The sequence below is a fragment of the Vidua macroura genome, chromosome Z (genome assembly GCF_024509145.1).
Source record: "Vidua macroura isolate BioBank_ID:100142 chromosome Z, ASM2450914v1, whole genome shotgun sequence".
Classification (NCBI taxonomy): Eukaryota; Metazoa; Chordata; class Aves; order Passeriformes; family Viduidae; genus Vidua; species Vidua macroura.
This window is the reverse complement of record NC_071611.1, coordinates 32,659,141-32,803,319: the sequence shown is the minus strand read 5'-3', so window position 1 is coordinate 32,803,319 and position 144,179 is coordinate 32,659,141. Positions and strand designations below refer to the sequence as shown.

The window sequence follows — 144,179 nt, the reverse complement described above, 5'->3', positions numbered from 1 at the left end:
GATATTCACATTTTTATTTCTGAATGCAGATGCAAGTGCACAGAGAACAGCACTTATGACAGATGAATTGTACCTAATTCCCTCCCCAGTTTCCCTAAGGCTGACACTGCTGCTTGGAGATAATTTGATCTGTAAATATTGTTTTGAAATATTGGGGTTTTTTCTCCATTCACAGACAGATTAAAACCACAAGAATATGCTGAAATGGGCCATGCTCATTCCCCACATGATAGAGCAAGGGTTTTTCTCAAAGATAATGCAAGCCTCCAGAATGAATCTCTGTTCCCTAAACCCATGAAAGAGAAGTGTGAAATAGGATCCTGTTTAGAAAGGACTTTGATTCACTGATCTGAGGATGAAGGACTTGTGTGGAAGTCTCTGTCCTTCACCTCATGGCTGGGAAGACGCATAAACACTGTGAATCCTGCAGGGATTAGCTTCTCCTCGACCGCTTGAAGAGCAAACTGCTCAAAGATCCAACCTGAGGGATTGGGAGCTATTCATAGTAATGGCTTTCGGTGCTGCTGTGTTTCTCACTGTTCTGAAAAGTAGTTATGACAAAGAAAATTTGCCAGACCTTCAACAAAAGCTTGGATTAATTAATAACTTCATTATGGGCAGATATATAGAAATACACTCCTGTGAGCTTTGCTCTCAGCCGTTTGAGTTGAGGTGCAAAAACAGCAACAGACATGATACAAATTTTACATGTCTGAGGTTTAAGATCCTGACTAGGAAATCAGTTTAAAGGCAGACAGAAAGGAAAGGTATTTGAGGATGGTTGAGGTGGGAAAAGATTTAAAGCAGAAGAGGCAGAAGTGGAGAGAGGAGCTAGATGCAGGAGAGGGAACAAGCATGAGTGACACACCTGAGAAATTCATAGCACTCCTGCCAGGCCCTTAGCAAGACAGTATGGGGCTGGAAATGCAGGGGGAAAGTCACTGAGTGGTGAGCACAGCCAAATGGCTGAACCTGGAGCTCTGGGGACAGAGCAGAGGACAGTGCTCTACACAGCAGAATCTGCACCAATGGATGCAGAAACAAAATGCGCTCCTGGGTGTGTGCCTGTGCGTTAGGCTCAAGCTCCAGCAGCCACCTCTCTGTGCCAGCACCATTTATTCCTTGTTGCAAGAAAAAGTGAGTTGCGCAAGGTTGGTGTGTGCTATCTCCATATAAAGCCTGGGAATGAGTCCATGCTGGCAGCTGGGGCTGTAGAGCTGCCATGGCACAGGTGCTGCTGGCAGTGGGCACAGCGCAGGGATGCCTGCCCCTTCTCCCTGGGCTTAGCTGCTAAGGTGGCAAAGACTGTTGAGTCTGAGGCCAGAACTGAAAGGTGGGGTGGTTGCCAAACCAAGCAGTGGAGTTGTTAGAGAAAAAGAATTGTCAGCAGTTCTTAAACAAATATCTTTCATAAACACAATGCTGCCTGGACTGCATTGCTATGAGCATGAGTGTGTGTTGCTGACATTAGCTCATATATTTGCCTTTCAGAGGTTCAGGAAGATGTGTGCTACATGGGTCTGAACCTGAAAGACAGAAATCTCTCTCATCCTGTGGTTGGCATCTCTAGTAGGTACCTGGTCCTCCGCAGAATGAGAATACTGCTGGGGACCTTCCTCACCAGGCCTACTACAACCATGTGTTTGAACCACACTCTCCCAAGAGCTGAGGTTATGTGGCCAGTGAGTTATGTGGAGTCATTAAGAGTATTCACAAATCACTATTTAGTTATCAAAGGGCCCAAAAATTTTAGACTAATTAGGCCATGAAGTTCTCTGGCATTTCTCGAATAGTGTGTCAATTTGTTGCATACAGAGTACCTTACTCCTTGAGGATTTATATACCCTCAAATGAATACTCCTAGATATATAGACAGCAATATAGATTCTCCTCTGAGGTGACTCTTGAAGCATATAGTCACCAGACACACAATTGGAGCTACTCTAGAATGATGCCCCTTTGTCAGCTAGCTGTACACTTTATTGATTATGTGTTGAAATGTAATTAAGAGGGTTAATGGGAGTGATCTTTTTTTATCCATGCTTCTGGAGATTTCACCAACACAATCAGGTCATCCCTGTTTGCCAGCCACCAAGCCCTCTGTTCTGTGCACTGCTGACCCTCATTTCCCCTGCCTTGGCCACAGCTGCACCCTCTGCTTTGCCCCCATGGCACCAGTGCGAATGCAAGTCAGCCGAGGTGCTGGTGGCTCGGCAATGTGCAGCTCCCTGGGGTGCATTTTGGGGGGGCACGCTGGGAGCTTGGCCAAGCATGGAGATCTGACAGTGTTGCCTAAGAGCTGTGGGTCCTTCTGGTGAAATAAGCCTTTTCCTGGAGGTCTTTGTTGCGCAACCCACGGTGATTAAGGCTTCCATGTTCTCAAAAGGAAATGAATACTTTGCAGGCTACGTAAGGAAGAATTCAGGAACTTAGGAGGCTAGAAGGGAAAGAATATACAAGCGTGTAATTGGGTGAAAGATGAAAGCCTCCAAAAATTCCTTCAAGTGTTGGAGAATGAGAGTGAAATGGTTCCTGTTAACAGCAAATTCACTGAAAGTGTTAGTAGCAGGGAGAAACAAAGTGCGAATTTTGACTGGGTTCAGCAATCACCCTTGTTTAGAAAACAGAAGGCAATTATATAAGAAGTTAAAGGGTTCCAAAGATTTTGAATTGCCATAGTTCATTCTGAAAAAGTCAAGTGCTAATTTTTGAAATCACAGAAGTTTGCATTTCCACTTTTTTATTTAGTAAAAGCTTTCAAAATAGACCTAAGCACTAAAGAAAAGATCACTAAATAAATACGCATCTTGAGCCAAAATGAAACATATCAGATAAAAAGAAACAAGGGTTTTTTTGCTATTATTTTTTTCAGGAAAACTGAAAATTTCCATTCCAATTTGACCTGCTTTACTATTCCTCTCCTTTCATCAGTGTGATCATCAAGGCTGAAAGTCCTAATACAGGTCACTCTAATGAGTGAGTTTGAAATCCTTAGGAGCAGCCTGTATAGGAAATGGATCTGTTGTGTGAAATCCTGTTACTACTGTGAAGTGCCCTCTGTATTGAGGTATTTAGCAAACCTTTTTATCTTTGGCATCTCTGGTGCACATTGTTGTACCAATAACATTACTGAAAACAAAGAGAAGGCAACTTGGCCCATTATTTGATAACCAAAACTAATTGCTAAGGTTTGAGTCCAGTAGTGGAGTATGGGAAAGTTTCCCATTCTAACAGGTCATTTCTCATGTGTCACATTAAAAACACATTAAAAGTCTTATGCTTCATCCTTTTGCAACCTTTGTGAAAGGTACACTGGTATACTCCCAATGAAGTACTGGAACACAACACGTTTAATTCAGACTGTGTCATTTCTGACCATGCTGCAGAAGCAACAAAGTAGCAGTAGCAGTAGCAGCTTTCTAAAAACAGTCCAGAACACATTGTCTGAAAAGTCCAAGGAGGAGGAATTCAAGTACTTGCTTTAGCTTCTGGAGCAACCTGGTCTAGTGGAAAGTGTCCCTGCCTATGGCAAAGGGATGGAACTAGATGATCTTAAGGTCCCTTCCAATCCAAACCCGTTCCATGATTCTATGTTTCTTCATAATAAGTACCATTGTACTGCTCAAAGTTTAATGAGCTTTAATAGTACCACTTCAAGGAAGGGTGTTGTCTCCCTCCACAGAAACTGCCTTGTGAATCCATACAGAAATATCCCATTCTTCATTCAGTGAACTAAGGCTTTAGCTAAGATCAGTTCCAGTGATGAATTTCGTGAGTGGGGGAAAAAATAAAGCACATTGGTAAGATTTACTGAAATGTTTCCTGTGATGACACTTCCATGTCTGCACATGGAAATCTTATTAAAAATTATTTTATTTATTAACTACTTTTTTGAAACAGATATTTGGAATACACAAATTATTTTAATAAATGTTAGCAGGAGGGAGTACTTGATCTTGGATAGTCTCATATTGCCTTAAATTTTGGTTATATAGTAGATAGTATGATCATGAAGACAATATATATAATACAATAATGGATACATTAAAATAGCATTTAAATTAATATGTAATGCATCAGAAATATTGGTTAGCAAGAAGGGACACTATATTGAAATGAAAAGAAATCTTCAAAGAGAAGTAGGAGTTTAAGTCATGTGAGACATGTCTGAAAGACTACGGAGAGTTAATTTAAAGGGAAGAATCTGCAAATATATAAAAATAGCTGCCTGTTGACACCTTTTACAATGGAAGTCAAACCTAAGAAATGGAAGGGCGACCAATTTTAAATGTAGGAAATTGTCCTTTTCCTTAGTGTTATCCTGTGAAACACACAGTATTATTGCACTCCAGAGCTAGCAGGAATTTAGTATTTCTTACTTATCTGGGAACAAACACATGAAGAAGAGAGGCAGACTACTGAGCTTCATGGTACAAATCATCAGCTGAGAATACAAGTATAAGGGGTGGTGAATGTGCTTTATATAGGCAAGGTTTTTATATTTGCAAGGTTTCTTGCTTCCTGCTTTGCAGTACTTACCGCTAGCCTCTCTGAGAGGCAGGATGCTTGACATGAAAGGACATCCGACTGACTTCATGTCGGTTCCTATTGCCCTCCCCCGGAAAGGATTAGTGGATACAGAGCACTTCTGAGTGTGAAAAAGAGCCAAGAAAGAAAATGTTGGCATGCTGTTCATGTGAGATATAAATATATCCTTGTCATGGCTGGAGGTTTGGGTGACTTCACACTGACTGGAGACGCGGTGTTGTCACATGCCAGCCCCTTGTTCTTCACCACAGAACAAATTACTATTCATGAGCCAAAACCCTAAAACAAAGCCTGCCCTTCAAGTTTTGGTGGCCCAGTAGGATACAGCATGGTTTAGGATGCTGGGGTATCATCTGCACAGCCAGAGGAACTCGGAGGCGTATTGCCAAGAGCCTGATAGCCATTTGCATGTGCAGAGCTGAATTATCAGCAGAATTCAGTGGATACAGCTTGAGTACTGCCAGTAAACACACCACTTTTTCAACCCATAGAGAGAAAGGGCATGTTGGTTTGAGAAGTAGGGGAACAAGATGAACCAAACGCACATCAAGCACAGCATTATTTCTGACACAATGCATGGGAGTTTCAGACTCTTAGGTGACTGTATTCCCTGGACTTGTTCACACCTGTGATAGGAGACATCTGTTCACAAATATATAATTATTTCCCAAGAGCATTTTACAAACAGCAGTGCATGCATATAGTGATCACCAGCCATGTAGCTGTATGAATCCACCTTGGTGTCTGGGCTACAGAACTATTATATAATCAATTTTTCTTCAACTTTCACCTCAGCTTCTTCCAGGGTCTTTCTAAGACATGAATCCCTGTTTCCTTCCCAGTGTAGGAACACTCTAATGGAGACATGCTCTGAGCTGTCCCATCCACAGCAGGGATTGGACATGCTCAAACAGATACATCACTAAGCCAAGAAACCTTATGGCTTCAAGTTGTTGATTCGGAGCCATATGGGCTTTCGTTCTGCACCAGCTTGATTACTTCATTGCTTTAGTCTGTATGGGCTACCCAAGCACTCCAAAAAGAGATGTACATGTTCCAAATAAGGACCGAGGCAGCCTGCCTAGTGGTAGCAGATGGCAGCGTGGTACCTCTTCCTGTGACTGTTTTGAGCCCTTGCGAGTGGCTGTAGACAGTATCTTCCTCTCCACACAGCATACTGGTTACCATGTGCTGGGTGAGGACAGGGAGGCCTCACTCCCCAGGGAGGAGGCAGATTTTGCTGTAGGCTCAAGGCCTTTAGCCTTTACTAAAGCAGTCACATGTCCTCTTATGTTGTACTTGATTATCTACCACACGTTTTAGCTCTTTCTTCCTAGTGTTTGCTTTCCTGTCCATAAGCCTAGTTTGCGTTTGAGCCCAGAGCATAATCTTAGAGTTGGCATTTCTGCAGTGCATGTTGCTTCTCCACTGCCAATCCCACAGAGACCTCCAGAGCACTGTGTATCTACAGCCCATCCTTCTTCCACTTCTAAGTCCTTATGTAAATTGCAAATTGTGTTTACAATACTATTACATTTTTTCAAGCCATGGATCAAATCATAAAATGGCACAGGCTGAAGTGTAAATATATCCAGCTGGTACACACTCACATGCAATTATATTTGTAGTATATTAAGTAGAGTATTCAAACTATTTAATGCATTAATGAGCTATCAATGTTTAAATACAAATATAATCTAGAACCAAATTAAGTGTCTTTTTTATGTGCATATTTCTACTAAGAACACTCATAGACTCATAAATTTGGGTTTGGGTTGATTTGGGTTGAAAGAGACCTTAGAGATTCAGCTATTCCAAAGCATCTGTCATGAACTGGGACACCTTCCACTAGACTACGTTGCTCAGAATCCTGTCCAATCTTGCCTTGACACTGCCAGGGATGGAACATCCACAACCTCATTGGGCAACCTGCTCCAGTGTCTCACCACTCTCTTGGCCAGCAGCAATTCCTTCCCCGGCTAGAGGAAAAACCAGAGGATTCCTCACCATCCCAGAGGCTCAGGGCCTGAACACCCCACATGGGTTTCATTCCTGCATTGGGAAGACCAGGAGAAGACAGAGGAGTTCAGATACAGTTGTCAAAGTACTAAATAAGAGAGAGGGAAAGCATGTGTACTGTTATTTTCTTGAGGTTTCTTTGAGCCAACTCTCAGATTTTTTGCTGATTGAGCCCTATATCAACATTATTTTTCTGACATCAAGATCAGTATGAGTCCTAGACTTCTTTAACTGGTTTCTCCTTAGAAGTATTAGTTCTGAAATAGATGCCTTCCAGTTCTCTGGAAGTTTTCTAGGACTCTAGAGAGGTTTTTCATGTAAACTGTGTAACCCACAAGCTTTTTTGAGATGTTCAAATACAAGTTATCTTGACTTACTGATTTATTAATGACTTTGTAATAGCTTCAGCTTTCTATTATCCTTTAATATTTTTGCAATTAATAGTTTCATTGTTATGAATAATTATTAAAAAATATGAATACTGACCAGCTGAAATATTCCATCATTGTTGTCTGTTTCAGTCCACAATCTTATGAGTTAATTTTTCTCTTGAGTATCTGTTGATATGTGCATTAGGTTATCTGCTGTATTCTTTTCTTTACTTCATTAGTCTTTTACTTCATCTGGCTTCCTCTTTATATAAATGTTTATCAAGTTTCCATGCTTCTTTTCATTTTGCTTTATGTTTTTTTAATGTCTTGCACTTTACTTTGGTAAAGCTGGTTTTTAATCAGTGTAAACATTGGTTCTGATTATAGACTGCTGTTTTTAAGCTACACTTATTTATTAATAAATATCTGTTTTTAATCTCAGTTCCCCATTTATATTTTTTCTCTGACTGATTGACTTACAATTATTTCCATATTTGACAAATAGTTCCTTGAAAAGGTCCCATATCTATTTGTATTTATTTTATATGCAAAGCAAACAAAATAGTTCTTTACACATAAAATGACAAAAGTGTCCTGATGACTTTTTCCCTAAACAAACCTTAAATTGTAATTTTACAGACTGTTTATCTTTATTGGGTAATATGAGATGCAGAACTCCATAGGCTGGATATAACTGTTTTGAGGCCTTCTTAAAATTCCAAGGATACTGAAACACATACAGCATCAGACCACTAAAAAGTCAACAAAAGTTCACCAATCTCTATGACATAAGGTGGTATTTTTCTTGTTTAGAAAACTTGCCAATTTTGGAAAATAGCCTACCTGGAAAAACTATTTGGCATATATATTTAGCCCATGCTGAAGAGCTCTACAAAATGAGGCTGAATTTAAGCACATTTTTAAATGATCTCCAGGTACCTCTAGCAGCTATAAAAAAAAAAAAAATCACAAAAATAGAGAAAGAGCAATTGCTATTAGCAAATGTTACCCAACTATTGTAAATTAGGTGCATGCTTAACATCACCTGTTAGCAAATGTTATCCAAATGTTTAAAGTTGAGCATATGCTTAATATCAGTGTTAAATTGCTGTAGGTGTATTCAGATCATAACTTGTTATGCAATGCAATATCCATGGATGATTAGGAGGACAAATATCTCTGTATCTTACAATGTTCACATTTGCGGGCTTGCCGATAAACTGTTCACTGCTTGTGAACAGTTTGATCTACCAGCCTTGATCTACCAAAGTCTTTGAAGATATTCAGAAATTAAAGCCAGTAAATAATCCTACCCAATCATAGGTCATTGCTGTGTTTAAAGGCCTTTCTAGTTTAGGGCTATAAATAGCAGTAACAATGCGAGTACTAGCCATCCAGATTTCCGGCTTTAAAACCTGCCATCACTCTTTTGAAACAGCGTCTGTCAGAGCATCAGTGTTCTGGCTAGCACATCTCCAACTGCTTAGCAGCCTCGTACTGAAGCAGTTACTTGCTGAGAATGTACCTTTGCTGAAATAAAAAATAGCAGCAGATCTGATGTAGCATGAGCTGTTTCAATCACTGTTCCTTGGCTCCTGGGATGAGTTTCTAGAGAAGAATGTCAGAGAGAGCACAGTTACAAGCCCTGCCACAGAGTCATGGATAGGCTGATGCTGAGAGTTCACTTCACCTGGAGAGAAAAAACCTCCCGCTCAGAGGGGTTTACTGCCCAGAGCAAAACACATCTTTCTAGGCCAGTGAACATTTAATTACTTATATAGTATGAATCAATGGTAGCAGGAGAAAGTGTCCCTTGAATGAATTCCAGTAACAATCCAATAGAGCAAGGATTCAAACCCATCTCCAATGCCCTGAAAGAATGCTTTGCTGAGTAAGTTACTATATTGGTATAGGGATCAGAGATAGGTTTGCCTCCCATTTCTGGCTAAAGAAAGTAAAAATAAGAGTGTTAAGATTAATACATGCAGCCCCCTTTTTGCAGAATGATAGGGCAGGAGTGTGAAAAAATATTAAAAAGGATCATATCTCTGTGTATCTGATCTCTTGAAGAATGTGGAAGTAAAAGGAAGAATGGAGAAGAATTGCTTGCAAAGCAGAAGCAGGTGTTCTCCTGGGCAGAGTAATGAAATGGTGAGTTTGCAACCACACCATGAGAAGTGAGAGTGTGTGCAATGCTACCTGTGCTTTGAGGGAAGGAGTTGAAGGCCTGAAACACCAGAGCTCCTTCTGAGAAATTGGATGCACTCAAAATAAGTAGGAGAGGAAGGGTATTTTCCCTTTTCTCTTCTGTTCCTTGACTTGTTCTAGCTTGACGGAAGCAAATAAAAACCTGTGAAGGGGTCATATCACAGTTCTGTTCCTACTGGATCTGGCTGACCTAAGAAGGCATAATGCAAGCATGGATCATCCAATCCATGAGGTGCGAAGCTTGGTGGAATGGGAGGCCAGGGTCAGCCTCCCAGCTGGTTGCCGTGCAGTGCCAGTGCCTCCCCTACAGCCAGATCTACTATAATAAACCCTGCAACCCCTGTCTCTTTGGAGGATGCTCTACCACTTCTAAATCACTCAAGACTTCAGCCTAACTTGAAAAATTTTCAGTGAAGGCAAATAATAATCTCCAAAAACAAGTGAGTACCAGCGTATGGTGAGCCAAGCTGCTTATGCAGAAAATAGCAAAACCTTAAATAACATTTAAAAGCAAGCCTGAGTAAAACCTCATCGGTGTTTTTCTCTTTACAAAATGTGGACAGTGATGACCATTTAACCAAGAATTAACCAACGTGTACTGTTGATTAGGGAAGGACAGAAGAGCAAAAACTGATTTGCACTGGTGTGTGGAGGTACCTAGCAGTATTGCAGCACACCCCGATGTAGCTATGCTCTGCCCTAAGCAACTGGCCCTGCTCAGGCGGGCCACTCTTCCAAGCCATGTGCTGGGGAGCATCCATAGGCCGCGCACCGCCAGCTCAGGAATGCCGCGCTCCTGACACTCTGTTTTCCCAGTTGTCAGCTCTGTCTATAAATTGCTCACTTATAGCAAATCCAGCACCTGCTATGGACACCTCAAGCTGCCAAGTGCTTGAACGTATCTCAAAAGAAACCATTCTATGCTCTTTAACTCTTTGGTTAAAGCAGCTTCCCAGAATTTCTGAGGGCAAGTTGTTTTGAACAAATCTCTGGAACTGCTTTTGGATAGACCTAAGATATACAATATTCCCTTTCAGAACAAAATAGCAGATCCACTGGGCCTTGAACACACTACCCTCTATAAGCACAATATGTTTATCCTTTACAGCACTTAAAGATGAGTTTAGACTGAAAATTCAGAAAAAATCCAAAGTAATAGTAATTTTAAAATTGAATCCTTTACTGCTTTGTTCAACTGATTTGCAATTTTGATATATACTGGAATATGGTTGTTATTCATTAATAACTCCCAGGTGGAAAATATCAGATACTTGGATTTGTTCAAACTTGATCACCACTTCCTGTAAACAGCCTCCCTCAGCCTAAAGGTGCTCAAACAGCAAAAAGTTAACATTTGATTACACACAACAGAAAATGCAAAAGTCCTGTGCCAGATTCATTTCTGGGCTGGCACAAACATAGCCCAAAATACAGCTGGGTCTGATAACAGCCCAAGTACCGCTGCAAAAGCAAAGCAGCCCCAATGAAAGCCTCAGCTGCCAGCCTGTGGAGACAGAGATTCCAGAGTTGCTAATAACCAGCTAAGACGAAAGGGGAAGGGCTGGAACTGACATATCTTCAGCTGAAGAAGGACTTTTGGGGGTTGCACAATGCAAGGTGTTCTGGGTTTTGGAATTTTTTCCTCCTCCCCTGTGGCCAGAAATAGCTCCAAATTTGTGACCTTCAGGCATGGTACAATCAGCCCATTTATTAGTCTGGTTGGGGACTAATAAATTAGTTTAGTTGGGGATAAATAGATTAGTTGGGGAGGCTTCAGATATTGAAGGAGTGATTAGGGTCAGAGATTTTTGATTTTTGAGGGGTGGTTTTTTTTCCACTGGGGTTAGTGGTTTGTTTCTGCATTTTTTTTCCTTTTATGGGGTATAAATGGTATAACTTGAGATTGCCACTGTATGGCATGGGATTTCCTTATGTAACCAAGTCAGAATTCGTATAAAAGTAAGTTAAATATGACCTTGAGTGTCTTGAATGTATAGATTTCTGATTTTCTCTGGACTGTTCATCTCATTTGTTCCAGTGCAAAATTGGCCCAAAATGCCATTGAATAAAAATTCTTGAACAATAGTAGTCTTTTATCCAGGTCAGGCTGATTCCACAACTCACAGTGACCTTGGCCTACAAGCCCTGTGGTGCTGCTTTACAGCTGGACCACGCTCACTCAGGAAGGGTCTTTGCACCATGAACAAGGTGGTCCTAGTGATCTGTATTCAGGGAAGCTGACACCCAGGGATACTGAAGACCAACAGTCTAGAAGCACTTCATTAATCTGTGAAGCTCATTGCCCCAAGATAAAAAGAGGTCAAATGCTCAAGAGGACTCCAAATGGATTAGCTTTTGTACTGCTTCTGCAAGGTTCTAATTGTACTTGATGTTCGCAGATGACAGAAGAGAAACCTTCACATTACAAGGCATTATCCAGTCCTTCTTGTTGTTAAAGAAAAAAAGACAAAAAAAATTTGTCCAAACAATTTCTCAGGGGCATCTGACAAGGTCCAGTAAAAGAGAAACTGTTTATCAGGGAGAGACCACTGCAGTATGACCCCTTCCAAATGCCTCCCAAGTGCCGCCTGACTTGCCAAGAGCTAAGCATCTTAGGGAACACCACTGCAGCCAGCAGTGAGTCCTCATCACTGCTTGGCTGGCCCAGGAGGTGATGACTGTGCAAACTATCAGCAAAGTGTGCAAGCAGAGCATTAGTGGGACAAGGATTAGTGCAGTGTGAATGCAATAGACTGGCATGCCCAGCCACGGCAACCACAAGAACTTGCATCTCATGGGGGTGGTGGCAGTGCCCTTGTCCTATGACAAGGGAAGGTAGGGAGCCAGGAGCTGCCCCTGACTCAGGTCATGTTTACCTTGCTGCAGCCCCAGGCCCAGGCACATATGTCAGAGGAAGCTTTGCATTTATTTCAAAACACTGGTAAAATTATTTTAAATACCTTGGAGAGGACTGTGTTATTGTTCTTTCCCTCTAATATCAAATGGAGCTGTATACATTATGGGGACAATATGCATAAAAAGCCAATATTTATCAGATTTCCTGGGTATTACTTAAAACAATGAAATTATATCATTTTAGGCATATGATCCAGACATTAACACACAGTTTGGAAGTATGCTTCTTTCCTCTATTTATTATGCAGAAGAAATCTAAAAATAAATTCCGATATTTGAAAAACACTTTAGACCTTTGATGCTCAAATGGATTGATGTCTAATTTCATTTCACTCAATCTGACAAAAAACTTTACACTCAGCACTTTGTATCCAGTTTTAATGTTACTCATTTTTGTGGCTATGTTTTCAAGGTTTTTAAAAATACCATAAAAGTATGAACTTACGGGCAGACAACTCTTTCACACCACAAATCTACTTTTCATATTTCTAAAATAATTTCTAAGCACTTAAAGAAGTCCGAAATTGTATTACTTTCTCTGAATATAGATTGGTAGTAAAAAGAGATTATGCACACCAAAATTCACCTTTTGCCACCAAATATAGGAAAAGAGAACATCTGAAGCCTAAGAACAGCTAAGAATAATTGTCAGTAAAGAAATGGAATCGCACAGATAGGAAGCAATATTCACATTGCAGCTTTAGGCAACTATCAGACTGAAATAGGAAGCCATAAACTTCCTAGTGAGCTTTTTACTTCATCAGCAATGCTTAGGTTCACTGCTCTACTTACACTACTATACCAGTGGATCATTTCAGATGAATTTTCCCTTCCCTTCCCTTCCCTTCCCTTCCCTTCCCTTCCCTTCCCTTCCCTTCCCTTCCCTTCCCTTCCCTTCCCTTCCCTTCCCTTCCCTTCCCTTCCCTTCCCTTCCCTTCCCTTCCCTTCCCTTCCCTTCCCTTCCCTTCCCTTCCCTTCCCTTCCCTTCCCTTCCCTTCCCTTCCCTTCCCTTCCCTTCCCTTCCCTTCCCTTCCCTTCCCTTCCCTTCCCTTCCCTTATTGGTTAATTAATTTATCCATGAAACCCTGAAATACTCAATATAAATACAGAATACTGTTAAATTCCAGGTGAATCTCATCAGTGAAATAGTTTGGAAAATGCTCAGTGAGGTGTACTGGTACAGGTAAGAATCTTTACCAGAGCTTAGAAACCTGGGTGTTGGTGAATCACGTGCAGCAGGCATCCAGTGACAGGACAAATAACTGTTGCAGACTTGCACATTTTCAAGATCAAACTCTTACAGTATGTTTAGATATTTGAGAGGACACAGCATTACTTTGTCACATTTTACTGATGTGAGAGATACCTGCATTCATGCCACATAGCTTGTACAGGCATGCAGTCCTCCAAAGAAGCTTCCAAAGAAGCTGCAGCTTTTGGCTCCAATCAACAGTACGTGCATCTTAACACATTACTTTTGTTTAGGATCTTGGCTGAGAGCCCGGCCTTTGGGTCACCACGTGGATATTGCACAGAGGATATTTTCCTGTATTTAGTAACACCAGTTTTTCTCATAAACATATCAGTATTGCTAAATGCACATTTCATTTTTCATACTCTATATTTTCATATGTGCACCTCAGTGGATGGCATTATGCATGCAACAGCAGATCACCTATGAATCTGCCTTGCGATGGCTTCCCTGATCTCTACTATTTCTTCAGTTCCATTTGCAAGGAATTTGCTGATCAATATGCCCCTACTAGGCACCTCCACTCAGCAGAGATGCTTCTGTGCCATTTAATGGCATTCTGTGTCATTAGGATGATGCCTGCTTGAGCAAGGAGGTTGGAGCAGATGATCTTCTGTATCCCTTTCCAGTCTTACCCATTCTGTGATTCTCTGATTGGTCACACTCTGTTGCTGGGTGGGTTTCAGACTGTGCTTTGGAGTGGGTAGCCCTGCTCCTCAAACCTCCCCTGGATTTCATCTGACATTTTATCTGCAGTAACTAATACACTTGGACATTTTTTTCCCTTCCTACAGCCCAGTTCTATGCTGTGTGGTATTTCCTCCTCCAATCTATACAGGAATACAGCATCTAATAACACTCTTCAATCCAAGTTTCCTTGAAAGTAACAAGGAAAGAATTAGGCCTGAGTTGCTGATATAGAATACCATGAATGATACACAACAAACCTCAAAGAGCTGCACAAATGGTTCCCATGCAACTAAATGCCTCCTTTTTAACAAATTAGGAGAATTAGCGTTGTAGCAAATGCAAAGACAGAAGTCTTCAGCAGCTTCCTTTTAGTGAAGCTTCCTTTTAGCTTGAAGACTGAAAATTACCAGACTCTCCTGTGTTCCTACTGCCTGAGATCAGGGCACAGCTTGTGAAATCAAGTGTTTTATTATAGGCTAAATCCTGCTGCATTAATTCACGTTTTACAGAGTTTAGTAATGAGATACAGCTCAAGAAACCTAAGCTTTCTTCAGAGCTAACTTGCCCAGAAGCTGGCTGGGTCACCTCATACCATTTAGTTCCCCAGCCTTTAGTGTCACCATCACTGAAACAGGGCTAAAAATGATCAGCAGCTTTAAGATCAGCTGCTGAGAAAAGGTATTTTGTTATTATTTAGATAAAAATCTGTACGAGTTTGTGAGAGCTATGCAAAAATTAAGAGAAGATGAATACTTTCCCTGAAGTGCCTAACAAAGGACATGAATATCTCCAAGGCGGGGAAATACTATTGTCACCCTGCAGCAGGTGGGCAACTGACCACAGGCTACCACTGCTGCTTTCTATTCGCAACCACCTCACAGCACCTTCACACTGACACACAAAACTAAAACTCTCCGGACACCTGGACACCCCACCCTCTCTGTGCCATCCCATCAGCACCCTGCTAAAAAGTCACATTGCTTCACAGCTGACCTTGATTGAGATCCGGATCGTTATAGCCATAGAATAAGGTGGCAAGCACAGGCATTAGGGTTCCACTCAAAAGAGTGTTTAGCTATTCAAAATTATGAGTTCAGAGGGAATCATCAGCCGTGGTAAGTGTGCCACAGAAGCATGTGGAAAATGGGAGGTCAGGTAAACCATCAGAATCAGCCAGTGAGAGGAGAAGTAAAATCTCCCATGTAAGCAGCCTACAGTTGGATATTACATCTTGGCAGTGGAGTGAAATTTGAAAAACAGGGAAAGACAAAGTGAAAGAAAGTGGCTGATTGAGATGCCTTCAGATCAGGATTTCAGATGGAAGATATTGCTTCCAAGCAGACAACATATTCTAGAAACAATGCTCCTCAGCTCTTTCCCCTGCAGATAAGTATGCAGCAAGCTGACCTTCATAGGTTTTGTTTTGGGTAAGTTGTTATTCCTTGGGAAGAGCTTGGGCCAACTCTGGCCTGGTAAGTGCACTAAAACTACCCATACACTGAAAGTACTTCCTGAAATTCTCAAGAGCTCCTTGCAAATTTAGCTTCCTGTTAGCTTGGGTGCACTTGATCACAACCTTGTGTAGTACTTACACAGATTTCCTGGTGCACTTAAGCACCACAGCTGGTCTGTGAATAGGGAAGAGTTAAATAGAACTTCCCCCTGCCCCCCTTTTTTTCCTCCCTATTCAGCTTTCTGGCTACTCACAAATGACCAGCAGGTCATCTTCTAGAAGTCTTCCACAGAGCTTCACAGAGAAAATGCTGTCACTATAATATTGCTTTCTATGAGTCCTAGCTACTGACTTGTGGGAAAATAGTGCTATGTCCCACAGCACAGTAAGCAAAACATATTTCATTTTAGAGTATACTACTATAAAAGCAAATACTAAAAATTGCTATATGAAAACCTCAAGGTATTCACCAAAACATTATTTTATCCTTTTTTTTTTTAATGAAAATGGTGGTGTTTTTCTTCCTTTTATATATACAGAGGACACCTGTTTCCCAGGATGCCTTAATGGGAGTAAGTCTTTGGGATGCAAATGGAATTTAAAATTAGGCTTATTTATTTATTTAATCTGGCTAGATACACGACTGGCACTTTGTTGCATTGTTTCTTCTTACAGTAAGTAATCAACATTTTCTTTCTCATACAGCATTTCATTCTTTGTTTGGCAATAGTTTAAATATATCAGTATTAGCAATTGTAACCATATCCTGAAATAAACACACTGATGTGCAAGATACGTCCTAGTCTTTAATTTCAATTAAAAGTTTAGTAGAAGCTCTCCCAGAAGGAAACATAACCACAAGCAAACTATTTTAATGCTGTAAGGACTAACACTCAGGCAAAGCTAAACACAGCTCACTGTAAATTACAGGGCAGACTTTCCGACAGTATGAAGGGATATAAGCAGACTAAATTGACTTTTTTCACTAGAAGAAATGACAAAAAAACATGTGACATAAAGAGAAGTCATCTGTCTAATAGTGAAATGAAGACCCAAGGTAGTGTTACTATGACTACAGCTGTGAATATTCTCCATATTACCATTTGGATTTATGCCTATCCTTGCAGACGGATTTCCAATGTGCAAGCACAGAGGATAGCAAGTTCTCTTACAAAAAAAATCTGCCATAAAAGACCAGGTAAAATGGAGGAGCAAAGAGACGCCCACTTGCAAATTGTCTAGCAGTAAGCAGGGTTGTCATAGACCTGTAGGTTTACTGAGGACAAATGGAGAGAAAGCAGAGCCTGTGGGGCTATCACTCTGTGTTTTATATAAACAGATATTCCTGTGTCCCCACCTCTGAGGCCAAGAAGATATTTTTGTTCAAGGTCACAAGGAAAACAGAAGATGCAAATAGAGCCTGGCAGTTTTTGAAGGAGAAAGGCCCTAATTACATGGAGACAGACAGTCAGCCTGCCTGTGGAAAGCTAGCTCTGCTAGCTAAGCATGGTGTAAACTGGGCACCTCCTGAAGAGCTTTCCCATTAGTATTCACATACAAGATAGCTAACCAAAGTGAAATCCCCCGTATTTCATTAACAGATACTGTTACTAAAATGAAACTGATTTCCTGGATTCTTTTCAATAAAGCTACCAAAAATAGTCTCAGTCCACAAGCCAAAAAATCAACACAGTCCAAATTCCCATGGAGAGAATCAGTGTGTGCTTTTTACTTTGTATAATTAGTCACCACTTAATGCCATGTACCTCACTTGGAGTCCAAGAGCCACTACCATCATCCATAAAAAGAAGGCTGTGTAGTACACTATTTCTTTCTTTTTGTATATGTTGAAAGAAGAATGCTTATAATAATAATAAGGAATTTGAGACAACATTGCACGGTTATGGTCATTAGATAGATCAGATAGAAAATACACTTGTCTAAAAAAACCAAGTATTTGTCAATGTCTTTATGTTGAGACTAAAAAAGGTTAACAGAAGTATGTATAAAAGTCTGGGGAGACTGAGAGCCAGATCTCATGAGATGTCTCTAGCTCAGAGAATAAGGCATTTTTTAGTGTCTGTAACCAGCCTCAATGACTTGAATAGAATCATAGTTGAATAACTCACAATATCAGATCAAAAAGACATATTAATTCTCTTTAACTTTTCATCATAAAGAAAATAAACCAAAATAAATCGTAATTTCTTTGGTGCAGTTTAATTTCCGTAAAAGTAATTTTTGGGGTGCTCTGGATGAACCCAGATGGCTCTAAAGAACTGCTTTAAAATTGAGTACTTGTGGCTAAGCTTGTATGTTCATCTCTGTCAACTGCAGAAGTTTGTATGATAGTCTGTTATTAGCATTCAATTTCTGTATCTTTTATGAGCTTTGTGTGAGGCGCTGATCTCTGCCTGCCTTTGAAATAGGGCAGAATCAATATTGTTTCAATTGTGATTAAGTTCATTTTGTGTGCAAGATACACAAGAAACTCTCATCCTTAAAAGTATCTCCCTGCAACACAGCGCTGTCATTGTGAAAGGCAACAGGAGATGCTGTGAAAATTTGAGATGGTTAAAGTCAGAAAAATGTAATTTATGTAGTGGGAAATTTACTGAAACAATGCTTTTCAACCTTATTCTGTTTGGAAGGCCCCAAAAATCTCCAAGTGTATGTAAACCACTTATCAGAAAAACAAATTTACTTGCTAATGGATTTGTGTTTGGGTTTTCTTTCATATTTCAGAGGAGTAGCTTCTGAGATACAACACTGGTGTAGAGATTGCTTCTTCAGAAACTGGGATGTGCCACAGGTTCTTCATGATGTCCTGTGGTGACAACCTCAGTTACTAGGATTTTAACCACAGCAAATGCATTTCATTCAGCAACAGCATGCTCAAATAGCTTCTCTGTTTGAGCTGTTGCAAAGAAAAATCAAACTAGTGTCTTCTGAAAATTGTTTGGATTTTTCTTGACTGATTTCTATACAGCTTTAATAATACTTAATTTGATACTTCCAGTCATAATGGATGGCCTATTTCCAACATAATCTTTCTTAATTCTCAGTATTAGCTAGCATGGGATGTGATATTCAATGGTCACAAAGCTATGCTGAATAGTATTGTATAATTTGACCATATTTACTGATCAATTTTTATCTATTTTTAAAATAGAAGGGGAAATAATGTCAGTTTCTGTCTCCTTTCTTTACTCCAACTTTATCTAGTAAAGGTTATATTTACATTTCATCCCTCTGCATATCTGAAAACAAAGCTATAAATTCTCTCAGAAATATGCAACATACATGATAGCCAAAGTATCACCTATGTATAACCATTCCATAAGCAAACAAGAGCCTTGATCTGTTCACATCTTTGCTTCTTTGTCTTTAGAGGAATAGAATTCCAGGATAATTTTCTTATATTTTTTAAGATTTTAGACCCCAATATTATTTCTTATTCAAGTACAGGAAGCATCTACATTGTAGACATTCTTTCTTTCATAAATATTTAGTAAAGGTCTATTTCTTGCATACAGATGCCCTTCTCCTCTGAGCTTTGGGAAATTGTGATACCTTCTCAGGATGAATCATAAAAAACATCCTTGCTAGATTGAATTTCAACAGTAGGAGCCTATAGCCTTCAGTATAAATTATCAACCTTGGTTACAAAAATATTTGGTTATTTTTGGTTAATGAAAAGTTTTGAATTTACATTTCAACACAATTTTTTCTCTTTTCTATATCTACATGTTCTTACCATATTTCATTATTGGTTGTATCAACAAGGCTTACAGAAACTGAAAGGAAACAAGAAGGAAGGCTTATAGTGTACAGGTACTTCGTTGTATAAAAATACTTACACTGATCAAAAAAAAATATAAACACTTGGTGTGTATGAGAGACGAGTGCATATTTTCTGATTGTTAAAAATCTGCATCTACTAAAGCAATCATTAGACATGATCTGGAAATAAAATTTGATTGTTTATTGACATTTTCAATAGAAAACAGTGTTTCCTATTAACTTCTTACTAACAGCTTTAAACTTGTGATTTGATTATTTTTGTGCACAGGATATAGAAAAAAAACTCATCCATTGAAGTATCTCCCCAAAATGTGGGCAAAAAACACCCTGAATTTTGTAAACATATGCTTGTAATTAACACAAGGGTTCAAACCATGTAGAAATAATATGTGTACACTCATAAGATAAGGCTCAGACCTTTTGTCTGCCTGCTTTCTATACCAATTGTGTATTTTTGCTTTTCTGTCATGCCATTTTATTGCCTCAAAGTGACTTTTATCTGTGCCGCAATTCCCCCTTCTCTTTTTCCCTTAAGTATTGACAATATTCTGAGTGGCTGAGGGCATTGAAGGCCCTGAGGTAATGGCTTGTCTAAGGACAGAACAAGATGAACTGCAGAACACAGCCCAGGCACACAATCCTACAGCTCAATGCCAGCCTCTGGTTTGTAAGGCTGCCCCATTTTCTCTGTGATCAGGTCACAGCATCCTACCAAGTGTGCATTGTGCCCTGGCCACAGCTTTGTCTCTAGAGCAACACATGGATGTATAGTCGTATACCATTTTGAATTAAATTTTCCAGTGTTCACATCCACAAGACTGCAGGAATAGAATCTGAAGTGCAGCTCTGTAATAGAGATACTCAACTATATATTCCAGATATTTTTTCATTGTACATTTTGAAATGCAAATGAGAGGGTTTTACTTCTGCTGAAAGATGAATGATACTTAGCCATGCATGTACATCAGGTAACTTAAAATCCAGGAAAGTGCCTCTGTTCCTTTGAAAGTGATTCTGTCCCTTGGCTCACATCTATGGAGTGTGCTGTGCATGGGTGCATCTAAAGTCCTCAGCACTGCTTTCAGCAGAGCAGGTTCAACCTGATAAGGGTAGTGATTTTGCAGAAGGGTAAAATAGCCTCTTGCACTAAAATTCCAGCTAACCAGAGAGCCCTCAAATCTCATGAAAGAAATACATCTATAACAAGTTCTTTAATCCCTCAGGACCTGATGCCCCATAACAGATTCCTAGTCAACTGTAAAGAGTTATCAAGGTCATGTTAAATTCTATATGCTTATGTAGTAAGCACATCATAAATATCTGCAACATGACAAATTTCATGGCCAGTTGAGTAACCTATCCATCATTCCCCAGACAGTGGGATATGAAGAGGCATTCCAGCACAGATACCACCATCGTATCACCATGAGTGCCAGCATATTTAGTTTATTTCATCACCGTAAGGCAGTGAAAAAACTTTTTATAAGCTGTACTTTGGAAAATACATCTTAGCCAAAAAAGAAAAATCTTGACCTTTCTATTCTCTTTTTGAGTCCAGGAAAGTATGTTTAACCCTGAAAGATCACTTTACTATAAAAAACCTTCTATTTATGTTAGACACCACTGCCTCCTCCCACGTCTATATTCATGCGTTACTTTATATTTTCAAGAGGAAAACTAATCTTCCTTTGCCTTTAATATAAGTGCCATAGGAATATGTCTTCCTGTTAATTCCAATGCAAATTTTATTCCAAACTCCATAGTGAAGGCAGATATTCCCTAATCTGTCCCTCTGCCCCCGTTAATCATCTGGTATATTATAAAGAAGCAGAGCCAAAGCTCTAACAAGAGTTCAGACAAGGCACCCCATCCTGCATAGCAGTAAAACAGTCTGATCTTTTATAAACTGTAAAGTACTTTTCCTGGACATAAGGCTTTCTTGTGTATCAAGCTGCCTAAAAATATATTTTTTTTTTTTTCATGAGATATCTTGGAGGGAAGGAAAGGGGCAAACCTTTCTTTGATCCCTTTGTTTTTTCTAGGCATGAAGATAATTATTCCCCCAATTTGTGCAATGTCAAATAAGTTGAGACTATATGCATCAAGCCTGAAATTTTCCCCATTACGCCAAAAGGCTATATGTGGTTTTATAGAGAATAAACTACTTAATTTAGGCTATAAATCACTTTTTGATTAAGCCATTTCAAATTTCATAAAAGTACTACATTATTGTGATGGAAGCAACTATGAGGCTCCCTCATCCAAGCAGAATACCACAGGTTATGTATGACAGCAGTACTAATTTCATACAGTGCTACTGCTGCAATACTGTCCTGTCCTGGAAGTTTCTTGGTCTCCCATTTAGAAACATGAGCTTTTCTCATGATCACTCCTTAGTCTCAGACAGTCATGAGCTGAGGATATGTAACCCTGAAGAGATGTAAGAGTATTGGCATTTAAAAATCATTCTGTAGTCTTTTTTAATTACTACCACAATCTATCCAAGAGCTGAACTAGAAATTATTCTTACTGATCTAATTATTCTAACCCAATCCAGTCTGCAAAATGACCAATACCTTTTGTTTTCAGACATGGCAGTCATCACTGACTTTAGTCTAACAGTTTACTTATTTGACTACCTCTGTATGACTAAACTAATAATAAATAAAATTCTTCCACTAAGTGTTTTAAATTCTTTTTTCCTTCTTCTTCTAATTACAAGTGTATTTCCATGGACTTAAAAAATTACAGAACTTTAAATTATAAAAACAAGTGTAACCAAAAGTAAACTTATGCTCTACTGTCAATAACATTCCATTTTCTTTTAGAGTAATATGATGCTACATAGCTATTTTGAACTAAGTTCTTCTAAATAAGTAGTATTGAGTGATTCACATGAGCAAAGGATACAATATCAATGCACTCGACCACCTCTTTGCAGTGAAGAAAGTATATGTAGAAAACCTCATTCTTGGGTGTTGTTAAAAGCATATTTTCTCTCCATTTTACACTCATCACCCAGCTGATGAGTGCTTGTACAGGTCACACAGATTTCAGTAGTCTTTAAAACTGTCCTTATTTTACATACTGTAGACTAAGGTAGTGCATAATTTTTAACAATTTTTTATTTTTGAAATCAGTTCAGTTTGTCTAAACTCAAGATGCTTCTTTACATTATTTGCAATATGAAGATTGCTCTAAGGGATGCTTATTTCCTTTCAGATCTTGGAATTTTGATCTCTAAAATGGCTCTGGGAGAACCTTTCAAATGTTACAGGTTGTTAAAATGTATGAATGCATGGCATCTGAAAAAATACTGAAGTTTTGCATGACTATTCTACATTGACAAAATACACAGTTTTCTGTGCTGTGTGCGTGCAGCACTGTATCTGTATGAACATGATTCATCTCCTCTGTCTTTCTCAGCTGCTAATTCCTTGCCAAGTTTCACTGCTGGGTGCTTTGTAGTGTATAAAGATTTGAAATCAGTATGAAGTTGGCAACAATTTGAGAAATAAGTTAAAAGAGCCCAATGCATTATTTATTTTTAAAGTCCTGGACAGTTTTCTTTCTCAAGTTAGTAGCATAAATCACCCCTTTGGGGTCTTGGGTTAGGCCTCTTTCAGTTGATGTTTCACAACATCTGTTTCACAATGCTGAGGCAACAAGCTAGTCTGCCTTGGCAACAGGCATTGCTATCCATTTATATTTATTTTTAAATATCGCTGTAAAATTAGGCAGGAGGGGTTGCTGCAAAAAGAAATTTTAGTATCGTTGCCTTAAGTTTGAGATGAGATTAATGCTTATCTCAGTTTATAATTGCAAGAACTTTATATGAGGTGTAATTGATACATCTTGATGAAACTTCAAATGTCTCAAGCTTCTCCTCAGCAAATACATGGTGTTGCCTGTGGGAGGCAGATGGGATAGCTGAGGTGATGAACCTGGGTTTAGGTCCCTGGGACCATGTCATTAAGCTAAAGCCCTGGTGGAAAGCACATATTGTCTGGCTACTGTTACTGGCTTGCCAAGTTGCTGCCTTTGTCTCTTGGCTTCCCAGTGCAAAGGAAAGCATGTCGTGCTTTGCTGCTGTGTGGGTGTCATAGGCTTGCCATGGGACACGTTTGCAATTTATCTTTACATTTATAACAATGTCATATAACAAAGACCAGTCTATCCTCTGCAGTGAGCTGTTCTGGCCCTTAGAATCCTCCTGCTGCTACAGGCAGACAATTTGCTGTTACTCCAAAGCACACAGATATGGTGATTTCTTTGTCTGAAGACAATAAACTGGTTAATTTCCTCATTCTTCGTATTTACAGAAGGAAATATTAGAAGTCACAAGTATGAATGAGCTGACAGTCATCTATATTGCCTTCTTCAAGGTCTTTGATGTTGTAGTCTCAGAAAACTTAGTTGTTTTGTGCATTGTGTCTTGAAATCATGAACACTTTGATCTACATTTAAATGCATGTACTCATGGCTTTATATACATAGTTCAGATATTAGGGAATGACACTTCTGATCATAAAGGCTGTACCGCCAGTCTTTTAAAATTCTGCACATATGGTTACATAACTACCTTATAAAATGCAAGTAGACCCTCTGTTTCTTACCTTTATTAACTGGTTATTGTGGTTGGGTAGAAGGAGACTAAGCAGTAGTGGGACAGAAATGATGGTCATGTCTCAGTGTCCCACGTCTGTGTTGTAGGGCAAACTGGGCTGTGTCCAGCCCTCTTGTCAGTCTATGCTCAGAGGGAAGGCACCTGTTTTATTAACATGCTCCATGCCAGCACATCCTGCTCTCAGTTGTTTTCAAAACCTGCCCATCAGAATTTCTCTACTGTGGCGGCTATAGCCAGCCATGGAAGACAGTCCTTCCCTAGAACACTTATCACAGTGGGGTGAGTAAAAGTATGCAGAGCTGTAGGAAAATCTCAGGTCCTCCAAGCCTCATCCCACCAGCTTTTCTACTCAGCTCTGATGGGACTTGGCCATGCCAGGACCTTCCACAGTTGCTATCCTTCATGTACATGTGCCATGGGCACCAGTGAGGTCTGCACTGGGAAGAGTCACTGCAGAGGATGAAGATGGCTGTAGGCCCTGACAGGAGGTGACATAACCAGGGCAGGGACAACAGGGCATTCTGAGATCAAGCTACCAGGCTCAGAAATTTGGTAATGCCTCAAACAGATCTGCTTCCAACAGAGAGTCAAGTTTAATGGTAATCCAGTATGGACCAAGAGACAACCCAGATCAGAGTGCAGCGTTTGAGTGTGACACCACTTGTGATCCAGAAGGCTATAAATAGAGAATATATGTATTCTCCAGCTCCAGTGTTTGGAGGTTTATGCTCCCAAAATGTTCTAATTTTCAGGTGGTGAAAAAAAAATCCCTGTTTATAAAAACCACAAACTAAAGTAAAAGAAATTAGTAAGAAGCTTGTTTATTTAATTTAAAATGAGGCAAGGAAAGAGTTTTCTTCATACAGCAACACTGTTGGAAATGTTAAATGTGAAGAGGTAGAAATCCATGGCCTATCCCTGCACATTTTTATTTGCAGCAAGTTTATCCACACGTGTATCTTAATTTCCTGTACTGTATTCTTCTCTAAATGTACATTGTCACAAAGCATGCACATCATCTTACCCTTCTGAAAGTATTTTCATATATATTTTAGAATTTCCAACAAAAATAACATTATTGAACTTGAAACTTCATTTAATTTATTGCATATAATTTTCCTTCTTTATTGAGTCATGTCAGATGCATGAGCTGACAGTTTGACAGCTGTTCTTCATTTGATGGTACTGTAAGCAGTTACATAAAAGGATAATATATTATTTTTATGACAACAAAATTCAGCAGGAGTCCTGACTTAGCATCTTAGAATATGCCTAATATGTATCTGTTGCTTTGTATATAATTTAATTTTTCAGCACAAGTAAAAAACTAGTCAAAAATCCCCCCAAACTTTAAATATGACTTCTTATCATTTTGTTATTTTTCTGTATCTGAAGTGATGATTTCTAGAGTTGTAAAATGACCACAGTGAATTTGTGTTCAAGAAGAATTCTAATGTACTCATGTTTATATAGTCTGCTTCTAATTTTCTCTTGATGTACATATATTTCTCATAGCAAGATACTGTTCTGTGAATGAGCTTAGCAGGAGACGCTGAATAAATACCATTAACTTCCCCTCTAAGCAAAATAACTTTGATAACTTCAATAAATGCCCACCCTAATTCTGCTTTAGTGTTACTTCAGCAACTATTCATCATCAACTGTTCTGGGAAAACCCAGCAGTATAAAAGATTATTCATAGTTATACAGCAGTGTATAGAGATGTGTGAAACCCAATATAGTTTAGATATCCCCAAAGAAAGGCCTTAAACATAAGCACTTCATTGTTTTAAAAATATAATATTTTTACCCAAAGTTTAGCACTGTGATCAGAGCAAAAACTATGTACCAAACACTGTTTGAGATGTGATTACATTTTTAGGTACAAACTGTTCCCTTAAGTTCTTCTGCCTTGTTCTAATTAGTAGTAATGCTGATTAAACGATTTAATATATGAAAATTATAGTTTCACATTAGCTATTCCCTACACAGCATAAAACATGGATGTTTGTACTTCTCTTTCTTTGCCTTTTTCCCTGAACAAAATACGTATCTGTCTTAGTTCTAATTAGGCATTGATTATAGCATGAAACTGTGGTACCTTTCCCATAATCACATCCTTCTTGCAAGTAAGTAGCCTTTAGAAGTCCTGGCCAAAAAAGTTAGACAAATAAAAAGGTTACAAATTACAATGACTATGCTGATCTGCAATTTTCTCTCTTTTATTGCAAAGGAAAAGAAGAATACCAAGATCTAAAAAAGGGCTAAGTATCATTTGTAACAGGAACTCAGTTTCTTATTCATCTGTAAAACTGGGTTAATGACAGTGACCAATTAATAAAATGCTTCTGCACACAAGACCTGGCTAATATAAAAACACATTTAATCCCTCTTCTACCCTAACAGAGAGACCGTACCATAGAAAATCAAGTGTTTCTATTTTTCTGAAATGAAGAACTTTCCCAACTCAGTAATTCTGCAAAACTTTATCCATTCTCATGATGGTGGGTTAGGTTTTTTTCAGGTACTACAGCCAATTTAAATGCAAGATCTATTGCACTCACGTCAGGACTATTGAAGTGTTGTTTGGAAGGACTCTTCTGAAAATATGCAGTTCAACCTCCCACTAAAGGCAAGCCTTTTGCCAGCACTAAATCAGGTAAGTTGTGGGGCTGTTTAATTCAGCCTTGGAAACCTCCAAAGATGAAGGCATGACTACATTCCTAAGGTCCAGTGGTAGAAGAACAACATTTAATAAAAAAATATCCACCAGCAGACCAGCACCTGATAGCCCAGTGTTAGGGCAGCCTTACTGATAATATAAGCTCCACTTGTGAAGATAGATAGAAAGTGAGGTGGTGTTTCAGTACAAACTTGTTTATTCCTTCTTGCTCCTTGTTAAAACAGCTGTATCTTCATGCTTTGGCTGATTTATATCCTGCTATAGCACTGTATTTTTACTCTTAGATGGTTTACTTGTATCTGAATATAACTTTGGAATGAATTATCCGTGGCCTGACTTTGATGGAGGAAGAGAAGCTCTATTTTAGAGATATTTTAGACGTGTTTCCAATATTTTTCACATGGCAAACCCTAAAAGATGAGCTGATATTGTATTTTAAAAATAAAACAATACCCCATCACTTTACAGTACACAATAAGGCCTATTATTTCAGGATTTTTTTTAAGTTTAATGTGACTACCATGAAATTACTGGTATATTGTTAAAATATTAGCAGAAATTGGATCCTCAAAGCACATTCATGTCAGAAAAACTTGGAAACCCCATGTGGTTTTGTGGCTGAAACACTGAATTGGACAGACAGAGGTTTTTATTCCCAGCTTTCTATTTGCCCACAGTAAGCAAATGATTTCATATGTTCTTGATCTGCAAAACAGAGCAAATGGCAGTAAACTACTTTATAAAGTGCTTTGAAATCTATTGATGAAAAAAACTAATTGAAAGATTTGCTGATACTAAATGAAAGCTCTTATCTCTGGAAATCACTCAAGAGGGCTTCAAATCTTCATAGAAGTAGATTACTCTGATTGAAATATGTTCCTTAAGAAACTGATGCAGTTAAACTATTGCAACTTCTGTGGTACAAACAAGACCAAAGAAAAAGCCTGAAGCAATAAGTACAGGGGAAAGGGAATGCCTTTGTAGGTCAAGCAGTGTAGGGTGAAATTTTCTGAAGCAAGCACTTCAGTCTCAATCAGTTCTCATTAGCTTTCACCTCTTCCTGTTTTAGTTTCCAATCACAAACAAGGTCCAGCCTTTTTACCTGAAGCTAAATCACACATTATTTTGTGTGCAGTATAAACTATATTTGAAACCCTTAGTAGATTGTGCAGACATGGAAGACAATTAAAAAGAAGTAAAGAACAACCTGTGCCAAACATGAACTTCCTAGTGTATTTTAAAGTAAAGATGATTCATTTTGGCAGCAGTTCAAAACCTGGCAGTGGGTAGAGGGGGAGACTTAGCCTGAAGGATAGATCGTGTTGTCACTGTCATCCTTCCTCATAGTTTTGTCTGGAACAGCTTAAGAGCCTTTTCAGCAAAGCACGCTGAATCAACTTATTCTTGGCCAGCTCAGTTTGCTTTTTGCTGAGCCCAGTGCAGGCAAAGAGGGTGTGACCAGTGCAGCCTCTTTATTCTGCAGACTTATGAGTCCCTTGTCATAGTTTCTGCTACCCAGAACTAGTTAAAATTGAACAGTATTCATTGACCAAGGTGTCTTGTGATAGGAGCTGTAGCTTTTGTACATGTTCTTTAAGTGCAGAGGGGCTGTGTTATTCGCTATAATGCCATCACAACCCCCACGTCTGACTCATATTATCAAAAAAATTATTAGAGCTTAAAAATATTCATGTGGGTATTTTTGCTGTAACTGGAAGACAGAATAAGTACCATGGAATGTAATGACCTAGATGAATTAGTTCAATCCTAGATTACTTTCTATTAATTTGTCGGGTAAGGTCATGTGTTTGCAGCAAAGAGAATTAAACATTCTGCTTTAGATGAGTTGATAAGCATTCCTGTAAGAGCACTTTGTTGCTTGAATCTAAAAGAAATAGTAAGAACAGTCTTAACTGTAGTTAATGATATTTACACTAAGAAACACTAAACACAAGATCTCTCTCTTCAAAACATTACTTGCTGGGGGAAAGAGAAAGGCTAAGATATGACATGGAAGCCCTTTTACATTTCATAAGGAAATGGGCCTATACCTAGTGTCCAGAGCAGATGGTTTCATCTGATATAATTTCCATTTAGGCCATGATTTTTCTGAGTGATAGCACTTTTCTGAGTGATTTCATTTGTCTGTGATTTAGGAGTTCTTGTTATACAAATACAGCATGGATATTCAGAGAATTACACTGCTAAAAGTGTAGAGCCAGCTAAAGAGTTCACCTAATACTTCTACCTAATACCTAAAAGAATACTGTGTTTAATGAGATCTTCATATCAATATTAACATACCACACACCTTTGAAAGACAATGACACAGAATTTTGATTTATCAGAAGTACCTATCATTTTTAAGAGGTTCTTCTGAAACTGAATTTCTCATAGGGATAACATAATTATCAGAATCATTAAAGCTGGGCTTTGGGAAAGTGAGGACACAGATGTTGCCTTCACTGGGCCTAGGGACCAGGAGTGAAGGGAGCAGGAATGGCAGCAGAATCCTTCTCCTATCCCTGGAGTTTAACCATCAGGGCCATGACTGGTGCTCTGCAAAAGCTTAGCTAAGATTACAAAGGGGAACTAGACAGATTTTGCCTTTCTAATTCTTGAGCCTCTGGATATCCTCTTCTAGACCAATGAATGTCAAAATACTCACAAAATCATATGGTAAGCTTAGGCTTACTAGCAACATTTTCATTCATACTTTCCCATCTTCTGCAACAAGACTAGAATGCGAGACATCAGTGGAATTCAGACCTCTGACCTTCTGAATATTCACAACGAACATGCTTTGAAAGCATTATACATTTCAATCTCAGGACAGCTTTTCTTGTCTTTGGTGTGGTACAATTACTAAAATAAGATGGTTGGAATGCCTTTCCATCTACCAAAACAAACACCTTCACATGGTTCTGTAACATGCATCTGGCACCAAATATACTATGGTTGTGGTTTTAAACAAATTGTTTGACATGTTTATAAAGCTAGTCTAAGTTTCAGATATGAATCATTGTTATTCCAAAAAGAAACAGTTTATCTCATGCTTTGTTGAAAGCAAAGGAAATAGAAACATTTTCTCTTTATGACTTTGGCTTTCTTGACATCATCAAAATGCATTTGAATTTAACTTATCTACTTTCAGTACTTTAAAAAAGAGGGAAGGATGGAGAAGTCAGGAGTTTATCATACATACCTCTCTAACATGCTGTCATTAGTGATAGTTTTAGAATGAAAAATAAGAACAAAATACAATACTAAGGAGAAAAGATTACAGATAAATAATTCTGTATTTATTGACTGATTAACATACGTGTTCACATGAGTTAGAGGAATAATCCTGTTTTATTTTAGATGTAAAGAAGTTGTTTTACACCATTTCTATTAGGGCAAATTCTGCATTTAAAAAATAGGATTTTTTTAAATTTTCTGCAGGCTTTTCCAATTGACCATATTCTTCTTTCATAACTTTCTCTGGTGATACTTTTCAGATGCTCTTCAGCTTTCTTCAAACACTGAAGAAGTAATATATAGAAAGAAGAATAAAAAATAACTTAATATGGTAAAAAGATGAGTTGTGTTGTTCTTTGATACCTAAACACTCATGAAGTAGTGTATATACTACCCCAAATCCTTCAAAATCTGAAAGAGCAGCTTCTGGTGGACATGAATAGTGTTCCACAGAAATATATAACATACTGAACCATTGTGTTGAAAATGAAGATTCTCACAATGCAAGTCTAAGTCTTAAGAATCTGGGGGGAATTTTAGAAATTTGGAAAAGAAAGGGACTGTAATCAGGAGAAAAAAAAATAGCTATTTACTGCTTAAAGATGCAGCAAATGGCAATATCCTCTACTAAAATTTAGTTGGCAGGATAAGAGGATACAGGATTGACCTGAACTAGAAGGGCGCTTTCATGTATGAAGAAAAAAGTACCTTTTCTTAAGGTTTAATGACTTTACACCTTTAGGCTAATGGATATTGAAAGCTAGGTTTTCCTCGTATTTGCAATGCTATTTTGTTGTTGAAATAAATGCAAGTGTGCAAGCGTTTCTACTGAAGTAAATTCAAATAAATCTGAGTTCTTTGTGAAAAAGAAGGAATATATGTTGTCACAATTAATAGTAAACATAAGGAGTTAGAATATACAAAGAAATTAGAGAAAAACTCAGAAAGTTCTGGGTTTAGGAACTCAAAATTAAGAGGGAGTATAATTTCCTTTATTTAGTATCATCAGTCTACATTTGATTTTATTTCTCCATACTTCATATATACATGAGCATATTTCACTATAGGCTGAAAGAAATTATTAGAAAGTGACTGCACTAGTTCTTACTATAGACTGAAAGGTATGTTACCACCCTGTGAAGGATCCTTTGTTCTGGTTAAACAGAGCAAACAAATAGTTATAATCTCAAGAATTCCATGACTAATATGGAAATGTGTTAATACACATTCTTATCTTGGATAGAAATTAAAGGGGAGACTGTTCATGCAGCTTATAGTTAAGATGTTAGAAACCACCTAAAGAAATGAATATAATGGAATCGGTGAATATTTGTAAACAAAATCACCTTCCAAATCTTGTGTGTATAGGAATGAAACTAAATGCAGCATCTCAGTACTGTTCCTTTGTTAATGAAGTTCAAGAGAAAACTGTGACATTTGTTTTTTAACTGATCTATCTTGCACTGTTAGTGTCATGCACAGAAAACTTGGTTAAGGCACCGTCCTTGAAAAGCAGTTACACAACTAACTGGAAGTGGTTTGCATGGATAATACCTTCAACTGTAAGTCATCAGCTATGCTCTGGAGACTTGCAAACCTTTATCCAAAATCTGAAAAATTTTGGCTTGAACAACAAAGAACAAGGAAGATAGGCAATCAGTCAAAATAAATTATGTATCCTACCTGGCAAGCATTAGAGTAATGTCCCCTCCCAAATCCACACAAAATATTCTGTCAAGGTCATTCCTTGCTTCTCAAAGCCTTTCATAGTGCAAACACATAGAGCATTTGAAATCAGCTCAGCTTTGTACACTGATAATATTTTTAGGTTACAACAGTGAGACGAAATTATCAAAATGAAAATTGCAAAGCTACAAAATCTAATCCAAATCCACTAAAGAAGCAGCATATATATGTAACACATATATTTATATGTATTTACATGTATTTATATTACATGAAAAATAACTTTGCAAATGTCGAAGACCACCAACTAATGCAACGGCAATTTTCTGTGACTTTAGTGCCTAACAAAAGGATGATAAGCATGCAGAAAATAAAGGATTTTCCTCTTCATGATTTATTGGTAAGATTAGTATCCAGACATCATAAAAATTACAAATTCATTGGGTGTAGCAAAGAAAGTTATGACGTAGAACAGCTAGAGCTCTCTAATTTACAGATCTCAGGAACAGCAATCAAATTCAACAGGTATGCTTTTATTGTGGAATAGAAAAAATACTTTTTAAAAATATCTTATCAGTAAAGTAGAACTCAAGAAAAGTCAGAAATTTGTTTTGCAAAAATATATTTTATTTCTTTATATTTCTTTTGGAGACAGCTTTTCATTAATTACAAAGATAAGATGATTGATTTTAATATTAATCAAATACTAGAACTGAAATGTTACTTTCCTCAGAAATCTCCAGTGCAATTTTCTCTTTCCAGAAACCACATGGGAAACTTTTTTATGACTCCTGGACTTCTACTTATTTATGCACAGAAGAGGTTGAAGGAACACTGTGTCCAAAACACTTTGTCATTAGATAGGCAAATGCCTACTACTGAAGTCCAAATCATATGATTTTCAAAGATGTTTGGTTTAGATGGTAACTTTGGACACTATGATTAAATGGCTTTGGAAACACTGTTCTCAGAGACTGCGACTGGCACACAAGCAATAAAGTAGTGTTGTGCCAACTACGTTGCTGGAGGGAATAACAGAGATTTAAAAGGAAAAAGCCATGCAGCTTTTTGTAAAGAGGTGGTGATGGTAAAGATCTGACTGTTTGGACATAAAGGATCTCAGAACTATTTTTAAGATCTGTGGATTCCCTGCCATTGTTACAGCTAATAGCTGTTTGATTTACTTCTACCATGGCGCCAGAAAATTGGCAGGCTTGGCATAAAGGGGTTATACAATGAGCTAGGCACAGATGTTGCTGCTGAGTTTTATTTCCTCCTACAGTTGTGAGGTCCTTGGCAGGTCTACCTGCTGGATTTAGGAAGAGGAACAGCACTGTCATCACTGCTAGCTATCATGAATGGAAGCATACAGACATTATGACTGGTAGGCCAGGGTGGAATGAACAGAAATGAAAAAGAGGGAGAAAACGTGTCAGGCTGGATGCCATTACTGGATCCAGAAATGATTATTCAGATACGCACTGGCTCTGGAGAAAACAAGCAGGGTTCTTTGTGAAGAGTGTTCCTGCCAGTTCCTTGTCCATGTGGCAATTATTCAGGACAGAGACCACTTATCCAGAGGTCTCTGTCAAACTGTGTCACTCTTGTCTGCTCTTCTTTTACAGGATGCTCAAAAGGATTGTGTGGTATGTGCTGGATATATCAATCACACAAGACTGTTGTTTTACAGCCCACAGCCATGCTGAGATATACCAACAAGGCTTTTAATGTTTGTTGGTGGTTGAATGTTTATGCTGTTTTCAAGTTACTGTCCTCTAGTAATTGCAGCTAGAACTGTGTGATTCTGCTGCTGGCAGAGCAAGGGTGATGAGCATCAGGCAGAGGAAATGAATAACTGTAGGGTCCTCTTCAGTGGGAGTGAGGAAGTGGTCCTTTTTCCATCCTGTTGAGACAAAAATAAAAGTGAAATTCTTGCATCTGTTTCTTGGTAATTTGGAAATCTGTATCTTCCAGGAAAAAAAGCTGCTACAATTTATTAAAAGCTGTGCTTCTATTTGTGTATTTGACTCATATAACAGCAGGAGTAACAAACATCTAGGCTGAAAGAGATTTAACACTGGTAGCAGCAGGGTGAAGGAAAATTGAGCTATCACTGTTTTTCTGAGTCTGAAATGGTAGAGTTGCTTTCCCCCAGGGAGAGAACAGATAGTGGTGTTTGCAATAGATGGAATTGTTGATCCAGGTGAGAACTATGCTGTCAATTTACTAGTCTGGAAGAGTATAAGATAAAGAGCTTATGGCTGCAATAATTTTGGTAGATCTTCGTAAGTGATGCATGAGAAGAGGTTTAACAGGTTTTGTTCAGTTCATTAATACATTTCTTTTGAGCAAGGGTTCATCTTGAAACTCAATAATATTATATCCCTCAGCCTTGTGTCATGCCTTAGGTAGGTAAATATATTTGTTACACAGTTACAGCTTGGAAAAATTGAACCATGAAAGATCATGACTTATTCAAGGCCAGAAAAACCCTCTGTAGTACAGCCAAGAAGAATATCCAAGTTAGACATCAAGCTATCAATATTCTAAAGACTATCTGAGGTCAAAAATGGAGCTGATTTCAGTAGTTAGTGCAAGATGTACAAACTAGTGATAAAAAAAAAATCAGGCAGCAGATATATTGTACAAGGACTTCACTCTAGTTTGCTGATTGATCTATTGCCTGTTTGTCTTTAATACTTAAATTACAAACTCTTTGGAAAGAGATCACCTTTTTGTTTTGGATCATATGGTTGATAGACCAAAAGGTTCATCAGTTCATGAGTAGATGCTACAGTAAAAAACATTGTTAAGTGTAAGGAATGTAACTAGACAATGCAGGAGTGTTGTAAGTAGCATAATCACCATTATTTCTTAAAAATAATCAGGGAAATGTTATTACATGCTTTGGCAGAACAAGGAAATTTAAGTACAGCTCTTTCCTTATCCTATGTGTCTGAAGCCTTCACCCTCAGTTTCACAGATCCAAAAAACATTTTTTAAAAAGTTCAGTTCCATGTGGACTGAAATGTGGGGGGGGAAATCTTTAGAGGTGTTTTCCATTAAAATAATAATGAAAAGCATAAGTAAAACATCAAGGAAAGAAATTTATAAATAGCAGTAGACTAAACATTCCCAGTGTGTGAGCAAAACCCCTATAATTTTCTGTAACAGATTCCAGTTTTACTTGACATTCTCTCTCCTGAGAAGTGGTACAGGATCCTGAAGGAAATTTCTTCTGAATGGTACACCTGTTATGTTATAAAGAAAGAATGTCATCAGAAAGATGGCAAAGCATTACTACAGAAAACAGTGATGCCAGCAGGTTTCAGTAGGACCTAGGAAAGTAGCATGTAAAGATCCTCAGATTGGTTCTCATTTAGTTGCTTGACTTTTCCATTACACAGAGGAGTAAACAGGAAAAAATTTTGGCTTAAGAGCAGGTTTGTTTTCTCTTCCTCACAATGGAAAGAATGAATAGAAGATCAAGGTGGGGATAAGTCTTTCTACACAGACTAACAAGACAGGGAGAATCCAGTTTGTATACAGTATTAAAGCACTTTTTGCATGTTTAGTCAAGACCAGAAACTATGGACTGTATTATCTCTCATATTTATTCTGTTTGTGCATGATGATGCCTAGGTTATATATTCAGGGGCACAGCAGATTCCTATCTCTAGCATGTTGAAAATTGTTGATTATTCATTACACTGTTACAAGTTTTGTGCAACAAGGAAACTCCTTGGCTTGCAAAATCTTAGCGTGTTCCCAAACAAAAGTTTCTTTGTGTACAACGGTAGATGTTCCAAATATTGCACTATGCTAATTTGAGGCCAAAGGCCTCTGTTTCATAACAAACCCTGGGTGCCGTTACTTGTGATTAAAAACAGCTAAAAGTCTCAGGTTACCTTCTAGAGCTGTGTTTTAGATAGACTGAGAAATAATCTCTGCAAGAGGTAACTGAGTATCTTTCAGAGCTCTTCAGTTAAGTTTTGTACTTTTTTTCAATCAGGTCAACTTGTTTGTTTAAGTGCAAAAAAAATTTTAAAAGCAAGTAAGAAAACACACATGTCAACCAGCATGTTCAATTTCTGATTTCAAAGCAGTAGAGCCTTTATATTGTGCATAAATCTGTGTTGCATGCCAGCAGTGCACTACATAGAGTTCTAGAGTGAGGAATGGAAGGTGGGTTTTGTTATCCACTGTGCTTCCTTCTCTGGTCAAGGCATTGTGGAGAAACACACATTTGAAAAAATAAGGTGAATATAGGGATTATATGCAGAATGTAATTTATTTGAATTGAAATTCAGCCAGTAGTCAAAGGATAAACAATCATTATAAGGCATGCCATGCATTTTTTAATGACAGGATAGTAAAGGTTTTCCACTTTGCATCTTATCCAAAAGTAATGCAAAACCTTGACAGCACTGGCTTTACTCAAAAGGTAAAGTAAAGTAAACAAGAGCGGTGACAGCACCTGTCTTCTTTTAGCTGTTTCTTACAGCGGTGCCTCCCACTGTCCCTGAATTTTATATTTTGTCATGTTCTTAGCTGCTTTCCAGAAAGCATTTCACCTCAGTGTACATGCACATGCACCACAGTGTAGCATTCCTCAGTACCCCACTGCCACTCTGACATTTTTCTTGAATTTCCTGTTTTCTTCTCCCTTGTTGTAGTCTTGACACCCTGAGAGAGCTGTCCCCTAGAACTGTCATACATATTGTATACACCCTTACCTCCTAGATTTAATTTTATTGAAGATATGCTTCTTCTCTGTATTATATTCTGGCCAGTTGCTATTCAAAGGGATATTCCTCTTCCATTTTATGAGCATTTATAAAATACCTAAAGTCATCTTCTTGTTCTGTTTAGATGTCTTTAAAAGCATAGGGGTTTGTGTGGTTATTTTCTTTCTTTTTTCTGTAAATGTGATTTTATGGCAGAGAGGAATATTTGAAAAGATATAATAGTGCACTGATTTGCATGCAACTAATTTCATTCTGTGTCTACAAAGTGGATACTTTGTTATCTTATTCTCATGAGTAACATTCTCAGTTTTTCAATGCGTCTTGGTCTAGGAATCTTCCAGAATGCTGTCTCTAATTTACAGCAGAGGTTTTAAGTAAGTGTCAAATGCTACCTTTATGAAAGTCAGAATTAATTTACATCTCTGAGTTGTACATTACAAGAGACTATTAGATGATGGTCTGCTTATCCCAAAGAAACCATACCCGAAAGATGAAAATGAATGCAACTGACCTTCACACGGCATCCTTCACTGAAAACCTTGCACAAGGACGGTTGTAGTGTGGCATCTTGACAGACCACCTAAATGATTTGTTCACTCAGTGTGATCTCAAGGCGTTACCTACTGATATTATTCTTGTAAGTATATAGAGTACCAAGAGTGTCCTCAGGCTTTTGTCTAGAGGGAAAAACCTCTTCCTATCTGCTCATCACATCCTCCAGCAAAGACTCTACATTTAGGTCAGCCTCTGATTATATATGTAAGGCAAGAAAGAATCTGCTTCTGTTAGAAGGTGCTTCAGATCAAACCAGCAAACTGACCATTCTAATAATCATTACTGAGAGGCTGAGTTAATGTTACACTTGGATACCCACCAAATTCTGAGAATAAGCCTGAAATATTCAGCTTAAGTGCTTTGAAATGTGTGACTACTTTATCTAAAAACCACACCATCCCGAAAACAACCTTGTATGCATAGCAATATTCAGTTTTCCTTTTCTCAATCCAGATCAAAGAGCAAAACCACCCCAATGTGTTGAGTGAAAATCCCGACAAGTAGAAAAGTTACTTGAACCTCCCCAGGTTTCTGGTCATGTGATGTCTCCTGCCTTTCTTCTCTCTCGCAGTCTCTCAGGAAACAGCCGCGGAGGTAGCTGTGCGTGGCAGGGTATAACCTTTTATACATGTGCATTCCTGCGCACACATGGAGACGGGTGTGCGCCGAGGAGACATTAACGCTTCTCCGTCGTTTGCAGACATGGAGAAGTACCTGAGGACGGGAGGAGCGGCGCCGGCCAACTGAGGGCAGCCCGGAGAAGGACGCGCGGTGGCTACGAGCGAGGATGTGCATTTAATTTCCTACTGACTCCAGAGAGGGACGACCAGGTGAGCTGGGGCACACTGGAGAGGCGATTCCTCGGCTGTACGCAGCGAGGCACCGCGGGCGCTCCGCTCCTCCTGGCCCCTCGCCGGCTGCCAGGGAAATGCTGGGGAGAGGAGAGGCTCAGATTACGGGGGTGCGAGATCCGGGAAAGGCTTCTCCGCGCCTCGCACGGGGGAGCCCAGCCCGCCCGGTCGGCCGTACCCCGCCCCGGGGCAACCGGAGCCTCCGCCGCTCTCCCGCACGTGGGGAGGGCCGCGTGGGGGCGGGGCCGCGCTGCCCTCTTGGCGCCTCCACCGGCTCCCGGGCTCGGCTCGGCCGCACGGACGGACCCCGTCCGGCTCCAGCTCCGGCCGCAGGCCCGTCTCCAGCCCCGCGGAGCAGCGGCGACGGCGGCAGGCGCGGCTCCCGCCCCGCCCCGACACCTGCGCGGGGGCGGGCGGGGCGCGGCCCCGCGGCACCTACGGGCGCGGCCCCGCCCCCGGCGGCGGCCGCCAATCCGCGCCCGCCGTCCGCCCCCGCCCTACGCCGTTTGCGCAGGCGGCGTCGTTTGCGCAGCGCGCTGTCCGCCGGCGGCCCCCGGTGCTCGGGAGCCCGATGTGACCCGACAGAGAAAATGGCGGCGGCGGCGGGGGATCGCGCCTCGTCATCGGGATTATCCTCGGGCGGCAGCGCGGAGGCGGCCGCCGCCGCCGCCGCCTGCGGGAGCCTGAAAGGCGGTGCGGTGGCGGGGAGCGTCGCCGGGAGCGGCGGGGGGCTCTTGCGGGAGGCGGGCGGCGGCAGCCGAGAGCAGCGCTCTGACTGGAGACGGAAGCAGCTGCGCAAAGTGCGGAGCGTGGAGCTGGACCGGCTGCCGGAGGCGCCCCTCTTCCTCGCCGCCGCCCCGGCCGCCTCCTCCTCTTCCTCCTCCTCCTCCCCGGAGCCCCCCGAGACGCTGCTGCTCCACTATCTGCCCGGGCCGCCGCGCTCCAGCCCCGCCAGCCCGGCTGTCTCCCCCAGCCGCTGCGCCGAGCTCCTGGAGCCACTGCCGGCGGGAAGCCCGGCGGGGACGGACCCCGCTATGGAGCGGAGGATGGAGCTGTCCCCCGCCGCGAGGTGAGAAGCGCCGACGGCTGGAGGGGCGGGCAAAGGTCGGTTCTGGAGGGCGCTGTGTGACAGCGACGGCGTCGGGGCTGTTCCCGCGGACCGGGCTCGGGGCGGGCTCCGCCGCCCCGTTCCCCCCTGGCCGTGGGCCGGTAGCGGATGCAGGGGCGGCGGGAGCAGCCGCGGAGCGCAGCGCTGGGGCGCGGCGAGCAGAGCTCTCCCGCCTTCCCCCGGGGTACCTGGTACGGGGCTGAGGGAGGGGCACGGCCGGGCCGGGCTGCCCCGCCGGCCGCAGCTGTCAGCGGTGCGGGGCTGCGCGGGAGCCGAGCCGCGGGAGTGAAGCTACAGGGGTTGGCCCATCTGGCTGCGGGGTGCGTTCGTGTTTGACTTCTGCCGGAGTCCCGAAAGGCTTTGAAGTGTGAGCTCGGGGCGGTGGCGGGGCCGGGGCCGGATGTGTCAGCAGCCATTGGGGCTCGGGGCGAGCGAGCGTGGTGCTGCCCGCGGGGCCGGGGCCAGGGCTGGGCTGCGGGCGGCGGCTGAGCGCTTGCGTTGCGGGCTCCCCAGGCTGCCCGAGTACTTTCCTGCAAAACTGAGTAATCGACTTAATTATATTTTTATTTTCCCCTTCCCCCCCCCCCCCCGCCCTCCACCCCCCGACTTCTCCGAAGTCAGATTTTAGTTTGCCGCTTCGCGATAATGCAGAACTGATTTCTTTTAGTAAGAAGAGGAAAGACTTTGAAGCACAGATAACCTCACTCTTTTTCTAGGAGAAAGTAATTTTGACGTGGCTTCGTCTAGGTGATAAATTTCAGTGGTTGTATTCAGCGCCCTGGTGTTTGCAGTCTATATTTGCCTTCTATGTGTATTAATTGATAAGTCCATTTTCTTGTACACTGCCAGTATTTTGCCTGTTTAACATGTGTGCAAGTATTCAGGTTGAAAGTGAACTTATGCCCGTGATGAAGCAGTTTAAGTACTTTAAAACACATTTCAGCTTTAACATGTACTTGCTGGGTCTTACTGGTGTATGTGTATGTAGGCACTGCAGTATGACCATTTAATTTTGTGTGAAGATGACGATTTCACCTGCATCTCTTGTAAGATTTTATCTGATGCGGACTCCAGTTTAAGAACTTAGTATAAACGTCCAAGGACCTCTTGTAGTGATGCCTTAGAGTTTGGCTAATCATTTAAACCTCATAAAAGTATAATTCCTGTTTGGACATATGACTTGTGTGTTCTTTTTAGTTGTGTCTTATGTCAGTCAAACCTCAGGAATATTTTTTAAAGGTTGAATTACCATGGGACTACTGTAATAAGAACCGTTTTCTAGACTGATGTCTTGTTTATATGTATTTTCGGCAATTCAGATGGATTTTGGCCTGTTCCTAGGTCAGTGTAAAAATACTTGTTATGGTGTGGTTGTGCAGATAAGAAATGGCTCTGTACTTACAGAAAGATTAGCAGGAAATTATAAATGTTTTGGGGAAGGGTAATGATGTAGAAGTTCTAGTGAGTGCCTTGTCTTTTTATAAACTCTTAGCACCATCTTTGTTTTTATAAAGTTGTGATACTATAATGTACTGTATATTGTAATACAATTATATCAAATTTCATGGCTTTTAAGAAAAAAAGAACATCAGAATATGTTTAAAGAGGTTGAGTCTGATGGCAATAGCAAGTGGGAGTCAGGCTCAATGTTAGAGGTGCAGGAAGGTCAATGTATGTCGCATCAGTGCTGAAACGCTGCATCCATCCTTGGTAGTTGGTCCCAGCAGCAATGACAAAGCAGCTGTGGAATTTTTTTTTCCTTTTCACATGGACAATTTTGCTTAGTTTTAGGTACCTGCATTTGGCCAAATCAGTGTATTGAGTGTGTATACAATTTAAAGTACTTGCAAGCACTTTGTGCTATTTGACTAGGAATGTTAACAAATCTTAGAAAATACTGAATGCCAAAAGCTTTTCTCTTCAGTATTTCAGTGAGTCTACTTTGAGTTTATTATAAGGGCAGTTGAAAATACATGGCAACTTTAACAATGATTGTCCTTCAGAAATACCCATACATGCTCATGTAGAGTATCTCACAGTAATTCTGTGTGCTGTATTACCAATAAACAGATATTAGACCAAGTAGTACTTTATCAAGCTGTTTAAAAAATTTAAAACATCTATATGGCCTCATTTTAATATTGACTTGTTTCAGCTGGAGGAGAGAGGCTATTTTACATGTGAGTAATAGTAATACACAATGAATTTGTCTGGCCAGCTGTTGCCCAGATATTTATTAAGAGGTAAACTTAAAGGTATAATTTAAAGAATGTTTTATGGGGAGGCTTTGAATGCAGTTAGTTGTACTTCCTGTAAGGATCTACTATTAGTTACGAGATATTATGCTTGCTCCAAAGTCTCCCATCAGTCTCTTTGGTATTACAGTTACTTCCTTTTAAATAGATTCTCTGTTTCTGTTTATGCTGGAAGACCTTCTTGAGGCTCAAAATGAACCTGAGAAGGGAAACTGACTGCTGTTGAATTATAGATGTAAATATTACTTTTTTCCTTCAAGCTCTCAAGCATTCTGCATGTCACACAATAGAGTGAATGTTTTCACTAAAAGCTATCTTATATCACTGTAAGAGAATAGGGGAGCTGTTTTCCTAGGAATTGCAGCTTCAACATGATAAAGCACTTTAGATCTCTTATCCCATATATATTGTTTACTGTTAGTATATTGGGGTTTTTTTGTAACAAGATCCAAATAGTGAATTCATTGATAACTGTAGTGTGATTTCTTGTAGCGTGAGGGAAATCCATGAAGGTAAAGTGCACTTCCTTTCTCTGTGAGCTTAGCAATATGTTTTTAAAACATCCAGACCTTAAAGTGATGTTTGTGTCTGAAATTGGTGTAGATGCCTAATTACTTCCTCAAGTACAGCATTAGTTTATATTGCTGTAATCATGTTTTTATAAAAATGAAAGGAAATAAATGGTGCAGTTCATCTGTGTGCTGTAACCACATACTTTGTGACTTCCATGAAAATTAGGTGTTTGAAAAGGCATGTGCTAGATAGTTCAGCTGCAAGGCAACCCTTGTAGATGTTTTTACTGTGTTTTTCTGCAGTTGCTGTTTGACACATGCTAGAGACACCAAAGTCACTCTGTAAAACTGAAGTTTTGTCTATATGTACAAGTGTGCTAGTAAAAGCTCATCAGTTTCAGCTCTGTTTATCAATTTGTATCACCTTTGATGTCTTTCAAAGGAGGACATGAATGCTTTTAACAGAGCACTGGGAGTTGTAGTGGGAGCAGAAGGAGAGCATCTACAGTGGCCGCACAGCATGGCCAAGGATTTTTTTTGTCACTGAAATGTGAACTTTCTCTATTCCTGTCAGAATGTAGCTAAGGTAAAAAAAAATATATATATAGCTTATTATTAATCTTGGCTATTCCCAGCTAAGGTAAAAAATTTTTTTGTATTTTATCCAAGTCTCTAATGCTTGATGTTTATAACCATCTGTGTAAATAAGCTACCAAATTTTCTGCTTCCGGTTTGAGCAGATGCCGTAGTGAGAGAAGATTGCCTTTTTACCTCTTCTGTGCTCTGTGGCTTGGGAGTACTTTTGGAAGAGGGTCACCCTCTACCATGTCTGATTTTTATCACTCTTAGTTATTGCAAGTGGTAGGGTTCTGCTTAAATGGTCTGATCTGGTATGGCAGTTGCTTTGTTCCTGTGCAAAGTAAATAGATTGTAACTAACTAATCTGGAGCTTTCTGTCTCATTGGATTTAGTGATACTAAAGGTTCAGTCTCTACTGTCACTCAGTGGAGTCTAAGTACTGCTCTGTGCATTACCTGTGTATAGACGTGTGCAGTCATATCTTACCCAAAGGTCAAACATGTAGAGCACAAGATTTGAAGACCAGTTTTTCCTTCTGTATGATGGATTTGAACTTCACAAGACCTTTTAGTGTACTAACACTTTAAAAAGTAATGGTGCAGCTGTGCAGAGATTTATGCTGCTGCAGGGAAGCATTAGGCAGGAGTAGAAACGAGCATCTGGGGGTGGAATGACTGTGGGAATGCTGTTGGCTTTCACTGACTTCTAGTACTGGTGAAACTTGGCTTAAGCTTGTTTAAAATACAAATTATACGTTGCCATGTAGCTGTTTTCTAAACAAACTTGTAAAGCTAGTTTTCAGCAGAAGTGATGATAAGAGGATGGATCTGGTTTGAGTTCTGAGTTTCTAAGGCTAATCTGAGTGTTCTCAGAGGATTCTCTGCAGAGACCCGAGGGTCATGTTAATTTACTTTTTATCTGCTGTGTGCTCACTTAAAGCTCTAGAATTACAGTTCCTTCTTTTTCTTAAGGCAGAGTGGACAGAAAGCCTTCTAAAGGGTTTCATTACTTGTCTCTGTAATGACTAGGAGAACGTGGTTAAGTGGAGAGCTGCTTTCTGTTGCTACCCTCCCTTTTTATCTTTACCCAAAGGCAGAGTGTATTGCCTGCAGGGTTGCTTCCGCTTTCCAGTCTCACACTGCACAAGTAGAATTGGAGTGTTCTGTTTGGTGCTGAAGTGTCTTGACTATTTTTTTCCTGTATGCTTGGAGTTTTGAGGGGGGTTTGGTTTGATTTGGTTTTGGTGGGGGGAAGGGTTGTGGGTTTTGTGGTTGGGTTGTTGTTTTTTTTTTTTTGGCTGTTTCTTGGATTGTAACTTTTGGGTTTTTTGTTTTTGTTGAGTTTTGGGGGTTTGTTTGCTTTATTTTGTTGCAGTTGTTTGTTCGTTTGTTGGTGTGCTTTTAGAAGATCAGTTTTGTTGAATCCTGGCTGTAAAATGTCCTGAAAACACAGCACTATTTACTTGCTACCTAAGAGCAATTTGAAATTGGAAATTATTTACCTTCTGTCTGGAAATGGATGAAACAGTTTTCAAATTGTCTTAATAAAAGGTGATGGAGGCATCACTCCCTCTCTTTTTTGGCTTATTAATGTCCAGTTGTTTTGATGGTGTTCAGCATGTGATGATTAAAGATTTTGAAGATGTTTGCAGAAAGTGGGGTTTTTTTCTTTAAACTTAAAATGTCTTGGAGTATTCCTATTTGTGAGATTAAACTGTAATTCAAGACAGTCTACCTTGTTTCACACTGTCTCCCTGAAGTGTAAACTATTCAAGTTGTTCATGAAAATTGTTCATGTTCATCTCTCTTGTCCTAGTGTTCTAATTGGTATGGTTATATGAGTGCTGTGCTATTATGCTGGACAACTTCAGTTCTTTCCTAGTATTTCCAATCCTGCTCTTGGTACTGCAGCTCCTTGTAACTTACCCAGGGTCACTGTGGGAAGTGAAAATAGAGTGCTGGGAAGTGATTTGCATCTGCTTGACCTCACTGACATCTGGCCACATCTGACATCTTGTTTTTTGAGCTCTTCCCCATCCTCTTCTTCAGCCTCCAGTCATCTTGCTTTTGAGCAAACCAAAACGAGTTCTTACTCAGCTGTCAGTAGTGATGATCAGGTACTTTTGGGAGCCAGCAGTTCACTCTCAAAGGTGTGCGTATATGTGTTTCATTTCAGTAGTTATTTCTCTGAAATGCAGTCTTACAGCGTGATGATTTTTGAAGTTTCTATCTCCAGGACTATTCCTTTTGGATGCTGAAAGAGCTTGGTCTAAATATTTAAAATGCTGAAGGGGAAAAAAAAAACCTAGCCCTAATTTGTCATAATAAATTGAGAAACAGTTGTGGGTTTTTTTATACAAATTGTTTGTGTTACCTCCCATTCTGCTGCAAATAATGTCTGTACAATGTCTGTACAATATTATTTTAGTAATTCTTAGTATTCTTTAAAATGGAGGCTTCTAAGCTCAGTGGATGATATTTTGACTTCAGATAATGCGTAATTAGTGCTCTGCATTTGGAGATGTATGCAAAAGTGTAAGTATCTGTCAAAGGTGTGGTGAAGCTTGCAGTGGCATCCACTTTGCAGTTCATGTACAGTTTATTGAACTTGTCAGATTAAGAAACTATAACAGGCTAGTGTTTGTTTACCACCATGGCTAAGACAGTATTGTTATTGCTTTGAATTATGACCGTACTTTTAATTTCTGGTTGCTGAATATATAGTTCGAAAATTCTTGTGTAGTCAGTGACAGTTTCTGTTTATAATTTTTTTTTGTTACTTTCATAGTTTTAGATGGAGTTGCGTGGTGGAGTTGTAAGGTCTGATATTAATAGTCTTTTCAATCTTTTTTCTCTGGTTGCAGGTTTTAACTTTAGCATTAGATCTATAATTAGTGTCTTAAATATTTCCATAAGTAAAGATCTGAGATGTTTATTTCACTAAAGGAAATGCCTCTACAGAGCTCTAGGCTACAGGATTACAGATTTCTTTGCTTAATGTAAGAAATTATTGCAGTTTTGATTAGCATGGGAGCTTGCTGAGACAGTCTTCATGTATTCCTAAAAACTTGGAAAGGTTCTTTCATATAAAGGATGTGTTTTGCATACTATTTTGTTAGATTATTAATATAAATAAAACGTAGGTGGCGGCTTCTGTAGTTGGGTAAAGTTCTTTCACAGTTCATACTTGAAATGGAAGAGTGAAGAGGTTTTAATTGTGTGGAGCTGGATGGAGTTATTCTTAAAACTGTACTAATATGCATAAGTTTATTTTTAAAAAGATAGTAAGTATTGCCTCCATATAGATCCAGAAAATGGCTTCTCCTGTAAAGACAGAACTAACATTGATTTTTGGGGTTTTTAACTGTATATTCTGCATTGATTAGTAATGAACAGCTTATTACAGTAGGTCTCCTGATCTCTGCAGGCAAATCGAATGTCCCAGCCTGTAGAAAGTACGAGGGCTTTGGGGTTTTCCATGGTGTGGAAACTATTTCCATAATGCCCAGTAAATGCAGCCAAGCTTTTCAGTGTCTGCCTGCCAGGGGTGGGTCCTGGTTTCTGGCAGGGTCACAGTAACCAGGATCATTTGCTTTCTCTTTGAACCTCCAAGGTTAGGGCTAGGACTGGTGGCCTCGTATGTTCTGCTTCACACAGCCTTGTTTACACACTTCCTCAAACATCTTCCTAAAATTAACTAAAAGTTGGAGTTTGTTTCCTGGAGAAGGATTTACTCTGGGTTGCAACTGCATGTTTCTTACCGTTCCCAGAGGCTCTTGGGAGGAAGAGCAGGGGTACATGGAAGAGAGATCTTAAGGACATGCAGATTGTTCTGCATTTGCTTTAAGCCAGTAGTACAAGAAGAGAGAGAAGCTTCCCGCTTCACTTCCCCTCCAGCCTTGTGAACAAGAAAGCATAAAATGAGACACCTTAAGCCATTCAGAGCTCTGGCAGAGAGCAATGTAGGTGGCCTTCAGGGCTGTCATTTTAGAAATGCATTATGCCAGACCAATATGGAAAAGTTTGATCTGCTTGGTTTCTCTGTGTAAAGATTACCATGCAGACAGAGTGCCCTTTTTTTGTGGTGAGAGGGCACATAATAAAATAATAAATACTTGCGATTAAACTAAGATGTCTTCCATCTTTTCAAAGTTGTAAGGTATTTTCATTTAAGGATGTGTTCAGCATTGTAAACCAGCATATACTGACACACTCAGCAAGCTGAGTGAGGAAAGGTGCGGACTGGCAAAGTGCTCAACTTGGGAGATTTGTGCCTGGTCATTACATTTTGCTTATGCTGCATGCCAGCATCCTCTGTTCAATGTGGTTACTGTTGTCACTCATTTATCCTATATTACTGGTAGCAAAGGATTCAATTCTGAAAAAGAATGGTTTTTTCTTGCATAGATACTTCAAAGACCCAAGGGGTCCAAGTTGACTCTCGTAGGAATGGAAAATATAGGAAAAGGGCTTAGAAAGTACCAGAGTATAATGTAATGGAATGTCAAGTGTTCCCTGTACCTGAGAAGTGCTCATTATTTTAGCCAAATTTCTCAGTCTGAGGGGTTTTTTTTATTCTGCAAAAGGAGAGAAGTCAGGATTTGCAGACTCCTAGATTGTTCTGCAATTCCTGTCTCTTTTCTACAGTAGAAGATGGACTTCCCTTTCTGAAGAAAAAAAAAATGTTGGAAAGGTTTGATCTGAACATTGCCCATTGACATGTCCAGGAAAAAGGTCTTGATGACATCTCATTCAAATGTTTGCTGTCTATTCCAAATAAAACAGTGACCGTAAGTTTCCTTGGCTGTTGCTCTTTGGGATACAGTTTACTAATAATGTCATAAACCCTTGTGAAAAGTGGCATTTCTCAGGAAAATAGTGTCTTTATCTAAGCTGAGTATGGTAGTAAATTAATGAAACTATGCACTATGGTAAACTATGGTAGTAAACTAATGAAACTGCTTACTGTTTGTCTTTCTGAACTCACTTGAGGTACAGTTATACTTGATCTTGTAATTCTCATTTATGTTGAAAACTCTGAAGGATAGATTAGCTCTTTTATGAAAAGCTAAGTGTATGCATGGTAAGCAGAACAGTGCTCTACTGTATTGTAAGATTTGTTTTTTAAGCATGTGGTTAAGTTCCAGCATGTTCAGGTACAATGGTAAACTGTCTTGTCCTGGTAAATGTGCTGAAGTATTTAATTCTCCCTGGTGTTTCAGCAGTAAATTAGTATGCCCTTCTGTTTGCTTGTTCTGACCTGCTCCTAGTTGCATGTTTGTGGCAGCATTTTACAGTTCTGCTGCTGCTAGTGAGGACGCCCAGCAAAGCCAAGTGGAGAAGGAGAATTGCTTTGACACTTTGAAATCAGCTACATATAAATTGCATTCCTTTATTTTAAAATTGACTGCAAATGAGAATAGAGGTCCAGTGCCAGAGCAAACCACTTGAAGACCCTGGGAATCAAGACTGCAGGGGAGAGCACAGCCAGAACTTTTAGATTTTTGGCTTCCTTTCAGCCTACTGGGTAGACTGTTGAGGAACTAGAAAGGGGAACTAGTAGGAAATCTGCCAGTTTCTAGCATGTAGACTAAGTTCCATAGGAGCTTCATCGAAATAGGTCTTTCACTTTTTCTTATTTGACAAATAATTTTTTGAAAGTATTTCTTCGCAGGAAGCAGCTTGGCAGTATGCATTAGTATTTCAACTGTATTTAATGTACTTTAATGTGCATAAGTAGTTGAGACCTAAATAGCCATAAATAGCTAGGACTTAGACAAAAATTCAGATTTTAATCTTGTGAATGAGCCTCTAGGAAAAACCTTAAACAGTGGTGGAGCCTTATAGGCTTTATTGGAATTCTTTGTGAGCAAGGGTTCACTTCATGTGTATCTACCAAATTTGTAATATTGGTACCTTAGCCTGAAATAAAGCAAGGCATTTATCACTAAGTACATGACTAACTAGTGTGGGTTTGTTCAAAACATAAATTCCAGTTCAGAGGAAAACCGGCGCCTGAATTTGCCATTATGCCCACCTTGGAGTTACATGTGACTCTGTCAGGGTTCTGAGTGAGCTTTCTCTGCTTATCAGCTCTGTATAGCAGCCGGCAGCAGGATGACGCCACCATATCTGTTGTACTCACAGTGGCTAGGTAAGTTCTCTGCACCTTGTGGCACACAGCTACATAAAACTATTTCTAGGACTTGTAAAGTTAGCAAGCCGGACTGCCTCTGATGCTTCAGGCACTACGTACCTCTGGTAGAACTTTTGGGGGGGAAAAGAAGGATGCAACATCTGGTTATGTAATATGTGCTACAAACTGCAAGACCTCCTGGCTGTAACAGAATCTCTACATAGAAATGTATGTTTCAATTAGCGTGCTTAAGTTGCTTTTGCCTAGGCTGTGCTGATAGTTTCTGGTGGATACTGATTTGTTAAATATCTGAAACGCATGGGTTTGTCATGATTAAAACTTGGATTGAAAGGATACAATGGTGCAAGTGGTCAAAAGTAAGACGGTGACTGTTTCTTTGATGTAGCTAGGACCCGTAGCTATAAATAGTTAGAGAGCTGTAAGCTTTCAAAAAAATACTCAGTTTGTTTCATCCAGTTTATTGGGAAAAAATTCAGATCTGTTCCATTAATGTGAGGGGAAAGACTACTGAACAAATTTACCTTCTCTAGTTGACATTGGTACAAAACCTGTATTAAGTTTCTCTGGTCATAGAGCCAAAAGTGCTAAAGCTCTGATTTGCACACCTAGTAAGTAGGCAAACTTGATTGAAACAACGCCAAAACCAGATGCGGGACTGAGTTATACTATAGCAGCATTTTCAGAGGCATGACATGTCATCTGTGCGAAAGAGCTCAACTGGTTATACTACTTAGGACCAGCTGTGTTCTGTCTCCCCTCTGTGGGGAGAACACAGCTTGTGTTATGGGAGCTGATGCCTTAGGAAGGGCAGGCCCTTGTTTTCATTGTTGGTTAATCTCTGGTTGCGAAGACACCATTGCCTCCAGATCTCAAAACATTTGTGTATCAGACATGATAACAAATAGATTTCTGATTTGGTGGAGGTACAGAATAGGCATATGGATTTTGTGCTATTAACATTTTTTAAACTACTGGATTTTGCTTGAAACCACAAATAATTATTCAAAGTTTTTCAGTGTAGCTATTATTGGGCAAAGTTTTGGCATTTTTTTAACTGTCAGTCTGTCCAATCTTTCTTCATGTTTCTTTATAACCACATTGGGAGAGGAAAAAACACTCTCTAGAACTTGTTCTTTTTCCCCCATTAAGTTCATTTTAGAGAACCAACATTTCACTTTATCTCCTGAAGGCCCAATGTATGCTTCATTGCATTTCTGAATCTCATTGTGAAAAGACCTGCATTTTGATACTTAGAGGAAATAGGAAATGAGACAATATGGGTCTAGCACTGTTACTCCCTTTCCATGTTCAAATAAATGGCATGTTTTTATAACTGGGAGGGGATGAAGCTGGCTCTCACAAGGGAAGTGGTTAGTTCTTACCATGGTGATTTTTGATAAGGGTTTGTTGGGCTACTGTATACTTATTTGCACTTGCTAAAATAACCTATAATGACAGGATTTAAAATTCTTAACCCTTTCTGTGTAACTGCATTGGTCTTTCAGTAGCTGTGAGTGGGCAGCCAAGGAGTAAGAATTGAGAACTCTGCTTTTCCATATTCATACAGCAGCTTGTTTATAATTTTGTGTAGGTGCATGACTGGCTGGCTAATGCTTAACCCAGACATACTAAGCAAGTATGGGAAGTATGTCTTCTGAAAGTGGTGACCTTCCCTGTGGAGAGTATTCAGAGTGTTACAGGCTGTCTATGCAAATGCCTTTTGGTTTTCCAGGACAGGATTACGTGACAGTGTGTTCTTCACTGGCTCTGGGCTGTAGTCAGCCTTGTTCAAAATGTTTCAAAGGCATGTTTTCTTTCTGATGTCTGCATGGGGTTGGGACTCTGTCACCCTTTGCTTGTCCCAGGTTGCCTGACATTTTAATGTAGCAATTAATTCAATGGGTGACATGAGTCTTCAGCTTCTAGTTCACAGTCAGGTCACTCCAGTACCTAGTAAAAGATTAACTTGTTGAGAAAAGTATTTCCATAAACAGTCCATTAGTAAGTCACAAGGTCACAACTCGTTTCACATGCAGACTTTCCCCCTGCTATAGTTACACCAGTGTGTTCTGGAAACTAGTTTTTACTTCTGGACTTTTATGTATTATTGTGGTTTCATAATGATTTGAAAAGCACTTGCACACCTCCTTAAAGAAGTGAGACTGAGAAAGCTAGTTACTGTCCCATATTTGAGACGCTGCTGCTGCTATACAAGTTTTCATGGTAAGAAATAAAATTAATGTGACATCTTTAGTGATCACAAATGTTTGCCTAATCTTTGAATATTTTATTAAAATTTAATAAGTTATCTGTGTGTTATAGAAAATGCTTTTTTGTTCTCTTTTTCTTAGGCATTTGTCTTGTAAAGGTCTTTCAGAATAGTATTATTTTGGTTGTAAAATGAGTGTATTGCAAATGTGTTTCAGTGGTGGTGGTTAAACTTTTAAGATGTCTGATCATGCTTTGATTTTACGTGAGTCCTTTTGTAAACTCTGACTATGTGGTAATGCCATTAAACTGGAGCACCTTTTAGCTGCAAGAGGTATGGACATCTTTCCCCCACTTTTTTCCCTTTAAAGGAAAAAAAATTATATGGTATAGAAAAGTAAATAAAATTAAATGGGGTTATGAAATTGTAATAATCAGACAAATTCTGGGATAGAATTATTACTATGTCAAGTTGTTTCAACTGAAGTTGAAAGTCCTTTTAGAGAAGTCATAGCACAGTGGCTGATCACAAGTGAACCCTTAACTCATAAAGCTGCCATGATGCTCAGACTTCTTGGTAATCTTGTTTAATTTGTTGCTGTTTACCATTTCATGTGCTGAATCAGTGCTGATGAGTTTCTTGGTAGCACCTCAGGGAATTCAGATTTAGTTGTTACTGATTTCCTTTGAGTGAAAGATACTTCCTCTACAACAAGTGGCATAATTTACCCTTTAAGTTGGTTCAGTGAAATCTTGGGCTTTTATTTCCCATATTTTTATGATTTCCATTACTATCACTTCAAGTCCTAGTTTGTGCTTCCTATGTTTAAATATGTTGCTTTGAAAAACAACACTGTGGCTTAGGCTACACTGATTTTTTTTGTATGGATTCTGATACTAAATCCTCCAACAGATTGTGGAGATAGGGACAACACAATACTGAGATTTCACATGTGATTGCGCAAAAAACACCCATGAAACTTGAAGAAAAACTTTATTAAGGGAGATGGGACAATCTCATCTTTCCAAATAAAATTTAATGTTCTTGAACATAATTAGCTCTCCATTTTCCTTTCACTTAATTTTGAATAAAGGCTGTTATGGCTGCTGGCAAATGCATGAAGTCACTTTAAAATCTGTAGGTTGGTCAAATTAATCTAATAGAAAGAGTGAGGGATTTGCTTCAGAAGGAATTAAATAATAAAGCACAAGGATAAATACTGTTTTGAACTGTGCAATTTAGATTTTTACTTTCTGAAGATACTTTAACATAATTGTGGATATAGAGAATTACGGAAATTGGTTCTGGATGAGTTTGGCTTTATCAAATCAAAAATGGATTAAATGAGTTGGGTCTCACCTGTGGCTTAAATACTTGCTGGCACTTGAAAAAGGGTCAGAAACCAAAACTTCAAACTAGCAAATTCTTCTTGCTTTGTGTTTTTTGTTGTTGTTGTTGGTTTTTTTAATATCCAGTTGGATTCTCATTCATTGTAGTCTCATTTTTACTGGGAACTTTTTTCCAAAGTAACTGTCATATACCTTATTCAGTGATTTGGTTTTGGTGGGTTGTTTTTGTTTTGTTTGTTTGTTTTTGTTTTGTTTTGTTTGGTTTTTTTTTGTTTTTTTTTTTTTTTTTAAATAATAAAGTTTTAAAATATGTTATTGTCTTGTATTGCAGCTTTCTGGGTTGATACACTTCTGTCTAAATGTTCATACAGGAAAGAAACCTCATTTTAGTTACTCAATTATTTTTTTTAATTAATTTTTATTTTTTAGTTACATTTTTAGTAGTTCTGAATTTCTCATGTTGGTATTTGATTTACGTGTTCTCTGGAAAGAAATGCCTCTTCTTTTTGCTTTACTCTGCTGTCTTTAACTAGAATTGCTTTTGCTGAAAGTGAAGGTTGGTTTTGAATACAGCTGAAATACAGATTTAGTTATTTACATGTGAAGCCTAAATTTGGAAATGGCTTTGGGAGGCTTTACTTTTTTTATAAAATGAAACTGCGCCTTGGATACTTTGATAGGAATTGGAAACCTATTTTAGTGTGAAGGCAGGGAAGGGAACTATACAGGAAAATAGTCACTAGTAGTCTTGCAGCTTTTTCAGAAATGTAGTGCCCTTTTTTTTCAAAATTGACAGTGGGAACAAAGCACCAGAAGAGTGACTTTATTAGCCAGTTTCTCCAAGTGATGTGGTTTATTTTGACTTGTTAAGGAATGAGTACACATTATTAAATGTTATTTACATAATTACTTTGAAGTTGGAAGTAGTTAAGAATCTTCCAAGAATAATGAAGAAAATTTGCTTTTCTCAAAATACGTACCTTGCTTGAGGTGCTTTTGGTTAAAAATCTGTGATGAGAGCTGGCTTTCATCCACCAATTTGAGCCAATAAGTTTTGGTGTTTTGCTTTTTTTTTTTTTTTTTTTAATGGATCAGAATCTGTTGTTGTGTGAAGAATTTATGAGATGGTTTTTAAACAGAAATAGAAAATTCAGTCAATGTTAGTTTAACCTTCCCTTAGAACTCTGAAATAAAATGAAGTGGAAAAGCCCTGAAAACCAGAATAAAACACCCTTGAAAGCACAGAATTCACTTACTGCCTCTCTAAATTTTAGAGTATTGTGGTGGTCAAATCTAGATGAGATTTCATGAGAAACTGGTAATGAATTGAAGTAAAAACTCATTGATATGCATTAGTTTCAGAAATTCCTGTTAAAACTATAATGCAGAAAGAGTATCTCAGTGAATTAAGTGCTGTGAAGTTACTAGGCTTGGAACTTTTAGGTTAGTTGTGAAGTGAAATGACAACACTTGCAAACCATCATCTGCTGGACCTTTTGTAAGACAAGATGGTTTCTCAGACAGCCTTGAAAATTGTAGTCTATGTTGGTAAAGATTTGTATCTGCCAGCAGGATGTGGAAAGGAAAAGAGCTGAGGCTTGACTTTCCTGAAACTCTGGACCTCTTCAGCATTATCATTTATGGCCTCTTCTTCTGTGTTTGCCTTTGTTGGTGTTTCAGGTGTTTTCTATTTGTTTTTCTTCATTGCACTAAACAGTAGGGAGAAAAGGAGGGACAAAATATTTCTCTACTTAGGTTCTCTACTAGATTTTGGGAGATGGGCTTATTTACCTGAAACTTGTGCTATGCTAATTTGAATTAAGTTGTTCTTGTAGGTGCAAAAATGTTTAGATAACTTTAAAATATAAGATTTAAAATTAAGTGCATAGTCTTTCCTAACTACTCCTATGTCTCAGTTTAAAGCTTAACCAAATTTATTGAATTCTCTTTAATAGTGTCTATTACCAAAGAGGTCCTGGGAAGTACACACATTCTTAAATACCAACATTAATACCAGAATAGCTCTAATATATTTTGATCTTATGACAACTTAACAATGTTTCACACTAGAAATTGTGATTTTAATAATCAAATCTAGCAGTGAGGGAGTATACATTAGAATATCACAATTTACTTAAAATTGTAATAAATAATTGATGAATATATGGAATGAGAAAAAAAATTCAGACAAAAATAGCATTTTCTTCTCTGCCCCCCTGCCTCATCCCCCAGACACTAGTGGCACCTGTGCATTTGTATTTTAAATAAAATTACATTAAAAAGTTCAGATAACTTGCTTCCCACATTGATCATAATTTTTTTGACAGCACATCCATTCATGGGCTAGATTTCATGATCTTTTTTCTTCTTAGTAAGAACACTGGTTTTAAATTGATGCTGTTACATAAATGTGAACACATCTCTTTGCTTATTGGGTGCTGGACTGAGAAGAGAGTATGATATGCTGTGCTATGGATGAAAGATATCCATCAGATATGAATAAGTAGCTTACTTTCTAATGCACCGTGAAACAAGAAATAAGTTGTAAATCGGACATCCAGCTGCTAGTTACATAGTAACATCTTCTAAATTAGACTATGTTTTCTTTACTATACCACTTTCAACTGAATGTATTACATGTGAATGACACAAGTTTTCTTTTGCTGTAAAGATAATAACTGTATAGAATCGATATTTGCATTTTGTGAACTGGAAAACAACTTCCCCTAAAAAAAGAAGGCAGATCTAAGGTGTTTTTTCTCCTAGATGAATCTTTAAAATTACTGGTATAAAACTTTTCAGAGATGAATTACAGGTAACAAGTACGTTGCACTATTTTTAGCTTACTTCATGCAGCTGAATCTTTAGCAGATGGTGAGTTTGCTCTCGACTTGATGCAAAGTCAAGAGATAACAGAGAAGAGTCCCAGTGAGTGTGTTCTGCAGTGCAAGGAAACAAAGTCCTCATCTCCAGTGAAACAGTTCCTGTTGTGTTCTTAACAGCTCTGTTATTGTAAATTGTTTATTACTTAAACAAGCCATCTAAGGAGAAGCTGAACTGTGACATCATGTAAAATTCAGTTCTGTGCTGATCATAACCTTTCAAGTTTATTTAATTATGATGTGCTTCAAGTCAGCTGCTATACTGTGCCATTTGGAATAATTCAGTGCAAAAGTCATGTAAGACAAAATCACACACACACATTTCCCTCTTCTAGTTTTTGAAACAAACTGCTGTAGTTTTACTTTGGCCATTTTAGTTTTTTTACTGTAATAATCAAATTGGTTTTTAAAACATGCTCAGATATTTTAACAGTGCTTGAAATTAACTTCTGTCTTTCAGATATCTGCCTGTCAATAACTGTTTTTCGTAGAATTTTTTGCAAGCTGCAATGCAAGAAGAGAGAAGGGCTTTTTTCTTAGTCAGATAAGAGAAACCGAAAGCATGCAGCTGACTTTGTCAAAATGCTTTTTTGTTCCCTTGCTTCGCAAGAGGAGTCCTCATGAAGCTTTCTTAAACTTTAATTAGTAATTTTCTTTGTCTTAATGCTGTCTCTGTTATGACAAATAACACTTTAATGTGTGTATTGAATTTTCTGTTTGAGAGATTACGAGAATGCATCTTTCTTGATTCGTGTCTGGTCATGTTCTCTCTAGGCTTTGGGAAGAGACTGCCTTTTTATTGTAGATTCCTTCAGAAATTGGAGGTGGGTTTTTTGGTTTTATTTATCTTAAATTCTGCTGCCGGCTTCCCTTCATAGCTGAGGTTCTGTTTCCAGTGTGATAATAAACACTAGCACCATCTGAGTACAGTAATCTGTTCCTGTCTGCTTATTAAATGCTGAAAAAGTGACAGTCATTTTGATATTTTGCAAAGCAGGAAATTACAAACTTCTTACTCTTTGTCAGAAACTTCAATGCCTACAGCAGGAAAAGCTACTGAGATTCCAAGGAACATGCTCCAGGACACAAAATGTTTCTATTTTAACTTTACTGTTTGGGAGGAAACTAACTGGACACTTGTTTTGGTTTTTTGATGGGGTTTTCATTTGGGTTTTGTTTTGTTTTTTGGTGGTGGTGGTGGCTTTGTTTGTTTTTGTTTTGGTTTGTTTTTTTTGTTGTTGTTGTAGTTTTTAGTAATTATAATCATCTTTTGATTTCTTCTTGTATAAATTAGAAATAATTTTTTAACATGCCATGGCGCAAATTGACCTTATTTTTAAGATTGTTTTGCTAGTATAGTTGCCCAAGGGAAAACCTTCATAAAGTGGAACTTGCCTTTCTTCTCTTCTGATTTGTATATACATGATAACACTGACAGATGTGTGTGTTGAATGTCTGCTGGCACAGACAGCTTTCTTTAGAATTTCAACATAAACTGTAGTTCTACAGTTTCTCCTTTTTCCATCCCCTAAAGGTCAAGTAGGTCACACAGATTTTTCTCTCTGCCAGTTTGATTTGAGTGGGACTTACTCATTGAATAATTCATTGGATAATTCTTAGCGTAGTTTAAATTCAGTAGCATATAATGGCATTTCTGGTTTAACATTTTCTGAACATTGAAATAGTGGAATTTCTTGCATGTTTCTTGTGTAATAATGCTGATAGTATGGCATGAAGTCAAAGACATGGAATATCTTCTGCCTAGGGAAGTCAAAGACCTTTTCAAGAGAAACATAGTCAAAGCAAAAATAAGGAAAGCAAAGCCTGTACCTGTGGATGAGTGTGTTTTCTCAATACCTCAGGAGGATACCAGAGCGCTCTCCTCTTTTTTGACTTGCCTGCAGGAGCAGTTTTGATGGTTACAACTCTTTTAATACTTGCATGAAGGTTTTAGAAGAAACAGGAAGCTCAAAGCCTGTGTGTGCCTTTATGGTAATTTTCTTAAGTTACTGTATTCCCCAGACTACAGTCTTTCTGATTTATAACAGTGGGGATTTGTACACAAAGGTGGCATATATATTCAAATAAACAATGGGCATTTACCTCTAGCATGTATCTTAATAATTTTCTGTACTGCAGTTATTTTCAACTAGGGTTTTTTTTTAGTTTTATGGTGTGGTAAGTGAACACTTTTTACTGTTTCTCTGAGGTCAGCTCAGCATCTTTTAAACCTCTTGGGTCATTTCACATGGCATGCCTTCAGTTTCTAGAGTGCAATCTACATATAAACCAATAGATGAAAGAGCAGATAAAAAATCAGATGAATTCGTGTGGAGTTATCCTCCTCTCATTCATCACTGAAGCCACGTATTGGCTGGTAAAAGTGGAGATGAATCTAGTGGGAGGAGTTGCTCAGAGTTTGCACTGTGGCTTTATCACAGCACACACAGATAGTTGCAGTTTGACATAGGATGCTGGGCTGGATGGACTTGCAGCTTGGATTTACAAAGATGCTTCTGTGGGGAGATCCCGTGGAGTGACTGACCGTGCAGCTGGGAGCCTGCTGAATGCACAAGGTCTGCAGTTCTCTGTAAGCTCTATTCTTGTGCTTACTCATACTGACATATTTCCTTTCTGTCCTGGAAATGTAGCATTTTCTTCCTATAATAAATAAGGAACAAATGAAGTTGTTACTTTTGGGGGTAACTTCTTGAATAGAAAACAGGAAAAAATGTTAGTATGTTACTTGCTTTCAGTGTTAGACTTTGTAATGCATTTAATCTCATGGCTGAAGGTCGTAACTTGTACTGTCTTGCTGGGTTGAGGAGAACAAATTTCTGCTTTTGAGGACTGTTGTTTCTGTTCTGGCAGCTTTATTTTAGTAATAAGACTTTCTTCATCCTACAGAACTGTAGTATTTAGTATGGTAGATCCTATTTCTGCATTTGGAGGATCTTCTCCACTGGAATAAATCTGTCTTACAGTGCATGTGTACTGTAAAAAAATCTTGTTTGTCAGAAGTGTCATCCTGTTTTGTTTTCCTGGGAAATTGTTGGAGAACCACATGAATTAGGTTGGAGATCAAATCCAGACCAACAGTTTTCTGTTTTCTCATCTCCAGCTTAAAGTTTCAAAATGTGTGGTGGTATTTTGGGGTTTGGTTCTGAAGTCAGATCAATGTCAGTAGGGATAAATAGAAATAAATAACTTAGGTAGGGAATAGGAACACCTTAAACTGACCTCGTGTCTGCAGAGATGGTATATGGAACTGTTTCAACATGTTACCTACCCAAGTTAGGATGGCTTCTGGCCCCTTCTTCCTTTGGATTGGCATAAATAGCTGTTTTTCAGAGCCTGGGTATTACCTAAGGTTTCTAGGCTTGTTACCACTCTAGTTCTAATGTTAGTACTTGATCTAAGAGTATTCTACCAGCAAATTCAAGATTCTACTTGCATAAAAATGTTTTAGGTACTTAATTTGATTATTATTATTTAAAAGCTTGGTATGTTTTTTAATGCTTTAAATCATTTTAATCTGTAAATCTTAAATGTTTGTCTGAGGTTGAGATCCATGACCAAATTGACAAAGTACACCCAGGACATTGGCTTTTCTTTAATTGATACAGACTGGAAGAGAGGGATGTAAGAAGAAATGAAATTTGGGTATGCTCCTTAAATAGATTTGCTTTAAAATGAATACTCTGAAAAACCATTTTCACTTTTTTGCTTTTCATTCCACAAATTTTTGAAAGCCGCTTGGTGAAGAAATAAAAAACTTGCAATTTTTACTTTTTCTGTGTTGTCAGCTGGAATAAACTCTCGGTAACCTCTTAGAACCTCCAATTTACACATTTTCCATGTGACATTCAGTTTGATAACATCCCCTGAGACTCATTTCAGCTTTTTTTTTAAAGACTACATTATAATGCTAAAAATAACTTAATAGTTCTGTCACATTCTGCTTGTAAATAGGAAAGTCTAAGAACTTCGTTGCAGCCTGCTGGAAGCTGCTTTATCTGGCAGAAAAAAATGTAGTTCTGATTTTTCTGGTTTGTGATCTAGTTCAATTCTAGTCTGTAGGGTAGACTTTGTGTTGAATTCCCCCTTTATTGTATGAGTACATGATTGAGTTGAAATATTCAGAAGAAAATGGTCAGCTGTACTTAAGTTCTTGAGACAAAGTTCAGCATTCCTACTTAATTGATTTTGTGTTTTCAAGGGAGCTAACTAGGGAAAATGTTGCAAATTTTTATGCATGACAGATTTTAAAAGATGAATTACACATTTTTTTCTTAATAGCCTTTAAATATTTTACAGTATATTTAATTTTAGGAAAATGAATTTTAAAAATTGACCTCAGGAAGTAGTTATTTTGAAGTGAACTGCATAGAAAACAAAGCTTTCAACTGCAGCTTCAGTTTGAAATCTTATGCTAGTTTTTTTATGTCAAATCTAAGTGTGCCCTGCCCTGAGAAGGGAGCACAGCAGTCTTCATGAGTCTAGATGCACAGTGCACTGCTGTAACGACATGTTCTCACAAACACCTGGACTACAGGTGTTTAAGTGTGGCACTTGGCAGTGGCACGGCCTCCAGTCTGTGGTTTGTGTGTTCCATCCAGTGTGAATTTTGTGTCACACTGGTTGCAGTGGCCGTGTTAGGTGGTAAATTAAAAATCAGGAGATGCTTTAGGAGATGAGGGCTGCAGTTGTGTTATATCCCTCTAGAGCAGGTAGATGTGTCCATAAACAAGACCACATTTTCTTACTTTTTGTCATTAAAGTGTTAATTGTGAATTAATTGAATGGAAACTGTCTGAAATCTAACATTGCTGGGGGGCAGCATTAAAGGTTAGTGCACAGGAAGATCCAGGTAATGGGTAAAACATATCTGTGCATTAAAGCAGTACTCATGTTAAAGTTTCCTTGTAGGGAGGAATATATATGATATGCTTGCAGCAGCATAAAAAGTTCTTTCATCTTGCTTTGTAACTTAAAAGAACTATGAAAATACTGTCCTGTACATACAGCTTTGTGTAGCAGGCTTTCTGCTTAACATGTTGATTTTTAACATGTTTTATATATTGGCAGCAACAAAACAGAATATGAAATACTTTTGCTCATGATCCTTTCATAAATGAGACTCTTATACCAAGGATTGACAAAGCACACATGCTTTTCCCATACAGCTTAAAATTGTCCTGAAAGTTATTTTCTTCCTTAACAAACACCACCACCACCCCCAATAAAAAACAAACACAAAACCCCCAAAATATTCCAAATACAGTACATGTAAAATTGAAAATCAAAGTTCTGATACTTCTTGACAAAAACAAAAGCATGCTGGGATGGAAGTTTCTTTTGAACTATTTTAAGTAAATTACAGAAATGTTTTCATTTTCACTGCTGCCTGTATCATATTCACTAATTCCTAATAATGATTGTTGTTGATCAGTTGGTGGAGTAAAACCAAAGTCTTTGTAATTTGACTTTTCCTTATTTTAGATTGCTGATTTCAAATGGGTGGTAGACTGGGCATATTGGTTTTTTAATGAGGCATGCTGAGAACTGTGGAAAAATCGTAGTTGAGATAATGAAGTACTTTCAGTTGAGGATGTTTCTGAGAGTTGACTTCTGAGCTAAAGGTATGAAGGGCCAAATATAAATGAATAAAATGCAGCCACATGAATTACACTAGTAGTCTCCAAATCTGCACAGTGGGGGAAGACATCTTTAAAAAAAAGGTGAAAGCTGATATATCACTTGATTAGTTTCTGTTGTAGAACAGGTACTTTGGAACCATGAATCTGCATATTTCTCCAGGATTAACAGCTTAGTTAACAAATTAAACTAAAATAAGAAAGGTAGGACTTCTCTGTACAAAGGTACAGTTTTGAAATAAAGTCTGCAAATAAAGACAGTTGAAAACCATGCTGTAAAATTGCTTTAGAAGGCTTTCTTAACAAGCTCAGATTTACTTAATTGAAATTCTAATTTCAGTATGACCTTATTTCTTATGTGTAACAGTGAAATGTCATCTTCCAGACAGATGTTTGTTTATATAAGTTTCTCAAATACATTTCATGAGAAGTTTGAGAAAACCCTGGAACTTTTTTGTTTGTTTGTGAGGTTAAATGATGTTTCAACCAATCAAAAATGTTTGTAATTATTTTAGTTTTGGCATATTGGAAAAAGTTTGCTTTTTATGCATACCTTAATTTTTATTAGTAGAGTTAATGTTATAAAAGCTTTAGTACATTCAGCTTTTCTGGTCTCACAGAAGTACTACACTGTCACTGTAAAGTTCAGGTAAGCCTTAGTGTTTCATGAGCTAACCGCATGTTTTATTTCAAAATTTTAAGTTAATTCTTTTGGATGTGGAGGAGTAGTGAAACAAGGGAACGTTGTCATTACAGTGCATGAATATTTAGACATTATGAACCTCATATGGGAGCATCCCAGCATTCTTCATATATTCAGAATATTCATGAAAGGATTTTGCTTTTATAATTCTAGTATTCAAAATGGAAGCTTAATAATAATGTATAAATTTCAGATAACTGCTCCATCAGGTCAATTAATTTAGATGGGGTAGAGGTCAAACACAACTGTGAGCAGGAGATGGATATTTGAAGGTCACATTGATGAGCTTACATGAGTAGTCCACAAAAGCCTAGTGTATAATATGGCAGAACAAGCACAATATTTGTCTTTTGGGCTATGTGGAAGAGCAGTTTAAAAATCTGAAAATACACTTGTGTGTTAATGGTTGTTTTTTTTTTTTTCTTTAAAGCCAGGAACTTCACAGAGTGCTGCTATCTCAGCTGAAGCAGTGCTTGAAGGTACTTTACAAATGGTTACTAACTGCTTCTTGTCTACAACCTTTCAGGGTCCTTTACCATGGATGAATTTAATGGCAAATCTTAATCAAATTTTTCTTGGTTGCTGGTTCATGGCTTGAAGTCTTTTTTTGCAGTTGCACTTCAACTTTATTGTTGAAAAGTTTGGATGGGCACAGACTTGCTACCAGTTACCTGAAAGATGATCTGAGTTCACTTGGTTTTAAGTGACTAAAGAAAAATACGTCTTAAATGGTAACCGATATCTTAACTTGCCAATAACGTAAAGAAAATCAAAACCTTTTGTCTTGAATGTTGACAGTCAATTTCTGATGAAGCAAGAAGTTTAATGGGCAGATAGTTACAAAGAAGGATCAGTCATCATGCACTTTTTGAAGTACTAATTACTGCATTTATGATGATTGCCAGTATTAAATATTTAGATCAAATCCCAGGTAAAGCTAAACTTAAAGTGCATAATTTTTCTGCTTCTTAGGTTCTTTTTTTAAGGGTAAATAGATGAGAGAAAGATATTTATAATTGAAAACATGCTTCCTCTGCCTGAAGTGTATATATATCTGTATATTCCTGTGCTCCAAATAATTGGGTTGTCATGAAACACACTGAAAATACCTTTGTCTTATAAACAGTAGTTTTCTCAAGGAGAAAGTAAATGAGCTCTTTTGTAATCATACTTCTTTGTAGCTTCAGCAATGTGAGGCTTTTCCTTCAAAGACAAAGATTATTTCTTCTTATGTGCCTGTGGGTTAGGATAAATGAAGAAGCTTTTGTAAAGTTACTTTAATGTAATACCTATCCATGGTAATAAAGCAAGCAATGAGTGCTCATGTTAGTGTTTTTTAAATAAGTATTTTAGAGATTTTTTTTTAGTTCAATTGTTTAACTTTTTATAGTTGTTTGAACTCCTTTGTATGCCCACAAGACTTGTGTTCCATGAATGCCTGTGTTTATTCCTGTTTATATGTTTCGTGTTCTTCACAATTTTTTTTCCTCCTTCTCTGATTCTTCTGAATGAATAAAAATAAAAGGTAAATTTAGCTACTCTGATTAATCAATAATATATGAAAGTTTAAGTTATTACTGTAATTTCTTCCCAGCCAAACCCCATGCTCCCCAGTTACCTTTGTGAGGAGATCTCAGAATGTAGTAATTACTCTTACTCAGTTGTGGTGCTGATTAGAGAGGACAGTAAAATATTAACTATCCAGTTCTGGAAAGCCTTCCTCCATTCCTCTTCAAAAGTGTTTTTAACAGCAGTAGGAAATTGTTCAGCATTCTGCCAACTGTACATACAGGTGACATACAGGTTACTCATGTTACTTAGTGTTCATTACTTGTTTTAAAATCTTATTATTTATATTCAATGTATTTTGCGATCTCAAAGTCCTGTATGAGGTCAGAGACAGATTTGTTCCAACTACATTGTAGTTCCAGCTACACTGTAAGCAGAAACCAGAATGTTTGAATAAAGCAGTAGTGGGAGATGATTAAATGTCAGTGTATATCTGGGATTGTTCCACAGTGTGGTTTATTTTTTCCAGTAGGTCATTTTAATCTTTTTGTACTGCCTTATGCATTGAGTGGCTTTCAGTGTGCAGAGTTGTGCTGTAATCAGTAAAGTGATGGTATTATAAGAATTTTTGCTAAATAATCACTCCACACAATCCTGGAGGAAAGATAATATTTCTTAAAGCAGGCAAACATGGGAATACTAAAAAGTGCTTGAGTCAAAAATTGCCAAAATAAATGCAAGAAATTACAAGCAGCCAAAGTGTTTTCTGGTGGACTGCTGAAAGGCAAAAGTGAAGGTGCCACCCGCAGCTTCCTCTACAACATTTTGAATTCACATTGAGTGAATGCTATCTGATGATATTCTGCATGAAGTGCAATTTACCTTCTCCCTCCTCCATCCCCACCCCCAGTCTCCACTTTCTTCTTTTTCTGTAATTAATGGAGCCATAGGTTTAGAGAACTCAGGATGGTGGTCAGAGTGGGATGCAGAAAGTCAGTGTGTAGAGCTGTACGTTCTGAGCACCGATTTTTATAAGCAGAAGGATAACAGTTCTTGTTGGCCCACAGAACCTTGAGGTTGGGAATAGTCTGCTGGCAGTCAGTGTGCTAACTGAAATCTGAACATAATTAAGCATCTTTATTCACCACTAGGGTCTCTTTAAGACTTAGCACTTCATCTCAAATACTTCATGAACATGGTCTTAGAAGGACCACATATATGTCACTACAGAAAAATTAATTAGTTTTGCTGGTTTCATGTTTTAAAACTGTTTCACAGATAGGAAAACTGATACCAGCCGAACTAATAGCTCTTACTCTTACATTATCCCTCAAGTACTGTATAAAGCTTCCTACTGCTTCTAATTCCTCTTGTATGGTGTGTCTTGATGAAATCAGACTATTCTTTTTCATATACTAGCATGTTTTGTGTAAGTGCAGTATTTATCTATATAATTAGATTCTGATACATCTTTCTAGATTGATGTAATGTTATTTTTCTCTTTTTATGGAGGGGTGCCCATGTTATTAGCAGTCGCTTGTGCACACTAGAATGTATTGTGCCTAGGAGCCTGGGATTAAATGGTTAATCGGAAAACTTGAATGCGAAGGTTTTCTTTCTGATCAAATGTGACTTGCACGGAACAGTGTCTTTCCTCAAGTCACTGATGACAAGGACTCTTGTGTTATGCTTTCACACTACAATGTGAATGAGTCTGCAATTTGTAACTAAATTTTTAAGAAATACTGAAGATACTCATTTCCTTTACCCAGACCCACATCATACGGAAATGAGCTCATTACATTTTTACTCTGATAATATGCAATTTCTAGTTAGCATCAAGATTTACATTTCGTAAGGAGCATGCATTGCTATAAATTAAAAGCTTAAATGCATTGTTAAAAGTAAGGTGGGAAAGCAGCAAAGTTTTTAAATAAAATCTCAGGAACCCGCTGAAGATTATAAGAAACACTGATAGATTTTTAAGTAGTATACTTGCTGTCCTATATTGACTTTCTTGTTTTGTTATAGAGCCTTGATTCGTTATTATGAAAAATATTTTTATTGCTTGCTGACTGCACAGTTTTTTATTTTTTTAATTTTTAAAAATTGTCTCACTAAACACTCTCTTCCTCATCTGCTAAGACTCCTGTACTTATTTTCTCTTTATTCTGTAGATTTTAAAGAAGACAAAAAAGGAGTTTCTGAGGCTGTATCATTTTTAGCCATATGCTCACAGAAGTTTTAAATGCCTTTTCCTCTGGGTTTTTTGTTTTTGGGTTTTTTTTTGTTTTGTTTTTTGTTTTTGGTTTTTTTTGTTGTTGTTTTTTGGGGGTTTTTTGGGGTTTTTTTTTGGTTTTTTTTTATAGTTGCTTGTTGTTGTCTTAAAAAAAAAAAACATTTGCAATATAGTAGCTTCTGTCATTAAAGTGGCTGTAGTTACTGTATGTTTGGCCTGTGGTTAGGTTAGCTGTCAGATACCACCAAAAGGTCTCGTTGTTCCGAAGGAAAGTACCCTGTTCAGCACAGAGCACTCCATACCTGCAAAGCCACTGTGTATGTGAGCATTAAGGATCTACAGAAGCTAAATCTGGATCTTCATGGTGAGAGTCAGGTCCCCTGTAGCTCTCTGCTGATAGAAGATAACCCTCTTCAATATGTATCTACCATAAGTGGTTGGGGCTGCTAGGGTTGTATTTTTTTCACCCAGCAGTTACTCAGAATAGGCTTGCAAGGAATTTTTTATGTTATTTCTGCATTGTAGGAAAACTTCTTGTGACAGTCAGAAATCTCTGTGGAAACATTCAGTCCGCTTTAGCCTTTGAGCAAAATTCAGCGTATGCATGAATCTTCAGAGCACTAGGCCTTTTTGAATGGGTCTGACTGTCAGTGAGCGAGACATACCTCTCTTTAGCAAGTTCAGTACCTGTTTAGCATAGCTTACTTTTTTATATCATGATATCATACTAATGATATAAATTCCTGGTGTGACTTGGACTGATAAATATATAGACAAGAAATACGAAAAGAGGAAAAAAAATAAAGCTTAAACTTTAAAAAATAAGTACCAAATAACAGAACATAAATTGAAAAACCAAATTGGGTTGCTTAGAATACTAGGGGCCTGCTTCATGATTTCTGATTGCCACTTCAGTATAACTAATTGATAACAATGATAATTGGTTGTAATTGTCAGCAGTGTATGCTAAGAAACAAATATAACCCTGGTGAGAAATAATGGTTATCATGAAAGCATGTCAGTCAGATAATTCTTCAGAAGAGAGAAGGAGGAGTCCTGTTAAATTTCATTCTGCATCCCTGGTCTCCTTCTGTGAGGCTAGAATAACCAGTCATTAAGACCTAAAATTTATAGAGGATGTTATGTTTGTTTTCTAGAAATAATATATATATAAGCCTTCAGTTTTTTTCATTTGCTTTCTTTCATTGTTTATTTTTATGATCATATTTTGCTGAGAGAACTTTCCAGCAGTAATCTCTGAACATTTGTTATCTGCTGATAATTCTGCCATTTTGAACAGTGCCAAGACATTCTAATTTTTTTCTTATTTGTAACTATTACAGAAATAATTTAGTAACTTGTAGCTTTTAAATTCTACAAAGCTTATCCTGTCCAGGTTGCTTGTTTGTATCCTATTTCCACCATTTTCATTGAAAGTGTGCAGGTTTATCTGCTTAACCCTAGTATCTTAAGGTGATTCAAAGCATAATTTTTTGGTATGAAATATCTGATGTTCTCTGCTGGCAACAGGGGAGTAAAATTGGCTAAGAAACTCTTCATCCCAGAGTGCATTATGTGTGGAGATGTTTAACTCCTCTCTGACAGTCACCTAATATACAATAAGAAATTTTAACTTTAAAAAATAGTACAGGCACTTGAAGCAGTAGGATATGTACCTGACATATTGACATATAAAAATAATTTCCATTGAGAACTTTGTTTAAAGGCTTTTTTAGGTTTTACCCTACCTTTAATTCTCATCTTTCTGTTAATGGCTTCTGACTTCTGCATCAGCAAGGGCCATATCTTCTCTGACCTGATCCTCTCTATGTGTTGGCCAATCACATTTCAACTAGTACTCCTAATTTGAGCTAGGACAGCCTTGATGAATCTGGGGTAAAAGATCAGTTTGGTGCCTAAGAGATTAAACTTTATTCTAGAAGTGAAGAATTTGATTATGTTAAAAAGGGAGTTGACTTACGTGATGTACAACAAGTAAAAACTTGTTCTTACACTTAAGTAAGAGCTAGAGGATGGCTCTGGTGGGTTAACCTGGGGGAAAAGAATCCCTAACACCTATGTCTGAGATCCTATAACTTGGTGCAGATGAACTAATCATATAGCTGTCAGTGAGCACTTCTGTTCAGTCTTTATAATGACATTACTGCTGTTTTTGAAGTAAGGCCCAGTGCTATGTTGCACCACGATGGGGACAAGACTTGCATATTCTCTTCAGCTGGCATAACATGAACTGGGCATACTGGGTTCTGCTCTCTGCTGGGATGCTGAAGTTTGTCATACAGTAATAAGTATATGAACCTTTATCATCTCATTTTGGGTATATTAAGCAAAATTCATAATTAAAATAATTAAACTACATAATTATTATTTCCTTTGGGTCTCTTGTATCAATATAAATTATCTACCTCTTGGAAGTCCTAGAAATTCTGTTCAATAATGACATAAACTTTAAGGGTATTAGAGATAAAGTGCCAGCTTCTCTCTGTAAAGCATTTAGGATGGAAATGTAGAGTCCGAGAGATCATGTAACACCTGTGTGTACGCCCTGATCAATCTGGACTGCAACTGGCTGACTAAATAATTACAGAAAGAATTAGAGAGTCCTAGGAATTTTCTGTTATACTGGTGAGAGATGTCTGATAGTTTTTTTAAGAAATACACAGGAACTAAGCGCATTTCATTAGCTTTGTAGCAAGTATCTATTGCAAATGGAGGCTGTTGTTTCTCGTTTTGTAGGAGAACTAATTTTCCATGGCTACTGAGTAATGTATCTCAAAGGATTAACTAGGTGGTTTCAGAGCAAGAAATAAAACAAATGTTTTACATAGGTGAATTTTACTTCATAGGAGCTAGAAAATCTGTGCAGGAAATCAACCTCTGTATGTTTTGACATCCCTCTTTGGAGTTTTGAGCCTTCATCACTGAGGCTCAGAGGAAGGATGATCCTTCCTGACCAGGGCCTGTGAGGTTCCACTGAAGGGAATGGCTCAGTCTGTGTAGTTAGAACTTTGATTGTGAATATTGTCCTGTTAGCAGTGAAATACTCTTTGACAATCGCACCTTTTGACATACCAGCCTTCAAGGGAGTACTCTTAACAGAATAATACAAGTAAATTTCACACTTCTATAACATCCAGCTAAAGTCTCTGTAACTATTTTAGGAAGCCAAGTACTTTTGTCTCTAGGAAGTAGCACCTTCAATTCTGTTAAGTGGCAGTTACTGCCATTTAATACCAGGTTGAGAAAGTTCCCTGTGAAGTTTTTCATAGTATGGGCCATACCTTTTGATTTGTTAGAATGGATTCATACGGTTAGATGATGAATGTCAGCAGTAGCACATCATCAGGAGAAGGAACAAGAGACTTGATAGGAGGTCAGACCATGGCTTGTACATCTTGCTCTGTTTTTTATTTACTAATCTTGATTTTATTAGAAGTACTTAATGGCAGAAGAGAAACTGTGAGTAGTGCTGGAACTGTGGAAAGAATTTACCTAACATACTAGTAGCTGACCTCCTCAGTTCAAGGAATGGCTAACTCTTGTCCCTGTTCTTCACATTGAGCACTGCTTCTATGTGCCATGCCTCCTGGCTGGTGGCCAACTAGCCTAGTGTTCTTGGGACCTGTTGAGGCTTGGATTGCATTTAGCTGGGTGACCATATTTTTAATTCTTGCTTAAGATCCTCAAAACGAGATCTTTATATCCCATCTAAGGTCACTTCCAGTTGTGATTGTTACAATAGATAGCATTTTTATTGGACAGATTATAAAATGTCTGCTGTATTTGTTCTTTCTCATCTGTTGCTCTTCCATCACACCTGTTGCTAACTCCATTAATTGTTCTGACACAGCTGTTTTGTGACCACTTTTATTCATAATGTTTCTGCTGGTTCCCCATGGTTTGACCACTGCTCATATGCAAGTTACTTTTGCTAAATTTCTTCAGGCAAAAGTTTAAAAAAAAAAAAACCCAAACAACTCAGCAGCTAATAATTTTTCTCCTTGCTATGACTGGGTACTTGTTTATAGCAAATAGAACTTTCTTGCCCTTTATTGGTGAATTGACTTTTATTTCAGAGCTTGCATTTTTCCTGTCTTCCTGCTGCTAATAAAATGTGATCCAGTCTGGCTATTGGATAAAGGTTTTTTACCCATATAAGATAGCAGAGAAGCCAAGACATCTAATTGTTGAGAAGTGCAACTAAATGTACAATTGGCAAATGAACTGGAGCTACAACTGGGCTTTCATATGCCATTATATACTTTTGTAAGAAAAACACTTGCACAGAATTAGTACTGAATTCACTAAGCTCTTAGAAGTAAAGTTTGCTTATGTACTTCACCATAGTTCACGAAAATAGCATGTGTAATGAATACCTCAGTATAAAATACTGAGTCATTGATCCATAGAAAACAAGTTGTTAAGGATCTAGTTACTCAATTGCTGTTTGCAGGTCTTCAAAATTAAGACACAGAAATGAAGGACATTTTGCTTTCTCTGGTGCGTAAGACGTTGCAGTGATTGTTTCCATGCAGTGTGTTAATCTTACTGTCTTGAGATTTGTAGTTCATGAAACAAATAATCCAAAGTTAGTAATGGAATTATTAAAGTGTAGATCAGTGATCTTATGCATTAAACTTCATTAAACTGTTGACCTTGCTCAGTACTCTAGAACTCAGTTTACACCGGTTTCTTTGGAACTTCTTGACTATTAATACAGCAGCTGATGTCTGTTGGTTTGAAAATACCAATACAAAGAATTCAGAAGATACTTGGAGTTTTCTTAAGGAGGAGGAAGGCAAAGTTAAAAAGTTAAAATTTATCAGAAAAAAAAAGTGTATTTTATCTTTTTTTCTTTGATTCACGAGAAGCTGAAACATTTAAGAACAAAATCCTTGCTTCCTAATGAAGCAGAGGGTGGGCTGTTGAGAAATGTAAGGCTCTCCTGGTTCAAGCATGTTCTCTGAGGTTTGTTTTTAGCTTGCTCATTAGCTTTGCACTGTGATTCAAATAAAACACTACCTGAGAGTTACTTAATTATGTGGCTATCAAAAGTAGATGCTGCTCTGTGAAGATCAAAATACTCTGTACACTGCAGGATGAAGTGGAGGTGGAATATGCTCTGGATTTCTTGTTTTTACTTTGTGCTGAGGTACAGTGATCTAGATACTAGCAATCTAGACATTGCTGTGTAGAAAAACATCAACTTGCCTGGAATAGATGAGGGAGTTTGCTTAAGATGTAAAAAACGCACAAAAAACCCAAACCCAGAACCATGCAGGTTCAGGGTCACAAGATGAGGGTATCTTGCAGTATGTAGGAGTTTGGTGCAGTCACGGGAAAATTTTTTTTTCCACAGATCCAGCAGGTACGAATATTCTAATGATTATTTTTGTCAAGGCTTGAGTTAAAATATAAAATATGAAGTTGTTTTGATCACTTAAGTTGTGCTCTATAAGTAAAAAGAAATATATATATGGGTATACATACAACTTAAATTCTGCATGAGATAACTGATCTACTAAGCAAAAGCTTTCAGACACAGTTGGTCTTTCCCACCTGCGTGTAGAGAGAGCACAAGAGTTCTTTGTGCAGAAAAGAGTAGATCGGTTTAGCTGTCACATGAGAGGAAGATAGCTGCTTCTGCTTTTTAGAGAACAAGCAGAGATTGTAAAGCCTCTACTGTTGTATTACATTGTTCATGAATTCAAGTCCAAGGGCCTCTAAAAGACTTTTTTTGTATCAGTTGGGAAGTTAATCATGGTTATATGAACAAATGAAATACTGTGTCATTCTTTCACTGCTGGTGTGGTGTTTTCTGTCTAGTATATGAAGTATTCATGCAATTGAGATGGTTCATGCCATGAAATAACTAATATTAAAAAAAAAATAATGTTTTAACTTGCACCTGTATTACTGCAGAGCTGTGTTCTTATCAAATATTTTTTGTCCTTGAACATATTTTTTTGACTGAGGGGAAAAAAATACTCTTTTTACACAGTGATTTCTTCCACATTTGAAATTTTCAGGCACATTTTTTCATTTGAACTCTACCTACTGCTATAATATCTTTAGTTTTCATTAATTATCACTACTTTTCTCTCTGTATCTAGAAGGCAATGTTATGGAATTCATTTGCATTACTTTTAAAATTAAGCAAGCATGAATGCTTAACCTCTGAAAAAGCATTCATTCTTAGGTGGATTGTGTTTCTACTTACAAACATTTTTAAGTCCTTAATCACTAGAATCACACAGTTCTGCATATCTAAAATCAGTTATTAGCAGAGGATTTATAAGTTAGCTTGAAAGAAAATATATTTTCTTTACAATGTCCATCTGCTTATTACATTTCAGCACTGAACAGGAAGTATTATTTCCTGACTCAGAATCCTTTGTTTCCTTTGTCTCTACAATGAGAAGAGAAAAAAAAAATAACAGTACTCTCCTTCTGACCTGCAAAAACTTCTTATTTTCTTTAAAGCACATTTATTTGTGATAAATGACCTCAGTAGTACCATGCTGCTGAAGATAGGAAGTGTAATTTTAATTAAATAAAATTGTATCATTTTATTGCAATTAATATTGCAGGGAATGTATTTTTAGGTCATCATACAATACATAAATGCAGTTGTCAGTGCATGGTTAAATGTTTTAGAAGCTGAGATTGCATGGAAGAAAGCAGTGCTTGTAGCTGAATTATTATATACTCTCCCTCTTTAAGTTGTGATTTTATTTTTGGAATAAAATCTCATTCTGACAGTTGGCTTAATCAAGCTTGCTTATTTTGAAAGAGCACTGGCTTCAAGAAGATGGGTGGGGATCATGTGCTGCTGCTTAAGAATGTGGTTTTCTTGGTGATTTAGCAGATAGCTCAAGAGAATCAGGAAATCTTCCAGACTGTTCATATTTGTTTTTCAGTGTCTGACAGTATTTCTTGCCTTTTTGTTGTTGCCAGCAATTACAAGGAACTATTTTGCTGTAGGTGAAAAAGTACAAGCCCAGATGGATTAAATTTTCATTTTACAGATATGAATTTGCTGTGAATTTTGCTGATTTTAAGAGCTCTTGAATCATTAGTCACTTGGAAATAACTCACAAGGCCACTAGCCTTAATTTTGTGACTTCTGTGTCTAGTTTAAATACAGCTTAGGCCAGGTTGGATGGGGTAGCCTGGTCTAGTGGGAGGTGTCCCTGCCCACAGTGAGAGGCTCAGAACTAGGTAATCTTTAAGGGTTCTTCCAACCCAGGCCATTTTATTATTCTCTGATACTTACTGTGTATTAGATTACGAGTTGTCTGTTTTTGAGTAGAGTTAATATATGAAGAGGCACTAGATACATAGTTTCATGCTTGTGCATCCTATGATTATGGTAAATTTTCATCTTTAATTAATATTAATTTTGTAAATTATTTTAAAATGGAGAAAGGAATGCATGAACCATTGCAACATTTGTGAAACCTTTGATGAATGGCATGACATTACATAGAAGGTAATTTTTGTGTTAGTTTTGTATTTGCCAAGATCTTCATTTTTACTGGGTGTTCAGTGCTACAAGCAGTGCACACATTTTAAAGAAATATCCCTCTAAACAGGTATTCTGCTTCAAATTACAGAATAAGAGATTAGCTGTAACTCTTAAAAGGCTTCTTGCAGTCTTGTGGAAATAATGTTTTAGCAGCTGCATTGTAAGGAGAGGGATAATAGGGTGGCACAAAGTTTAAGAACGCTGTGTGCATTATATTTCAACTGAAATTAATTGTTTTGATGACTTTTTTTTCTTTGCTGTAGTTGTGACATGGAGAATAAAGAAACCCTTAGGGGGTTGCAGAAGATGGATGACCGCCCAGAAGAGCGCATGATCAGGGAGAAACTCAAGGCAACATGTATGCCAGCCTGGAAGCATGAATGGCTGGAAAGAAGAAGCAGAAGAGGCCCTGTGGTAAGTGGCACTGATGGAAGGACAGTATGTGTAACAGCTATTACAAATAAAAATCACTTAAATTGCTTTCTATGAGAAACCTCTTTTTCTTAACAGTTTGTCGGCTCTTAATTATGGTTCTCCTGTCTGTTTCCTACGCGGTGTTTAACAGGACAGCGTGGCTGACTGAATTCCATGTCCCGCGGTTGTTGCTGTTTATTTTTAAGTGAAAGCGTTACCGGGGTGCTGCTCCGTGAGCCGTCACGTACGGCTGCGGCACTGCTGCCCTCCAGCGACCGAGGGAGCGCTGCCCGCCAGGTGGAAACCTGCGGAAACCGGGGGTAATCCAAAACTCGGCTGTTCCTTCAGCCAGCTCTCAGTTCTGATGAACTTTGCATGACAGTGTTCTGTTAGCCTTTTGGGTGCTGCTTTGGCATAAATGACTTGGAAGTGCTTTTAAGAAATGTAGGTAGATCAAACCTGAAATATTGTAAGATTAATTCCAATTCTATTCAGTGTAATGCTGGTTAATTAATAGCCATTACTTACTTATGAACATAGTTGCAATTGGTTGATATGGCTCCCATAACCACTAGTGTAAAGTTAAGGTAATCTGATGCAGTAGGCAAGTGTCTGGGGACAGCTTTTCTGGTACAGAAATAAGAAGGTTCTGTTGGTTCTGTTGTGAGAAATAGTGTTGAAAATACTTAAAAGTGCACCAAACCCCATTACCTCAAAGGGTCAAATAACACAATTTTAACCTTAAAAATTTAAATGTTTTTCAGTTACTGAATAGCTTGAAATTATTTCCTTGCTCAGCCCACTTCCCTTGAGATTTGTGGGTGTGATAATACAACATTTGGTACTCCAGATTCTCAGTTACTGTAATTTGACATTTTTGATGTTTTCAGGCACAAGTAGTTTGTCCATAGGTACATGAATTTGCATTTTGATCTTCCAGGCAAGGAGAGGCATTACTGCTTTGATATTACTGAATTAATTGGTAGGAGGGGGAAAAGGGTTTTCACTGCTCTTTTTTTATCCTGTTCACTTTTGTAACTGGGCACTGAGTCTATATATCTCTTACTTCCCTGAGGAGGGAAAGCTCCTTTCAGTTTTTGTCTTAAAGAGACCTCTGTAACTTTCTAGGAGAGACCTGCTCTGTTTATCTGAGTTGTTGTCTGGAGCTTCCTTCCAGTGTTGAGTCAAGCCTCTGAGACTTTGCGAAATTATGAACTAAAACTGAATCTTCCCAATGTGACTGTTTTTAATTAGATTCTTAGGGATATTACTCTTCTTACGCGTTATGTGGGTCTGACTGGCAGAAGGCTGAAAGTTACCTTGAAGTATTCCAATTCTTAATGTCAAAATTTAGTGTTGATGCAACGAAGCACTATTGTGTATGTACTTCCTTTGCTTGAGCACCCCTTCTATCTACATTGTGCAGCACCATGCGTAGTGGTTAGCTCAGATACCAGATATGGTCTAGCTATTTTGCTTGTATGGCAGACAAAAAATGTGGCTGTGGTTTTTACAAAGAACAGCACATCTAATTTTCCTGGGTTACCTCCATGTTTGAAGTCTTTATTTTGCAAAAGTGTTGTGTTAAAGAAAGAGTACCCTAGTATTTTTCAGCTGGTACCATATGGAATGCATGGATCCAGTATTATAGCTCTTAATAAGCACAGTATCTGTAGAGAAGAAAATTCTTGTGGCTTCTACTGTCCAGTTTTTTGAGGTATCATGAGAGATAGTTACAGGAGTACTTTGAGAATCAAATCAGTTGCTGCCACAACTAACATAAGCTGCACAAACAGACAGGAAGAAAGGTTCTTGCTCTTGCGTTGCATATAGATCAGTAAGCTAATCCTTCTCACATGTTAGTAGTATGGCCTAAGAAGTATTTCGATATCTGTATAACGGCTTAATTACAACAAAAGAATTATTGATTTATTTGCTTTGCTTTAATGTGAAATTACTAATCAATCATTTGAACATGTGATTTAATTCCTGCAAGGTGGTGAAACCTATCCCTGGAAAAGTAGATGGATCAGAAATGAACAAACTCTGTCTAGATCCTCAAGCTGAAGGACATAACACTGCTTCTTCACCTACACAAAAAGGAAGACGAAGTCCTTCTCCTAGCAGTTCCTCTTCATCATCTGCTAGGACAGTTAAATCTGAGTCACCAGGTGTTAGAAGAAAAAGGGTATCTCCAGTGCCTGTAAGTTGCAAGCTGTGATGTAATTTTCAATTTGGCTATATTCTGCAATCTTTTGCTTATAGGCTCCCTCTGTAGAGCAAGGTGCTGATATAAAGAGGTTATTACAGGATATCATTTGGGTGACATACATATCTCATGTGGTATTTCTCATGTGTGTTTTCTTTTTCCTTCAGTCCTGCTTTCATTTGTTATTGCTCGGAAATAAATGAAGAAAAATAGGTACTCAATCATGAATAAATGTATATTCTCTTATCTTGATTAGCAGGAAGAAGTGCTGGTAGTGTTTTTGTTGGTCAGGTGGTTTATTTTCTTTATTTTGTTTGGTTTGGATTTTTTTGGTTGGTTGGTGTTTTTTTTTTTTTCTTGTCTTCTTTTTTTTTTTTTTTTTTAAATAACTGTAGTCAGTTTCTCCTGCGTCTCAGTTCTCTGGGAAGGTATATTCCATTAAGGATAGGACTGTGGATGAAATGAAAATTCCTGTAGAAAAGTCTTACTGGTGTGCTGTACTGATCCTCTATTTCAGAACTTACCTTTATGTACAGATTAGGGAATACTTACATATGTACATTGTTAGAAGTCTAAAGTTACTATCACTGCATTCTATAGAACATCTAGAATAGAATGTTTTGAGCAAGAGTAACTGGCTTAAAGAAGATCAAAAATTAAAGAAGATCAAGAGTATATTTTGAGCAATAATATCGAATACTCTGGCTTGTTGTAAAAAATGCTCATCAGTAGTTAAATTCACAGTGCAAATTACAGCACAGCAGCACTGGTCCTTTCCTCTTGACAAGAGAAATTGAAAGGTTAAAAAGAAGAAAACAACCATTTTTACTTGGTTGGGGTTTTTGTATTATATTAACTTTTCACATTAAAAACATTAAAAGTCCAGTTTATATTTTACTTATATGATGGACAGTGAATTCATTATTACTTTCATCCTAACATGGAATTCAGTGCATACAAATAAAAGCAGAAGATCTGAAACGGAATGGAACCATTAGTGCATCTCATAATGTTAGAAATGAGAAGAATTTAAATGAAGACAATCTTACTAAAATATTTGGGCCTTTGACTTTTTGATTATGGGGAAACAATATTAAAAAACCCCAAAGCATCCTCATCTAAAAGTTGCTTACATGGTGGAAAAGGGAGAAAGCTGGGTTTTTTTTCTTTTCTTTGGCATTTTCTTAAACTTTTGATCTTTGTTGAACTTATATTCCCTTTTTAAAACTATAGTCATAGCATTTTTTCATTTATGAAATACATTAGTGTTACAGCTATATGGAATAATATCCTTTATTGAGTAATAAGTCCCTGATTATCTTTGGATTGAATTATAAATGATAATTCAGTAGTAATATGGTAAGGCAACCAATGACTACATGAAAATAAGAAGCAATTTGAAAGACTCCTTTTGTGTCCCAATGTCAGACAAATTTCAGCTGCAGAATTTCAGTTTTCTTCTGCCCTTGACTACTGGGCATGGGAGAAAAGTAATCCTTTTAAATCATACAGTCAAAGAGATTATAGTAGCTCCAGGTTTGGGGGACTCTTATTCTGTAAATAAATAAATAAACCATACCTGTTTAAACATTTTTCTGTCCTTTGAATGCTCATGACGGAGGCACTTCTCTAGTTTCAGAGTGGACGGATAACACCACCTCGACGAGCCCCATCTCCAGATGGCTTCTCTCCATACAGCCCTGAGGAGACAAATCGCCGTGTCAACAAAGTGATGCGAGCCAGGCTGTACTTGCTGCAGCAGATAGGACCCAACTCTTTCTTAATTGGAGGCGACAGCCCTGATAATAAATACAGAGTGTTTATTGGGCCTCAGGTAGGGAACATTTTTGTCTTGTCTGTAGCTTTTATCAATTCATAGTTAATCTTGCAGAACTGCTCAAAGCTAGATTAGTTCAATTGGTGATCACTGTTCTATAAAGTAACGTTTAAAAGTTGTAATCTGTACTCATGTAATACCAAAATAAGTTTGTAATTTGTGAATTACATTTATCTACAGTTTCTCTTTTTTAAAAGAAAAAAAGACTCATTCCTAGAAGTGGCTCTGAATTATATGTCTTACATATTCTTGGCTAAAATTTTGTCACTTAATTCCTCTATTCAGGGGATGTGTATAAATGATAAATACATAACTCCCTTAATAGTGTGATAATTTCATTCATACCCATAATGAGATCCTTTTCATAGGCTTTCTTGGTACTAATGTGATGTAGTATTGGGACAGATCCAGGCTGGGTGAACAGAAGCATCTCATTTAAGTTTGATTGATGTCATGTTGCGATGTCATACTTCCAGTATGAAGCATAAAAATAGCTTCAGTTGATTAAAAAAAGGGGGGGGGGTGGAGAAAATAAATTGAAAACTGGTATTGTAATTTTATGCATTCATGTATGCATTTCTGAGTAATATTTTAGGAATTCTCTTTTTTTGTAAGGCTATGCAAGAGAATATTTATGCTTATATATGAAATACTTATTTTTGTTCAGGAGTGGGTATGTTCTATGGTACACTTAAATGTGGAAAAATTACCAAGTCAGTAGAACTTTAGGATATACTTTTCTTTGCAGACTTGTAGCTGCGGCCGTGGGACGTTTTGTATTCATCTGCTGTTTGTTATGCTGAGGGTCTTTCAGCTTGAGCCCTCAGACCCAATGCTCTGGAGGAAGACGCTGAAGAACTTTGAGGTAATCATTTTCTAATAGATGTAATGATGATCTACAATACACTCCATAATGTCTTTAGGACACTATGTTAAATATGCTGAAAACTGTTAGATTTAAAAGCCACAAGAATATATGTTTATAATTATATCTTTAATTCAGTATCAGGAGTTCTGTAAGTGGAAAAAAATACCTGTAAATATAAGACATAGCTGCATCAATAGGAGAGAGCTGTAGTTTGATGGGATTTTTCTATTAAAATTTATAGCTATGTCTCACTGATTTGCTAGAAGGAAGAAAAAATGTGGGTATTTTAAAGTAATTGTGTGTATACTTGAAGCTGTTATTTATTTTCAATAAGCAGAAAAGTTTTTGGTGTTAAATGTTTCTTGTGATCTTTTTAGTAGTAAGACTTCTGAAATTGTTGCTGCGACTGCTAATGCATTATTGTGAAAGTGAATAGATTTTTCCTGTTAGCAGTAGTTTACACTTCAGTAATATGACTTCTAATTACAAGATATTCATAGCATAAATAAGACTGTTGCTATCTTTTTCTGATGTTAGGTTGAGAGTTTGTTCCAGAAATATCACAGTAGGCGTAGCTCGAGGATCAAAGCTCCATCTCGTAACACCATCCAGAAGTTTGTCTCACGCATGTCAAATTCTCATACATTGTCATCATCTAGTACTTCTACATCTAGTTCAGAAAACAGGTTAGTATTTTTTAAAGGAATTACAAGTTTTATTCTGTAGTTTCAGAATCACCTACATTCTTTTTGTTCAAAGCTGCTTTCATTTCAAGCCACGTTAAGTCTCTGCATTTGCAAGCAATCAAGTCAAGCATCCATTAGTCACTGTGGTACCAAGTGGGCATATTTGTTTTGTAACTTCTGTTTGGAAAATGTTAAGTAGAGTTGTGAAAATAATTTTTTTTTACCCTATATGAATTTTGCAAAACAAACTTTTGAGATCTTGTGTGCAAGACCGAAGCATACATCAACTTTGGAAGCCTATTGTATGCATCTTTTTTTTTTAATACAGCACTTGTGCAAATGTTAGCAAAAGAATAAACATGATTTTTCATCTCTTGTCCTGCTTTGGAGAAAAGCTTGTGCCTCTGACAATACACTGAAAAATGTTTATGCACTCTATAAACACTCTATATAAACACATACATTAATATAAAAACAGGAGCGAGCATATGTTTTTAAAACTACTTAACTAAAAATGGGTGATTAAGTTATTTTAAGAGAGCTGCTAACATATTAGTTATGCCTTATCTATGAATTAATGCCTTGTCTATGAATTTCCAGTGATGTTATTCTTTCATTTTTTTTCCCTGACTGCTTCTACTTTAGTTTTTTTGTACATCCTTTTCCATGATTTTGAAAAGATACTGATTAATTTTTTTAAACAAATAATTTCTGCTTGCATTATTTAGTGGGTAAACTGTACTTCATTTAGAGACATCAGACCAAAGACAGCAACCCTAATTGAGGCTTTGTTTTGTGTGAAGTGGATTCTAACTTATGGAGTACTTTGATATGTTACTTTGTGATAATGAGCTTGTGATAATGAGTAACATGAATATATTCAGACAGGTTTATAATTCTGATATACAAACTGTGACCTTAATCTCACTTCATCTTTTACTTATTTTTCCAAACTGTGTTTCTGTAAATAAATTGCATAAATAAAGTTGTAAAGTACTCTGAAACTACTTATCTGGCAAGCCAATTCCTTTTATGTTGATACTTTGTGTAGGATTTTTTTTTTTCCACAGGATTGTGAACTTTGCTGCATTAGTTATCACTTCTTACAGGATGAAAGATTTTCAGTTGTTTGCCAATGCACCTGGTGGTACTGATTGACCCTGCAATACTGATTCAATGAGAGAAGCTGCTTTCTGTCCAAATCTAAAATTAGTATGCTATAGGTTTTGAACAACACTGAGTATCAGATTCATTTGAGATAGAAGTTTACTCAATTCTGAAAATTCCCATGACTTGCAGTTATGTTTTGCTTACTGTTAATTTGTCAAAAATAAGTTTATATATATATACTCACGTGTGGAGAATATTTTTCATTGTAAGCTTATCTTTGTGGACCTTTTCAAGGAATAAATAGTTTTGCAAACATTTGCAGAGAAACAGAAAGGAATATATGTGTATAGAAATAATGCATGTACAAGTTAATTTTATTTTAAAAATATATTGTTGGTGAACAAATGCAGGATGCCTGCAAAGTTTTAGATGTACACCAACTATAGTTTAAATTTTTTGCAATGAGTAATTAGAATTTTGCACATTTAAACAGTATTGCAGAAGATTAAAAATCTGTGTTTTTCATTGCATGTAGTTTAAGTTTAGAATAATTTTTTGGGTAAATCTCTGGTTATCCATTTAAAAATTAGAGAAAAAGAAAACAGAAACAGCAAACAAGAGAAAATAGGAGCTTTTTCAAATATCTGTGTATGACAGGTATGTTAGTGTTTATGTGACTCTATTCCATCGGTTTCTGTTAGTGGCAGAAAATTCTTGAGTAGCTGTTTATTTTTTGAGTTTTACTATGCTCATCAAAGAGTATTTACAGTTTCTTGTAAAGGGCTAAAGACTGCCGTGTGACTCCATACTTTGAAAGGAATGTGATGAAAAAGAATGTGAATAGTTTTCAAAACATAAAAATTCCTTAGTTTTTCAAACCCAAAGGATAAATTAAAAGGTGAAGATTGGTTTGTTTAAAGAAGCCTTAGGAAAAAAGATGTTAAGTGCCCAAAGCTAGGCCTTTCAATCTCTAATTGGTATCTGACCTAGTTTGTAAAGATGTCATGTGTTTTGTGACTTTCCCTTTCATTTTATCAAAGTGTTGTCTGTACTCAGTGCTTCTAAAAATCTGGTAGCTTACTTATTCAGACCAAGGTTTAGGAGAACGATTCAGTAATACCTATAGTTATCCAGAAGTGACTGTTTCAAACAGGAAGTTAACCTTTTTTCACTGTTAAAGCCTGCTCTGAATTTTGATATGCCTATTCTACAATCACAAATGTCTCTTTTTATAGTATGAAGGATGAAGAAGAACAGATGTGCCCCATTTGTTTGTTAGGCATGCTGGATGAAGAGAGTCTCACAGTGTGTGAAGATGGCTGCAGAAACAAATTACACCACCACTGCATGTCAATATGTATGTTATCTTCTTGTCAAGTTCTGGTGACTAAATCTGCAAAAGTATTATAGCTTAGTATGGTTTTGAGTTGTTTGTTTTATGTTCAAACAAAAAAACAGAAATCTGCTTGTAAATGATGACTGGTAACTGTGAAAATTTGGTATCATTCAGGTACTATTGATACATCTTATTTTATCAGTTATTCACAAATTGAGTTTGTAATTGGATGGTCCGATAGAGAAGTTACCTGCAGATATAGAGGTTTCAGCCTGCCTTACCTTAGTGAAAAGACTGTCTAATTAGAGCAAGGTTAGGAACAGACTTTCAGCTCCCTGTAAATTGTCATTAGAATGCATAAAAGTCATATAAAGCTAGCTAGGGTAATACAATGAATTATGAAGTATGTTTATATAATACATCAGCTAAAAGATATAAATATTTGCAGTTTGCATTAACAAATAAAATTTTCCTATATTTGAGGTACAAAAAGACCTGAATTTCAGTTCATAAATTGAAATATTAATTATAGTATTGAAGTGAAGCATTTCTTCATGCAGAAAATATATGTTTAAGCACCCATATTTTAATGCTCAGGCTGTTGGAAGTGACTCAGTTCAGAAGTGTTAATTTTGAAACTAATGTTCTTCAGTAAAACTTAAAAGTAGTTATGTCATCTTCTGTTTTTGTCCACTGTAAAACTTCAGTGCATATGATCCTGTTGCTGTATTCCAGGGGCAGAAGAATGCAGAAGAAACAGAGAACCACTCATCTGTCCACTTTGTAGATCTAAATGGAGATCTCATGATTTCTATAGGTAAGGATTCAGTTGGTGCACAATAAACTATCTGTTTCTGGATCTTTAATTGATATTTCTGAATATGCTGCATTATTTACCTCAAATGTTTAATTTGTTAATCTGTGTTGTTCTTGATCTGTAGTCATGAATTGCCAAGCCCTGTGGATTCTTCTGCTCTCCGTGTGGTTCAGCAACAATCTCAGCAGCAGTCCGCAGTTGGATCACAGAGAAGAACACAAGAAGGCAATTTTAACCTTACTCATTATGGAGTCCAGCAGATCCCTTCTGCTTATAAAGATTCAGCTGAGCCATGGATTCAGGTAATTCTCTTTTGTGAAAGAGCTATTAGCCTTTAGAGTGTAGAGGTGGGTTCATCTGAACATGGGGTCACACACTTAAAAATGAGAACTTTCATTTCCTTTATTTCTGCCATTGTTTTTGTCTGGTATAGCCAGAACTTCATTTCAGGACTGTTAATGTCTGGAAACCAACTTCATAGTTAATAGTTAAAATTCACTTAACAGAGTTTTTACACAGCCAAGAAGCATATAATTTATAATATTTTATTTCTATCACAGAATCTTTTTTAAGACCCTGTACCTTCAGACATATTTTTGCTGTCAGCCTTGATGATTTTTGACTAGAAATATCTTTCTTCTTTTTGATTGCTCTTATCAGGTACTTAAGTTGCAGCATTATTCATTTTGACTCCTGTAATGTTGCTTTCTTCCTTGGCAGGTATTTGGGATGGAGCTAGTTGGCTGCTTGTTTTCTCGAAACTGGAATATACGAGAGATGGCACTCAGACGTCTTTCCCATGATGTTAGTGGTGCTCTATTGCTGGCTAATGGTGAAAGCACTGGAAACTCTGGAAGCAGCAATGGAAACAATACAAGTGCTGGAGCTCTGGGAGCAGCTAGTGGGTCATCTCAGACCAGTATCTCAGGAGATGTGGTGGTAGAATCCTGCTGCAGTGTGCTGTCCATGGTCTGTGCTGACCCTGTCTACAAAGTGTATGTTGCTGCTTTAGTAAGTAGTTGTTTACTTGTTGTATTCTACTAATTTCACGGTTACTTCATTTTGGAAGAAGGAGGGAATGGAAGAAGATATGTGAAATCAGGAATCCTAGTATTTGTTGAGCACCACTGGTGACTATTAGCTACGCTTTGAAAGTTGGGTGATCAAAATATTCATCATAAGTGAAAGGAGATGATTTCACTGGCACTTGCCACAGTGCTACGTATTGACAGTATTTGTATGTCTTTTTACTCTCAAAGAGGAGTTGACCAGTTCTAGCAGTGAATATGTAGCAAGCTATTTATCCTTTGAAAGTTTTACTGACATTTTGCACACAATTTATGTAGAACTGAATTTACAACTTTTTAATGCTTATTTACATCTTTTTAAAAAAATAAAAATTGTGTAGCTAGTTGGATTTCATATGTGTTGGTTTTTTTCCTTTCTCTTAGAAAACCTTAAGAGCCATGCTAGTGTACACTCCCTGTCATACTTTGGCAGAGAGGACTAAGCTACAGCAACTTCTCAAGCCAGTTGTAGAGACGATACTAATTAAATGTGCAGATGCTAACAGGTATGATATCTTATGAACTTAATTTTGGATTATTACTGAAATATCTTAAAGCTTCATTTGTTACTATTCATGTGTAACTAGTTGGTGTTAAAATAAAATGTGTGGATTGTAAATATATATCATTGTTTTGCTAGCCTAACTGCTGCTGGCAAATTTTGGCTTGAAATATGTAGGTTTTGAAGGCAAGTGATTGTATACTTTGCTTTCGTAAGGGCTTTTTTCCCCCGCCTTAAAGTAAAGGAAAGTGTTATGTGCAGTCATGAACCTATCCTTTCTATCTCTGTTTTTATTGCTTTGGCCTATTTCTCATGACTCTCCTTAGAGCTGTCAGCAAGTACTCCTCAGTATTCTTCCTACTTCAGCAGAAGTTGTAACACATCCTTGCCATGAAGTTGTAGCAGTAACATAACACTTCTGATTAGTAGTTCAGAGTGTAATGGTAGGAGATAGCTATAGGGTGAACTGCTCTTAGCTTGAGTCTTCCAGTCCTGGACTACCCTGTTTGTTCTTCCAGGCCAACCATTTCTTCTGTACTGTAAACTAGATGCAGAACTCTACCAGCTTGAGTTTTGTCTCCCAAGGTTTAGTTTCTAAGCAGCATTTTTTTCTGAAACTGCAGCTAGAGATCTCCCGGCAGCAGTCTAGCAAGAGAATATCTAAAGTAGTAAGTGAAATAGAACTGATTTTATGCATTTGGCCACATTTTGCAAGAGAACAAGGCAATTTGGGGTTTTGTTTGTACATTAGTGATAGACATTACATTTCTGGAAGTACCTTTTTTAAAAAGTGTCACAACCACAGGTAAACTTACAAAGAGTGGGTTATAGAAATTTGCTGGAATAAGGTGGTGTGAAATCGTTTTACACATAATTCCTAGGTGATTTTTTTTAGGTATAACAAATAGGATGTTTTTCCTTGAAAGCATTTGCTAAAGGAGTTCTTTTTTTGGTTTTACTTTCTTACAGTCGAACAAGTCAACTTTCAGTCTCAACGCTATTGGAGATGTGTAAAGGTCAAGCAGGGGAGCTGGCAGTTGGGAGAGAAATACTTAAATCTGGTAATAACTCTTCATATACAGTTAAATTATACAAGCAAATAACACTGGAATTTATCAAGTACAAGCACAGCAAAGAGAGCAGTATTCCTGTCAACAGTTTGGAAGGGGGCTAATTTGGGCAAACAATGAGTAATTCTGTATGATACAGTTCTGATTTTTGTGTAGACTCTGAATATAATACCTAATCTTCATTTTATCAACTTTTTTTATAGGATCCATTGGTATTGGAGGTGTTGATTATGTCTTAAACTGTATTCTTGGAAATGAAATAGAATCTAGCAACTGGCAAGCACTGCTTGGGCGACTTTGTCTAATAGACAGACTTCTGTTGGAATTTCCCAGTGAATTTTATCCCCACATTGTCTGTGGAGATGTCTTGCAGGCTGATACCATAGTTAACAGGTACTTTTTTTGTACTCTGTGCGGGTGTTACTCTTTGTAGTTGAATTTGTTGGTGATCTCATAAAAGAAGTAGTTGTTTTAATTCCTGTAAACAAATAACATAGATTTATATGCAAAGCGTGCTTGCTTTACAGAGTGAGTAGTTGTCTTTTTAAAAACTTCTGACCTGTGAAGCATTTTTGAAGCACCAGTGCAACAATAAATCTCCTTCATACTTCAGAACTGACAACTAAATACATTATCTTGAAACGGCTTTTTTGATACTAGTTAACTAGAGTATGTCAGTTTATAAAAGACCTCTTTTCTGTTTTTAGGTATAAGAAACTTCTCTCCCTCTTAACTTTCGCCTTGCAGTCAATTGATAATTCCCACTCAATGGTTGGCAAGCTGTCACGGAGAATATTTTTGAGTGCAGCAAGAATGGTAGCAAGAGTGCCCCATATTTTTGTAAAGCTGTTAGATATGTTGAGTGCGACAAGCTCAACTCATTATGCAAGGATGCGTCGACGTCTGATGGCAATAGCAGATGAAATGGAAATTGCAGAAGCCATTCAGCTAGGCATGGAAGAAATACACTCGGGGGAATGCCGACATGAAGACTTTTTACACCTACCTGTGCCAGATAATTCTCCAGAAACTACAGAAAATAATACTCCTAATAATACTGTCCAGTTATCAGGGAAGAGTGGGAAAGGTTTAAGTGACAGAAAACTGAGTGCCAGCCCAGATGACATTTCTGAGATGCTAGCTGGCCTTGCTATGGGACTTCCTGTTTCATCAGTAACCACTGAGCAACCAAAACCAGCCATTCAAACAAAAGGAAAACCCCACAGTCAGTGTGTGAACTCTTCTCCCTCATCCAGTCATTCCCAGTCACTATTCCCAACACTTCAGTCTCCATCAAACCCATCTGTACCAGCTGGCACTGTAACAGATGTCTCTAAACTCAGACCTCAGGGATTTGTTCCCTGCAAAATCCCCTCACCTTCTCCTCAAACACAGCGGAAACTTTCTCTCCAGTTTCAGCGAAACTGTTCTGAAAATAAAGAATCTGAGAAACTTTCTCCGGTTTTTACCCAAGCCAGGCCATTGCCATCCAGTCACGTACATAGGCCAAAGCCATCACGACCCACCCCAAGTGATGTGAACAAGCAAGGAGAAACCTTAAAAAGCAGTATGACACTTGACCTGAATGATATTTCACAGTGTGATGGCAATAGCAGTGCAGTTATACCAAGTGAAGAGACAGTGTTCACTCCAGTAGATGAGAAGTGCCGGCTGGATGTTAATGCAGAGCTCAATTCCAGTATTGAGGACCTGCTTGAGGCCTCCATGCCAACGAGTGATGGCACAGTTACATTTAAGTCTGAAGTTGCAGTTCTTTCTCCTGAGCGGGCGGAAAATGATGATACTTACAAAGATGATGTCAATCATAATCAAAAATGCAAGGAAAAGATGGAAGCTGAAGAGGAGGAAGCTTTAGCTATTGCTATGGCAATGTCAGCATCCCAAGATGCCTTGCCAGTAATTCCCCAACTACAGGTTGAAAATGGTGAAGATATCATAATCATTCAGCAGGATGTAAGTATGCATATGAGAATTTAGGTTAAGTCTCAGCCAAGTGTCACTGAAATTATATAGCAGTGCTGTTACATCTCAAAAGTGATAGAAAACATGAAGGTGCTCAGTACCCTTTCATAGAAATCAAATATAAATTTGAGGGTACCAACAGAATCCTTCCATGTTATTAACAATCTAGAGAAGGTGTTTGCCAGAGAACTGTATCATGTATCAATATTTAAAGCAACAAGAAAGAAAGTGTAAAACTGGGGAAACCCAGAAATAAACCAAAAATTTTAAGCAGCAGTAGAACTGTACTGAGTCCTAATGCTGATTTACTTTGAAGGCAATTGTACATTAGCAAACTAATTTTTGAAAGAAACAATGGGAAAAGATCTTGTCTTCCTATCTTGAGAGAAGATGAGAGATACTTTATTAGTCAGAAAAAGATACATATATATTTGCAAATAGACAAAAAGCACAAGAAATAATAATAGAGAAAAGGGGTATTATATTTGTGATCCTTTGAGGTAACAACATGTAAAACATAAAATTGGAGGGATAAATTAAATAGAAAACAACCTGATTTTGGTTCTGTTTACTGTAGGTGCAAGCTAAAACCTTAACTAGATGTGAGACAAGGAATAGTAAAAAAAGTTGTGCTCATACTTGTGTCCTCTAATCTTGCCTTTCCCCTTCACGTAGTAACACAGAGGAAGCTCTGTTTCATGTAGTAGAGTATGTGGGTTACAGAATACTCTGGTGAGACCTATATAACAAGCAGTTCAAGGAAGTGTGAAGGAGAGGAGAGGCATATAAACTTGGATATTTTCTAACACTTCAGAATGTCTGTGTTTTAGATGCATGTTAGTAAACTTGGAATTGGTTTTGAATTTAATTTGCAGACACCGGAAACCCTGCCTGGACATACCAAAGCAAAGCATCATTATAGAGAAGATGCAGAATGGCTTAAAGGTCAGCAAATTGGTCTTGGAGCTTTCTCTTCCTGTTACCAAGCTCAAGATGTGGGAACAGGGACACTAATGGCTGTAAAACAGGTAAATACTTCAGGAAAGTACCTCATTTTCTTGTATTCCTGCTTCTTCTACTCCCTGTCATGTGTTCTGACATAATACATAATTTAAAAAACCTTTATGTGCATTATGTGAATTAACTTAATATATACAAGCTTTTTCAATTCTTCTTAGAATGCAAGGTCCTTTGTTCTGTGCCCATTTTCTTCCATAGTTCAAGTGCATTTTTGCTTCAGTCAAGTTCATAAAATGGCGGCTGAGTTAAGAATGGAACCCAGATAACTTGATTCCAGATTAATGCCCTATTTACAAGATAACTATTTAAGATAATTTCTCCTCACTTGTCAAGGATATTTTTCCTTCAGCTTTAAATGGAGGAAATATAGTTTAATATTTGTTTCCTCTGATTCAACTTTGCTAACTAACTAAAGACAATTTGTAGGCAAGTATTCTTACTATTTAAATTAATAGATTTAATCTATTAATTTACAACTTCAATCAGAAGTTGTGTCTATGGCTGAGAAGAGGCACATGCTTCAGTCAAGATTTTTTAAGGTTTCAGGTGTGGGTAAATTGTTCACACTAGAGCTGCCCTAGGGCTGAATCGGTAGTAACAAAAGTGAGGGAATTTTAGTTCCAACACTTTAACCAGTTCTACAATGAACTTACAGCTATGAAATAGATAAAATGTTTTGAAGTTGCACAAGGAAAGAGTATGTGCCACCATTCCTCCTTTGAAACTCTTTTGCTTGTGAAAAAGCGAGACTGTCCATGTAGTCCTAGAGTGGACTGTACACATGGTCCACAGGACCATGTGCTCCTGCGGTCCTGGAGAGATGATGATGGTGATGCCTGGGAAAATTCCCTGCAGCATACTATTATATCATATTTAGTATGGATCACATCTGAAGTTGACTCCAATACCATTACTTCTGATCTGTCAAGTTGAATTTCTGTAAGAGCTTTAGTTATGAAACATTCATCATTTAACTGGTAAAATTTTATAAGTGATACTCAGGATCCCATTTCAGGCCTTTTCTTTCTTCCTTTTCCTCAGTATTTGGAAACCAAGGGTTTTTTCCTAATTTAAACAGAGGTGAAAAGAGGGATGTTTCCCCACTCTACTTGGAGAAGTTTTTGTTTGTACATGGAAGATCACTCTTAATTTTCTATGACTGTCTCACATGGACATGTGTTCTCAGCTGATGAGGTTTGAGGTAAAAAAGTAGTTCCAGATGGTGAAAACCATCCATTCTTGTTGCTGTACTGAAAGGTGATTACAGGACTTGTACTTAAATTAGTAGGTCTGAATACCATATTTCAAAACAGGTGACATACGTCAGGAACACATCATCTGAGCAAGAAGAGGTGGTTGAAGCACTGAGGGAAGAAATAAGGATGATGAGTCATCTAAACCATCCTAATATTATTCGAATGTTGGGTGCTACATGCGAGAAGAGCAACTATAACCTCTTTATTGAATGGATGGCAGGTAAACAACTGGTGAAAATACTATTTGAGTCTTGAAATACATAGTGTTGCATCGCTCGAGGTTGTGAATTTATATTTTCATTGCTGTGTTTGCAATCAGTATAAAGGTATACTTACAGAACTGCTGAAGTGTTCATAACAATATTCTTAATGGTGCATCCTTTTGTGATTTGGAATCTTCCATACCTAATCTGTCATACAGTTAAAGCAGTTGGAAACCCTGACTTTTCCTTCCGTTTCTGACTCCAAGTGAGAAGTTATACATTTTTATTTATTTCCAACTGAGGTGACTGTCTCTCACACTGTTGCATTTTCAGTGTATCTGTGTAGCTATAGGTTATTATTCTTAATAAATTTGCTAGAAAGTTTGGAATACCTGTCATTTATTTTTGTCCCGAGATTTTTCATTAACATTTTGTCAGATGACATGCAGAGGCATTTAAGAACATTTAAAGTAAGTTTCAAATAATAAGTAGTAAGTAGTGCTTTTGGAAAAATTATTTCAAAGTTTAAATCTCTTAACTGGTAATCTAGTAAAAAAAATTGAAATATTTTCATAATTGTATAGAGCAGGCACAAGAAAATATGTCTTTATTTTGAGAAGTAGTTTTATTAATTTTATGAATGTGATTATATGTTGCTGCTGTCCAGTTACTAAGTGGTGTTTTATACATCCTTATTTGCTGTAAATGAAAGCATTGCACCCTAAATTATGGTCAGAGTGTTAACATGCAAAGCCCCCAAGTATGTGTCATTACAAGAAGTAGTGCAAGAAATATTTTCTCAACATTTAGAGTGCCAAACCTTTTAAGTGTATTTTTTTTCTGAAATTTTATTATTTAGACAGTTAAATGTCAGGAATTGGGTTTACCTCATTCAAGCTCAGGCTATATTACAATACTTTCAGAGAAAAATTTGAAATCCAAAATCTTGAGAATCTGTTACCAGTTTTTGAGAATAGAGGAAGATACTGCTTTTCCTTGCTTGTCTGCGAAGTTCTATGTCTTGGATGATAACAAACGTAAATTAAGATATTAAGAGGGAATACTTGCTGGAGGTTGTACTTACCTATTGCCTCAAAAAACAGTTAATGTTCTGTTGTTTACACATTAATGTGAAGTGTGGATAAAGTGTTGTTTTTAAGGAAGTATAAAATCATTAGTAAGCATGCAGACTTTTGTCTTTAATGTGTACAATTTTATTTAGAAAGTAATTGAAGAATGAACTACAATCACTTTTTGCCTATGAAATTATTTTAATTTTTGGGGTAGAAGAAGGAGAAATATTAATTAGAAATAGTAATAACAAGTTCCATTTTTAGGATGCAGTATTGCAGTCTATTAACAGAATGTGTAAGTGTTGATAGAATGTACTGTTTTGTCTTTTAGGGGGTTCAGTTGCTCATTTGTTAAGCAAATATGGAGCCTTCAAAGAATCGGTTATTATTAATTACACAGAACAACTTTTACGTGGCCTTTCTTACCTCCATGAGAATCAGATAATCCATAGAGATGTTAAAGGTGAGAATAACCTGATAAATTCTTTTAGAAGGAGCATTCAGAAAGCAGCATATGTTTTGGCCTGAGATATGTTCATTCTCTCAAATGCCATTTCAGGAGTGATATATCTACTGGGTTTGTCTGATCATTTATAAGAAACTCTATTGCTGAAATTAATCAAAATGCTACTGACATAATCAAAATGTTTGTGGCAAGCTTGTGGGTATTTGCTACCTGTGCTAATAGTTTAGAAGAATTGTCTTTCTGAGTTGGTTAAAATAAGATAGAAAGTTGCCATACAGTTTTAAAACTATTGCTACTTAAATGAATGTAAATATTTACACTGAAATGATACTAAAATCTGTGAACAAACCAAGATAACGAGGCCAGATTTCTAACGTGTGGTGATGAGTTTTCTTCCTTCATCCTAATTGAACATAAATACAGTTGTACCCTGAGTAACATGTGAACTTAACTGGGAAACAACTTTTCCCTTTAATGTCACTATAGCTGTCCATGAACTGGAGGTATATTATATAAGCAGAACATATTGATGGCAAATGTGTCCTTACTAATTCTTTTTGAAACAGTAAAACTTTAAATTGCTTGTAATTATCTTTAAAGCAATTCAGGGTTGCTTGATAATGAAATCACTTTAAATTTCATGAGGAGCTGCAGGCAATGAGAGTCTCTGGGCCTTTGTGTCACCATTTTCTTCCATTATACCATCTCCGGTGTTGTGAATCCTGTGTGTTTGCCCTGCTTTGAAGATTTGATTACCTCTCGAAATCTCTTGAACAGCCTCAAGCTGTGTGCAGTATCATTCAGGCATAAGAGAAAAGTGAGGTCATTAGAACATGTCCTTGATTTTTAGATTTCCTTGATACTGAGGTGGAGAATGTCAAACTGTTTTATAATTTGGAAGTGTAGGGAGGAAAAGTGTTAAGTGTCTGTTCATCCTTTTGCCTTTAATAGAAAACCAACTAGTAGTATTTTTATTGTACTGTTGACAGGTGCCAATTTGCTAATTGACAGCACAGGTCATAGATTAAGAATTGCTGATTTTGGAGCTGCAGCCAGGTTGGCATCAAAAGGAACTGGTGCTGGGGAGTTTCAAGGACAGTTGTTGGGAACTATTGCATTTATGGCACCGGAGGTAAGAAAACCATTTTTAAAGTTATTTCAGAAGGTTTGTTTGAACTCTTTAAGCTAATTGTTGTAGCCAAATAACAGAAAATTGCTGTATATGCTTCAAATGTGTTTTAAATGCCTTTGTTCTAAAGATTAGGAATTATTCCAATATGGTGATGATAACGTTTCTTTCTTGCTGTTGTTTCAAGTAGTTTGCTACAAGATACAGTTATCACAAGTTTTGTTACTAATGCCCAAATGACCATTTGCTCAAAAACTAGCTATTGCAAGGTACTTTGCTTGCCACTTGGTCAAGTATTTTATTTACTAGATCTCTAGACCTGTGTAAATCTTGCGGCATTTACATCACTGGTCACTCTCTTAACCTGAAATGTTAATCAGAATACACTTGTTTGATGATGTGTTGAGGTTTACTTCTAAATGACTTAGGGCTAAGATACTTTGAATTACATAATCTGATTTTTGATGTTTGTCTGTTCAGGTCCTGAGAGGTCAGCAATATGGAAGGAGCTGTGATGTGTGGAGCGTTGGCTGTGTTGTCATAGAAATGGCTTGTGCTAAACCTCCTTGGAATGCAGAGAAACACTCCAATCACCTTGCTCTGATATTTAAGGTAGGGTATTTTGTTATTACCAATATACTACAAAAGATGACAAGTAATCTTGTATACAGCAATGTGAATTTTAGAAAAGTGTGCATGTAGCAGGGATTGTTGCAATAGCTTTTTTTTTATGTTGGAGCTGTTAGTACAGAAGCAATACTGGTACCAATATAATCATACTTGCTTCTTTAAAAAAAACACCAAAGAGACTGATACCAAAAAAAAGATACTAATACATGATACTCAAAATCATTATAGAGTGGTTTGTGTTGGAAAGGACCTTAAAGATAATCTAGTTCTTCCCCACCATGTGCTGGAGCACCTTCTACTAGACCAGGTTTTTCAGAAATGTCTGGTCTAAGATAAAAAAATATAGTGTAACAGGCTAAAAAATAGGAATAGAGTTGATCTTAAATTAGGCAGAAGATTGGGATGTTAACTTTTTCTTACAATCCTGTAAAATACAGAAGCTTTTTTTTCCATAAACCATTTGTGTAAGTATTCATATTTCACGGTGGGGAAAGTCCTTTTATAAAAGCCTAATGTTCCACGATCAGATTCTGCTGGAAGATGTTTCCATTATGCCACACTATATATGATTTTTGCCCCTTCCTTTGCTTGTGAGATCATTCCTCTTGGCATTCATGTTTCATGCTAAAATCAGTTAGTTATATTTAATTCTAAAGGTCCAGTTGAACTGTAGGCATGAATGAAGAAAATACTGCTGCAAGTAAAAGATTTTTGCAGAAAACAGACATTGCACAGCAGTATTCAGATATGTTCTAAGTAAAATCACTTGTGCTAAGAGATGTAATTGTCTTGGTTCTGCATTGCTGTGAATCTGGTGGTGCCACTCTAGTGTTCCCAGTCATCCTGCTTTAATCCAGCTAGATAAAATTAATTTGGTTGGGAGGGATCTGTCTTTCTGAGAAATAATTGCCTTTGGGGTAGTAGCAGAAATACAGTAAAGGCAGTGCAAGAAAGCACACCCAGTTGAACTTCTTGTAGTGTAACATCACAGAGCTTAATCTCTCTCCATGGTGACTCATGTGAGTTAACAGTGAAGACAGCTAGTAGACTAAAGAATGTCCATGTGTGCTGTAGGAGCTTCTCCTGTGGCCTGCTCTGAGATGTCACTGCAAGATCTTGCTGTGAGAAGAACTTTTAGAGAAAAGTATCAGGAGAGAGTCAAACTAAAAAGCAATAGGCATAAGGACAGTAAACTGAAAGTAGTAATGTAATCTTCAAACTGCAGTAGGAAACATGCTGAATGGAGAAAAGTTCATAAATCTAACTCATCAGCTGAAATTGTCAGTTTGTAGAATGTTTTTGGGCTAGGAGAGCGGGGCATAATCACTGATTTCTAAAAAGTTACTTCCCTTTGTTCAGATTGCTAGTGCAACTACTGCTCCATCAATCCCTACACATCTGTCTCCAGGCTTGAAAGATGTGACTCTTCGGTGTTTAGAACTTCAACCTCAGGACAGACCACCTTCAAGGGAGCTGCTGAAACACCCAGTCTTCCGTACTACATGGTAGCTATTTATTTGTAAGGCTGAAATACTGAAGAAAATGCTACTGAATATACAGTAACTGTCTTGCAGTGCAGTTACGTGCAGCAAATTACATTATTCTGCTGGCCTCGATGATAGATACATCAAGAACATAAGGCCAGTGGAGGACCCTACCTAAGTATGTGATTGACAAATCAAGATCTTTACCTAAGCTCAGTATGCAACATTTGACAATTCATGCAGAGGTTTATAAACTGTGCCTTTTCAAACATCTGGCTCTATGTTAACATAAAAACATTTTTCCTTAAATCTGCACGATTATTTAGAAGGTAAGTGATTTTTATTTTATTTAGAGCACTTTTTCAGCAGTATTAGAAGCTGAGAGGCTCAAGATCTATTTTAATATTGCAATCACTGTTCAATTTCACATCTAGATGCTCTGCAATTAGTAAATTTTCAATACTGGTTAAAAGGATGTTCTGTATCTCTCCCTTTTAATTACATGATACTCTCTGAGTAACAAATCCAAATATGATGGAAACTTTAAAAAAGCATTTGCCTTCCTATAAAGTAAGAGCAGGCACTCATGGTTCACTGTGCATTTACTGCTGGCCATGTAATTTCTTTTGAAATAAAAGTTTCTTTTCTTTGTATTTTTAACTTTCATGAAAAGGGGATATTTTAAAATAGTCTTTAGAAAAAAAGATGCAAGCTGTGTCATGGAATATTTTCCTGACACAAGAGTTTTAAAACCAGATTTGCTGGAAATCTGGGATAAAATGCCACCTTCAACAAGGATATGTTGAAGGCTCTGATAGTATAGGTTATTTAATAAACAAGATTGTTCTGTATAAAGCAACTTAGTCTGAACCATGCTAGAAGTTGAGCCTTTTTTTCATATAGCAGTTTCTTCTGGCAAATGGTGTATAGAAGTTTCGTGTCAAGGGCCCCCAAAACCCAGCTTCCATTAAAGTTTTTATGGGAGACTTTGACATGTACTTCAGTGTGAGCAGGTGCCAAATGAGCAAATCTCATTCTTCATGTAAAGAAACTGAGGTTACATTCTCTACTGATAACAAGTTTTACCTGCTGTTTTCCTTCTGCCGTACATCATCTATTTACTGTAGCCATTAGTGGTAATTTAATTTGAAAATGTTAAAAATATTACCGTAAGAAAGGTATTTATTTTAACAAGAAACAAACTTGGACTTGAAGATCAAGATAAAGTAAAATGTGAAGTAAAGCTTCACCTGTAGTGCAAAACTTGTTGGTTTTTAGGAGATGTGGAGTTTTTTTTTTAAACAGGTTTTTAAAATTATTTTAAAGGCAGGTTTTTAGATTCTGATGCATGTAATTCTGAAGGAAAATGGCAGCTTTTTCTTTTGTTTTTTTTTTAAAAATGGGGATCTTTTTTAATCTAATAATGATTGTGTTTAATCCATTTTGAAAAAAAATACTGTTCATGTTATAACTCTTCAGAAGCCAGTTGGATTGTTGGACTCAAATAGAATTGGTTATTTTCAAAGACTCAGGACAAACTAAATAAGCTATAGTACCTTTAAAGTGTATAATACAAATTGGAAGCAAGACATCTTAAAGATAAGTTTACATGAATGATAGTGCTCATACTAATAAAAAAAAAAAAAACATGTCATTAGTTGTGAATGTGTTTCTTTTGGAAATTTTACATTCCTTTGTTTTTGAAGATTGGCAGACTTTGAAGAGTTAAAAAGATAATACGGAAATGTGAAGTTTGGTAGCTCTGTTTTGTACTTGACTTTTTTTGACCACTTTAGAATTTCTCATTCTAATAAGATTGTTTCCAAGTCTGTCTTATGTGCAAGCTTTAAAGGATGCACTCTTGCCAATTCAAGTACTGGAAGATGAGTTTTCAGATTAATACTGTTTCTGGCAGAAATGTAAACTGTATAAACTGATGGAACCTCAGCTAATCAGTATTACTATGTAGATCACCATGCCTACCACATTTCAAACTCAAACTGCCTCTTAGGTGTCCAAATGCATTTGTTTGAGTTTGCATTTCCCTCGGCTTGCTGGTAATTGTGGTGTTTTTAAAATGGAGATGTGATGTAATATTCTTATTTTCTTTGGATCAAAGCTGGACTGAAAATTGTATTGTGTAATTATTTTTTGTGTTCTTAATGTTATTTGGTACTTAAGTTGTAAATAACGTCTACTGCTGTTTATTCCAGTTTCTACTACCTCAGGTGTCCTATAGAGTTTCTTCTACCAAAGTTCACTTTCACAATGAAATTATATTTGCTATGTGACTGATTCCTAAGATTTCCAGGGCTTAAGGGCTAACTTCTATTAGCACCTTACTGTGCAAGCAAATTTTACAGAAATCTCTGGGTTAAGAAATTTGGCTTCATTGTATCCTTTGTTATTTTAAATATATCAAGATATTTTAATTAAAAGTTTTTACCCCATTGAACCAATTTTATATAGTATAATTTGTACGTATTTTGGTGTTTTTTGTCTTTATAGTAAATAAAAGTTTTTGAACAAACTTTGTCCTTTGCTTACTGTAAGACAAACACATTCCTTTAACTGATGGAAATAAAATCTTTCTGGTACACTTTACGTTCATACACAATTTCATATACTTGACATATCAAGACTTAGTTTCTAATAAAGGGCAGCAACAAAGACTTTTATTTTTAATGATAAATAAAGGAACTTTCTTATGACAGTACTGTTATCTAAGAATCTCACTTGATTATGCCTTTAAGCCAGGAATTGTCTAAATTTTGGATTACTGCAAATGTAACAATTACCTATTCAAGTGAGCTGATTAGGTCAGTTCTGGAGCCACTGAAGTGTGTGTTGGAAGTTAATCTGTTTTATGTTTCTGGTGAAATTATTCTGTTGCTGGAGATTTTAATAGCAAACATAAGCCTTTTCTTATTCAGGCAATCCATATATTGCAAACTAGGGCTTATTTCAGTTCTTGTCTTTCTCCAGGTATTTTTTAAATTTTAAAAACTAACCTTTTTTTATGGAAATAGGTTTCAGCTATAGGCTTTCTTGTGACTATAAATTCTATATTTTGAAGGACTGCACTTTTAATTATTTTTATTAGCTATGAGACTTTCTTCAGATAGATACAAGTGTATCAATTCAGAAAAAAACTGGCAGCAGCAATCTTCAAATAAAGTCTAATACCTGATTTCTCAAATCAGAAAAATGTACTACCTGAAATGTGAGAAAGGAAAATACATGGCAAGGATTAAGTAGGAGATAAATTTACTATAACGTATCTTTATCTGATTTACTAGAGAAGTTCTGAATCCTGCTGTATTGTGTCCTATTTGTGATGTTGCAGCCTACTTTTTAGGAACAAAGAATGGCAGAGATCACTGGTGCCCAGCAGATGGCAGTAAATTCCAAAGACTTTGGGAATCAAGTGTGTGCACAGGGCACATTCAATTCTTCCACAGGCAAAGGGTAAGCTCTGTGCCTGGTGTGACCTCTCCAGTGGGAATAAAATCACATTTCTGCATGTTGGTCATAGGTTGAAGTCTGATGGTGTTTCATCTTTGCAAGTTCTCCTTCGAGGCTAAGGACTGCCTCCAGAACATGTTGGAATGTCACGTATGTCCTTTCATTACATGAAAGTGGGCAACTTGTGCATGGCTGTTACGACCTGACAGCCCACCTCCCAAAGCTCTCTTTTTCCCTTCCTAACTTTTCACTCATTGCATAGTCTTCCTTAATGACTTGTGACTGCCATACTTTTAAGAGCCACAATATCCATGTGATGTGATGAACATGTGTGTTGTTTTCTGGTTATAGCACACGGCTGCTGAAACCAGAATTGCAAGTCTTGAAGTGAGACCTTTCTTCCCTGTAATTACCGAGGAAGGCCAGGAGATGGGAGGGAAGCACTTTGCAGCAGCCACTGTGCCTTTTCTTGCGTTTTCCCTCAATTCCTTCAGTTCCCAAGAGCCCTTTGCTCAGCTCCTGTTCTTGGAAAAGATGAGGCAGGCCAACGGTAGAATTGAAGTGATTGTGGAATAAATATTTGTAAAGCTCTGAGATGGTAAGTTAATTCTGATAGTTATATTGCTTTGATGGGCCTGTCTCAAATTCCCAAAAATTTCAGGTCTAGAGGAAGGAGTCTAATCCCTTAGAGTGGTTTATGATCTGATTTCTCTGTTTACTCCAATTCTCAAACACTCCATATTTTTTAAACTGTTTTCCGAATAAAGTACGTGCATATGTTTTCTTCTTTTCCCAGTTCATTGGCAGTATTAAACTAAAACTGAAAATAAGGAGCAGCATCCAAAGATAAAAGTTTTGTGAAACTAGGTATCCAAGCAGCCAAAAGACAACAGTGGCCAAAAATGTTAACAGTACCCTTTTCTTTACACCTGTGCTGGTATGTAAAGAATGATTTGGGGGCCATTGCTAATTTCTGAAGACCAATTGCTGAGCAATTGTTTTCCTCACTAGATTTTTTTTTAATTACCTTAGAGGTAAGTGATGGTAGAATGTGGCAACAAAAAGGATTGTGCCCCTGTTTGTAAATGCTTGTGATTTGTAGTATATCCCTTCAATCTGTGTACTTCGATGCTGCTGCTTGCTGTACATCAGTCAGTGGGAAGCACCTTTAAATCTATAGTACGTTATGATGCTACAAAGTACACGTCTCCTTGTTACCACAGCCTTATACTAGCTAAAAGTGCAGACAGAAGTGTACAAGACTCAAGTCTATAACTGATCCACTCTTTTTATGACATGGATCACAACTCTGGAGGACAAGTCTCACGAGGATCAGCTGAGGGAGCTCGGGGGAGGGGGGGAGGGGTTCAGCCTGGAGAAAAAAGTTCAGATGTAACCTGCTTCAAAGGAGGTTGGAGCCAGGTGCGAGTCGGCCTCTTCTCCCAGGAAACAGGATGTGAGGATGTGGCCTTAAGCGGCTGCGCGGGAGGTTCAGGTTGGATATCAGGAGAAATTTCTTGGCAGGGAGGATGATTAGACATTGGAATGGGCTGCCCAGGGAAGCGATGGAGTCACTGTACCTGGAGATGTCTAAGGGAAGATTGAACAATGATACTCACAGTGGTATTTGGTCATAGGTTGGACTCGATCTGAGAGGTCTTTTCCAACCTAATTAATTCTGTGACCATCTGAGGCACTAACAGCCCTTAGCATCGCTAGAAGCAGGCACTGGATGATTTTGGAGGTGATCTGACAGCGTAAGGAGTGGTCTTTAACCGCTTCTAGATAATTTTTAAACCACCTTTTCCTCTGATCGTGTATTTTTGGATTGTTCAGTACAACACAGAAGGTGCAATGTAACATTGTTCCGAGAGAACTGTGTGTCTTTTCGTCTGTAGGTGTGCACCCAGAAGCTATGCGTTTTCATTCCCGGCGCCCGCAGCTCTCTCCGTTCTGGGTACTGCGCGTCGTCACCCGTGCGGGGAGGGCGAGCCGGGCCCACACCCGCAGCCCTGGGGGCTTCCCCGTCACAGCCCGCCCGCCGCTCAGCGCCTCTCCGGCCGCTCGCAGCCAATGGCAGCTCAGGACACAAACGCGCCGGCGTGTGTCCGGAGCGCGGATTGGTTGGTCCAGTTTGCGCGGGCGCGGCTCGGCAGGGGGGCGGTGCCGGAGCCGTGAGGGAGAGGTCGCCATGCTACGGGAGCTGCGGCGGCGCTGGCGTTCCTATAGGTACCGCTTCGTACCCTGGCTCGCCCTCAACTTCCGCCGCCATCGCAGGTGAGGCGCAGGGAAGGGTCCCGGGCGTTAGCCCAGACCCCGCTGCCCCTCGTCGGGATGGTCTGGGGCGCCGCAGGAGCTCACTCGGGTTTGTCACTCAGAAGTGCTTCGGCATTGGTCACCCCTCGGCTGACATGAAATTCTTAGTGAGACACCTTAAAATGGTGTTCAGCGTAGATAGATAGATAGATAGATAGACAGATAGATAGATAGATAGATAGATAGATAGATAGATAGATAGATAGTTAGTTTCTTGTTGGTAAGATGTTTATGCCCTATTTTAATCGTAAAAGTAGTGTTTGAATTTAAATTATTATGACATGGCTACAAAATTAAAATAAGTAAGTAAATTAAAACCTTCTTTGCCCATGCAATATTTGCTTTACCTCATTTAAAGTGTACTGAACTATTTGGGTTTTTTTTAATAAACATTATGAAAATTATGCTTTATTTTTGGTGCTTTTTTCTCTGAGAGCTCAGGAGGGTTTAACCTGCTTGTGGTAAATACTCAGAGATGATGATTTGTAGTAGAACAGGTACTGGTTTTTACTAAACAGTCTTTTAGTGTTTTAAGAACAGTGGCTTTAGCTTGAACAAGCATGAAAAAAGCTTGGGGTTTTCAAAAACAACAGTGTATCAAAGTTACTGGTGCTGCAGAATGTCTCTTCTCTATTTAGAAGAAAAGGTAATATATGTTTCTAATTTTAAAATATTTTTTTTCTTTACAGGACGCTTCGATATGTTCCTGAAAGCTCTCAAGACAAAATTATTGCTGATGAAGATGTCTTTGAAACACTACTGAAAACATTTAAAGCTCTGTTCATAAATGACTTCAGTAAACAAGCAGATATTCTGGCCTTACTTCCGGAAGTCAAGTGCCAATATCTGGAATTACTTACTGTGGAGCAGAAGCGGTTGAAAGTAAATTCTTGTAACCGTCAGGGTCAGCGCATGTTTAGTCCTGAGGAAGTTTTGTTTAACACACTTGGGTTCACTGTTAGCAGAGACAGGAGTTCGCTGGTGTCTGCTGGAACTGGAGTCTTTGTTACCAAAGGTTTTGTACCGAAAGGGACGGTTGTGTCTATGTATCCTGGTAATGGAATGTTCTTATTTTTGATTAAGTTGCATGGGACTTCTAACCATCTGATTATGGAATGCCAAAGATCGATGCTAATTTTTATTCTATGTGTTTTCTTTCTGTCATTCCTTAACAAAATCATTAGTTAGGCTGCATGAGAATATTTACAAACTATCTAGAGTTGTTTTGGAAATACAAAAAAACAATATTGGGAAGGATAATTTTGTTTATAAAAAAAATTTAGTACTTAAATCCTGATTTTCCTGCAGCTGCAAAACTTGTTCCAGATTCTTTAAATGTAAACGCACAGGAGAAATTTAAAGTAGATGAACAGAAACAGGTTTGTTTCTGTTTCATCTGCCAGCAGAATCATCCCCTGTGGTCTGTGGCTTATGCCAGCAACACAGGATGGGGAGCAGCCCCAGCATTCACAGGGCAGTGGAGTGCATTTTTTGAAGTGCCTGGCCATTGCCATTGATTACCCATGAACTGACTAGTTGTTGAGTGACAGCGAGAGAGCCTGCCACTTCTGCAGCTCACTTCAAATTTCAGGCACATATTAGGTGTGAGCGTAGGCACATTCAGAGTCTCCTGTGACAGCTCTTCTAGCAAAACACAAGAGAATGGGCTCTTGAAATGCCTTCTCAGGGAAATGACCTGCCAGGCTGGGCATGGGACCTGTGTACAGGGACTGCAGACTGCCTGTGGCCTTTGCCTGGCTCCTTGTGAGATTGCAGTGCAGGATTTCTGCAGAGAGGTGCTGAAGATGTAGAGAGTGTGAGGGATGCAGGACAACGATTTCATGAAAAATGGCAAGCCAGTCAGTTTGCTGGATGCACTTCTGTGCTTGGAAGTTGTAGCAGGTTAAATCCTCTCCTCAGATTTGGGAAACAGTCTGCTGAAATAGTTTGTCCTTGATTTGTCATTTTCCATCTCCTGGACCAAACAAAATCCCTGGGGTAATGGAGGTAGGTGTTTCAGATTCTTTGCTGAATCTGTGTGTTTTTCAGAGTCCTGACACAGTAGTAATAAAATAACTTAATATCTTAAGCTGTGCTTTCCTGAACAGATACCACCTGATGTTTTCATCTCTGGAGCACACTAGTTGGCTGTAAGGCTTTATTTACCTCTCCCAAAGATATTTGGTTCAGGCCTTCTATGATTTCCTGTGAGGCTTCTCTCTTTGGCATATATCAGCTCATTTAGTTGAGAGGGGATTTTTTACATTCCAAAAAGTTGTGTCTGGAAGCTTGTAGGTTTACAGATGTCAGTGTCACTAAGTGAGAGGGGACTTCTCTCCTACCTACTGTCTCTCCTTTGAGTTTCTTTGTGGAGGGTATTGAAAGCCCATTCTGACAGTTAACTTACTTTTTTCTGAAATAATATCTGTCTTGCAACAGGTACAGTATACAGAAAGCATGAGCCCATCTTTTTCCAGTCCCTTGGCAATCCCTTTATTTTTAGGTGCATTGATGGTGTGTTTATTGATGGGAACGATAAAGGACTGTCAAGATCAGTGTACAGGTAAGCAGAAGAAATAAAGGATTGTCACTCATCTGATTTAAAACAGGGATACTCCTGATCTTAGTTCTTTGTTTCTTTCCCCGATTGTCATCGACCTGTGCATTGCTAATAATGCAAACAGCACAAGATTGAGAGATGTTGGATGTGATCCATTATGTACTTGTGTCACTGGTCTGTAACACCAGTGAGATGCATTTTGATGCAGAAAACTTTCCTGTACAAAAGATAGTTGTACTAGAGCAGGATCTAGTGTAAAAGTATTGAAATGTTTCTGAGCTGTTACTCAAACCTACTTACTTCATTACGTCCAAGTCCCTGCTCCGTGGCTCCGTGCGGGACTACCTAAAACTGAACCATGTGACTAAAAGCATCACGCACACATTCCTTGAACTGTGACAGACTTGGTGCTGTGACCACTTCCCAGGGGAGCCCTGTGGCTGGCCACCCTTTCAGTTAAGAATCTTTTCTTAATATCCAGTCTGAACTTCCCCTGACACATGTAACTGGTTGATTTACCTTAAAATATAATTTGTTGTGTTTAAATATGATGTGAAAAGAACTAGGAGGTTGATACAAAATAATACCTAGTTTGAATAGTAATACCCACTAATACCAGATTTTAATTTCTGGAATGGGTTGGAAGCTAATATTGTAATGAGTTTTTGCATTTTAAGAGATGAGTGAAAGGTGTTGACACTTCTGTAATGGTAACATCAGGTGTTGATTCATGGAAGAGTGTGTAGTAGTTTTGTGCAGATCCTTCCACCAGAGTCCGAAGGACACCATAGAGTAGTGGGAGTTGTTGTGCTATGCACATGCCCTCCACCCCAGGTGGGTTGGGCAGCTGTAAGTTTATGCAGTGACTGTGGCCATTCCTCCAGAGGAAGTAAGATAACCTATTAGACAGAGGAGCCATGATCCACACTAATGCTGTTGGGCATTGCAGGTCTTGCAGCAGAAGAGATCAACTTGGCCCTTTTCAAATGAGTGATGAGAGCTGGCTCACAGCCACCCTGCAAAACCCACTGGCAGTGGGACAATACGTCAACAACTGCTCACATGGTAAGTTGACAGGTAAGTTTTCCAAGTAGGAGTTTGGCTTTATGGATATAAATTATTTTTAAGGTGACACAGAGAATAGGAATTTGATCTTGGGTGGCAGTAGCACTGTTTAAAACAAGCACTTGGGGAGTAAAACTTTTCTTAGTTTTTTTGCCACAACTGAGTGTTAGAATCCTTCCATGCAGCAACACTTCAAGTATACTTTTTCTCACTGACGCTCGTTTCCCTCCCAGTATGTAGAATGAAAGGCACGCCCCAAAAGTGAGATGGTGGGAAAGGATATCTGGCAAAGTACCACTGGACTAAGACGGTACAGAGTTGCATATCAAGTTCCCCAGTATTGTTCTAGGAGACTTCATGACAAAACTACACACGGTGACATGTACAGTAAGATACTATCACTGCTCACTTTGAACTGTAAGACCTTTTTTTTTAGACTTCCTTACATTTATGCGCAAAATCCAGGAAACTGTTGTTGTAATCTGACCTGTTGGACATGAAGAAGGGAACTACTTATTCTGTGTCACTGTTATCTTGAGTAACTTGTGGGAACAGTTGTACTGTACAGAAAGTTGAATTGATACCATACTCTGTTTCTAAGTGGCTTTCATAGCCTGCATTACACTAAAGATTCTCTGCCTCCAAGTAGCATTCAGAAAGGTTGCTGGAGGAGCAAAATGTGGATCGACACAGAGATAGAGGGCTGTTCCATGAAACTATTTCTTCTAGGTCGTGTCTAAGTTTCTCCCTGCCTGTATTTCTGACATGTTTTGCCACCAGGCAAAAGTATTTTCCAATTTTTTTTTTAATTGTAAAAGCAAACACTGTGTATTTGTAACATCTAGCTACCCCTGGTGCTAAACAAGATGTGCCTCTTTATTGACATGTTGATAACTGGGCAAAGTTCTATAGTTGATTGTGTACCTCTTGTGTAATTCAAAATAGGCCTTCAGAGGACTGCAGTACCTCCCAACAGAGGAATGGTTTTCAGGCTTGGAGAAGCATCTGGTTCTTCTGTAGCAGTACATTTGATGCTTTTACACATCTCTAAGCCCTGTCTAATAACTTTTTTTTTTTTTTTATTCCTAGAAAAAACAGCAAACGTGTGTTACCAAGAGTTTGACGTGCCAGGACATTTTCCAGTAGAATTGAAACAATATCTTCCAAACATCGTCTACAGCCATGACATAGAGAGGTTGGCAGCAAATGAAAGAGCTCGTAGATTTGTGTGATACAAAGCATACTGCATGTGTAAAGAAAAGACAGACATGGTTGAAAAATAACAAACCATATGAGGATGAGTTACACAAAAGTGTGCAATGGGAGACTTACCTCTCTGAATAGACTAATTTTAGTTACAAGACGCCTCATTCTTTTTTCCACATTTTCACACATGAAATCAGCATATCTCTGAAGACACAGTTATACAAGCAGTATAGCACTATAGTGCAATTCTTCTGAATCCCATAAAGCAGTAGCTGCACTTTGTATTACAGTACTGAGGCTTTTCAGTACGTATCTCAAATCTGTTTCAGCCTTGACCAAAGCCCTTCTGAGATAATTCAGATTTAGTCTTCTTACTCTCTGTTCTCCATACCTTCTGCTTATATGACAAATAAGCAGGTGAATTTGCAAGAAGAAACCTGAAACTGTATTGAGACAAGTGAAATACTGTGCTATACAAGGGCATATAGTTACAGTACAATTAGTAAAATTGCAACATCCTGTTTATGATTTGAAAGTCCACCTTTTTTTCAGAAATTAGAATACTTGGAAATATTTCTCAGATAATTCTCTTCATTTCAAGGATGTATAAACATTTTAGAGCAGATATCTGAACTTTTAGTATAATTCTGGAGTTATTTAAGTACTCTGAAATTTCATTGGAGAAAGTCATGGTGCATATTGGAAAAACATATTTTCTGATTATACTTAGAGTTGGTTGAGTGAAGGTTAAAGATGTATTTGGAATCTGCAGATAATTTTAAAAGTGCTAATAAAATAAGCAGTAGGACTAAATTCTCAGGAAGCCTGGATACTGTACTTGAAGTGTGAAAGCATGTAAACTATAGGACTGCTTCAGGAAGGTGGAATTTTGCTCTTGCTTGGGATCTGTCCAAGAAAATATGGTCTTCTGGTCATCATTTCTCCCAGTGTGCTGCCACCAGGCAAAAGATCCCATCTGCCTCTATGTGCTTTTTTCGATACTGATGTATACCATGGTGACAACATAGATTATCTGTTTTCTAGATCTTTTTATGTCTTATGAAACAGTTCTCAGTACTTATTAACCTTGTTGTTTCATATGTTTCAAAATGGCCTCACACTAAATTTTGAATAGTGGGGACTTGAGTTACTGCTGTTTCCCACTCCCTGGTTCATCAGTATGCAAAGCATGTGCTCTCCTTCCCAGAACACATACTTCAGTTTTAGGGCATGGTCATTCACTAAAAGGAAGTTTAGAGGGGTGGATTTCTACATTTCTGTGTGAGAAACTGCCTGCCAGCCCCTGATTTCAGCTGACTGAGGGAGCTGGAGTTGTTAGCCTGGAGAAAAGGAGACTCAGAGGTGACCTTATCACTCTCTACAACTCCTTGAAGGGTAGTTGTAGTCAGGTGGGAGTTGGTCTCTTTCTCCAGGCAGCCACTGACAGAATCAGAGGACACAGTCTTAAGCTGTGCCGAGGGAAATATAGGTTGGATATTAGGAAAAAGTTTTTCACTGAAAGAGTGATAAAGAACTGGAATTGTCTGCCCAGGGAGGTGGTAGAGTCACCATCCCTGGGTGTGTTTATAAAAAGAATGGATGTGGCACTCAGTGCCGTGGTTCAGTTGAGGTGTTAGGGCATGGGTTGGACTCAATGGTCTTAAAGGTCTTTTCCAACCTAGTGATTCTGTCATAATTGACCCATCTCTGCAGATGGCAGCAGGTCTCTGGTGCAGTTAGGAGCCATCTTCCTGGGTAGTGGTGGGCCTTAGGAGAGATGCTTTAGCCAGCTGGCACCTGTGGACAGGTGTGTCCACAGGAGTGGCTTCTGCTGCATAAACTTTGCTGTAGTTTCTGCTCCTCTCTGAGTAAGTGTGTCTCTTGCGGTCTTGACTAATTATTCATCTCTGAATGATTGTGTGGAACAATTGAGTGGAAACAGTTTTTTCATACCCACATAGGCTGTGAGTTTTTTAATTATATTGGTTTTGCTTATATTTGCTGTCTGTATTCCAGTGTTGTTTTCCCACGTTCCCTGCCCTGCATTATGCATATTACTCAAAACTAATCTGGACAAGGCCACTGGTTTAGCTTCTTGAAATGAAGAACTGAAAACAATTCAAAGAAAAATATAACTGTTCACTTTCACATGTTTTGCTTCTTCTTTTACAGCCACTTGAGGTGTGTAGTTCTTGTCACTCTCAGAGACATCAAGCAAGGAGAAGAACTTTTTTCAAATTACTACACTGTTGTCAGCTGAATTAATAGATTCAAAACTGAAGAAATCTGTGTCAATAAAATATGTATGGTGCCTGTACTTCAAGCTTCATCATCATTTTTGTGTAAGGGAGAGCTGTAGTTTTACGATCCAGAGACCAAAGCTGTAGGCTTGAATTTCTCTGAAAATAGTCCGCATTTGATGCACAGGTAAAGATTAATTTCCTGTGCTTAAAATGGACACAGCTTGTAAGAATGGCTATCCTCTTGAATTGTATAACAATATATAATGCTAATCATAGTTCACAGTAGTTATTAGGGTTTTTTTTTTTTGATTTCTTGAAGTTGACCCCTCTGGTATCAGCTTGCTGTTAAAAAACATGGTAGTGCAGGCAGTTGTCCTAATCTTGCATGATGCCCGTTTTGGAACCCTGCTCATGGGCCCTCCAGCTGTACCTGCACAGTGCACTGTCATCTTGAGCCACTGGCTTTAGCTGTGCCAGTCCTGTGCGCCTTTAAGCCTCTCGCAGTCCTGATTCCAGTGATTCATGGCAAGTTCCTTGGCATGTGTCAACTTCCATTGCTTTCATTCTGCAAGAGGACTTCATTAATCAGTTGCTGGTATAAACAGGGCCAGCTATTTCCACGTTAATTTTTGTTGCTGTCTGCAAGCTGCTTTCAGAAAGATGAAACCAGTATTTAACTGGAGAAGTCCAAGCAAGCCTCCCAATGAATTTGTGGCTGGCATAAGCTCATGAGAGAGGAGGAGCTGGGAAGCACTGTGCTGTTGCAAACTGGGTAGTGGCTGGGGCAGCCAGGGTGCCCTGCTTAGCTGCAGTTGGTGCAGTTATGGTGCTGTGATGATCCAGAGGATGGGAACATCCATCCTCACTTCTCCGTGGCTTTGACAGCACCATCTTCCCCTTCAGCTTGGTTTGCATCTCATGGAGAAGAGAGAGCCAGTCCTTGCTGAGGGAGAAGTGAAAGTCCCAGCAGTTCCATTCAGTCACTCTTGGCTGCTCTGATAGTTTAAAGCTGCTTTGCCTCATTGTTGACCACAGCTGTGGTGGGAATGGTGCTGTCTAGACATCCTCTCTGCTGGGATATCCCCACCATGGTCACCCTGCAGGGCTGTGTGTCCTCAGGAATTCTGCCACCTGCTATGATCCCAAAAAAAAGGGACCACAGGACCAGAGATACAGGTAAAGCTGGAAGGAGCTTCAGCAGTGAGACATATTTGGGGGGGAGGAGCAGCAGAAGGCTTGGGAGACAGAAGCAGCAAGAAGGAAGTGTGGGAGAGCACAATGTTGTGGTGGAGCAACCTCCTGAAATCAGTCTCCAAGTAAATACAGAAACCTGGGGAAAAGTTAGCTTGGTTAGCCAACCAGCAAGGCTGCAGCTATGTAGGCAAATAAACACATAGCTGATGTGATGGATGATATGATGTGATGGATGATATTTGCATCATCTTTTCAGAATGCAAAGCATTACGTGGTCTGCTTCCAAGCCTGAACCTTGCCTGTCACATTCATTTGGAAATCCTTCACTGCCAGAGGAGGCTGGCAATTTCAGTAGAAGTTAACCACCAGAGCTCTGAGATAGTGGCATCAGGCTCAGCATGGATTGTGCAAGATTCATGATGATGCTCAGGGCGACTTCTAGTGACATTCTTTGTGTCTTCACTGCTTGGTAAGGGATCAGAGCAGTGATCAGCAGTCTGCTAAAGAGGGAATTCATCCTCCATCACTCTGAGTATCCCTTCTCTCCTGAGCTGACTCTTCTCAGCTCTCTGTGAGGTTATGGGGACCTCTTGATCTGTGGAGGAAGCTGGATGTCAAGGGTACTTGCAGTATTCCTAGTGTAGGGGGTGTGGTTCCCCAGGCAGCTTCCATGGCACTCTGAAAGGAGGAGAGCAGGAAAAGAGGGGTGTGGGTGTACGGGTGTGTGCGTGTGTGTGCTGCTGCTGCTTATTTGTCCTTTTGCTCTTAAAGCTGCTGTTCTTTCCTGGCCACTGCTTGGCAGACCGTCCCATGAGCTGATCTGACTTGCTAAGCACAATAAGACCACCACCCCCCCCCCCCCCCCCCCAGGCTTTTGCTGCTGTTTTGTTCTCTTCTATTGCAGTGAGCTGAAACAGCTCATAGAAAATAGCTTATAGAAGGGCCAGAGTGACCCAGAGAGCAGGAAGCCCATAGGTGGTGTCAGAGTTGCTGATTTGACTCCCTGGGTCTTACAAAGCTGTGCTTTCAGGCAATTCTGTTTTGCATATAAAGGTGATGCTGTGCTTGCTCGAGGTCTCACTGCCTGCCAGGCTGCTCTGCTCCCCACTGCATTCTCCTCCCCGTGCTGGTTCTAGTACTTACCTGGCAGCAAAGGAAGCCATGTCAGAACTGCAGCAAGAGGGAGTGGTGATGTTCTGCCACCTTAAAGAACTATGCATGTCAGCCTGTTGGCACAGCAGGCAGGTGTGTGTCAGCCACAGCAAAGGAGCGGGTGGGGATAAGAAGCCATGCTGCAGGGCAGGAGTGGGCCCATGGCTCAGGACGGTGAAGGGAGTAGAAAAGCACATTTCTGCTGGGGCATCCTCTCCTCCTCCCCTATCAGAGGGACAAGACTTTCTGGGAGCTTAAAATTACTTTCCCCTACAGAGAGGGAAGAGAAATCCAAGAACTAGTAGAGGAAGTGTTTTATCAAACTGACAGCCAGGGTTTATGCTTGTAGTGTTTGCTGCCTTGCAACTTGTGGACAAAACAAGTCAGTTGGTGAGGCAGCAGTAGTGACTGGTTGGGTAGATTTGGAGGGTTAGGTCATGCTGTTCATGGGATTCCCAAGCTCAGCACCACTTGAGCAGCAGCCCCAAGCCCTGTCTGGACCCAGAAGCCCTGGGCAGCCAGTCAGCCACTTTGCCAGGAACATTGCAGCAGATTTAATCTGCTCTAAAGAGCATCAGTAAACCAGAGTGCAGTGAACAGGAATATGGTACAGCAGGGTGACCAGGAAGGGCTCCTTTGACCATCTGGAAGGAGCCAATAGAGACAGATAAACAGACTCAGTATCTGGTGGGGAAGAGCCACGAAAAGATCCTTTCAGTCTCAGTTTTATCAACCTAAGTTAATATTAGCATAAGCTTCAGTTGTAGTGTTTCTGCACCACGGAGCTCATTCCCTTGCAGCTGCTGGAGTCACTGACCCAGCCATGTCAGAGGCCTCCAGTTGGACAGTGGACCTGCTGATGACAGATGTATCTCTCCAGAAGTGTCTGATGCCTCTCAGGCTGGGCCAACAGACAGTTCTTTTGCAGAAGGTGTGCTGCAGTTGAAGAGACATGTAACTGGGTGAAGGAGCAGAGGAAGAAGTGAGCAAATTAAGTAGTATTTGAGCGAATGAGTGATTGACCAGTTATTTACAGATCTGCTACACTCTCAAGACTCTCAGGAGTCTCAAACCTCCATGGTAGTGGAGAAGCTGATGGACTCAGAATCCTGCAAGGTAATTAGCCAAGTGTCTGTTGAAGATGAAGGCTGAAAGCAGGTCACTGCATGTACCAGGAGGAAGATTCCTCCTCCTGAAAACAATTAGGACTAGCACCTGTTGCAAAAGGTATGAGATCCTGGAACTAGAAGTCCAGACAACAGATGAGGTGGGTGAAGATCCTTCTGGAATAGTGGGGCCTTGTAAAACAACACCACCTGTACTCCACATCACAACCGTGTCTTTTAAGAGAAAAAGGGGTAGTTTTAATAGGAGACTCCCTTCTAAGGAGAACAGAGGGCCAATATGAAATCGGACCCAATGCACAGGGAAGTCTGCTGGCTCCCAGGGGCTCAGATAAAGGATGTTACTGGAAAGCTCTCCAGTCTAGTAAGGCTATTTGATCACTATCTGCTATTGGTTGTTCAAACTGGCAGAGACATAAAAACAAATAGAAGTCTGAGGGCCATCAAAAGAGCCTTCAGGTCCTTGGGACAATTGAGAGTCTGAAGGATCAGGAGTACAGGTAGTGATTTCTTTGATTCTTACAGTAACAAAAAATAATTCTGATAGGATGATGGACCAAGGGAGTCTCAGTGCCCTGAGCTGAAGGACCGTGACTGTGAGAATGATCAGCTCCCAGCTGACCCTGAGCTGATGCTCCAGCTGGATCCCTACAAATCTATGGGGTGTGATAAGATTCATCCTATCAGGATGGATAGGATTCATTCATCAGAGAATCCTAAAAGAGCTGAGTGATATTGCAAAACTTCTCTCAATGATTTTTGAACAGTCTTGGGAATCTGGAGAGGTTCCATCTGACTGGAAGCTGGCAAATGTCCTGATTTTCAAGAAGGGAAAGAAGGAGGACCCTAGAAAACACAGGCCTGTCAGTCTCACTTCAGTGCCCAGTAAAATCATGGAAAAGATTATTCTGGGAAGTATTGAAAAATAGCTGGAGGACAATTTTGTCACTGGTCACAGTCAACACAGCTTCATGTGAGGGAAAATCCTGCTTGTTGAACCTGATTTCCATTTATGACAAGGTAGCACATGTAGGGAAGCCAGTTAATGTAATCTTTTTGAATTTCAGTAAAGCTTCCATTGCTCTCTCTCACTGCATCCTTCTTGACAAAACGTCCAGCTCACAGCTGGACAAACACATAATGGGATGGGTCAGAACTGGCTCATGAGCTGCGCACAAAGGGTTACAGTGAAAGGAGTGACATCAGACTGGGGATCTGTCACTACGGGGGTTCCACAGGCCTCCATCACCAGGCCCGTGCTCTTTGACATCTTCATACATGATTTGGACAAAAGATGAAAAGAAATACTAAGTTTGCTGATTACCCTAAACGTGGAGGAGCTGTTGACTCCCTTGAGGGCAGAGAGACCTTAAAAAATTAGAAAGATGGGCAATCACCGACCATATGAAGTTTAACAAAGGGAAGTGCCGAATTCTGCACCTGGGATGGGGCAGCCCTGGATGTACAGACAGAGTGGGGAATGAGAGGCTGGAGAGCAGTGCCATGGAAAGGGCCCTGGGGTTCTGGTCCATGGCAAGTTGAACATGAGCCAGCAGTGCCCTGGCAGCCAGGAGGGCCAAGGGTGTCCTGGGGGCATCAGGGACAGCATCACAACCAGGCAAGGGAGGGGATTGTCCTGCTCTGCTCTGCACTGGGGCAGCCTCACCTCGAGGGCTGGGGGCACTTTTGGGTGCCACAATAGAAGACATTAAACTACTAGAGAAGATCCAGAGGAGGGCCATGAGGATGTTGAAGGTTCTGGAGGGGAAGCCTGATGAGGAACAATTGAGGTCACTTGGTCTGTTCACCCTGGAGGAGACTGAGGGGCTTCACTGTGGTCTCCAGCATCCCCAGGAGAGGAGGCAAAGGGGCAGGCACTCCACTTTCATGAGCAGTGGCAGGTCCCAAGGTAATGGCCTGGAGTTGCGTCCAGGGAGATTGGGGTTGGATTTTAGGAAAAGGTTCTTCACCCAGAGGGTGGTTGGGCACTGGAACGGGCTCCCCAAGGAAGTGGTTACAGGACCAAGCCTGACAGAGTTCAAGTAGTATTTAGACAATGCTCTCGGGCACATGGTGTGACTCCTGGGGTATTGACTGTGTGCAGAGCCAGAGCTGCACTTGGATGATCCTAGTGGGGCCCTTTCAACTTAGGTCTTGGCCGTTTGTTTCCTAAGCACTGCAAGGATTTATCTTATCTTTTTAGTGACAGAAACCAATGTTTCCTACCTAAACAGAAGTGTAAGTTAAGCAACTGAGTTGAGGAGAGTTTAGATTAAATATACATATACTAAAATACAACCATTTTTAAGACTCCAGTACTACAATTAGTTGCAGTACTGCATTTAGATGCAACAATTAGTTGCATCAAAACAAGAACCAGATGGGGTCAGTCCTTATAATTTATTCTAACATTGATCCTTATGCTAAACAACTAAAAAACAGAGGTGCAGCCTGTAACTGAAGTGTTTTGGATAAGTATTTTGTTTTGCAGATTGTACTGACCATCATTAGAAAGACATCCTTGGATCTCTCCATCAGGGGAAGCAAAGCTCATTACTTGGCAAATTATAACTTTTGCTGTTTAGAATTATACCAGCTTGTACTCCTGTCTACTTAAAAAAAAATAATTTTTTTTACTTGAAGATTTCCTGTGCCAGCCACTGCAAAAACAAGCATGCTGGGTCTAGGAAAGAACTCCACTAACTCCATCTGGCATTTGATAGAATTGGTACGCAAGATCTTACAGCTTTTCAGGGTCCAAGATTAGTGCTTGTTGTCTTGAGGGACTGGAGAATCAAGGCAAAAAGCATTTCAAATTGTTTAAGTTCAACATTAAGGCCTAAGCCAAGTCAAATTTTTGTATTCACAGCTGTAATCTAGCTTGATGTGAATTTACGAGTTTGGGTGAGTTTTCTTTCCCCAAAACAGGTATGTGTTCCATACAGCACAGGTGTAGTCCAAACACTGGGTGACACTGCTGCAGTGTGTTACCTTGAAGCTACAACTAAGTCCCACCTGAGATGTGCTATACTTTAGCCATGTTTCAAAAGTCTGATGGAAACCACAACTCATTAACTACCTGCATATCACTGCACGCTGTATTTTTCACTCCTCTGTGTATCTCTACATAGATGGCAGCAAGTACAGAGTTCTTAAAAGTGCATTCAGAGTTACTGCTAAATATCCCTGGAAATGAAGTAGCTAACACAGTGCAGATGCATGGAGAGCTTTACAAATAAAGAAAGGTTTCCAGACATTTATTTCTGGAACTGTACACCAGGTATTAAAGTACAACAAATACAAAATAATGCTCAAAAAAAATCAGTGTTTATGTACAAATATTAAAACCAATGCAACAACAGCGACTTCCTCTTGAACATCTGATACTAAAACATGTTCCGATTGTCACTTGATTTGTTGTTATGCACAGGGTAGTTATTTTAAACTGAGAATAACTGCTATCTATGTTTTATTAGGAAGACTATAACCATTCCTATTTTATTGTACAATTGATAGCATCTTCCTCCTTCTTTCAATGAAAAATAGGAATAATAAAAATAGTAACCTTGTCATTATCTTACAAATAACTGTATTTCATTTCCGTGTCTGTAGATGATGTGCTTGTAATGCTGGGCAAATGGCGTCCCTGTTGGTCAGTTTATCCATTAGTTTACATTCAAAGTTGAAATACTCAATAGAGACTTTGGTTAAATTAAGTAGTATCACTGTATCCTACTTGAACGGAAGTTTTCCTATATTTTTGATTCTCAGTTTTAAATGCACAATTCATTGACCTAATTGTACACAATTTCGTATTCTTCAAACAGTATTGTACATCCTTCAAGTAAATTCAGCAATTTGACCATTACAAGAGGAAGACTAAACACTCAAGAACCTAGCATGGGAAGATGACATGTGACCAACTGTGGTATTGCTATAATCACAGCACCAGTTACACTTCTACATTAATCTGCTACCCTCTTCAGATTCCCTGTACATAAAAAGCATACATTTACCAACACTGCAATCGCCCATTATGGATTTTTTGGTTTGTTTGTATGAAGAAAACACGTGGCAAAGGACAAAGAACTCATCACAGTTTGTTACAAGAACTGTGCTTCACTGTGTAACAGCCAAGGCATTGTAATTTCTTCACATGGTTGCAATTCAGTTAACTCCATGCTGACTTTCAAAACACAATTCTTTTAATAAACAGTAACAAGTTCTCCATTTAAATGTTTTAAACTGAGAGAAAAAAAGTAAGTCCAGCTTTTAAAAGTAAAGTTCAATAAATAGCTATTTTACATGGATAAAGTCATAGTGGTACAAATTTATGGATGTCACATCAAGCATGCACAAAAATGTTACTATACACAGAAGTAGTCAGAAAATATTGAAAGAGATATCTAAAAAGATATGAAGAATTTACATATTTACGAAATCTTGCAAATTATTGCCTCATTTTAACAAGGAATTAAAAGTAAACAATACCAGTCAGCTAGCCAACAGGCTAAATAAGATCAGCATTTATATTAAACTACCCAGAAATCATTTTTCTCTCATATCATTTTCTGAATTTTGGTCAAAGTCTTTATTAAATAACTAAAGTGTCCATTCAACTTGCTGACAACCCAAACCTTAGACAAGTCTCTGCCTACTTTAAGAGCCCAGCAATGCATAGATAAACTGAGTATATTACTGCATCAACTAATGAAAATGGGCATGTTCATTTAAGTGCAACTGGTATAAGCATTCAGTCATCTTTGCATGATTTTTATACAGACCAGCCACTCACTGTAAACCCATAGATAAACTTGAATGTATAACAATGGAAGATTATGGCCAGAATTCTACAAAATTACTTAAAATGGGTTGATTCATAAACAAAGGAAACAAGGTACAAAGTTCAGCACAAAACACAGCAGTAAGAAGCTGAGAACTTGGCTAAAAATGTCAAGAGTACAACACAGGGCCAAGGCTACCCGTTATTTACTGTGTACTTAATAAAGTTAAGTATTTCAGATGTTTAAGTTAAGAACTGATTACAAAATTGTATCTACTTTTGTCCACTGTGCTAAACTAATTTGTTTTTAATATGATAAATGTGCTATTGCATAAACACTTCAAAGCAATCATCATTATAATGCTGTAAAGAAAACTCCATATGCTGCATCTGAAACTTGGGATATCAATGCAGTTCACAGTATGCGTAATAAATACCCTCTTCCCTTTCAAATATTAAAGTCACTACTTTCTAATTACTCAGCACAACCTTGAAGCAACTATTGAAAATATCAACAATGCAAACTTAATTGCTTGAACGATGAAAACAAATTAGTGGCAATTAAACTTGTAATACAAACAGTGCAAAGAAAAAGTATGGAGGGACAGGAGTAATCCTACTGAAGGGAGGTTCAGGCTTTCATTAGAACACCCTGCAAGTTGTATGCTACAATATGTTACAAGCCAATACTATGCTTGGTTCCTGCAGTAATTGGAGTAAACATTTGCAAGACAAACGTCCTGAATGGCTAAATTGCACTCAAGGTTCAAAATAAAAAAAAATGTAATGAAGTTAAATAGTTGCTTTTATGGGATGCATTTTTACTCATCCATTCCTATTTGACCAAAGAAGTGCAGTGCCATTTTGAATCCAATGACTTGCCAAAACAAATAAATGCAATCCATGCTAAATAAAAACTTTCAAGCGTGTACTTCAAGGTTATACTATTACTATATAAACTAGATAGTCCCTCAAAACTTAGTAACACTTAGAACTGCGGTGCTCCAAACAAATTAAGATGTCTTCCAAATGTAGACTGTTTAGTGGTAAATCCTAAGCTGTTCAGACTGTAGCTTTTAACATCAGCTGCCTTAGGAAAGTTAAGGTACACGATTGCATCACTCTTCAAAGTTGTGGACAAACCCTTCCAAATACAATATAGCCTAAAACTCATCTGTATGAGCCAGTAAGTTTGAAGTACACAGATGTCTATGGCAGCATGATTACTTCTGTGTAAGGTAGCCATGACCTTTAATTTTGCAACAGCATTCAAGTGTAGATCTTCACTTTACTCATCTTAAGTCCCTTGTGCTAGCTTCCACCAACATGAATTTGCTGCTTTGTAAACTGAAGTGCTTTAGTTTAGTATCACATGAGAGAAGGTTCCATTTAAAAAACATCCTTGTATGTTTGTGCAGTTTAAAATAAACAAACCCATCCCTGCCTTTATAAGGGGGGGAAAAATGCTACATTGAGCAGGGATCAGGATCGGTACCTGTAAACATTGTTATTCCACTGCATCCATTACGGCAAAAGTAACTTACACTAAAAAAGCCACTCCAATCCGTTCAGAACTTCTGTGCTGGTTTTGAAACAGTGGCCTCCGTCTACAGGCTTTAGGAAAAAAAAAACTGAAGCAGAGCTTAAAGCTGCATCACAGAGTTCTCTTAGTCCCAAACTCTGCCACATATCCTATGACATTTCCACATTTATGGACTGAAAAAAGAAATTACTCTTGATAAATCAAGATATAGTTCTATACATACAAAGACATCACTGATGTCATAAAGTTCAAACTTCCAGTGAAAGACTAAGCAAACCTGATAGTTCCCATCAAGTTTACTACTACTGCATAAAGTACCCATTTGTATTTGTTTAGTTTTCCACAGTCATTCTGAATGAAGGGCAGCATGTTGGTGGAGAGTGTGGGCATTGATAAAACCATTTGTCTCATTTGCAGATAGACTGCTGAAGTCAGCCACTGAAACAGCCATTTTGGCACTGGTAATGTGGTGTGTGTGGTTCTCAAAGTCCACACCAAGGTTATTTACAGAGACATCATTCATGAAAGATTCTGGGACAGCAATCCCCATTTTCAATCTTTTTGCAGGTCTTTCTGCCTCCTCACTGCACATGTTCATTTGGTTTAGCTCTGAATGATAAAAGCCAGTCTCAAATAAATTAAAACAATCACTTTCACCATTGCTAGGCAAGTTAAGCAATTCTTCTGTTCCAACAGGCACATGATTAACTGGTGCTCGGGGTAAGCTATCCATGGGAGGAAAAGCGTCATCCAGGCAGTTCACATCTGAAGTGTGGCAGACTGTAGCTACACTGTTTGTCAGTGCTGGAAAACAGATGAACACAAATGCAAATGAAATAGTTGTTTGCGTACTTCCAACAAAGGTATTTTTTTTTCTTGATTTACCTGTCAACTCATTGGCAGTGATAGTGTTAAGAATGCTTAGCTGTTGATCAGGAATGGTTTCTGTTCGACTATTAGATGTTAAGGCTGAAGAATGCACTGCTCCTCCAAGGGATTCTGCTTCATCTACCAAACGATCCATGTAGTCCCTAAAAGAATATTGCATCCATAATGTATTATATAACTAGAAAACAAGACCTATAAATTATGATAGATTTAATTTCAGTTGCCATAGCCACTGAAGCTTTACATTTAAATGACAGAAGTGGGGTGGGGGGGAAGTCTTCTGCATTTACGACTTACAACAGAAACACATTCCAAGAACATTTTACTTACGTAACTCCTGGATGATGGTTGTATTTCTTCTTTCCAAATCTTGTTTGCTGAGCAAAGTAATCATAACGTTCCGACTTCTTCCACATGTAGTAGAAAGCCACGCACTCAGCAACTGTTCTGGTTCTTACCTAAAGGGCAACAAAAAGAATTGACAAGATTAATGCAAAGACTTAGGTTTTGTCATCTTCCCAATTCCCACTCCTGCAATATTGTTAGTTTTTATTGTTCTGGAACAAATCTTTGCAGACTTCAAACTGACCTATAGTTTAAGTACCACATTTGTTCTACTCATTGCATTATTGGATTTTTTTTAAAACTAGGTTGAAACTCTCTCTACATCTGAAGTACTGAGACACATATATATAAACATTTTTAAAACTGTCAGATATAACTTTTCTTACGATGGAAAAAGCTGAGCAAATGAGTGATCTAAGAAGAATGAAGTACTGAAGACTCTGGGTATGTATTCCTTTGGGGAAAGTCCAGAATTGCGGAGGCTTTGGCAACAGAGTTGTCAAATTGGAGCAGCAATAAATGCTTAAACAAAATAAAACTGTAGGTTTGTTGAGAAGGTAGTAAGGACCGAAAAGACTTATTTTGATCTACCACTAATTGTTTGTCTCTTTCCCTAAAATTGAAGTGCTATGTGAAGTCAGATTCTTGGAGAAAAAGTCATTACTTCCACTTTTATGTACTTTTTGATACAGAAACATTTCACATCATGATCACATCACCCACAGTTCCAGTTTTACAACTCTATCCAATACAGTCTGGCAGTAAAATACATTTGAGTGTTTTCAAACATACAGAAACATCAGTGGTGAATGCAAAATGCCTTGGGGGCAGTAGCCTAACTTTGCGAGTTTAGGTACAGACATACCAGGAAGGGGAGGAAATTAACAGATGTCCATATGCTAATGCATGAAGTCCCAGTTAACAAAACTGTGCACTGCAGTGATAAGGGAACACATCTAGCTAAGCTCCTCCGCACACTAAACCTTGTCTAGCTGATACCTGCTATATACAAGTGACATCACCTTATGCTGGATCCCAGAACTTTCCCTAAACTTTCTTGCCTTTTGCCTGGGAAAAAACCCAGTAGACTTTCTTAGACAAATTCTGGTCCGTAGTGATAGACACATCAACCCATGTTTTGTTCCATGTTGGAAAATATATTTTGAATCTCTGATGTGTTAATGTTTATTGTTGAAGTCCATTTAAAATCTGAACTATCCAAATTATTTAGGATGGTATTGGGCAGGTATTGGTCAAGACCAGCAGACTGTTGTTGAACAGCAACCACAACCCTACAAAGTTCACCTGAAATACAATAAAAACACCAGACTCCTAAGGAAAAAAACCTTTAACATAGTATCAAAAGTATAAAGGAGGTATACAAGAAATTTGGAAACATTCATTTGTTAACTACTGCTTTTTGATAAAAGTAACAAAAAGGCCTGCCTATTCGTCAGGCAGAGAGAAGTCAATCAGAAGCAATCCAGACCAAGATTAGAACTCATTTTTGGCTCAGAAAAGAGAGTATTATGGATGAGTATACCTTATGAAAACACAGAACTCAGCCTGATTCTGTAAACTTGCACCTTCCCGGTGACAGAATAAATTAGGCAAAGATGCATTCTCCCCTCCTATAGCCATGGTATAGAAATACTGTTCACTTCGAGGAAAGGCATGAATTTAAACTGAATTGTAATGCACATGCATGAATAGAAGTAATGTCAATTTAAGTTGATTTCAGAGATAATATATTAACTCATCTCACAATGCTTAGTACTTCCAATGACACTTGGAAATATTAGTGCAAAGAAAGGAAAAATTGGTAAATTGCCAAATTTAGTTCTTATTTCCCTCTTCTGTATGGCTGCTGACAAACATATTGCCTTCGCATAGTATCATACAATTTACCAACTCTTCCATTTAACTGTAGAATACTAACCTTGTTTTTCTGTATGAGATGAAAGTCTTTTCCATACATCAGAAGTGCATTTTCAAAGCTTCTGCATTCTTCTTCTGTCCATGCTGTCATCTCTTCTAGATAATTATAAAAGTAGCATGAGAAACTTGATTTCACTCATTAACCTTTTACAAAGAATAAAAATTTTGTTCCTAATGGATGAATATCCAAATGCATTCTAAAAAAAAGTAATTCAGTTATTTAGATCTATTTTATTTCTCCTACTGAGAAACTATCCTACCTGAAATTTAATGTTCTTTTTTACAAAAAATGATCCAGAAGAGTTTGATTTCAGAAATCTTTTATCTTTGAAGACAAAGGATATTGCAAAGGTTTATTGTTCTTAATATATTTGTCATCAAAAAATAAGTATTTGATAAGCATCACAGAGGTGATAAGTGTGGTAATTTTTCTCAATATTCTTGTTATACAGGTCACAAGGAAAAGTGGTTGTTGGAAAAAAGAGCAAGGAAAATCCTGTTTTGACGGATGGCCCTGTTTTGACTGAGTGAGCATCACAGACACGAAGGCCTGACAGAGCTCAGCCCTGCCGTGCAAACCACAGGAACAGTGCTGGGCCCATACCCTCCCAGGCACTCAGCAGTCTAGGCCATGTCTTACCCAGGAGCTAACTACCAGCCTGAATGCCAGCCTTAATGCATGGCACTGTAAATCACAGATGAGACACAGGGCGGGGATGAACTGTCATCAGGAGGGCAATTCCAAACTGACACTGACAGCCAAAAGGATGCAGCACGAGACAGACTGCCCAGAACATACAACACCTTGCCTGATATCATAAACTCCCTGATGAGGTAGTGCACTCCTGGAAAAGGCATAATGCACCATGCAGGAGGGCCTCAGCACTAAGCCTAGGTCAAAAAGCTTTACAGGACAAACTGACTGGGACTACAGTTAACATGATCCAGGCTTTTGAAAAATAAGGGATATCGGGGAATCCAGAAAAAATAACAAATAACTACCTGGTCCTAAAGGGCCACAGATCTCTTCTAACCCCTTCAGATCTCTTAAGGAGAAACTGCAAATTTATTTTCTACTTTTTTTTTTTTAATAATTAAGCCTACATTTTCTAAAATTGATTTTGGTTTGACAAACAACAACAATAATAGTTCAAGACTCTTGTTAATTTCCTATCTTGATTGTAGCTTTGTAGGTATATATAAAAGGAGAGATTTTTTCAGATATCTTACATTCATAATGGTGATCCAAAAAGTTTTCACTCAACTAAAATTTAAAGCCAGTGGGGGAAAATGCATTCACACATTTCCAAGTATCTCTGGAAGCAGACACTGAAAACTAGACCTTTCTGCTCCCAGATGAAAAGTGATAATCACTCCACTGCAGAGCTGTTTTTTTCTTTCTTAACCCCATTAATTTTGCATTCCTTACTACAGAGTTCTCAGCCTTTGAAGAGGAGAAAATACCCCCATGTAAAGTCTCACTGCTAAGAAACTCGCCTTGGAGTGGTGTATTTTTGATTTCCATACTGAGAACAGTAGTGAGCTTCAGTGGGTAGAGTAAGATCACAGTATAATGGCTACTTGAAGAGAGAGACACTGACAGCATTACAGAGTCATAGAATCATTAAGGTTGGAAAAGACCTCCAAGATCCCTTCAACTTATAGCAGAGCTCATAACCCAGTCCACTTCACACAATACATATACAAAAATAAAAGACAAAATCCCATCTTTGTTAAATGACAGATTCAAGGAAAGCTCTCCATGCCCTATGGAACTATACAATAGAGCCCGTTTAGGGCTGGCATAGCAAAAATGTTAGCACAGGGTGGGGGCTTATTTATGTACCCACCTATATTTTCCTGATTTTGGTACAAATGTTATCAGACTGTAATCAATCACTATCTCAAAGTGATACTAAATAGTGGGTGAGAACTGCTTTACAGCAGCAGAATCATGTCTCTCCCCACCCTTCTCCTCAATCTGTTTCATTGTTACAACAACTGTGGATGAAAGAAGGGAAAATCAAACTCAAACCCTCAACCTTTCTACAAAATGTAAACCTCTATAGCAGAACCTTCAATTGGCCAACTGTCAGATTATACCTAATTTGTGCTAAAATCATTATGACAGGGATGTGCTTGATAATGTGATTCCTACTCAAGGATTTTCCACACAACTATTTTTTTTTAAACCACGCTTTCCTGAAAAACAGGGATTCTCTTACCCTGAGATGCCTTTCCATTTGAGCAGTATCTCTCAATTGCTTCTTTAACGTTATGGCTACTTTTAAGAAGTTCATACAGTGCCTACAAAATAAAAAAAGTCTTTAGAAAAAGTCAAAGTTTTCTAATATCCAATCTAGACCTTCAAAACTAATCTTCCAGTGAACATATGTAGTGTAAAAAAAAATAGAGGATTTATTTTTACATATGATGAAAATTTAAAAATAAGAGCCAAAACCAAAACCGCCCAAAAGCTGAGGCAAGATTTACCTAAAAAAATGTAAAACACTATATGCAATTATTAAAAAGGCTAAATTTGTCAACAGTATGACCATCAGAAACATCACAGATCACAAGGCTGCCCACATTCAAACACTCAAGATTTTTAAGCATGTACTTAAAAATTTTAAGTAACCTCTTGACCCCATAATATCCAACATTGAGTAGTAGTGCCTTTATAATACAAAGCAGAGAAAGAGACCACGTGTTAATTACAGAGTGTTGTGTCACAAAATGGAACAGGATATAAAACCTACTTGTTCATTGTCCCGTGTATGTAGTCCTTCAGGAATTCTGCCAATCATTTTTTCATTTCCTGTTCTTAAGGAGGTTTCAAAAAGGTATTCTTTAACTTTACTTTCTGAGATCACATCAGGTTTCCAAAGTAAATGGTCTTCATTTTCATAAGCTGATAAAACAGAAATCCATTCATGCCATGTATAACATTTTTAAGGCTGTAACACTAAAAGCTATTTCACAAATATGAAGAAGAGGAACACAGAAGTAATCAAATCAAGCCATACCACTTTTAAACAGCAGATCACTTTGGCTATTTAGTAATTTTCCACAAAAATTTGCCAAAAAATTATGTAACAAAATGGCAATCTATATGGCAATGTTGTGCTTTGTTTTTTCATTCAGTAGCAACTGAATGCTGTTAAGAACTTGGTATGTTGAATGCTTTCAGTGATTAGGATGTGCAGTCCTCCACAGTACATTGAAATGACATCTGCAATTCTCAGATAGCTTACTTCAAGGACAATACAACACACAAGAGCTGACCTGAACCTTTGTCAGTCTGTGCATATGTTTCAATACTAGATTAAACTATAAATCCTTCACTCTGATCAACAGATGTGATTACCATTGCACATCATGTTTCATGTACTCTCTTGGCAATATAGAATTTGAGTTACTTAATTCAAATTAATTAATACATAATCCTAATGGCTGTTACAGCAGAAAAGATGGAGATGCTCAAAGCTCCCCTAAAAATGCAGGAAACAACATTAGGCTAAGATGAAGAATAAAATGACACCTTTGAGAGTTTTTTAATGGCTTATCAACACAGATAAGCTTTCAGTCAGACATGTTCCCAGTGTAAAGTTTACAGGAGTGCAGAACTGCTTAATTCTGGTAGCTGGACTACACAGCACAAACGTAAGCCCCTGTTTGCCATCTCTAGTTCTTCCAGGTGTGCAGAAAAGGCTTTCATAGAACTCTCCAGCCCTACTACCAAGCCCAGCCTTCCAGAGTGCTGGTGATACTCCTCATCAGTTTTCTTTATCAACCAAGACATCGCAGTGCTTTTTACTGGAGTCCATTACTAATAACTTCAAAAGATGCTCCTTGGGCTCTCTGATCTGGCAGCTACCTCTTTGCTCTTGGCCATGCTATCAGACAACACTTTCACTGGTTCTCTCTACTACCAGTTAATTAAGAGAAAATCGTCAGATTAACCCCTCTTTGGTCATCCTCTGGTTATAAGAACTTCCTTAGTTCTTGGCTAAGGATAAGTCAAGATTTGGAAATAGTAAAAGAACTACCCACATAAATCCAGTCCTTCCTTCTCCACTTCTTGCAACCCATTAGCACCATGCTTGAATCTTAAAAAATTGGAGGCTTTCCTGTATCTTAAGCAACACAAAGATATTCACTTCCTAACACTTCCAGCTCCATCCCTACCAAATATTCTTATTCTCTCTTGCAAAGGACTTTTCATCAAAAGAAAAGGTGGCATTGTTGAAAAGATTTAATACAATTCACTAAAATAACATCCCCCTTAAATGTTAAAGAAACTTACAGAATATAAAAAATTTACAGAAAAAAAAAAAACACAGAATGCCCTTTATTTATTATTACATCACCCTACCCATTTCTTAATTTCACAGCTGTTCCACCCATGAGCAAATTTTTTTGCATTACTTGCCTTTTTAATTTCACAGCTATATCTGCTGTGTTTCCAAATAAACAAAACTCTATTAAATAAGGCTGTTTTCTCCACTCTAGCACAACTGCAGTTTTTAACCTAAATTTGCACTGGAGTAACATAATATTTAAAACACCTAATTTTTAAGACACAGTATAACAAGACCTATACAAGGAAATTTAAAATAGCTTATTGCTTTGTTTTCCATACCAATTTTGTAACTCACATGGCTTCACTTGCCAAAAAGAACAAGTGAGGAAAGAGACTGTTTTGAACAACTTCACTGTAAACTAAGTTACCTGCTCACAGACCAGCTATGGTTCTCCAACAAAAGTAACTCCTAACTCCTACAGTTAGTTGAAACCTGGTATTACCAGACACTTCAGAGTTAAGCATCTAATTTTGTCATAAGAATGTCCTCTCTAAGTTGGAGAGTCAGACTTCTGAGATGTAAGTATACAGTTTTCAATTTTCTAGAACTATTTTTAATGGTCTCTGAGACTTTAGCTAGGTAATTGAATTGACCTTACAAATTTAAATAACATTTTTCCATCAAGAGCTATGTATAAACATAAAATAAGAAATAAAACAATTATAAGAACATACCCTTTTCATCATCACTGCATCTGCCAAGGTAAGCTGGAATTTCAGCCTGGTACTGTGAACCAACCATTATTTCCTGAAAATATAATAAAAATGAAGAGAAAAAGTGATCAACAATGTTTTGTGTATGCAAATATAAAAAACGTCATTAACCTGGCATGTGACATGGAATTCCTGAATGAAGGTACAATTTTAGGTACATACTAAAAATCTTACTTTTTACATCTTTTTTTAACAGCAAAGTTCTAAACTTTAAAAAAATATAATTATTACCTTTCTCAAGTCTTCAGATGAATTACCATTGTCTGCCTCTACATCTTCACCATCAGATTCCTTATCTCCATCACATGTGGTGTTTGCTTCAGAAACAAAGAAGTTTGCTTTCAGCTATGAAGAATTTTCTGTTCAAGCACAGAACTACAAGATATCATTTACTTTTTAAAGTAGCACCTGCTTTTATTCAGGGAGACACTTTTTGCGTGTCTTTTGATCCAGATTTTTACGAAAACCAAACCAGAATGAAGTCAGAACACTCTGGTATTTATATACTGCAGAACTGAAACATTTATCATCATTGCAAATGACACGATCTATTATATTTTTTTTGGTTGATTTTCTCAGTAAAAGCTTATACATAGAGGAAAACCAGAAAACTTCCAAGCCTGTGATGCAGCCTCAGGTTAATTACAAAGAGAGTAAAGCTGAAGGCATGCCTTTATTACCTGCTAAAACCTTTCAACAGAAGTTTTAATGGGCATTCACAACATTCCTTTAAACCAGGCTGCCTTAGCACAGAATGAACATACAAGAGAGACATACAAAATGGAGTAAGTAAAAGAGAGCAAAAGACTCCTTATTCCTCTTATAGATTTTTTTTTCCTTTCCCGTAGGAAGAAATACAGCAGAGCCCTCCAAACAATTCAGATACATTACTCCATAGAATAACTCATATTTTAGAATCTGGAACGATGTGGCACTGGGTTCTGAAGCAGTTCTATTTTTATAGTTGTATAATCCCCAGCAAAAGGGAATCTACATTTGTGACACAATTCCACCTATATTGTATTCTCCAACTTCAGAAAAAACATACTCATAAATTGGGCTGAAATTTTAGCTTCATCACAGCTAAAACACCATGAATATCAGAGACAATATCCAAGACTAAATGGACTGAGGGTCTTCTTCCATAGTAATTACTAAAATCATCAGTCTATCTCTTTTTGGTTTTACAAGTAGCAAGCAAGGGGCTAATCTGAATGAATGGAACAATATGCTTGGACAATCAGGCAATTATTTTGCCCAACTAATGTAAACTTAAGGAAACTGTATCACGTATTAGATAATGCATATCTTAAAACTTAATGTTATCTTAGAATCTGGGAAATGGACAGAGACCAGAAAAAAGATGGAAATGCCAACAGCACAGAGAACTGACATCTCCTTCCCTGAAATGGTGGACACTTGATCTTAAAATGTCCAGCTTAATGTTCTAACAAGTAACATTTTGAAAGAAAACCGCGACAGCTGAGAACAAAGATGACTGTTTCCTAATCCTCAGTACAGATGAGGGGCTAAACATATTTCTCTATGAAGCTGCCACACTTAAAATGTCATATTCATTAACAGTTCCCAAGTGCTAGCATGTTTTGGAGTTTAACTGAAAAAGGGGCATTACAATTTTTAAGGTTTTTGTATCTCCCTTTCAATACAAATGTCCTGCATTTATCAGACAGCAGCATGCAAATGGCTATGATTGCTGGTGACTGAGGCAGCACAATCCCTTTATTCCCCCCTCCTCTACAAAAATTAAATCCCCCATGGAATACCTTAAGGTGTTTGCCAAGTTAGAACTGTGATATAAGTCCTCCACACTGCTCTAACTCTAGGACACCAGTGAACAAATGAGAAGCAACAGGCAGTGAGGAATATCTCATTCAGGTTGGATAACTGAACCACTGGTTCTTTCCCATAACAGCTCCATGGATAGTGAAATTTTGGTGGTCATGGGTTTACAGGACCCATCCCATATAAAACTACTTTGGCTCACCCCATGAAGTCCTATGGAAAAGTGTTGAATGTGTGAAGGGAAATAATCACAAAGACACTGCGTCCCAGTTCACATCCACAGGCTGCACGGAGGAGTCACTGGCTTAAAAGCAGCAGCAAAAATTTTAGTACAGAAACACTAATTTAAAAGAATGTTCATATAATTCACTAACACATTGAAAATCATGAAGAGTGTTCCTCAATACAGTATTAACCATTGCCTATGAAGTAATTGTATTTATAGAGATATGTATTTTACTTGTGCTTTGAGCAGAGAACCAAATGTAAGTCTTTTAGGTACTCAGTAATGCCAACCAAAGGTAATGTTCATGTACAACATCCTGCACAACATCCTGCAAAGCACTGTTTCTCAACTCCTGGTACAGTGAGTAGTACTCCTCAATTTTGGTATTTTAAGGTACGAAGCTATATATAATGCTACAACTTTTTGAGTACTATTATAAAATTAGGTTTCCTACATCTTAGTGGCCGAGGAAAGAAGTCAGTAGCCTCATGTGAAGTAACTGATGGTGTCAAGTCATCAGCAGAGGACTGTGTTTCTTCATCGTCACCCGACAAGAGGTCTTTAGCGATTTCCTCCTGTATCATTAAAATAAAAAAAAAATGAAACCTCAGAGTGACTATAGACTGGTAAGCACTTAGATTCAGCCAATTGTAAGCCTCATTAATTAAAATGAGTTACCTTCCCGTAAGAAAATATAGCAGACCACATGGTTTGCTACTAGTAACTCTAAGAATATAACCTTTCATTTCAGAGTCAAACATAGTGGTTCCCCTGTCTTCTATTAAAACAAATACACACAAATTAACTTCTGCAAGTATCAATCTCAGATGTTCCTCCAACTGCTTCCAGTAAGAAACACCAATGTAAACTGCCTCATGTACTTAGCATTCTGTTATTTATTGCATGGCAGATATACTGAAGCTTTAAAAGCCTACTACTGCCTCCTAAATTCTGGCAAAAAAGCCAACCAACCGAAAAAAAAACCCCTAGCCCAGTTTTTTGTAGACTTTTGCTGAGAAGATAGTTCTGATGTTTTCATAGGTTAAAGAAAAAAATATTAAGAAATAAAAGGTGCACACTTCCTCCACTCGCAGACATGTTTGAACCCCTCTAACAGAGATTTTGGAAGGAAAACAACTGTATTAGACAATAAGCCAACTACATTTTTGTAGCCTCAACACAATCGTGAATCCTAATGAGAATCAGATGTGCAGAGCCATCATTATATTCTTCTTTCTGTGGAGTTTATCATTACATCATACTCACAGGGAAAAAAAAAGACATATACTTACTACTTGCATACTTTTTAAGCTCAGCTACAAGCTGCACATGCTTTGTGGCCAAAAGTCAGAATAAAATCTCAGAATTTTAAGTTAACTTGTAAACCACAAAAGCTGAAGTTTCAGGGTTTTTTATTAGCAATGCAACACGTATAGTCACAACACATAAAACAATCTCTCACCCCCCATGGCTGATACCTTTCTAAAAGATATGCATTTGAAAATAAAATTCCAAAGCATTCAAGAGTACATTTTCAAGTTATTTTCATAACATTTTTTGGTACTTGATGCGTGGTGGAAGTCAAGAGATATTTCTGGACATTGCATATATTATCAAAAAATCCCACTTCTTAACTTAAAAAAACCCCAAAACAACTAACAAACCCCCTACTTAAAAGTTCTTCGCATGTGTTTTAGAACTGTTGACATATTTAGTTTTCTTTTGTACTAATATAGTGACACTAAAGTTGCTATGCATCATTATTAGAACTAGATGCCCAGTGTCCTTGAAAAGGTAAGATCCCAGAGTGACAATATATATCAAAGTTAACAAAGGTATGTATTTTGTAACATCAAGATCAATATGACATGTAATTTAAAGCCACCTGGATTTCTGCTTTTAAACAACAATTCAGGTGAAAATGATTCTGACTTACTTTATCTAGAGTCATATCTGGAAGTTCATCTGCAAGTTCACTTGGAGAGCTGTTCGCACTGGAACCTGGCATAACTGGAATCGTAGGTTCATAGCCATAGAATGCTAGTAAATCTTCCAATGGCATGTTTCCTTCCTAATGCAAGAAGATTTGTAACACTTCAACATATTGCCAATTACTTGTAAACAGATCAGGCCTAAGAGAATAAGACATATTTTGAAGAACAGAAATAAAAAACAAAGAAAAACTAAGCTAAAAGCAGGAATGAGTAAAGGTTTAAAATATTGTGATTCTATAACAGTTATTGTGATAACAATTCATAAACATTCTCTTGGCATATAGTGAAATTCTGTCAAGCTGTTGGGGAAGACATTTTACTGGATGCAACTAAAGAGTAAATATTAAAAATGTGCTCCTTATCTGATTGATGCTGTAGAACATGATTTGTCAGTATTTCTTTAAGAGAAATATACAAAACCTTGAAAATTTCATTCCTACATAGCTACAGCTGCACATGTGAAAACCCCCACAGAAGTAAACCAATACAGCAATTTCTAAGCCCTTCCTTTCATCTCCTGCACAATGTATTTTATATTAACCATTGAGAATGTAGCAAGAGAAAGATAGCCAAGAAAAGGCAAAAACCAAGAGAAAGGCTTGATTTTAAATTTGTGTTTTCCAATAGCTTTTGATCAAGTGATTTTAGTAACTATCATCATACTTGCATCCTAATACAATTAATAAAACAATAAAAGTAGTGAAGATTTTTTTTTCATTACCTGGTTCAAGACATCAGAGTATGAAAAATATTTTCAAATATTTACACCTTTAGAAGTTATACCTCTAAAAATTTATTGTTTAACTCACACACTGATCAAATTCCTTTTTTTCTTTAGCCATGCAAGGTTTCATCTTGCAAAGACTTTTCACAATGGGTAAACAGAAACTCATGTCCAAGTCTTTCCAGGATAAGGACTTAAAGTAATGAAGTATTTAAGATGAGTGTTTCTCAGTTCTTCTTTCATCTATTACAGAAGCAGTAAGAGAATTTTGTGGAGTAAAAACTCCATTTTAACCATTAGACCTGGCAAACTGCTTCACTACTACAACAGCAAGCTCATAATCAGCAAAAACCTAATTGTAAAGGCAGTAAGGCAAGAAAAAAAAAATCAGGAGTACAAACACTGTGAACTCCATATGCAGAAAATTTGTTTTTACATGGACTACATAAATACAGCCTTGTATCTGATGCTAAAAACCACGTTTTTTTAGAAGTATGTTGACCAAAACCTGCAGTTATGCTAAGTGGTGTAAGTGGGTTTCCAAACAGTAATGCAAATAGCATCAATTTCTGGGTGTACACCATTTGGTGGGCATTTAGAATGCATGCTACACTGCCACGGATGAACAAGAGGTGTAAATACGAAAAACTTCTTATTAAGAAGTGTAAAATGGACTAGGAAAAGCCAAAGAGCACACTGATCACTTTGTACATCCACTGAATGCTAAACTGATTAAACTAAGACATAGAAATACCATTTATATAGCAAATCAATGTGACCCATTATGCCTAAACGAGGATTGTTTGTCTGCATATTGGAAAAGTAAAACCTGACCAACATAATGAAACACAGCTAGATGTCATTTTAATAGTATGCAAAATGTACAGTTTCAACGTACAAGTGACCTTAGACAACAGGCCTCTAAAACCTATGTCAGTGATTTCTCTACCAAAGAAAATGTGCTACTTAATAAAAAAAAATATGAGCACCAATACATTTAAGAAGCTAAGTTCAGCCTCTTCTGTGATGATGCACTGCTACATCCTAACCTGACATATTTTCAAACAAGCTGCAAATGCATTTTTGCAGAAAACTGCACTATACAATACAAATTGAAGGGCAGGTTGAAGGGTCTTTTCACTAGGAAAGTTACAATGTGTATGAAAAGTCAAATATGGATACAAAAGTACAATATGTACATTCACAAGGGAGAGAGTTTCTCTTACCTTTTCTAAATCTTCAATTTCAGAGCTGAAATTTTTGCTTTCTTCCATCATTTCCTCTTCTTCGAGAGTTCGCTCATCATCATAATCATGTACAAGCATTTCAGCAGATGGGTCAAAGTCATGATCCTCAGATGATAAAGAGCCAACTATCAAAAAAAAAAAATTGAGAGATTTTTTTTCCCCTATACCAACACAAGAAATTAAATCCCAGCAAAAAAATTGCATTAATTCTCTTACAAACAGGATCACAAATCTCAGTGGAGTAACAAATTTATAACTACTTGACAAATTCAGCTGCTTTAGATGACCTTTCCTCTTCATATTTTTAAGTAATAAGGACTGCTTTCTCTCTTGCTACAAACAGAATAGCAGGAAGAAGTACCTAAATGAGCAAAACTACGTTTCAGGAAATACAATCCCAAATTAATATTTTACTGAATGAAAGATGTTCAAAACACTTTTGAAATCGTCATTAAGATATAAAGCACACACATCAAAAGATATCAGAAGCTGCAAGACTGTCATCTATAGACTCTGATTTTATTGATCTGATTTATATGGTAACAAGCATTGTTTTTCACTGGCAAACAGGTAACTTAGGCTATGAATTCACATCCTACTAATAGCAAAATAAAGTGAGACTCGCTTCCAATTGCTTTAGCCTCACAAATGGATCTTCCAATAAAATTAATCTGTAGCACTAGATCTAGAAAAATAAACAGCAGAATTTCAAGAGATACTATGGAAAATACACTAAAAATAACAAAATGCTCCTAATGGATCATATTAATTAACAACACAAAGTGTCTGTTGGACCACAGACACTTTTTAATTACTGAAGACAATACTCAGTAATCAAAAAAGTACTATTATTTTAAATGCACTTTGTCATCTGGAAGATTATCACTAGAGTAAATCAGTTTTCACGACTAAAATATTCTGCATCAGTAGTCAGTGTTCTATAGTCAAGAATCACCAAATTACAGGGTTGCTTTGCTCTTTAATGTTTACTTCTTTATGGCTTTCAGGTTGGAGGAAAAAGACAGATTAGTATATTTCTCTTTCACTTCTGGTTTCCCCTTATATACTAGTGGTCTGTTGCAATCCTTAGCTTTCAAGCATCAAAGAAAATGTTTATCAAGAATTATTTCTATCAAGGAACTTCTTCAAAAGTTTTGAAAGAAATAACTACAAATTTTCAACCTTCTTCAAAAAATAATAAAATATTCCTCTTTGCACTGCTTTCAGCCTTGAGACAGCTGTATATACCAACAATTCTGAAACTTGAAAGAATGCAACTTCTCATCATTTATGCTAAGTATTCATTCTGTACATGCAGGTAACTGAATTTGTTCAGCTTGCCTAAGAAAAGCTGTCAAAGTTTGTAATATCATACTATAGAGAAACATTCAGGTCAAAAATGCTTTTTATTCCCATGCTATTCATATTATGGTCTCACAGAAATTTCAGCATAGCAGACAACAATACTACAGTTCCCATAATGACATTATGTGTTTAATCCTCCTGCTGCTGGCCATCACATCCTGCTCAAGTTTTAAGAAAATATCAAGTGCCTAAATCTAACATGCACTTATAAGGGTGTGATCAAGATTATTGCTTCTAATTGCTCTTCTAACTCATTTTCCATTTAACTCAAGGGGAAGTTCTGTTCCACAGACTTTACATTAAAAAGTCACACTTCTACTGTAGTTCTGCTCAATACACCATTTAAAATATTCAAAACTATACTGAAAAATACAAGCTCAACAAATTTCATAATAGTTAAAAATGATGACAAACACTGCAGAACGCATTTACACAGAAGCAAGTATGTTCCCCAGGTATTTGAGAATAGCCCTGCTGATGTTAATGATGCTTGGTTAAATAATGTATTCCAAAGAACATTAAGAGCATTCAGTTACAGCCTTAAAAATTACTTGTTATGATTTTAAACGTTTTCTGTTATTACCAAGAAGTCAAAAATTTAGACAAGCCTGTATTTATCAGCAACAACAGAAGCTGTCTCTCTCCAGGCTATCTGGCTTTACTGAGATGCTGACTTAAAAGTGCTACACAACTTTGATATAATTTTTAGTTCCGAGGAGCCAATTTCTAACTGCAACTGGGCTTAAGTGAAGGATTCCATAGCGCACATCTCCTCTTAAAAACCTGGCAGGCGGTTAACAGCGTGCACACGAAGCCTTAGGAAAACTGCGAGGGGATAAATTTGGGAAGGAGCAGCAAGGACAGAACGGCGTGCGGGCGACAGGCCGGGTGCCGATGCATAAGGTGAGCGAGGACGAACCTGGGCTCGAACTCCCAAAGGAAGCCTGTAGGGAAAAGAGAGAGCGAGATAAGAGCGGGCTCCCTGCGGCCCGGCAGCAGGCAGGGCCCTTCAATCCACGCAACAGTCGGAACTGCCCCGTTTCCCCACCACCCTGCTTTGCCCCACTCCCCACCAGCCTCAGCCCCAGCGTCCCGCCCTGCTGGCCGCTCCATCCCGCTCACCCTCGCCCATCCCTCCTTCCCTCGCTCCCGCCTGCCGCCCTCCGGCCCTCCTCCTCCTCTGGCACAAGGCCCCCACCCCGGGGCCGCGCCAGGCCCGGCCGGCGCTCCCGCTCCCTCCGGCCCCGGCCAGGCGGGACGTGTCACGGACTGGACCGGCCGCCGCCTCGTCCCCGCTCCGAGCCCGCAGCTCGCTCCTCCTCCCTCCCTTCGGGCCGTTCTTCACGGCCCGCGCCGCAGCGGCGACACCGCCGGCCCGTCCCGCCGCCCCTCCGCCTCCCGCGGGCCGCGCACCGGCACCGCGCCCGTCCCGCGGCCTGGTCACGCAGGTCCCACCGCCCCGACCCCGCCGCCCCCGTCGGTCCCGCCGAGTAGCCGCGGAGGCGCCTCCCGGGGGTGCCGGGGCGGCGCGGGGCGCTGCGGGCGCGGGGCCCCGCGGGGTGCCGGGCGAGCCCCGCGCCCGGCCCGCTCTGCCCGCTCACCTCCGCCATATTGGGACGATGGGGCCGAGCGGCGGCGCCGCGCCGAGTGCCCGGATGGCGCCGTGAGCCAATGGCGGCCGCGGGCCCGCCGGACCGTCCGTGCGGGCGCGAGGGGACCGGGACGGGCCGGGCCGGGCCGGGCCGGGCGGGGCGGCGGAGGCGGGGCAGCGAGCGCCGGGCACCCGCCGGGACCCTCCTCTGGCGGCGCCGCCCCGGCCGGCGACGGCGCTCGGCCCGCCCCAGCCCGGCCCCGCCCGGAGAGGGCGCCCGCCCCGCCGGCGGGGTGGCTGCTGGAGCAGTCGGCGGAGCGATCAGCGCCGGGCGGAGCTGAGTGTCTGGGACACCCCGGGCCGGGAACGCCGAGCGTGAGTGGACCCGGCCGTGTCACCTCGGTACCGGGTGCTGGTGTGCAGGAGAGCTGGCGTCACGCTGACCCCCACGCCATAAGTGTCAGGAACTTGAAACAGAGCTCCAAAGCCTTCAGCCTTTCTCGTGTGCGTTGACTGCTCTGGCAAACAGAGAAAGTAAAATTTAGTTTGCAGTGTTTTTGTCTAAAACGTGCCATGTCTGTTACATGCAAGTTATATCTACTTCTTTTTACAGAATCACAGCATTGTCAGACTTGGAAGGGACTTCAGGAGATTCCCTGGTCCAAACCCCTGCCACAGGGTGGGTGTTCAATGTCTCAAGGACCATGACTTGCCAGGCCAGCCTGTTCCAGTGCACTGCTACCCTCAATGTAAAGTTCTTCCTCATATTTAGGTGGAATTTTTTGTTTTAATTTATGGTCATTATATCTTGTCCTGTTGCTGGGCACCACTGAAAAAAGTCTGGCACCATTCTGTTGGCATTTACCTTGGAGATATTTATACACATCAATAAGATCTCCTCTCAGTCTTCTCTAGACTAAACAGGCCCAGGTCCTGTAGTCTCTCCTCATTAGAGAGATGCTCCAGTCCCCTCATGATCTTTGTTGCCCTTCACTGGACACTCTCTGGTACTCCTTATCTTTTTTGTACTGAGGAGTCCAGAATTGAGCACCATTCTCCAGATGTAGCCTCACAAGGGCCAAGTAGAAGGAAAGGATCAACCTTCCTTGACCTGCTGGCCATACTCTTCCTGTTCTCTTAGTGGCATTTTTTGTCCCTCTATGCATAAAGTTGGGTTGGGCTGTCTTTAGTTTGATTCCTTCATCCCAGGCTATAAACACCGATGCTTTTAATTTTGGATTCACAATTTCCTGCTTCTGGCCAAATTTCAATGGCCATACTTGCTTATATTGAATATTGTTCTGCTGGAGGGGTGGTGTGTGTCACAGCAACACTCACAGACAGTAGCGCCCTAGGCACTACTACTAGTGCCCGTATGGGGCATTTGGGAGGCTCAAGGCTGTACACAAAGTGAATGGCTGCTTTGGATGCATCCTAAGTTTGGTTTGGAGACAGTGTAGAGATCTCAAGCTAATTTAGGTACTTGAGCAGGAGAATTCTACAATGTTCAACTCATTCTGCTGGCACCTGTTGCTCTGAGAAACAGAGTAAATGAAATGCTGCACTGCTGAGTCTAATATAATTCCAATACTCAAGCTGTTCATATGCCTTCAAACTACACAGCAGCTACAATGTAGTCATATACTGCTTTCAATGTTCCTGTGGTAGAATGCTGACAACATAAAAATCATGCGAATCTTTGCAGAAACACATATTTTAGGAAAGTTATCACAATCACTGGCAGCTTCATCAGTACCTCAACCTCTGTAGCCTGATCAGCCTTCGTGTTTTTTGAAGTTACCTAGTAAAAATGGTCAGCAACAGACAGATGAGCTATGTCAGGGGACACTGCACATGCTCAAACATTCAGAAGAAAGAGTCGATCCTTTCCACTCAAAAATTAAGAAAGCAGATTTAATCTTGTCAACCTCGGACTGATCCAGAATATCATTATAACCCACTAACACTACTTAGCCTAAGTTTTGTTCTGTCTAAAAACAACAAATCCAGTTCCCTATTCTCTTGAGCCTCAGGTTGGGTAAGGCAAATAGCTTCTCATGAGCTCAGAGTGTGTAACATATACACAGGCCTGTTCATCTTATCAATAACATTGCAATGAAAATGCATCAGGAAAAAAAAAATCTCAATTCAGGAAAGTACATATTTGCTACTATATACATTTTATTAATAGGAATGCTCTCCAATTTGGATGTAAGTACCTATTTCCTAACTCCTGAAGTAGATTACTTCAGAGTCATTTAACTGTTTAACATGATTAAGCTTTTAAATTGTGTGCAATTTTACAGAAAAATTGATTGTTAATTTGCTAGTTAATATATTTTATCAGATTTAGAACTGAGTTTTTAAATTATATTTAAAAACTGAGATTTTTATTATTAATTCAGTATTCTTTGATAAAATAGCATGAGCTCATAGTTCTATCACAGCATGTCATGATGTGTTTTCCAGAGCTGCCATGTAAGGTGCAGGAAGTATTCTGGAGAAACTACTGCTCAGAGTTGTGGACAGGGGGCTGCAAGGAAAATAAAAATCACTGGATTCTAAAGCATAACAGCGAAAAGAATTTTCACTGAGATTTAGTTTTGTACTTGGAAATTTTAGCTATACAGAAAAACATACAAATATTTGCACATTCCAATACTTAAGATAAAGAAAAGTAAAAAAATCTGGATCTTGAAGATTTGAAAAGAACTGCTGTGATCCTGTATCACAGTGAGGGTTGGATTGTAATATCTATAATGCACTTGTATTCTATGCTGTTACACGATGTTTTGCCTCCCAGTGGTTTTTACTGAGTGCAGATCAAGATAAAGAGTGAGGATGGTGAATTACTGGGCTAGAATTGTTCTTAATGGAAATGGAAAAGAGCAGGGATGTGATTGCATCACTGCTTTCTCAGGTTTTCTCCAGGAACAGGGGTGAGAACCTGAAATGCTTATAAAATGTAACTTGGAAACAAAATCTTGTACTTTGGTGGAGTCTGGTATGGCGTTGGTGTGGAGCTTCTTCTGGAGCCCAGTACTATCACAAGTGTGTTTCTGCCCTCTGCCCTGCCTCCCTGAATAGAAAGGCAAGGTAAGATTGCTCTTTCTACTTTACAAGGACTTAGAATTAGACATGGCAGAAGAAAATATACCTATGCATATACAGCGCAAATCAAATAATTGCATCAATGCAGATGTAGTTTTCCATAGCTATCATGCATTTTAAAACCAATGGAGTTCTGTATTTCAAGGTGTCCTTTCTCTTGAATTGGAATCAAGAAGATGGGACAAAAATCTGCCTAAACTGTACTTTATGAAGTAATGGAAGATGATACATTATATATATATATGTTTTGGCTATATTTTATCATCTGATTTAATATCAAACAAAAAATTGTTCCAATTAATTGAAACAGTAAAGAAAGTGGAAACAAAACAACTAAAATTATTTATAAAAAACCTGAAACTAAAAACCCCAACAATGCAATGAAACTGAGCAGTTATAGATGGGGAATTTTAAGACAAAGAGGGCAGAAGCTCTAGAAAAAAATCTCTTGATATGTAGCAATTTTTTCTCCATCACTCCTAAAGAAAGGCAAAATTTAGTCTTTTGCTTCCTGCACTCTTAGTGTGTGCTGTCATGAACATAGATGATCACATGATGATCAGAGATTACCATAAGCATATTTGTAGTCTTAGTTTGTGTCTAGGTGGTGTGGATATGGTGCTACTTTTTTTACTTCAGTCCACACTCTTCCAGCAACCCATTGCCCAAAGCCCTAGAGTAATGTCCTCAAATAGCCTTTTCTATAGGCATAAGGAAAAAAAAAAGCAAATGTTCAGGAAATGGAGCTGGTCTTAGACCTTTTTTTTTGCCTGTATCTGTGCTAGTAAGTTAAATATGCTCAGGGATGTTTGCTTGACATTAAAACCACCAAGAAGCACAGAACTTCTGTCCAGAATACAGAATTTATGTCCAGACCTGTACATATCTCTGCACCCAAAACAACTACTTCTGTCAGAGACCAACTGTTTTAGGTGGACAGTTGAACTTAGTAACCTAAAGGGTAATGAAAAGGAAGGCTGCTGGTCATGAAACACATGGGAACCATCGTAATAATTTGATGTCAAGGATGACCGACCATGTCACAGCAGTGTTCAACTTATTGGAAAAGAAATATTATAAAAATACAAGGCACTATCTCCCACCAATCTATATTCTTTGAGCTTTCGGAGGGGAGGATGAAAGGAACCTCATCTGTGTATTAGGCATATCGCTTACTACTCATAATCACATTTCTTGTTGTGCAGATGCTATCAATTTGAGGATTTTATTTCAACAGAGAATGGATGTGCTGAGTAAGTTTAAAATCTCCTAGTTGTTTGTCATCGTTTAACTCAGTTGGCATCTAAATAATGTGCAACTGCCTGCTCGTTTTCCCCAGGTAGGGAGAAAAGTCAGGAACAAAAAAAGTAAAATTGTAGATGGAGATAAGAACAGTTTAATTATTGAAATAAAATAAAATATAATAATACAAATTATAATGATATCAATAATACCTTCATCATCAACAACAATAATGAAACAGAGAGAGAGAGGAATAAAACCCCAGAAAGGCAAGAGATGCTCAAATGTAGTTGCTCACTGCCCAATGACAGATTTCCAGCCTGTCATCCTGCAGCAACAATCAGTACCTCTCAGACAGCTCCCCCCAGTGCACATCCTGGCCATGTCCTTCTGTATATGGAACTTTGGCCAGTTTGGGTCAGCTCTTCTGGCCATGCTCCCCCAGCCTCTTGTCCATCTGAGCGTGGGACACTGAAATGTCCTTGGCTATGGCAAGTATTTAATGATAATAAAAAATAATAAAAATAGCAAAAACCAACAACAAACAACAATTTAATTTTAGTAGTGAGCAAAGGAGCTTACTTTTGATGAAGCTTACAAAAATGGAAAGATTTATAGCAAGATGTTTTTTCCAGACTTACAGATACATGACTTACATGTGCAAATAATTACAGCACTGTTAATTACACAAGAGATGTGCACAAGAGGTGGTATAATGTGAATACTTTAATTTAGGAGATTTTTACAGAGGTCATCCAAGGAAGGCTTCCTAACAGGGGTCTACCTTAGGCTGCAACCTTCAGCCCTCCTTAGATTTTAACACCTCTGGGATGGATAACCCTGGTGTGAAAGAAATGAGCCCTATGCTCCGTTAAAGGCACGGCTTTCCCAGGAAGGTCTTCTTGCTTAGAGAAAGCATCCTTCTGATCATCTTCATGCTGACATGGGACTATCCTTGCAATATAACTGAAGACAACTGTTACTCAGCTATGCAAAGAAAAACAGATGATCAAGTACCTCCTCTGTATGTCCTACTGTTGATCAAGGAGGAAGTTTTTAATGAAAAGGTAAGTATGTCATTCAATTATAAACAATTGTCAGCCTAATAAGAAACAGTTTCTCTTCAGTATTGCACATTGCTAGTTTTCATTTTATAACACTGGCAGATGTGTCACACATTATGAAGGAAAAAACCCATTGTGTTTTTCAGTGTCTCTCAAAATGTTTTAAATGCATACACAATAGCCATCACAATTTAAAAAATATTTCCAAGAAACTTATCTTTACTTATTAAAGATATGTTATTAGCCTTTCTGGCAACATTGCTATAGTGTAGTAAGATATCTTTGTTTTGTGAGAATTGGGGGGGAGTATTTCCTAAACAGGACGCCTGGTACTTGTGTTTTGAGGGTGTTTTGCCTATTTCTTATGAGACACTTTGTAATAATTACAGAATCACAGAATCCTTTATGCTGGGAAAAACTTCTGAGATCATAGGATCCAACCTTTGATCACCACCTTGACAATTAGAGCAAAGTTCCATGTCCAGTAATTTCTTGAACACCTCCCAGCTTGGTGTTGCTCAGGCAGGACCTGCCTTTCCTTGACCTGTGCTGGCTGGGCCTGATCCCTTGGCTGTCCTGTGTGTGCTGTCTGATGACACTTTAGATTATCACCTCCATGACCTTGCTGGGCACCAAGGTCAGGCTGAGACGCCTTTAGTTCCCTGGATCCTTCTTCTGGCCCTTCTTATGGATGAGCTTCACATTTGGCAACCTCCAGTTAACTGGAACGTCCCCAGTTAGCCAGGATTGATGATAAGTGATGGAGAATGGCTTAGCAATCTCTTCTGCCAGGTCCCTCCATGAATGACCAAGTTCACAGCAAGTATCATCACTGTCTTTCAAAGAGTTCACAAAGATACACATTCTTTCAAAAACTTTGTACTGTTCACATTGATGGGCAAAACTTGCAGAAAATCCTTACAAAACCAGTTTTTTTTTCACTTCACATGGATATGCAAATTTTCTAAATTAATCTAGTAATTAAAAAAGGGAAAATTGGCAAAAGTTGGTGCCAATACAGATTTTGTAAAGAAAAAAGGGCTAAAGTAAATAAAATTGGATATGAAATGAAACAGCATTAAACTGAAATCTGCTTATATTTAGGAATTTGCAAGATCCTGATATCGTACCAGTTATCTGGTCTCCTTATTTCAAATTTAATATGCTTTATTAAATGTTCACAAGGTAGCAAGGCTACTTGCAGGAAAAACACAGAAATTTCACTGTATAGAGAAAAGAGTAGGGTAGAGAGAAGCATCCAATTACTCACTTGGTATTGAATGTTTAGTTCATCATTCCTTCAACGTAATTCCTTTTTTAGCTAAAGAGTTTATTGTCATTAAGAGTTAGTATTTTTAGGGTTGTTTTTTTTTTTTTTAACTTAGAACAGTGAATATTCACTTGCTGTTACTTCATGGGTGTCAGGAGATTAGTACATTTAGAATTCAGACGTTTAGTATTTTGGAGAAGATGTACACCATGACTTTCCTTCAACAGAAGAAATGTAATGTAGGCAGTGTTCATATGGGACACATCTGAAGAACAGTTGAACCCTTTTAACATCTATTTATTATCTCTCATAACGAGGAAGGAATACTACTTAATGGAGATAAACCATTCAATTGGCTTCAAATAGCCCTTAGCTTCATACTGCACAGTGTTTATGGAATGTGTTATTGGAGATGAAAGCTTCTACTGTTGAAGGGGAAAAAAACTACTAGTCAGACTATTTTCAGTTACAATATATCTGAAAAACTTGAAACAGGGAAGCTGCTATTTTAAAAGCTTGGCCTAAAAGAGTTTGTGTCTCTAATTAGCATAAAGAAAAGCATGGCCTCCCAGTTTTTGTCCTGGCTTTTCACTAGTGTCACCAAGATACTGATTATTTGAGATAGGAACAGACTGACATTATCTTGAGACAGGTAAAATGATCAATTTATTTCAATAATATAGGTCAAATTTATATAATTCAAAATTAATGGTATTTTAATTCAAAATTAAAGGTATTACTTCAAAATATGGACTGTTAACTACAGCTTTATTGAAGTCTTTGCCCAAAATTCTGCTCTTGTCAAAGTCAATGGTAATTTTAATATACAAGTTCTTCAGAAATTAAGGACTCAATAAACACTTGTGTTTTAATTTCCAGACCTGTCTAGTACTTGCTTATTATATTAAATGCATTGGATGCAGAGATGCTCAGAACTCTTGAAAAATCAAATAACTAGAGGTTATACATAACATAATGCAAATAAAAATAGCCAAATATTTAATATAGTCAAATCCCATTGTCTTATTTATGTAGACAGACACACTGAAATCTGGAATAAATTGGTAAAGTCACCTTTCTTACCTGGAAGGCATAATACATAAAAATAGACAAGCCCAGATACTTTACACTAGTGTTCATCACGTTACTGCAAATGATAATGACTAGATGTTGTTGTACACTTTTGTATACTGCTTCCATTCTTTTAATTTTGCTACTTAAAATAGAAGTGAACATGCAGCTGAAATATATTTAAAACTTTGCAGTTAGGATGGTTCATTAGAACTGTGTTTGTATTGAGGAACTCTCACTGTGTTTAGGAGCTAATTATACGAATAATCATTTGCTGAGAAGAACATACATTAGAATTGAGGTTTTTATTATTAGCATTAGGTGGCCATTTACTTTCTAGTTTTTAAATATTGGGCTCCCTGCATCAGAAGCTTTCTGGATCAAATTTGTATTAATCAGATTTAAACCTCTTACATGGAAATTTTTATTTTGGCTTTCTGCATGATCCTTTGGTTCAGATTGGTTGTATATTGGGCACATTGGGTTTTTAAGAAAAGATGAAGTATTTTGTACATCTTCTGGAGTGACACAAGAATGTGTAATAGTAGGAAAGTAATTATGTTTCTATATTTTTCTGTAGTATTTCCTTAATTAACAATCTGAGTGTGTACTCTACTCATGTAAGTATTTTGTATTCCACTACTATAAATGAGAGCACATTTCAAGTACCTGCCAAAATACATTTTTGGTCTCATACTTCATCTCATTAGCTGAGGAGGGAGAGGTGGTGGGGTGTCCTTGTACAGTAGGGACTGTTTCAACTGTATAGAGTTCAAGGATAGTGATATTGTAAGTTTGAGTCCTGATGAGTAGGAATCAAGGGGATGGCCATCAAGGCAGATATCCTAGTGGTAGCCTGTTCAAGACCACCTAACCAGGATGAAGAGGCAGACAAAGCATTCTACAGGCAGCTGGAGGATATCTCATGATCACTGGCTCCTGGTAGTGGGATCTAACAAGAGCCAGTGATCTGTTGTGGGAGACTTTGCTTTAACTTGCTGGATCTCTGCTGGAAACTCAGCACAGCAGAGAAGAGGCATTCTAGGAGGTTCCTAGACCACATGGAAGACAATTTCCTCACACAGATAGTGTGTGTGAGCCAGTGAGGGAAGACCTCACTCAACCTGCTGTTTATGAATAGAGGGGGATTGGGGGTGATGTGGTGGTCAGAGGCTGTCTTGGGTATAGTGACCACGAAATGATAGCTTTCAATTGGTGAAGGAAGAGAAATGATAGCTTTCTTGAAGGAAGAGATGGCATCAACTAAACTTTTGCCTTGGCCTACCAGAGGGCAGACTTTGGCCAGTTCAGGACAGTGGTTCAGAGAGTCCCTTGGGAAACAGTCCTTAATAACAAAGGGATCCAATAAGGCTGAACATACTTTAAGAAGGAAATCTTAAATTCACTTAAAGAGTGACTCATCCCTATTTGCCAAAAGACAAGTTGGAGGGGGCAGAGAGAAAGAAGACTGGCCTGGCTGTATAGGGGGCTTTTACTGGAACTCAGGCTAAAAAAGAGATTTTATGACCTTTAGAAGAAGGTCAACTCGGGAAGTGAGCAAGGATATTATTAGGTCATGTAGACTGAAAGTTAGAAAGGCAAAAACTCAGCTAGAACTCAATCTGGCCACTCCTGTGAAAGATAATTAAAACGGTTCTCATTAAAAAAACAACAAAAGCAGGACCAAGCACAATCTCCATACCTTATTGGATGCAGAGGGAAACATTGTACCTAAAGATGAGAAAAAGGCTGAGGTAGTTAAAGCCTGCTTTGGGTCAACCTTTAACAAGAAGACACTTATTATCAAGGCAACCAGCCCTCTGAGCTGGTAGACAAGGACAAGGAGCAGAATTGAGCCCCTCTCCAGTAGAAGTTAGTTAGTGACCTGCTGAGCTGCTTAGACATCAAAAGTGTAGAGGGCCAGACGGAATCCACCCAAGAATACTGAGAGAGCTGGTGGAAGAGCTCACTGAGCTGTTCTCCCTCATTTACCAATGGCCCTGGCTAACCTGTGAGGTCCCAGGTGACTTGAGTGGACATTGGCCAATGTGACACCTATCTACAAGAAGGGTTGGAGGGAGGTTCTGGGGAGCTACAGGTCTGACGCTGGTGCCTGGCAAGGTTATGGAACAGATCTTGAGTGCTATAGTGCAGTCTACATGGCATGTGCAGGACAGCTAAGGGATCAGGCCCATTCAGCATGGTGTCAGAAAAAGTTGGTCCTGCTTGGTCAACCTGATCTCCTATGACCAGGTAACTTGCTTAGTGGATGAAGGAAAGGCTGTGGATGTTGTCTTCCTAGAATTTAGTAAAGCCTGTGATACTGTCTCCAATGCCGTTCTCCTGGAAAAGCTGGCAGCCCATAATTTGGACCGGTGCTCTGTTCACTGGGTAAAAACTGCCTGGATGGCTGGGCCCAGAGAGTGGTGGTGAGTGGAGTTCCATCCAGCTGGTGGCCGGTCATGAGTGGGGTTCCCCAGGGCTCAGCACTGGGGGAACTTCTGTTTAATATCTCTATCAGTGATCTGGATGAGGGGATTGAGTGTGTATCCTCAGTGTTAAAGACAACACCAAGTTGGGTGTGAGTGTCGGCCTGTTGGAGGGCAGGAAGGGAGGGATCTGGACAGGCTGGATTGAGGATGGACTGAGGCCAGTGGTGTGTGGCTCATCAAGGCCAGCTGCTGGGTTGTTGGCTCATAACTGGGCCAGGTGGCAGAGCACTGCCCTGCCTTTCCTGCTCATGGTTTCAGGTTTGGCATCCAGCTATGCAAATAACTAAGGGATACAGGGAATGCTCTCACATCCTTCCTGGGAATCCTTGCTTTTGCAGCACAGGCAAATTAAAGGACAAACAATTTCAAGGATGAGGAGAATGGAGGTTTCACTGCAGTCAAGACTGTAATGAATATTGAAGTCTTGAACTTAGAAAAACACTGCTGGTGTTAGAAATCAGAACTGGGGTTTAGCTACTCAGAGTTGAGCTGAAGATTAATGTTTCAGAGCTTCTGTCAGTTTAAAGATGAAATTATCATGTGCTTTTTCTACTTTATTTTC

At 38.4% G+C, this 144,179-nt stretch overlaps 3 protein-coding genes and 1 long non-coding RNA gene across 7 annotated transcripts; 2 read left to right on the top strand and 2 right to left on the bottom strand.

Annotated features, from left to right (window-relative positions):
• Nucleotides 1-31,868: 31,868 nt before the first annotated feature.
• LOC128822542 (uncharacterized) lies at nt 31,869-37,935 on the bottom strand. The gene is made up of 2 exons (XR_008441480.1): nt 36,757-37,935; nt 31,869-33,400 (listed from the first exon to the last, which is right to left on the bottom strand). It is a non-coding gene; the product is annotated as an uncharacterized LOC128822542 (long non-coding RNA).
• Nucleotides 37,936-38,220: 285 nt separating this feature from the next.
• Nucleotides 38,221-95,973, top strand: MAP3K1 (mitogen-activated protein kinase kinase kinase 1). The gene is made up of 20 exons (XM_054003830.1): nt 38,221-38,720; nt 72,622-72,772; nt 74,769-74,975; nt 76,615-76,815; nt 77,567-77,683; nt 78,224-78,372; nt 80,718-80,839; nt 81,554-81,635; nt 81,760-81,937; nt 82,356-82,646; nt 83,087-83,208; nt 84,174-84,265; nt 84,478-84,667; nt 84,982-86,248; nt 87,133-87,285; nt 88,591-88,753; nt 90,141-90,272; nt 91,265-91,407; nt 91,885-92,016; nt 93,394-95,973. Exons 1-20 carry the CDS (start codon nt 38,242-38,244, stop codon nt 93,541-93,543), a joined length of 4,521 nt encoding a protein of 1,506 aa, XP_053859805.1. The 5' UTR covers nt 38,221-38,241; the 3' UTR covers nt 93,544-95,973.
• Nucleotides 95,974-97,640: 1,667 nt separating this feature from the next.
• SETD9 (SET domain containing 9) lies at nt 97,641-106,447 on the top strand. Of its 3 annotated transcripts, none has more exons than XM_054003566.1 (6): nt 97,641-99,260; nt 99,989-100,353; nt 101,739-101,862; nt 102,809-102,924; nt 104,014-104,119; nt 106,303-106,447. In XM_054003566.1, exons 1-6 carry the CDS (start codon nt 98,899-98,901, stop codon nt 106,388-106,390), a joined length of 1,161 nt encoding a protein of 386 aa, XP_053859541.1. In that variant the 5' UTR covers nt 97,641-98,898; the 3' UTR covers nt 106,391-106,447. The 3 variants fall into 3 exon arrangements, with proteins under 3 accessions (XP_053859541.1, XP_053859539.1, XP_053859542.1); XM_054003564.1 differs by having other exon boundaries at nt 102,809-102,936; XM_054003567.1 differs by lacking the exons at nt 104,014-104,119; nt 106,303-106,447 and adding an exon at nt 103,165-103,311.
• A 6,637-nt stretch (nt 106,448-113,084) lies between these two features.
• MIER3 (MIER family member 3) lies at nt 113,085-133,481 on the bottom strand. 2 transcript variants are annotated; one of them, XM_054003384.1, is made up of 13 exons: nt 133,378-133,481; nt 132,696-132,720; nt 130,391-130,536; nt 128,383-128,517; nt 126,901-127,021; nt 124,649-124,734; nt 124,379-124,451; nt 122,100-122,251; nt 121,566-121,647; nt 119,342-119,436; nt 117,388-117,515; nt 117,055-117,200; nt 113,085-116,973 (listed from the first exon to the last, which is right to left on the bottom strand). In XM_054003384.1, the coding sequence occupies exons 1-13, from the start codon at nt 133,384-133,386 to the stop codon at nt 116,516-116,518; spliced, it is 1,656 nt and encodes a 551-aa protein (XP_053859359.1). In that variant the 5' UTR covers nt 133,387-133,481; the 3' UTR covers nt 113,085-116,515. The 2 variants fall into 2 exon arrangements, with proteins under 2 accessions (XP_053859359.1, XP_053859360.1); XM_054003385.1 differs by having other exon boundaries at nt 119,342-119,433.
• Nucleotides 133,482-144,179: the final 10,698 nt, after the last annotated feature.

What these genes read in the sequence shown, in the direction of transcription:
- MAP3K1 (XM_054003830.1), top strand. Translation starts at nt 38,242, where the DNA reads ATGGCGGCGGCGGCGGGGGATCGCGCCTCGTCATCGGGATTATCCTCG. An exon ending in GAAGCAGAAGAGGCCCTGTG is followed by an intron (nt 72,773 to 74,768) that starts GTAAGTGGCACT and finishes AATTCCTGCAAG; the next exon opens with GTGGTGAAACCTATCCCTGG. An exon ending in AAATGTGCAGATGCTAACAG is followed by an intron (nt 83,209 to 84,173) that starts GTATGATATCTT and finishes ACTTTCTTACAG; the next exon opens with TCGAACAAGTCAACTTTCAG.
- SETD9 (XM_054003564.1), top strand. Translation starts at nt 98,899, where the DNA reads ATGCGTTTTCATTCCCGGCGCCCGCAGCTCTCTCCGTTCTGGGTACTG. An exon ending in CTGTCAAGATCAGTGTACAG is followed by an intron (nt 101,863 to 102,808) that starts GTAAGCAGAAGA and finishes TGGGCATTGCAG; the next exon opens with GTCTTGCAGCAGAAGAGATC. An exon ending in CTCACATGGTAAGTTGACAG is followed by an intron (nt 102,937 to 104,013) that starts GTAAGTTTTCCA and finishes TTTTATTCCTAG; the next exon opens with AAAAAACAGCAAACGTGTGT.
- MIER3 (XM_054003384.1), bottom strand. An exon ending in ATACACGGGACAATGAACAA is followed by an intron (nt 121,648 to 122,099) that starts GTAGGTTTTATA and finishes TTTATTTTGTAG; the next exon opens with GCACTGTATGAACTTCTTAA. An exon ending in AACCATCATCCAGGAGTTAC is followed by an intron (nt 117,201 to 117,387) that starts GTAAGTAAAATG and finishes ATATTCTTTTAG; the next exon opens with GGACTACATGGATCGTTTGG.